Source organism: Lycorma delicatula, chromosome 6 (assembly GCF_047948215.1).
Source record: "Lycorma delicatula isolate Av1 chromosome 6, ASM4794821v1, whole genome shotgun sequence".
NCBI lineage: Eukaryota > Metazoa > Arthropoda > Insecta > Hemiptera > Fulgoridae > Lycorma > Lycorma delicatula.
The window spans coordinates 161,866,704-162,006,604 of NC_134460.1; the positions used below are offsets into that span (position 1 = coordinate 161,866,704).

The 139,901-nt window shown below is 31.6% G+C and overlaps 1 protein-coding gene across 6 annotated transcripts; it reads right to left on the reverse strand.

Moving 5' to 3' along the window:
- Positions 1 to 1,953: 1,953 nt before the first annotated feature.
- On the reverse strand, positions 1,954 to 120,490 carry LOC142326431 (protein FAM135A). Of its 6 annotated transcripts, none has more exons than XM_075368925.1 (16): positions 120,258 to 120,490; positions 119,079 to 119,194; positions 103,080 to 103,159; positions 93,488 to 93,627; positions 89,100 to 89,344; positions 58,954 to 59,050; positions 52,469 to 52,705; positions 50,120 to 50,543; positions 45,346 to 45,534; positions 43,834 to 44,140; positions 37,614 to 38,548; positions 30,501 to 30,936; positions 24,496 to 24,807; positions 13,535 to 13,736; positions 5,410 to 5,659; positions 1,954 to 2,701 (listed from the first exon to the last, which is right to left on the reverse strand). In XM_075368925.1, exons 2-16 carry the CDS (start codon positions 119,153 to 119,155, stop codon positions 2,268 to 2,270), a joined length of 4,365 nt encoding a protein of 1,454 aa, XP_075225040.1. In that variant the 5' UTR covers positions 119,156 to 119,194; positions 120,258 to 120,490; the 3' UTR covers positions 1,954 to 2,267. The 6 variants fall into 6 exon arrangements, with proteins under 6 accessions (XP_075225040.1, XP_075225041.1, XP_075225042.1 ...); XM_075368926.1 differs by lacking the exon at positions 120,258 to 120,490 and adding an exon at positions 119,431 to 119,539; XM_075368927.1 differs by lacking the exon at positions 119,079 to 119,194.
- Between the last annotated feature and the right edge of the window lie 19,411 nt (positions 120,491 to 139,901).

The window sequence follows — 139,901 nt, forward strand, 5'->3', positions numbered from 1 at the left end:
GTAGGGTTTACAATAATAAACAAATAAGTCATTCATTTGATATTTTCAATCAACTCTATATAGAAGCAGTACTTAGATCCAAGTTGTTGATAGTCTACAGCTAAGAGGTAAATGTAGGGCGTCCATTTAAAACGCAACCCACCTATCAGGCTTCTTTTTTCTTTTTTTTCTTGTTTAGCCTCCGGGAATCACTGTCATCTATTACTTCAGAGGATGATATGTATGAGTGCAAGTGAAGTGTAGTCTTGTACAGTCTTAGTTCGACCGCTTCTGAAATGTGTGTGTGGTTAATTGAAACCCAACCATCAAGAAACAACGGTATCCATAATCTGGTATTCAAATCCATATAAAATTATATGGCTTTTACTAAGATTTGAACGTTGGAACTCTCGAATTCAAAATCAGCTGATTTGCAAAGACATGTTCAACACTAGACCAACCCGTTGAGTTACCTATCAGCTTTCTACAATATTTGAATAGACTGCCCAACTTCTCTATACATTTTACTGGAATGGACTCGCCCAACAAGTGAACATTCTGCCGATCCAGTAGACTGCTACCCACAGCCATAATAAAGCTATCATAACGCTCAGTGTTTTGATAGAGAAAAAATTATATTTTCACATGACGAACGTGTTTTTATTTTTTTGTCATACTTTAACACACAATAAGTGGTTGCAGTGCAAGAATTTTTTTGCATAAGTACCATGATAAACCAGCACCTAACAAGACATCAGTTTTGAGGTTAGTGGCTAAATTTAGACAAACAGGTTTCATTAATAACAAGGAACACAAAAGATTGATGACAGTGTTGAATGCAGACACAGTCACTGAAATCAAAGACCGATTAACTACCTCACCAAAGAAATCAATTAGATGCTTGTTAGCTGATCAATTTACCAAAATCAACCATTCATCAGGCGATAAAAAAATTAAACTTATGACCACATCAAATTCAAGCAGTTCATCGACTTCTTGATCCAGACAAAGAGAAACACCTAGAATACTGTCATTGGTTTCATTGACTTTTACATGAGAGGATTCATGTTATGGACTTGATTTTTTTCACAGATGAAGCGTGGTTTCATCAGAATGAAACCAAGCCTACTATTATGGCTGTTTACAGCCGTAATAGTAGGGTTATGACTGTTTACAGCCATAACAGTAGTATTCGAACTGCTCTGAAAATCTCCAAACATATCATGAAAAACAACTGCACACACAGAAAATGGGCTATGGTGTGCGATATTACAAAAAAAATTATTGGTTCTCTTTCTTTTGAGTAGGACCATTACTGCAGAAAGGTATCAGAATATTTTATTCTAATTCAACGCACTGTTGAAAGAGAAAAATTTATATGTACGGTTCCAACATGGTGGTGCAACATCACACTACACACATTTAACTTCTGATTTCATTAATGAATTCTTTGGTGGTTGCATTATTGGTTGTGGCTTATGGCCACCAAGATCTCCAGCTTTAACTGGGGGTTACCTCAAAGAGCTGTTTTAACATTGTGAAAAAGGTGGAAGCATGTACTCATGAAGATGCCGCTTCCAGCATTTGCTCTAGAATTTAAGGTACTGTAAAGTTTGGAAATAAAATATTTAACACATCCCTTTTTTATTTAAATATACATACTGATATAGATGGGTTGTGTTTATATGGGGCAACCTGCATTTAAATAATATATGAGAATGTAGGACCTCTATAAAAAGTCTACAGAAGAAATGATACAGTTAAGCAACCGTATATTAAAGAGGTTAAAATTATAAATAAAGATAAAAAGAAGTCAGTTAAACTTCACTTTACATTTTAATATATAACCAAATCAAAATTAGTAATGATGAATAACGATCCAAATTGATCTCAAATATCATTGCACAGGGAAAATAGAGAAAAAAACAAATGGTTAATCAGATGTTTACCGTCAATTAATTTATAAACCAGATATAGAAGTTGTGTCATAAAATATATTTTAATTCTGTAGTTACATAATTTTATTCATAAATGTATATGTAATTATAATATTAAAGTATTACAGTAAAATAATATAATGAATAGTAAAGAATTTGAAAAAATACCAATCTTTATTTCATTTCAGATAAAATCATTTATTGAACACATTTCACGTTTTAGTCTATCATCATCAGAGCCAGAATATCATTTGGTCCCTGGCACTAATTCACTGTTACTTAACTACAAATGTATGTGCGACTAGATTAGATAAAATTTAATACAAAAAAAAAAATTAATGATATCTGAAACTATCTGAAATATTTTAGTCCAGTAACTACAAGAAATTTTTCAATAAATAACTCTGAATCGAGTACAGCAATATGAGCAGCACGACCGATCAGTGAATTGGCAGTGTTTGGAAGAGCATGGTGAACATCGTATCGAACGAGTGTTACTTCTGGTTTACCTATTATCGGATAAAGAATGTTTTGGACCATTTCACGATAAACAGCACCAAGACTTGAAATATCTTTAACAGCAGCTTTACATAATTCTATTCTTGCAGAATGCAATGGCACATAACGATCTTGAGATGACCCACAAAGTAAAAGATGTTTGAAGTGGCTCAAGTGACAACGCTGACTTAATCTATAAAGAAATGTCTGCCGGACATCAGCCGCATCCCTTAAGGCCAGTTGTAAAAGTGAACCTGATTTTTTCCACTTCTGCATGAACCACATACCTAAAAAGTACAATAAACAATATATCATAAAAACTCAGATTAACTAAACTAGATCATAAAAATGGGTAAGTACAACAACGGGCTGAAAAGTAATGCTTGGTTATTTTGAGAATGAAAAGATATTTGAAAACAAAAAAAAGGAGAAAATAATAATCGATTATAAATGTATGCTTTAATCTGACGTAGTCACTTAATAATCAATATTCTGACACTTAAATAATCACAGTTTCTTGCATGACAAGTATTTCACATGCAATCGATGAAAAATTTGGATAATTATTATGTGACAATTGCTCTGCTGGCTTCACCTCATTGTAAGTAGTGAAATAATTCTCATGTTTTTTGAGGTTACAAAGTATATTAAAAATTTAAAGGTACCCAAATTGAAGTTAAATGGCAGAGCTGGATGCAAATTATGTGTAACCTCAAATAATCAGTCACACAGAAATGTTTTAAATTTAAAAAAAAAACGTTTTTGGATGTGGAATGATTTGACGATGTAAGGTGCTGTCCTTTTTTCCTTCTAGGTCATAGTAGTACACCCAATTCTTATCACCAATCTCCACAATATTGACAAAGATTTGTTCATTCTTTTCACGATAACAATTCAAGATTTATTCACAACATTCTCTTTGGTTTATGAAAAGATTTATAGAATCAAATCACTAATAATGTGAGAACTCTATAGTTTTGCCAATCAAATCTTATCCCTGATAAATCTTTGAGGGAAGAAACGGTCTAATTTAATTCAATCATTGAAATGAATTTGATTTTCTGAACCCGTTACAGAAAATTGTTTTTCATAGAAAGGTTCATTCAATATTCTACTCAACCAGCTTCAAGCATAGTGGATTTTTTATTCAACAATCACTTTGCCAGTCAAAAATTTTCCTCACCACAGCTTGTAAGCTGTGGTGAAGAACTATGAATTTGTAAAGAAGTAATATTTTAAGTAGTTAGAAATTTAGTCAATCAGTAGTGTTCTAATTATACTGACTTACAACAAGTGCTCAACTTTATTCTAAAACATACAGATTAAAAGGAGCTGCAATAAATAGACATACTTTACTGGATTTGTTGCACAAAAATGTCAGTATGAAACAGTTACTAATTTTTATCTTTGTATAAGCCCTACTTCTCAGCACCCCTTGTGTAAAGCTAAATTAAACAGATATTAAAAGCACTGTTATTTATGAATAGGATGGAAGAATAAAGAGGGTGATTAAGGAATGAAAGCAGGTTCACGTATTAATACAAAGTGCGACAATAAAGTAATGATACTGATTTTTCTTTGCAAGATGTGTACTTCTAGTCCAAGCGGCACATTGATGCAACTGCTCAGTCGTGAGTTGTGCTGTAATAAGTGAACACGTGTTTGTGTCTCTCGTCACAGAAATGAAACCGCAAAATATTGCGCAACGGTATGCCACTTCTTTTTGCGTTAAACTGGGTGAAAACGCGACAACAACTTACGGTAAGCTTCAGAAGGCTTTTGGAGAGGAGGTTATGTCAAGAGCTCAAGTTTTTCGGTGGCATAAAATTTTTAGTGAAGGCAGAACGAATGTTGAAGATGAAGACCGCAGTGGACGACCATCAACCTCACTGACAGATGTCAACTTGACCAGGGTGTGTGAAATCGTACGATCTGATCGAAGATTATCCGTGAAAATGATTGCAGAAGAACTTAACATCAATCGAGAAAGGGTTCGTCATTTATTAACTGAAGATTTTGGTATGAGAAAGATTTTTACAAAAATGGTCCCCAAAAATCTCACACAACAGCGAGAAACACAGGAAAATGTGGCAGCCGATCTGTTAGAGCAAACGGAAATCAATTCAGATTTGTTGAGCCTTGTTATCACTGGTGATGAAGGTTGGTTTTTTCAATACGATCCAGAGACAAAATGCCAAAGTTCGCAACGATGCTCAAAGGAAACACCCAGACCAAAAACAGCTCGCATGTCAAAGTCAAAAGTGAAATACATGCTTGTGTGCTTCTTCAATTCCAAGGGAATTGTTCATAAAGAGTGGGTGCCTCCTAGACAAACAGTTAACCAATATTTCTACAAAGAAATTTTAGAAAGACTTCGTAAATGAGTTCTTCGTGTCCGTGCCAACGTTGCTGATAATTGGATTCTGCATCACGATAATGCGCCATCCCATACTGCTCTGTCAGTAAAGCAATTTTTAACTTCAAAACAAATTTCAGTACTACCACAGCCACCTTATTCACCAGATATCGCTCCGTGCAACTTTTTTCTATTTCCAAGAGTCAAAATGGCGGTCAAGGGAAACCATTTTCAAACAACACAAGATGTCCAAAAAGCTGTGACGAGGGTCTTGGAGGATATTACAGAAGATGAGTTCCAGAAATGTTACCATCAATAGCAGAAGCGCTGGAATAAGTGAGTGCAATCAGAGGGGAACTACTTTGAAGGAGACAACACTAAACATGACTAAAACGGTAAGCAACATTTTTTTTCACATCAGTCTCATTACTTTATTGTCACACCTTGTATAAGACTGATTTTGAATGAGGAGGTACCTTACAGACTTTACCTTATAGACAAAGACTAAGTAAAAGTAAGGAAGATGCAAGCAAGGAAGAACTGAGATAATGACCAACGGTATAGATACACTTATATACATTTTTTTTTCCAAAGAAAAACAATAATTATTGCAGAATAAAGAAAAGATATAACACTCACCCATATTGACAAGGCCACTATTATTATATAATGTACCCAGGTGTGGCCCAGATAAAGATAAAAATGTGTGTAACCGTGGCAAAAGATGTTTCATCTGTGGTCTTGCTATGGCAGCCCTTATTATAATATTACCCAATGAATGTCCTATAAAACTAATTTTTGATGGATTTAGACCACACGCATCCACATGATATAGTATTTCACCAACCAGCCGGTCAGTCATCGTATCAAAATCTGAGAATGTATCACCCTAAAACATAAGTAATTATTAGTTTACTTTTATTAATTATAAAAGTTAGAAAATAAGTTTTTCTACTCGTATGCTTAAATTTTATTGAATTACTTGTTACATGTTAGAAAAAAACAAATTAACTGCAACTTCCTTAACATAACTGCCCTCTTTGTTTAAGAATCTGGGTAAAAAATCCATGAATCAAAATCTTGAAATAAGAACTCATTCATCCATTTTCACACCTCATCATCATCTGATCAGATTCACTTGACATAAACATGATTTTACATTAATATAAAGAGACTAAAATCTAAAAAGTCCTGAATCAAGTGCTCAAAAATTTTACAATTCTACAATCTCATGATATAATGAATTTATTGAAATGGCTGAATTACATCTCAGTCTTCTAATTTGAACAATTTTTTATTTATTTTGATGCTAGAAGTTTGATAAAAAAATAACAGTAGCACTCACTATTTCAATGCAATGGTTGAAATCTGATGGAAACACATCATGTATGTCAAAAACACAATAGCCGTAAATCTCCCAGAACCGACTGTCTTCAACAATGCTTCCAAAAAGGACTGGGCTTTTATATAATAGTGGCTCAGTCCAAATAATAATGTTTATCAAAAAATATCACCTCATTAAAGTAGATGTGTTAGTAACACATCTACTTTAATAAATGTGTTATCTGACCATAAGGAAAAACAATTTTTCTTTATGTCAGATGTATGACTTGCTGAGGGTCCCTCTTCCTGCATACTTCATGATATTTAAACAACTGTGAATAACATTGCAGGATTGTACAATATGAAAGACAAGTTTTTCCTTTTAAATCTTTTTTTCTTTTAAATCTTTAACATGTGAGGCAATTACAGTAAAAAAATTGACTGATGTGAAAAGATGTTCACTTCTACACCAATGTGTCAATATAAGAAATACATAAAAATGTTTGAGATAGATTTACAGAATTCATCACTCTTTTTGGGATTTTATTTTTGTGTGATAACATTTATTAATTGTTTTATTGTTATTTAATCTTTAATGCTGTAACAGTTAGTTATAAATTAAAATTCTAGTGATCTCAAACAGTTATAATTATTAGAAAAATTAAAAGAGAAAATTAATGTGAATACGCTACAGCGGATAAGCAGGAAATCGCTTTTTTAAATATTTCATCTCTATTTCAGAAACTAAACAAAAAGATACATGATTTAAGCAAGGAAAATGAATATCTTCATTAATAATCTTATGGTTATCTAAATAAAATAGATTTATTGACTGAATTGACAAGGGAAAACAACAATCTACAGTATTTCTGAGAATGAGTTTGAAAATAATAGGAAGCTAAAGGAAAATATATTTTTGATTTACAAAATAAAGTTACAGCGATGGACTTATAGGATTCTGAAATTAATTTTGTCAGACGATTAGGTTGCTGTATATAAGAGTCACCCTGTTTTATTGGCCCTTGTATCTAATTTAAATAAAGCTGCACTTATAAGAACTGTTCAATGCTCAAGGATAGTAAAATATTTGTTTTCGTGGATCTCAAACAAAGGAATGAGAATCATCATTCAAAAAGACTTTGCTCGAAAAAAGAGATTTCATACAAACATTAAACTATATTGTGTTTCTTAAAAGTAATTGGTTAATGATAGATGAAATTCTGCTATCACAATGATCTATGATTTAACTGTGTTCAAGAAATTTGAAAAAGGGCGAAAAATCTTCAGAAAATTTAAAGAACTGCTAATAAAACAAAATGTACTCTGACGGCAAATGTTACTGACTTTTTCCGTTCCTGCAGTAGATTAGCATCTACTAAAAAGTCATCTATTGCATATAACTAAAATTAATAAGTGGTAAACCTAACACTGAAAAGATCAGTAGTTAATTATATAGATGTTATTATTGCTTTTAAGGCAAATTAGAAATTATAGAACTTATACCATTTAACTAAGAAAAATTTGTTGAAATTTTTGTTCACGAATTAAAAAATTTTAAACAAATTTCCAAATTACAAAATAATTTGACATCTTGCTGTAAAGACCTCTATGGATGGGTGAATGAAGGCATTATTTATGATATTAAAAAAGTAAAAACTGACAGAATCACTAGATTTTGCATAAGTAAATTTTACAATCTCAAATGAGATCTTCTATATTCAGATATATTCCGAAATAAATACATATACCAGTATAATTCCAGTATATCTGAATTGTAACAAATACTCTCAAGTTTTTAATGAATTATATGATCTGGTATTAAAGGTGTAGAGGATTGAATTTTTTCTTGATGAATGATTTTAATGGAAGAGTCAGGATTTAACAGCTTATCCCAGAGGATGTCAGTATTCTCCAATATTGTCTGTAATACTCTTCACTTGAAGACTTAGAAATTCTAAGGAAAAAGTATTTAATGCTGATGGAAAAGCTTTGTTATCCATTTTCTAGGACCTTAAGCTATGTTTACTAGATGGATGGACATATGGCAAGAGATGATCAAGATGAACATACTTTTATTAGCTCTCATAAATCATACGATAAATTTTTGGGCTGTATAAGGATACAGACACCAACCAACAAAGTAAATCAAGGGATTTACTGTGACAATGGCTCCTTCAGTACTACAACATATTCTCAGATCGCTTACCAATTAAACTGAATTTTAAAATAATGGAATCGAATAATAATTATTATTATTTAATAATAATCAGGTCATGCATCAGTTAAATTACAGTTATTTTTCAATATTCAGTTTTGGAATACTGCTGAATATGAGAATTTAAATTACCCAGTTAATACAGCGTATGATTAAGTAACTTTCAAAAAACACTATAATTGTAACATATAATCTATCTGTAACCAGCAAAAGTGATTCCCTTTCATATTTCAAGAGGAAAGAAATTTGGCTTTTTGAATGTTGACGTATAGACAGGTTAATTTGGATATTGTTAACGATCAATTTTTAGAGACTAAACATAAATACAAAAGCAACCACATATATTAAAGATTTTTTGGTTATCAGTACAATGTTTGAAACAGAAACAATCTCTATGTTCCAATACAAACTATGGAAGACAGGTAAAATATTTTGGATGATGGTTAAATCCTGTTATCACCTCCAATAAATTGGTTTTGCCAAACTTTTTATTAGTGATGAGAGAATGGATGCACCTTTTGTGTAGCAAGACTCGTATAAGATTCTTGCAAAGGTTAAAGCTGGAAAGGCTGGTCGACAGAATCTCCAAGTTTTTCAAATCCACATGATAATTTCAAAGAGAAATTGGTGAAAATCAATAATCAATTATTTTCTTCAGAGCTTACCATGAAAATCTTAAGAAGATCTATTATTTTCCCAATTTTTAAAAGGGACAATGTTGTTGAAGGGCAATTATCAAGGAATATCTTTTTTAACACAGTCTTATCAAGAATTATTTACTGGTTTCCTGCCAGATAAACTTGACAAATGATGCTACCAAAATGAAGTCAAAAGAATTCCAAGCCAAGTTTTTATAAGCGTGCTCTACTCTCAATAATGTCTTCAATTTAATGAGAATTGTCAAGTTAAAACTTAGTATTAAGAGGCAGAAGATCTTTTGATCTCTCCGCTGTTTCATTCAATTGAATATTGTCATGCCCTTTTTTAAAAATTGACAGAATTAGACACGTTTTCCAAATCAAAATAAGAAGTTACTAAGGTGTCAGGTAAGCAAGGACTATTTGAGATCTATTTGACACAATTACAGGAATAAAGCATAGACGCTTGTCGAGTCAAATTCTATTTGTTATTTGTTATAAAATTTAGATAATATCTATTTAAAGGTGGAATTAATATATGTGGTAAGCTAATAAAAATATTAGCATATGCAGATGATATTGTTTTGCTAGCCTCTGATAAACTTACCTTAAAAATTGATTAAAAGTTTGGAAAAGTTCTATCAGAAATGGAATGTAATTGTTAATAAGAATAGATACAAAAAACAGCTGTGTTCATAACTGGCAGTAAATAAAATAAATTTGAAAAGTGATGGTTTAATATTCAAGAGATAGTGGTTGTTAATCACTACATCAATCAGAACAAGAATTTGGGAATAAATTTAATCTCAATATTATCTTTGATTGTACATTTTAAAGAAAAATCATCAGTGGTAAGCCCTGCTTTTAATAATTACTGTTAAATAACAATATCCTTTTCAGAATTAACTTGCAATCTCTCAATTGATTTATGTTAAGGGGCTCAGGTTTGGGTGCTGGGCCATATGAAAGTGTAATTTTTAATTTTTTCTTATGAAGGTATTCCATCTTCCTGCAAATATTCCAAATAACTCCTCAAAATCAGTCTAACACCCACTTTATACACATCGCAAAGCTTTAAAAAGAATTAGTTAAAAGAAATTATTTATTTAAAAAAAATTTTTAATAAATCTTGAGTCTGTGGTGCAACTGTATGACAAGACAACAAACACTGAAAATGTAGATCTTACCAAGACTCTGGCTAGGTCAATGATAATTTACTACAGAACAGGAAGATTATAATAATAAACAGCCAAATACAGATGCTTTACCCAGATTGTCTCACTTTAGAAGCAACATTTATAGTGGCCAGGAGTTTACCCTCATAAACTGTCTCTTTAAGGCACAAATGGAACTAATGTATCTAAATAAATGCTCATTCTCTAGCGACACAAAAATTATGCCCATTTTCTAATGTCAGAGAAGATGTGACTCACTTTTTGGCTACATGTCCAGTTCTATCTGAGTTTGGGTGTAAATATCTTAAAGAAAAGGATATTATCTCTACGTGAACTAAAAAAAAAAAACTGGAAAAATCTGAGCCTTTATTATAAGGCCACACGCAAATACAGATTCTCACTCTTTCAGGAATTTAATTATTAAAGCATTCGTTTTTGTTTTTTTTTTAATAAGATTATAACTTTAATTTTTGTTCATTGTAAACTGAATATTATCAGGTTATATAAATGTTTCTCCCTTTTAATTTTAAAATTTAAGCCCTCTTGTTATTCCGGCCTATAAGACTTGTTATTCGTATCTGTTCCATTTACATTTAAAGTTACTCTGTTATTATTGTGCTTTCTTGGAAAACTTTACATATTAAAAGCATTTTAGTTATGATATAAGTAGTTTATGTAATTTCTTCAAAAAATAATTAAATAAATAGGAAATTCTAAAATTTATTTTAGAACTAATAGCTAGATTGATAATGTGTCCTATAATATTTTTATATATAATGAAAACTGTATATATTCCACCATAAAATGTAGTGTGATTATTCTTCATCAATGGATATTTTTTGATAGGGCTTCAGATGAGTATTTATTTTTTTAATTTGTTTTTTAGTTTTTGAAATTATAATTTTTTTTATAATTAATTATTTACACAACTGTTATTATTTATAATTATGTTTCCTTTTATAATTATAGTTATTTTTTTATATATTTTTTCAACAATTTTTTTTATAATTGATTAAAAATTGAAATATATGTATAATAAAATATTATTTATATCTATATTTTTATTGATAAATGTTTCATATTTACTAATTTTTACTTCATTTGTAAATATACTTTGTTTGGTTTGCTCACTAACTGAAAAAGTAAATTTACATGTATAACTTTTAATTATACTTTTGTATAATTTTAAAACTTAATGTTTATTTATTTTCTAAGTGTTTTGAAAAAATTTTGAAATGTAAAAATATTATATAATTTGATTGTAAATTTACAATACTTCATACAACTTCAACTTCCTCTGACAAACATTTGCCAATGGGTATTTGGCCAGCTGAATTTTCTTTATACTATCTTTATATAGTAATTCATTATTATTTAAATCGGTTTTATTATAATTCATGTAGGCGATTTATCTTCATAATAAAATCCAAATAAATTGATCGCACACAACTTATATTCACTCAAGAGTATATCAGCCATTATTAAAAGTTAAGGAAGATAAGGAAGTGAAGGCTTGAATGACTTCACCAAGCTGCCAATAAGTGAACAAATTTAAGCAAAGGGAGCCATCATCTCACTACATTCAGTACGATATCAATTAAATTGAGAAACTGTTTAATCTCTTCTTATAATCACAACACTCTTTTTAAATCTGATATCATACAAAGCCTGATGAATTGATAAGCTGCAATTATTTTTCCTCTATACGTAAAAAAATGTAGGCTAAACAAGATTACTCAGCCTAATGAATCTGATTAGATTTTGAAAACAAACTAAAATTTAGACTTACTTTACAGTTTGTTTGTTTTTTGTTTGGAGAGAATCCTTTTGAAATTCTGTTTCAGTTTCTTTCTCAAACTGTATTGCACAGATGAATAGCATCGATGTAGGTGCTGCTGCAGTTTTGAGGTAGTTAGGAACATGGGATGGAGAATGTGATCAAAAAGAATGTGTGATTTGTACCATCTGTTCATTTAATATGTTGTTTTTGTCAGATTTAGTGTGTGTCTGAAAAAGACATAGATAAATAGTCTGTAAAAGAAAAAGACATAGTAGAACCGATAACAACATATTAAATATACAACAAAATACTTATCAGAAAATAATATCCTCCATTGTGTTCTTAACAGCCTCAATAGAACAAACATCACCGAGCAAAAAGATGGCAATTATAATGTCAATAAAGATAGAAAAAATAAACCGAAGCAGAGTTTAAAAAGGATCTTCTCTACAAGTGAGGTGTCTTAACAATTTTTCTAAACGCCTCATTATTTCTAATGCCTCAAAACAGGCATTAAACTGATAGAAATCAGTTTAACAAATGGTCTTGACTGGTTTAAGGCCATTCTTTGTAACCTGAAAAAAAATCTTCAGCTGCAGAGGCATTCAAATTCAAATACTAGTTTTACGGTATGTATAACCAGATGTGAACCTCCATCTTACAGCTACAACAATTCATATTATTAATTCATTTTCAAAATTTAAAACCATATTTTATAGTAAAACTTAATAACAAAATGTAATAAAGCAAGAACATTTTATTAACGTTTATTACCAAAGACTTAATTTCAGGACTGTATATTGCATCAGTCAAACAGACTTTTAAAATATATATGACTTCATATGAACAACTTTAACCTAAAACATATTACGAGAGCCATATATGTACTTTTTGGCCGTTCTTTAACTATTATAACAATTTTTTTTGTAAAGTTTGTTTGACTGATGCAATATATCTCCACACGTTTCCATAATGGCTGATCTTGAAGCTTGGCAGAACTAGACAGTTGTCCAACAGGATAGGGATAACAAGGCAGTACTGGATTCTGTTAAGATCAGCTTAACAACCATTGTGTTTCAGATGAAGTGGGTCTCTCAACGGGGTTTTACAAAGACCCATTATGATGATTTGTGATTATGCTCAATGGGATTCAGATGAACAGTAGCAAAAGTTTAAAAGAACAATTCACTATGTCGTAAGGATTACTCCTGAAGTAATGTAAAAGGTGGTCAACGTGATAAATAAAATGTAAAAAATCCATCTGCAAGCAGTAAATGACTGCCGACATACAAAGTTGTGATAACCAGTATTTGGATACAACTATTTTGCCATTTCTCATTTATTTAATGTCACTTTTTGAGTTTAATAAAGTTTTTTCATTAAAAAAAAACTGTTTTTCTCTATTCTAGCAAATATAACGATAGTAAAACCTGTAGATTCCAATATCATCAAAAGTAATTATAATTACATCTGTTAAGATTTTAATTTCTTTTTTTAATACATTCTTAACACTAAATTGATAAATTATATATAAAAATATCTAATAAAAAATATACACACATGTGCGCACAAACACACAATACACACACACAAAAGGTTATGTTTATAAAATACTGCCTAAGTAATAAAATACCTGATTTCTTTCAGACATCAGAAATTCAAGGTTAGCACCAGGTAAACCTAATTCTAGATAAGTCTTAATTAACCTAAGATCAGCAGAATTTCCATCTAGGCCGTGTACACATACAATAAGATGTAAACCTTCGGGAGAAAATATACGGTGTTCATCACTGATATGAAAATATGGAAGAGTGGATGCTAATGTTGGAAAGTCGCTAAAATAAAGAAAGAAAAAAATATTATTATAGCACTAAAATAACAAACAATTATACTTGTCGAATGAAAAACATAGTAAATAGAAATAAATAAACTTTAATCAAATTGAATGATTAATTTTAAAAAATCTGTTAATTATAATTTAATAGTTTGATAAGAATGAAGAAGTTTCTTAAAAATAGATAAAATTATTTAGACAGTATGTTATTATTATTTAGATAGTTTAAGTCTAAATAATAATGTAGTAATTATTATTAATTTAATAAATTAAAATTATTTTTTTTTTTATTAATGTTAATTTTTAAAAATGTTAAAGGTGTAATTATTATTTAGACGGTATGTTATTTTAACAGACAAATGTACAATTATGATTAAAGCAAAGAAAAATATTACTTTGTTTAAATGGTGCTGATAAAATGAATTTTCGCAGTAACTGAATGCAGGACCAGATGAATAAAAATCAGCATGCTATGCACTACCACTGCCCAGCAAAAACTATGCAGATAATACACTAAACAGAAAATAATAGTCCAGAATTTGATGGTAAAAATAGAGTATTACCTCAAAATTCTTTCAGACAACATCAATTTTCATCAAAATTTATACTTACGCTTATCTAACCCTCTGCTTCAAAAGTTATATGCTCCTGATGCATGCTTTTTGTTTTTTTGGGGTGAAAACTACTACTTGTTAAAAAAATTCAAAAACTATAGATTTAAACATTTCATAGGTTGAAATCATGTTTAAAAATGTAGAATAAATATTCTTTTATGTTATGGAATATAATTTATGATGTTTTAAGTTTCAACCCTTAGAAACCACCCCTTACAATGAAATTAAAAAAAAAATTAGTTTTCAACAGTTTGAAATGTTTTAATGGTGCACTTATAATGAATTAAAATCCCTTTACCGTTTATAATATAATTTATGATTTATTGCAACATAATGCTTGCAATTTCAAGAAGATGAATCCTGAAAATAAAAATTATTTTGTAAATTATACTAAAAATATTGATTTTCTCCTAAGATTAGTCTATTAAAATAACAAATTTATCTGAGTTTAAGGTATTAATAGCAAAATAAACATTTAATAACTAACGATTTAAAATATTAAATATTAATATATTTAAAATATTAATTTCAGTAAAGAACACGACAATGTATATAATTGAGAAACTGACTATATATAATTATTTTTGATGAAATCTATCTCAATATCATAAACGTGCAGCATTGTTATTAATAATTAATGCATTCTTGCATCTGCAATTATGTCTCTTAAATATATAACGATTCAAAAATAGTGTATTTAGGTGAATTCTGAAAATATGAAATGTATGTAACAGTTACTTGAAAAAATATGTGCTAACAACCTTAAAAAATTACAGAATTTGTAACGAATTTTAATTTAATACCGTGTATTTAATAATGAAGTACCACAAAGAACATTTTTAAAGTTAACCAAATAAAAATATGTTTAAAAATCTGTTCAGCATTCAAATTTAAAATTAATGAATTTATTTAAAATAACTAATATTTTTAATTTTATCATGACAATTAAATTTCTGCTCATGTATTAAATGATGAATTTAATGATGAAATGTGAATTTAATGTACTTACATTTTTATTAATCAAAAAAATAATAACTTTAATTCAATAATTTTTGAAAGGTAATATTAATGAAGTGCACCACCACGTGTTTATTCTTTCGATTTTGGAAATGTACTGACTATACCATAAAAAAGAGATATACATTAACATATACACACATGTACAATATACCCTTTTTTTTAACCTCCGGGACCTCCATTAGGTACTGCTTCAGAAGATGAGATGAATGATTTGTAGCTTATGTAAAAATGCCATGCCTGACTGGGATTCAAACCCAGGACCTCCAGACTTAGGTATTTACAATCTTTATATATATATTTCTTGTGTGCGTGTGTATATCACTGAATTCCTCCTAAACGGCTGGACTGATTTTGATGAAATTTTTTGTGTGTGTTCAAGGGGATTCGAGAATGGTTTAGATTCATAATTTGGTCCACTGGAAAATGGTTTTTTAATTAATTTTTTATTTATAAGTAGTTGTTGATTTTGGAATGTTTTACATTGGATCCGGCAGACTGTGCTACCATCACAGTATCGAATATTCAATAATATTCTATTTTAATTTTAGTTTGTCCCGAAAGTTGGTGCTGCGATCAAATTGAGAAAAATATTTCGTAATTTTTTGTTATTACTGTGTTACAAAAAATCGCGAGAAAACAGTTTTTTAATAAGAGGCTAATAAATCAGATGGAAATGTAAACAAAGGAAAACCAATCGAATCAATGCAAGATGGCCGCTGTCAAACACAATGACCAATCACAAAGAGCCCGTATGGCCGTTGCCAATGTAAACAAAATCACAACTGATTAAGTAACAAGTAGGCAGCACTGCGATCACGTTTAGAATTGTGCGCGTATTGAGAAATATTATATTATATTATTATTTATTGAAATAATGTTTTAAAGTGTAATTAAAAAATATACATTGTGCAAATTTGTAAGGTACAGTATTGAAGTGAAAATGTTTTTTAAATTTATTTATGTGTTGTTGATCTTGGGATGGTTAAGGTTCACAATTGGGTCCGGTAGGCAGCGTGTGGGTCCAGTAGGCAGCGTGTGGGTCCGGTAGGCAGAGCTGCGATCCCGTTTTAAAAGTTTTTTTTTAATTTTTGGTTTATCAGTCAAACCCGGTAGTTAGTGCTGCGATCGGATTCTAGGAATTTTTTTTATTTTGTTGCTTTTTCGCATATCAGTTACTAGCGTCGTAGCTTAGTGTTGGTATTACATTAAAATTCGTATTTTTAATGAACTACTGTGTTTAGAGAATAGTTTGAATTAAATCCGATAGGTAGTGCTGTTCTGACAATTGGATTTATTTACATTCTGAATTTTATAAAATTAAAGGTGAAATTTTATAAGGTTTCGTAATGTTTTGTAAGTTTCTTAATGTTTAGTATTAATTGTAATGATTTTGCAGCCACAACACTTTTCGTTAAAAAATTATTTTCCACCGAATACTGTGATTAGAGAGTGGTGTAAATTAAATCCGATAGGTAGTACTGTTGTTTTGCCATTTGCATTTATTTACATTCTGACTTTTATAAAGTGAAAGGTTAAATTTTGTTAAATTGCTAATGTTCAGTTTTTTAAGGTTTTATGAAACTTTCAATTGTTGTTATTTAATCTGTATGTATACTCAGATCTAGCAATAGCGAAGCATTGCCAAGACTGCTAGAATTGCGCGCTTATTGAGAATATTATATTATATTATTATTTATTGAAATAACATTTTAAAGTTTAATTAAAAAATGTACATTTTGCAAATTTGTAAGATGCAGTATTGAAGTGAGTATTTTACATGAATTTTAGTGATGTATACATGTGCATTCAATAACAATCAACTTAACCTACAAATTTAAATTGTCAGTTCTCATTTGATTCTATGCATCTTATGAAGTACTGAACGGCTCTTTGAAAATAAAAATTTAAGTTTGTAAAATAAATTATAACATTTATAAAATTAAAATATAAGTTACTTATAATATAGTTTAAAATATATTTAAAAAATTGAATTTATAATGTTTTAGCCGATTAATTTTATAAAAAGTTTCCTAAAATTATTTTTAATTTACAATTATCTAAGATGTGGTAAAATAGATGTTGAAATAAAGAATGAGAAAAATGATAAAAATTTCTACTAAAATTTTAACTACGTTGCTTTTTTACAGTGCTTTAATTTTTTTATTGATTGATTAATTAAGCCGTTACATGATTATGAAACATCAAAATTATTAAATAAAAAAAAAATATGTAGGAGGTACTTTTCTAGAATGATGTTAAGTGAAAATTAGTAGTAATGTGGATGAAAATTTTATTAATTACACTAATTATTAATTTTACGACGTTTCGATTTTTTAATTCAATTTTCATCGGACATCTCAATATTTAGTGAAAATAAATATTAACCATACTACACATAATTAATCAAACAACCCATTACAATAATACAACAATCACTAACTGATAATATCATACTAATAGTCATTTTAATGAAATTTAGAACACATTCCTGCTAATTTTAACTTAATTAAGTTACTTGTATTTATGCGTGTGCATTTATTACAGAATGCCGCATCAGGACAACGTCTGTCGGGTCCGCTAGTATACCTATATATCTATGCACACAAAGTTCTATCATCCATCAGCAGGTGTTCACCTATAGAGTGCTCCATTACTTTTTTTCTCCTACCTATACTTTCATCTATATATATATATATATATATACAGATGTGAGTGTATGAGAATGTATTTATACATATGCAGATACGGTTATATGTGTTCACATGTATTCATAAATGCTCTGAAACTGTCAACAATATAAAAATTTACATGCTCCAAAAATTTCTAAAAAAAAAACGCAATTGGTATTTCAACAATAACTTCCTTAATTTTTAAACTATCCAATCGCTTAAAAAAACCACTTTGCAGGGAATTTCAGGGGCTACAAGTAATGTAAAGTTCAGATTCCTTGAGCCCTTTGTTTTTGAATTTGAGTTTAAAGGGCTTGGAGAAGTGGTCCTCACACTCAAATGCAAACTTTTAATGGTTATATAACTCAAATCAATTTTTATTCTACAGAAATTAAAAAAAAAAAAAAATTTTCAGTAAAAAAAACTGAATTTTTGTATGCTAGCATTTTTTATGTATTTTCTTTAGTTTTTAAATTATTGTGAAAAAAATAAATTTTTTAAGAAATTTCAAAAAATTTTCAAATTTGAAACAACCTTTTTTTTAAATCTAGACATTCCAAACAGATCAAACTTCTAGAACATGTTGTTAGTACTTAAATAAAGTAAACTGTATAAGGATTACATTCAATTCCAATTCATGCAGAAAAATCATTTGTTTCATTGCTGATTTTTTTTCTGAAATAGCAAGACAACTATTTTATTTTTATCATAACTCCATTAGTTTTCATGCTAATGACTTTTACCAAAGCTAATTTTAAAGGTCTTTTCAAATACTTTGAAAAATATCCTATAAGTTTTCCTCGAAAAATTTTCTGTTTTTTCGTTATTTAACATTGAAACGTTTGACTTCAGTTTTCGGTGAACAAAAAAATTACCTTCAACAAGCCATAACTCAGCTCGTATTGCATCTACAGAAATCTCTTCATTATTTTACAAGCTTCATTTTTACTAAAATAATTTTTTTGATAAATGTAAGGTTTTTGAGATATTCGTGAAAAATCACTCAATGGTTGGAAGAAAAATCAACATTTTCAATCACGAATAACTCAAAAAGTATTGACTCTACAAAAACTTTTTATAGAACATTTTTTGCTTAAAATTTATTCCTCCATCGATTTGTGTGGTTTTTTTTTTAATGTATTAATTTCCACCCCTAAGAAAAGATGGCATCTATCCCCAGGGTAAAAGCACAAATCAGCACTATATAATTTTTGTTCCTTGAGCTATTCCCTAAGTACTGTCCAAATTTCACATCAATCGATTTTATCTGAAAGAATTTTGAGTGAAAAACTATCAAACACTGGACTATAAAAGCTAAGTTATCTTTTCAATACTGCTGGCTTAAGCATAACACAAGCCCTGGAAAATCAACAAATTCACTTTTAGTGTAAATTAGTAAAACTCAAAATATATATAAATTACTGTTATTTTTATCATTACAATAGAACACCTATCCATTAATTATTCAGATGTTTAATGGGAATCATTACTTAATAAAAATATAAAAAATAAATTTATTTCAGTAAAATTAAAAAAAATAATCAGAACACACACACACACACAATGTAATAAGACAGACACAGTAATATATACAAAACAATCCAATGAAAATACATTAGCTAATATGAGAATCGAAGTTACAAAAATTATCTGAAAGAAATTAAAATTTACTATCCCATTCGTTTATAAAATAAAACGTCATTCAAAAATTTATTTAAAAGAAACTTATAAGAAAAAACTTAAAGACAGCATATTAAAGAGAAATTTAGTCAATTTACTGTGCGTTATTAAAAAAAAAAATCTTTACAGTTCACTTAATAGAATAAAACTTAATGACAGATAATAATCAAGTCGTATATTTAAAAATGCTATTCTTTAAAAAAAAAAAAAATCTGTAATTTGTACTTGCTTTAAACCTTCATCTTCGTTTATGAACTGCAAGATCAAGAAATCATTTTAAACAAAGAATCTATGTAGAATCACATTCTTTTTGTCGTTCCAACCTGTCCATATTGATAGACAAACATTCATGAGCTTTTTCATGTGACATTCCTGGCTGGACATAAGTCATCACCAGCTAAGCTGCATTCATCAACTTTTTCAGCTGTTAGCTGGCCTCTTCTCATATGGCCTCTATGTCATCACTCTAACTTTGGTACCCTGGATCGTTACCATTGTCGATACTCTACCACTGACACACTAGAAGTCACAGTCTGACAGCCTGGTATTTCTTCTGTGAACTTCCTTATATTTTCAAAATCTCTACGATGCATTTCATGTCTCACAGTGCATTGTTTTACTCATATTTAAAATTTTATTTCATGCTCCTGCTAGTGTCACTCTTTTGATAGAATTCCATTCACCAGATACCATATAACAACAGTCTTCCACATTAATGTTTTTGAACGTCTTAATCATGCCACTTACATTTTTATTTTTGGCAAAAAAAAAAAAATCATTAATGTTTTGTGGTAAAGATGTTTAAGGGAAACGACAACCCCTTAATCCATTGGTTTTAAAATGGATGTAAAATTTGGAGGTAGAAACAGAACTTTGAATATTCCATCCTCTTTTTCTAAGCAACTAATTGTACTAGAGTACGTGCACTATCTAATATCGAAAGATCACTCCTGATTTTAGCCTCCATCCGTTGGTTATTTTTTAATTTCCAGCATGAAATAATAACTGTATCAATCTGAAAAGTTATCAAAAGTCGTCCATGCTGTTTGTAAATAATTGGAAGATTTCAGACATCTTTAAAAATATGTGGTAGTTTTTAATTTCCAATCAGCATAAAATTTAATAGGTGATCTCCAATTGCATTACCAACGACCAACAATATCACAAATACTTTATATTTTGTAGTGTGGATCTAATTCTTCTTTGCAGGAAACTAGACTTTTCTTGGGTCCACTAGAATTTTCCATTCAAGGTCCATTTTGTAGACATAAAATGTTCATACTCTTTCAAAAATCAACAAATTTTTGAATAAATTAATTTGTTGCTAGATTGATTGCTGATAATTTTTCTCCTGAATCTCAAGTTGCCGAATTCCATGACACTGTTTAAAATTTTAAGGCCACCATTACTGGCTTTAAAATTTTAATCTCCATTTAGTTACTCACTAAAACTAATGGCTATAGACTAGAATTGATATCTGAAAATTAGCTCACCAAGGAATCACTTTTGAACAAACTAACAGAAAAGAGAAACAATCCACCTCTTCATTTGATGCTTTCTTCCTGGAAAACTTCATTCTGATTTTTCATGTTGTGACATATAATTCATAATGGTGTCTCCACCTTTTCTAAATGGCCTAAATAGTTGATGTTCCTGCATCGTATTCATCTCCTAACAATCTACCAATATACTATTTTTCAATTCTTTTAAGATTTCTGTACTTTTTTTATTTATTGATAAAACATCTCATTTTTATTTCATTGCAGACATGATGTTAACGAACACTACTGATATAGACATGTATTTTAACAGCACTAGAGTTAAATTAATTATGCTAATGGGGCATCTTAAAGAAGCGACATTATAAAATGTTTAATGGTGTAGACATAAATATCCCATAGTGAGTAAAACTGTGTGATTTTCATCATATTGTCATGAAAATTACACAACCTACCTAAAGTTATGAAACTTACCGGAGGCTAAACAGGAAAACAAAAGAAAGTTATGGAACTTGGATGAGGGAAAGACTACAGTAATGATGTTATATGTTTGCCCTACTATATATGCACAGCAGAAAAAAAAACAAGTATTATTATATCACAGTTCTTGCTTGACAAATGAATGTGTTTCTATCAATTTTTTTCAGAAGTTAATTTTATAATTAGTTTAACAGAGCCTAACTTATGTATGATCTGTGCTATGCGAATTGCAAAAAAGTAACTTAAAAAACCCAGTAAAAACAAAGATCGATAAAAATATATTTCCATTAAAACAAAGTTTTAATTGAATAGTGTTTTAGATTTTTTTAAATTATATTTATTTTTTTTAAATGCCTAGTTTGAGTGTAAGCAGTCCACCTAATTGGACATCAGGAAAACTGACATCCTACTCTATTTTATTTATTTCTTTTTTTCTTTTTTTCTTTGTTTCTTCATTTTGTTTTGATATCTCCAGACTGGATAAACAGATTTTTACAAAATTTTGTACAATGACTTCTGAATATGATTCAATTGATGTAATTTAACTCTGATTACAATCGGTAAGAGGGTGAAAAGATATGGGTTACCAAAGGTCTTTTATCTCAAAATTTTACTTAAAGAATAGAATAATTTTTTTACATAATTCTTTACTTGCATACTTGGATACTTTAATGTTCCACTTAATTTTTCTATCAAGTAGTAGTAGTAGTCTGTGGAGGGTGAAGCCCTCAATAAATCTTTGCCCATTTTTATTATATATATATATAATAAAAATAGTGTATATTAGTTGTATTAGTGAATAAAAATAGTGCATACTATAAGTGTATATTTTAAGTTGCTTTTATTTTATATTAAATTTCTTTTAAATATGGGTAAAATTACAGAAAGTATTGTCTGTATGAAAAAAATGCTATTCATAAGATGCAAGCAAGAACCCAGTGTGTTGATGAAAATAGAAAAAGAATGAAAAAAGTTATATAAAGACACTGATGCTAAGTGTGATCTATGGCTCTTTGGAATAGAAAAATTTGTATTATTTTTTACTCCTAAGTTTTGTAACTTATTTTCTTAAATTATTGTGTGAAAATATTTTGAATATAAGAATAACATCCAACTTATTTATAATATAAGAATCCAATATTAAACACTGAAAGGTAATATCTTCAAAACTATATAAGAGGTGCTACCCAAAAGTTCGGGGAATTTGAATTTCACACGCTAACCGTTGCTGGTATGACCTGCTGCCACTAGATGTGGCTAACAGTACTCTTTGTGAATCAGTGTTCCAACAGCTGTGACGGTGAGAGGCTAAATTGTTGACTTTCATGCGGTTATGTAATGTTGTGTTTTACTGCTTTGGTGAAGTTCTAAATGGCAGATTTTAAAGAGCAAAGAAACTGCATCAAATTATGCTTCATGCTTAAAAAAACCGGTGCAGAAACCCATCGCATGCTTGTGGAAGCATTTGGTGACAATGGTATGAGTAAAAGTAAAACTTTTTTGTGGTACAAACAATTCAAAGATGGACGAACAACAGTCGATGTCGATGAGCATTCAGGAAGACCATCAACAAGCGCAACACCAGTAAATATCGCAAAAGTGCGAGAGGCTATTGTTGCAGATTGTAGACAAACAATCCATGATGTTTGTGCAATCATACAAATGTCATATGGGTCTGTGCAACGCATCTTGTCGGACAATTTGAACATGAGACGCATTACTGCAAAAATCGTACCGAGACTGTTGAACAGTGACCAGAAACAAAATCGCATAGCTGTCTGTAGTGAATTGAAAAATTCAGCAAGAGATGACCCTAACTTCATCTCCAACATCATAACCGGTGATGAGACACGGGTGTACAGGTATGACCCTGAAACTAAGCAGCAGTCATCGCAGTGGAAGTCACCAAGTTCACCACGGCCAAAAAAAGCACACAAAGTTCGCACCAACGTGAAGTCCATGATGATTGTTTTTTATCGACATCAAAGGCAATATCCATAAAGAATTTGTTCCTCTGGTCAAACTGTCAATGAGATGTTCTATTGTGAAGTTTTGAAGCGGTTACGCGAAAGCATTAGGCGCAAATGTTCAGATCTGTGGGGTAACAACAGCTAGGTTCTGCACCATGACAACGTGACCGCTAGCCATTTGGAATTTCTTGGCTTCCAAAAAGATGGTAGTGAATCCCCACCCACCCTATTCGCCTGACCTTGCCCCGTGCGACTTTTTTCCCTTTCCGAAAATAAAATTTCAATTGAAAGGACATCGTTTTAACACAATTGAGAAGATTCAGGAAGAAACGCAGAACGTGCTTCGAACACTTACACCTGCAGACTTCCAGGAATGCATGGAATCATGGGAAAAACGCTGGGATCACTGTATCAATGCCCAAGGGGATTACTTTGAAGAAGACAGTGGAAATTATAAGTTACGGCAAGCTATTTTATTTTTATGGTAAAATTCCTCGAACTTTTGGGTAGCACCTTGTATATATAAAACATTATTTTTCATTTAAAAAAATTTCCATTGATGATCTGAAAAAACTACCAATATAACCTTTAGAAGAACTTCCTCGACAAAATAAAAAAACCAATACTGAAATTTGATGAAAAATAAAATAAAATAAGGTTTGAGAAGCATGAGAACAAATTTCATAAGGGTTGAATTGAAAACCTCTCCTGCTTTTATTATCATCAGTTCAAAATTAAATTAATTTTTTTTTTTTTTTTAATTTAAAATTTATTAACTAATAACTAACATTTAGATTTAAAAAAAAAAAAAATACTATCCACCCTAACCTGTATATCATCCCAGTAAAATTCATTTGTCTCTTAAATTCTTCTTTAGACTTAACAAACGTAGCGGATTCATCATCATGCTGAACAATGACACGCTGATATAATTTGTCATCATTATAACAATCACATGGAACTCCTGGACAACTTCCTGCATTAGTAATGGAGGTATCTTCAGCTGCTGATGAAGAAACCAACGGCGGCTGCTGCTGTTGCTGTACATCCCCAGGTACACTAGACTTTGGTGAAGTTGCAGCAATTTGAGGTGTTTTAGGTTTGGAATGAGAAGAATCTACAATATTCCCTCCAGTTAAGCTATAACAGACATTTAAGTCTTAGAATAGATTTTAAAATAAATATATTTACTTTATAAAAACATAGTTTTAAATATGAGATTCATTAAGTTTTTACACAGAAAAAGATAGTAAGCAGGAAAACTGATAAAATCTCAATGTTCACATACTTAGAAATAAACAAATATTTATTGCACTTTTTTATAATTTTGATACATTAAAGTACTGAAATTTTCAAAAGCTTTCAACTACACCAACCTCCAATTGACACTTAATTACTGTCATACTAGATAAACACAGTAAAAAATCTATCAGGCTATGCTGGGATTGTACATACTTGTATTATCCCAAGGATGAGGTACATGCTATCCTTCTTGTACAAGGGTACTCTGAGGCTCTCAACTGGACCACGTATTTTTACTCAATCAATTTCTCTATATTGTTTCCTAGCCACATTATGTTATTGGATTCCAATTAAAAACAGCTGGCCTAGAGACCCACCAGAGACATAATTTCCTCACTTCACAGAAAAGGGGCTACTTATGGACCCCAAATTAGCAAAAATGTGTGGAAACATCCAGGACATTATATTAATGAATTCAAACTTGTCGGAGACAAGTTTAATTTTTATTATAATGTATAATGATCATAACTAATTCTGAACTAATAATGCCAAAAATTTAACTAAATAATTTTAATTAAGCATTCTTAAGATTTATACAACCATGCTTAACATTTCTAACAAAATTTATATGAAATTAATGCAATTCAGAATAAAATAAATTATTATCATTTACCAATTGTAATTTTTTAGCTTCACAATCATACTGGGAGTAGATGAACTTGCAGAAAATATGTCATTCCAAAAATAAAATAAACAGCACCACACATTACCAAGAATAGCAAGAATCTCATTTCAGGTGCAATAAGTTGAGGAATGGAGTGATTTTCCTTTGTCTTCTTCACAGAAGAAACCTATTACTTCATCTTATAAGAAGTAAATAGTATTTCCATATCAGATCTCAAATCAACCAACAAAATTCAGGTGAAATTCATTTTCACCACAGAAACAGGCTGTACAATAAACATTAATAATCTCAGAATATTATTATCCTTTTACAAGTGCTTTATATAGCTCAAAATGGTTTGATAAGCATGACAACCATAAGAAAGTTTGGGATAAAACATGTACAGCAAAAATTAATGTACACTTTCCATGAGAAACAATATATAACATTCGTGCACACACACAGTTTCCAATTAGTAGGGGAAAAATAGTAAATTAATTTATGATGCGATATAAAATGTGTCCCACGAAGAGGTATACATTTTTGATTTAGTATCACTCGCCCATTCCCTCACAGATTCTATTGAAATTTTACAGATCTTTTAATGAAGGTTCTAAAAATTGTCAAGTGAAAATTTCAACATTCTAGGATTTATAGAAACAAAATGGCCGCTTTCAAATAAAAACATCAAAATATTTTGTAAAAAAAATGGTAAAATTGATTAAAAGCAGATGAATTACAAAATGTAAACAACTCCTAAAATTATGAGAAATTTATGCATGAATTAATAAAAAAAACTACTTTATTCAAACTGAAATCCATCAACAGTGACACACTGGTAACATCATTTAATAAATCCTGTATATCCACAGGATATTTCGTAAAGAAATGTCTTGAAATCCATATAATTTTTTTAATGACCCTCCTCAACTCTTTATTAGTGTTAAGACTGTGGGATTACACACATTCCTTTAAATAACCCCACAAGAAAGAGTCACAGACAATAAGGTCTGGCAACCTCAGTTGTCAGTCCAAAATTTCACTTCCACGACTGATCCAATGATCCTGAAGGTGAGTATTTATAGCAGTTTCAATGAGTTTGCAAAATGAAGTACGGGCTCCAACTTGCTAAAAATTAGCATTATTTCACTTCTGTAATATTAAAATGAGGTATTATGTGCTGATTTTACACTTCTAGGTGTCAGTTTGCAGTCATTTTTATTGTCTGATATGTTGTAGGATAATACACCATTGAGAGTAATGTCTTTTGATTTAAGCTGGTTCTGCTCAAATTTATAAAGGTTTTCGATGTTGTAGTAATTACAGTTGTCTGCTTATCAAATCGTTAAGGTAGAAAGTAGATTCATCTAATACTACAACACGTTCATGCCACTCTGGATCAACTTCATGATGCTCAATAAGATGCAAACAAAACACAACTCTCCTATCTAGGTCATCTTCCAAAAGATTATGAAGCAAGTGACTTTTAAAAGATCTTACTTTATTCCTTTTTGCTATTATTTGGAAAATTGATTTTGGCCACTAGTATCTAAAGAAACTTTTCTCACCGAATTAGGTTTACTGGGATTGCAGTAATGAAGCACATACCATTTCCTCTTTTCTTTCATCAGTATGTCAGCTGTATTTTTTAACTACACTTACACTTTCTAACAACAAACACTTCCACTTAGAAAATGATATTTTGGTTTGTGGATCAACAATAGGAAATTCAGCTCTGAAATATCATATGGAGTCTGCTAGATTGTCAAATGCAATTACCCATGCACAATATTAAATTTTTTGTTCAGTTGTAACTCCATTTTAACAATTAAATGTTTATACAGAAAGTGAAGCAAAGTTATGACTTTTATTAACTTGTTTTATTCAATCTGAACAGCTGCTTAACAATATATTTAATGTATTGTTTTGTAATGATTTAAAAAACATACATTAAATCTGGTTTTAATGGTTTTTACCAGCTATTTTGTAATAATAAAAAATGCAGTTTATCTGAAATTGATGTTTTTTTTTTTAAAGCTGCCATTTTGTTTCTATAAATCCTAGGTTGAAATTTCACCAACATTTTTTAGAACCTTCCTTAAAAGGTCTGTAAAGTTTGTACAGAACAGGGGAGTGATACATAATCAAAAGCGGATACCTCTTTGTGAGGTACATGCTATATTATTAAACACATTAAAACATGTTAATTTTATAAAACAAAATGTCAATATGTTTTGTCCCCATGTATCTTTATAAATAAAAGTTCTCTAATTAAAGGACCAAGTATACAATACCACAATAATAGAACTAAATATAATAATTAAGAGTACAGTAACACTGGAGAGCTATCATGATGTTTCCACATCCTCAGAGTAAATTTATTAATGGAAATTCAATAAATTAAATTAAATTTATACATATATAATCATACTTTATTGTACATAAAATATCTAATTTACAGTAAAAATTTTCAGAATTTTCTGTTTTGTTTGGTTTCCTATAAAAATTGATTTTTAAAGATTTTATTTTGGTTTTACTGACGTTAAATACATTTATTTTCAGAGTAAAATTCTCTTCTGTTCTGAAGTTTTATTGAAATTTTAACAAAGGAAAAAATGTATACCAAACCCAAAAAAAGCTTATTTTTTACTCTATTTTTTTGAGGGATTTTAAAATAATTTTCTCAGGAATTATTAGAGGAATAGTTCTGGGATCCACTTTTTCATTTCTTCAATTCATTTTCATTTTCAATTTTCAATTTATCATATTTCTCTACAATTTCAATTTTTCATTTTTTTCAATTTTCTTCATATAAGAATTAAAACTACTAATTTTGTTCAATAATTTTATGGCCACAGAATTTTATTATAGCATTATTTGAATTTTAGGCACAAATCTGAATGAAATCTTTCGGTAGCCATAACTCAAAAACAAAACTTTTTCAGAACTATATTTATATAAGGTAAGTCCAAAAAAAGATCCTTCAAATTAGTTTATTTTTCAAAACCTGCCTACTGAAAAATTAGAGTCGTTTTCTTTGACAGCATCACACTTTTCCTAATATCTATAAATTTCTTGGAAACAATTTGGAACCCGTTTCGAGAAATAGTTCTTAACTAGTTTGTCACACTGGCCATATCATCGTTAATCTTGTATCTTCTCCTCTTTAGAGCATTCTTCAAGCAAGGAAACATATAAAAATCAGCTGGTAACCTGGTAACCAGTCAGGAAAGTAGGTGGATACTCTAGAGTTGTTACATTCTGTTGTACCAGGTGTTCTTTTACAATCATGGATCAATGTGCCTGTGCATTATCATGCAGAATAATCCAATTCTTTTTTCCCATTTTTCAGGACACTTTTTTCATTATGCAAACCATAAACAACAATGAATACAATCATATTTCCTTATCCAAATTAATTCTCTGTGACCACAAAGATGATGTTAATTTCCACTCTGGAAATTGGCGTTTTGTCTGTAGATCATAGAAAAAACACCATGTCTTTATCTTGTTTGAAAATCTGATCTCGATCAGCCATAGTGATGAGGCTTCTGTCAATGTCATGCAGGTTTCCTTTTAATCTGCATGTGCTGATAATCACAATGCAAGTTCAGATCAATGTGAAGAATGCTGTAGCAACTTCAACTTATATCCCAACTATTGATATTATTTTCTTGGTAGTTTTTCCTCTATTACTTTGAACAGCATTTTCAGCATGCTCAACACTTTCCTCAATTGTGGAGGAAGACAATGGGCCCGCTATGAATATTATCTTCAACACTGATGCCCACTGTGAATATCTTCTTACCACTAACACAACCATCACTTGTGCAATTGTAAACTGCTGTTTTCTTAACTCGAAATTCTCCATATTCTTGTTCATCCAGCATTAATGTTTCTGATGGTGTTTTTGTAGGCAAATCCAAAATCTGATTTTATGCCCTGTTCAAATGCTTAATTTTTCACTGCGATGTACATGATATGAAACAAGCAGTGTTAATATTACTTTATGTAAAACAGAAAACATACGATGCAGCTATATTTAGATGTCACGAGTGCTGCCAACAAAAATCAAAAATTTCCTATTATGATTGCTATTTCTAAACGTATTAGCCAATTCTGGGAACTTTTTGAACTTATCTTGTACAAACTTTTTTTTTTCATTCTTTTATTGATAACATAAAAGAAATTTCCCGAAATGTATTTTATATACCGTATTTTGTTTTGATATTATATTTACCAATTTTATACATATATAATTGGTAAAAACACTTACCTAACTGAAGCACTTTCAAAATTAAATTATTTCATCTTCAGTAATTAAAATTACAAGGTAACACATAAAATATCACATAATATGATTTGTCATTAAAATAAAATAAATTATCCCACATACAACTTTGTATAAGTACTCTCTATTAATTGTATGTGTAACCTAGTAATTTTAACTGCTGAAGATGAAGTAATTTAACTTTGAAAGTGCTTCAGTTAAGTAAGTGTTCTTACCATTTTTTGACTGTATTTGGTGGTTCTGAGATATTTAATTATTTTATATTTTTCAATACAATGGATATAGTATGTTTGAAAAAAAATAAAAATATATATATATATAAAGACACAGTCAAAAAAAAATATGTGGTTGCAATTCATTAATCAAAATCTTGAAAATGTTACATAAATTCGGTATCTGCATAAATGATTGGATAATATTTGAATTAAGTTGACTAAATTTAATTTTAAAATACGATTAACCCTGTGGCTATTACTAAGAACTAGATATTTTTTAAAGATATTAACTAAACAAATGCAATTTAACTTAATTATGTATAAATGATTGTGATGACACCACAAAAGCATTCCAGTATTACAAGTAAATGATCTTAGTAATTATTTTCTGAATGTTTTTTAGTCAAAAAAGTATACTAACATAATTTTTGAATCTCCATCACTTTTCATTTGTCTTTTCCTATTTCTAATTTTATCCTTATCGTTTTGTCTTCTTCTAGTCTGATGTCTTATATTTTGTCGTTTAACGCTCTCACACATATGGTACAATAGATTGTCTACAGGTGATACAGGCACAGGTGGATCATCTCGGAATGGTTCAGGTGGAGGTGGAATATCCCAAAATTGTTTGGGAGGAGGGAGACGTAACTCCTCGTAAGGATGTTCAACAGTAGTTGTTGTCACATTATTTTCAACATTACTTAAGTTACCACTGTCGTTCCCGTTTCCAAGTTTTTGATCAGAACTGGTGTTTAGGAGAACAGGAGGTGCAGAGGCCGGAGGGCTACAAATACGACTTTCAGTAGTTTTATTAGATGTTAAGACACCATTACTAAAATCCTGATCTTGACAACTACCTGTAACACATGTAAAAATTAAAAAATGTAACATTTCAGAATAGAATAACTAATAACAAAAACTTGAGTAATTTTAATATTTAAACAGTGCAGAATTAATCATAAGTCTCATTAGGTGCCGTAAAAAGCAGAAAGTGATCTGAATGACACAAAAGTCATTACAGAAGCATTTCAAAAATAACTAGCATTTCCGAATAGGTTTTCCAGCGAAAGCAAAGAATGAAATGGTTTTTCATAGCCTTTTTCATAGAATATTCTGATGCTTGTCATCATGGGAAGCCAACTAATACAACAGCAATACGTAACCCTACAACTAACTTAAGAATAATTTTATTAATAATATTAGTGCTGTAATGTTGAAATTAGGCATAAAAAATTATCTACTTCATAAAAAATCAATTTTCCAGCATTTAATTAATTTATGAGAAATAAATTTTTTTAATGAATGTCAGATAAAAAAGTAGATCACATTAGTTTTTCACGCACTCTGACACATGGTATTAAAAAAAAAACTTTTATATTAACAAGTCAATCAGTGCAAAGAGTATGTTCTTACAACTGGGATAATTAGGGACAACTTTTGAAAACACAACACCACTGACATGTAATGCTGCCATTACTTGTTTGCAAGCTACAGTAGTTGGAGTAGGCACGTATACTAACCTCTGGTAGGATTTTTAACAAAATGAAAATGAGAGGATCATGAAGAAAACTGTCCATGTTAAATTTTATTTAAACTCAAAAAAATGCTCATTTAAAATGCTTCAGCAAGCATTGTGATCCTTTCGCTGACCGATCAGAGAATTCTGTTAATATAAATCAAGATCTTACTGACCACGTTTTTGTTGTCTTGCTGACTTCTTTTTGTTTCCCAAATTGAAGGTAATATTCCATAAATGGAAGAGATGTTGGGAGCAATATTCTGCCGACAACAGGATACTTTGACGGGGACAACCCTATATAATGTGTAAATACATTGATTAAATTTTTATGACACATTCAGTCTTTTTTTTCTGGATATCTCTTGCAATGTTATGAATGACTGTTAAAAAAATTACAACTACAATTAAATTTTATATTTAAAACACTCAAAGATTAACAGCATGAACCCCATAATCCAGAGTTTAATAACTTATTCTGATTCAAACTGTTTGAACCAGTTAAACAAAATTTTTAATCATTCTGAGCAAAAAATAATACATATAAAAATAACTCTGTCAAGAATGGGGATTGACCCTATTTTAAATATTAAAAGCAAGAACTGATTACACTGCATTTTCTAACATCGATTGATTTTTTGTTTTTGTTAGATTTTTATCTCTGTAATAGGGACAATTTGCTGTAGAATTAGAAAAAATTAAATAAATTTTACATCAAATTTAATTTAAACAGTTCAATGAAGTTAAAAATTTGAATACTTAATTAGAAATATAAACTGGAACATTATTGTTAATCTATAGCTAAACTTCAATCAACCATGGTCATGTTTAACTTCTGCTCTTTAAAGTTTAAGAAATTAAAGAAGAAATTAGAAATAAACAAAATCGGGTACAGGGATTAAAAGATAACGATATAAAAGCAAAGTTTAGAATAAACATGAGAACAAGTTGAGAAGTAAATTCCAAAAGCAGTTATTGAAAAAAAAAGAAAAGTAAATGGACATTTTCCATTTCAACAACTTGTGAGCTTCGTCACCATTCACAAATGAATTGATTACATAATCAACAAAAGAGGACTGATTAAAGAGAAATATTTTAATGCAAAAAAAAATAATAGTAACAAAAATATTTTTACAGACTGTAGATTTACTGTACAGAAAAACAAGAGAACATTTAAGTTATTTGTTTTTATTTTCAAATTCGTAGCAATGCAAGTTCTATGTTATCTTTTTAATTATAATTTCAATAAAAGAAATTTATTTGTCAATACACATATTTTTTTAATATCATATTTTAGACCAGTTATTAATTAGTGCATATTGATTAGATCAGTTGTGCCCAATCTTTTAACCAGGCTTGAGCCAATTAAGAATTTAAAATGTTTTGGTAAGCCATATATAGCCATATCTTGCTCTAATATTTCAATTTAAAACGTATATTTCAGAAATAATAATAATATTTCAAAAATATTAGAATCAACAAATGGATTTAAAATTAATTGGCTGAATTTTACGAAAATCAGAAAATCTAATTTAAAAATTATTTTTAAGCTCTGTGAGAAATTCAGAATATTTATTTGTTTCAATTTTCTTATTTTTCTTACGTAGTACTCCAAATTTGCAAAGTGATCAAAGTTACATTCCTTTATTTGGACCATCTACAAATTTAATTTTGATTTAAATACATTGATACTTCCTAATAATTCAATAATAGTTTTTTTCTTTTCTCTAAAGTTCAAGATTGAGTATACTCATTTTAGTTGTTATGTCTGTAAGAAAGGCTAAATCAGACGATCAGCTATCACTAAGTTCTGCATAATTTTTGTTTCTCGATTCTACAAAGTGTTTTATCTCTGGAAGAAGTTCTAAAGATCATTGCAGGACTTTTCTCTTACTAAGCCATCTAATTTCAGAATGTAACATGAAAGTTCCATACTCGGCATCAAGTTCAACGGTCAGTTTTTTTTAACAATCTGCTCTGAAGTGGTCTGGCACTATAGAATTGATAATTTCTAGAACTTTCATGATGTGTTCATAATGCATCACTTTTGTACATAATACCTGTTGCAGTGGTAGTGAAAAAAATTTGGAAACTCAAAATCGTTCTTGCAAAACGGGATGGAGCCAAGCCATGGCTTCATCCTGTTTTGCAAGAACATTCTGAAGGCAGCATAACCAACCATGGCAGGTGCGTCGTCTGTTGTCATGGACACAAATTTTAGAAACAGAAGACTAATTTCTGTAATATGGTTTTTAATAACTTGGTATAAGAGTATGTTTTCCCCAGGTGTATTTCCTTTTAATGGCAAAACTGACAGTATATCTTCCTTTGCTATACAATTGTTAAAAACAATCCTTATAAAAATATTTAATTGAGCTACATTGCAGATATCTGTTGATTTATCACAGTGTAAACTTAGAAAAACACATTTTTGTAAATCATCATTTAATTGTACTCTGATATTCTACATACTGCTTCTATTCTACGAGTGACTGAATTTCTGGATAATTAGACTTTTTGAATAGCTAACATAATTTCATTCTTATTTTTAAATTCTTGAAATATCTCTGATGCAGCAAGCATTGATTCTTTAATTATGCTGCCATCCTCAAAAGGGTTTTTGTGCATTTTAAGTATATGTGAAATCTTAAATTATGCATCATAGCAGCTTTTGTTTTATTTATGGACCTGGTAAACAAAGATTGGCAACTAATGTGGTTTTCATTTCTTTCAATTTAGATTTTTTTCAACTGCTGTTAGGAGAAGGATAATCAACATCATATTTTTTATGAACTGTTGTGAAATGTCATTTTATGTTGCAATTTTTTCCCAACAGTAACAGTTGAACCACAAATCAAACAAATATATTAGTTATTAAAATAGATAAAAAAATATTTCCCTTCCCATTCTTCGTGAAAATTATAGTTGTATACATGTTTTTCATTTTTCTGGTTCCTGTGCTGACATAATTATGGTAACTACAAAATAATTGCTTATATATAATAATGACTAATGTCGTGATTAATAGAAACAAATATTGTTATACCTGGATGAAACCACTTGTTACTTCATACACAACTTCTGATAAATAAAAGTTCTGTATATACACGTATTACAAAATAAATCAACAAACCTATCTTGCTGCCCTCTTGGCAGCTGCTGGCCAGCATCAGAGCACAGCCACTATAAACCGAGATAAACCAGCGCATCCCGAAAAGTGCTTCGGGTGATACCGTTTCTGAACAAAAATATTGCTGGTCAGAAGTGTAATAATTTAATAAAACCGAAAAACTTTACAAATACCTATAATTAATGTTTTTTTTGGTATACATTAAAATTAAAGAAATGTCTGAGCAACTGAGGCCATTAACCGCAGGATTGTATTTTATAGAGCAAGTAATTTTTAGACATTTCATGCTTGAGTTGATAAAATGAGCCACATCAAGAACTGCCATGAGCCACAAGTGGCTTGCAAGCTACAGGTTGGGTACCCTAGATTAGACCAATCCATTTCATCAATATTCACTGATTTTCAACTAAGAAGTATAAATTCTATTTAAAAAAATTTTTCTTTATGCTTTCAAAGTCTCAACTTTAATTTTTTTGTATTTTTCAATAGTGAAATGATGATATAGCCAATATATCAGAAATAAATGCATTATTTTCTGATCATTCCAACAAGCTTTCTTGAGACATACCTACCTTCTTCCATCTAGCTTTATTATATAAGTTTTCTATAACCAACTACCAAAGCGAACAAGGTATTAGAGTTTAAACTGTTAAAACTTTGGAATTAACAATTAGAAAAAACATAATATATACCAAACTAAGGCCTTTTCAGTTTCTTTTCATAAAAAAATTAGTCTTAAACTTAAAATTCCTAATCTAATGAAATGTTAAACTGTTTATCCAGTATAACTTAAAAAATATCAGATGCAAAAGAAACTTAAAAATTTAGAAAAAAAATTGTAAAAATAAGACGAAATACTTAAGACGAGTAATTAAAAATAAAACTTGTGAAATTTAAAAAAATTCCAACACACATAATGTAGCTAATGAAAGAAGGCATCTCAGTTTGAGTTGTAGAAGTATGAATTAACAGAAAAAATATATATAAATACCATATTAAACTAGATTTTGTTGTACATTACTCTTTTTTAATTACCTGTTACATAAAAATTAATAGCAGAAACAAATCATTTGCAGTTGTACAAAACCATGTGAGAACACAGCTGTTTCACACATTTTTTACACATGTAATTTTTCTAAAAAAAAAATTTATATAACTAGTTTTTTTTTTTTAAATCAATTCTTTTAAGAATCATACTCCTCTGTACTATATACAAATACAAGGTGTCCCATATAAAACGCAACCCAACCTTATATTGGTAGGTATTGAGATAATAAAAAGTCATGTGTAAATGTAAATGTAATTTTTATTATTACCATCCATTATCTTACATTTAGAGTAAATATTGGACGTGGCCACCTTCTTGAATACAAGCTTCAATTCTTTTTACAGCATTTCTTGCAACTTTTTTCAAATTTTGTGGCTGGATATTTAATACAGCTTGTTCAATATTGACTTTCAATTGTTCAAGTGTTCGTGGTTTGTTGCTGTAGGCTTTTTTTTTGAGGTAACCCCATAGAAAAAAATCCACCGCAGTCAAATCTGGAGATCTTGGTGGCCACAAGCCTCGACCCATAACATGATTACCAAAGAATTCCTCGACGAAATCAGACATTGAACCTGCGTAGTGTGGTGTCGCACCGTCATGTTGTAGCCGGCAGTGTCTGTCTTCCTCTTCCAAGAGTGCAATGAACTGAAATAAAATATCCTGATATCGTTCTGCATTAATGGTGTACTCAAAAAAAATAGTACCGATTATTTTCTTCCGCGATATCACGCACCACACGTCCAACTTCTGCGAGTGTAATTGTTTTTCGTGATAAACGTGGGGATTTTCAGCACTCCAAATTCTACTGTTTTGGCTGTTTACGTAGCCATCCAAATGAAACCGTGCTTCATCTGTGAAAAATAACGAATCCATAACGTTAATTCCCTCATGCAGAAATCGACGGAACCATTGACAATATTGTAGCCGTTTTTCTTTGTCGGGCTCAAGAAGTCGATGAACCATTTGAATGCGATAAGGTCGGAATTGTAATCGTTTGGTCATTCGATGAACAGTTGATTTAGACAAATTAATTTCAGCAGACAAACGTCTGATCGATTTATTTGGCGAGGCGAGTAATCGGTCTTTGATTTCAGTGACTGTATCTGTATTCAACACTGATGCAGATTTTTTGTGTTCCTTGTTATTAACAGAACCGGTCTCTCTAAATTATGCAAGTAACCTTAATACTGATGTTTTGTTAGGAGCCGGTTTATCTGGGTACTTATGGCGAAACAAATCTTGCACTTCAACCGATAATTTCGTGCTGAAGTACGACTCGACAATGAAAACATGTTCATCTAGCGAAAACACCATCTTGTCTCTAGCACTACACTGAACGTTATGATTGCATTGTTGTTACTATCGGTAGTGTTCTACTGCGTCGCCGCGATGTTCAAATGTTGGACGAGTCCATTTCAGTAATGAGTAGGGGAGTAAGCTTGACTTTTGAAATTTCATGGATGCATGATTGATGGGTTGCGTTTTATATGGGACACCCTATATACTTTTAGTTTATTAGATCAACCAAAGTACAGAATAAATAAAGTAAGATGACTTACCTTATTCCACTACATATGCAAGAGCGCTTTTGCGATTTACTCGCATCATCACCTGCATTATAAATTCATCTCAAATTACATTACAAACAAGTTTTTTATACTTTCTATTTTTTTAATAGGGTCTCTTTTTAAACTTCTTCGTGGTTTTAGCCTTTAAAAATTTGAATGATTTTTTAAAATTGGTCTAATGCTATTTGTGTTTAGATAATTATATACTGTATCTTAGAAGAAAAGAAAGTGATCTGTCAAAGAATAAATTTAGTATTCATATATTAAGTTACCTGTAGGACTAATTAGGCCGCTCGAAGGTTCAGGTGACGACCGATGACTAGAAACCCAACCACTTTGTTCAGAAGTAATATCACTTTCAGACAAGGACGATGAACAAAGAGGAGATGCAGGTGATTGTTTTTTAGTAGGAGAAGCAGTCAAATTCGGCATAGATTCACTACTATTGGCTGCCGTACTGATCAAGGGATTTAAATTTTCTTTTGCTATGCTAGGCATCGATGCTGTACTAACTGAATGGCGAATAGTAACTGCCGTCTCACTTAAACTGTATGGCATACTGGCACTGGTTTCAAGTTTTTTTAAATTCATCGGCAAAGATGAATCATTGGAATCTGTCGATGGAGAACCATGATTATTGCCGTTCATTAAGTTAGATGATATTTGTTCTTCGCTTAATACACCGTTACGTAAAGGTAATGTCATACTACTTCTCCTGTCTTGTCTTTCACAAGTACCTGAATCGCTACATATAGATCTCCCCCTGTTACTGCCCGCACCGTTCGATTTAATATCACTTTTCTTCAATTCACTGTCATTCAATAAATTCAAACTAATATTTCTAGTAGACACAGCACCTACACCCATAGATTTTTTATAATTGTCTGAAATTCTATTGTTTTCCCGTTTTCTACTTATAGGTAAAGTGGACGACACATTATTTCTAAAATCACTCGACACTATAGGTTCCTTTTTATTGTTAATATGATCACTGTTTACATTTAGATTCAGATGTTGAAATGCTCGTCTGTGTTGCTGATGTTTCATCGAATGTGATGGTGGCAAAGGAAGAGTAAAAAATTCAACATCACCACCAGAATTCTTATAACGGCCGTTAGAAGCAGACGCACAACCACCAGATTGTCTCTTTTCACCACGTGTCGGCAGTGTTGCAGATATTGTATCAGAACGTCCACATTTCATATTTCTGTAAAATTTACAAATAAACACAATTTACTTGACCGTAATAAAGATATAAATAACATTGGTCTACAAATTAGAAAAGGTTTTTCTGAACAGAAACACCAATAAATGAATTTTGTTTTTTTTTGCGCTGAATCCAAAAATAAGATCAGATTTTCTCCATCACCCATCACATCTCTGTTACACACCCTACAGAAATTGGTAAATAATTAGAAATTTTGCAAGTGACCAAGTTTACAGGTATAATAAATTTTGTAATGTGTTATATACATTTTCAATACTCATATTTTATTTTGCTTATTAAATAAAAAACCTTTCAGAATATAACTACAACAGATAAAATAAACCTAAAATTTTTGATAACTGGAGTCTGCGAACTAATAAATTATTCTAATAAATCTTCCTTTTGTGAGCAAAATAGTCCGCTGTAGAGACCAACAGTAGTCATTCATCACCGATTTGTCCCATCTATGCTGCTCCATTTGCAATATATCCTGGTGGAACTGTTCTCACTGCTCATCACTCACACACCCAAATTTGTTGAAAAAAGGCAATATGGGAATTCAAAAAATTAATTTTTAATTAAATCTAGCTGCCTAAATTTTTATAATTCAAAAAAAGATATTTACTAAAAGATTATTATTTTCTCCTTTGTTTTGTCAAGAAACTACATCCTTAAATAACTTCCATGCCGCTACCTCTACATGATTCAACTTTATGTCAAAATGTTCATCAAGTAATTTTTTAATCTGAGATCAAACAAATATGCTTTCATTTAATTTAGCTTCACTTAACTTACAAAAGACTTGGCTTAAATATTTAAATTTTCCTCTTCTTTATTCAGTGTTTTCATAAAATTCATCAACCCCAATTTTATATATAAAGGTGGCAAAATAACATGCTATGGATTGACTAAGGAACAAACTTAATATTTTTTTGTTCAGAAGTGGAAAGGGTCTCTCTTTTTGGCCACTCTTCAACCACAATATTCACTTCTTGCATGACTGTATCAAAAACATAAGAAACAGCTGTTAATTTGTAAAACCACCTTGTAGATGGAGAAGAAAACTGATAACTTTAAAGTCAACACAGATACGTCATAAACAAGCATTGCAACCGACTGCTTTCAAAATTAATGGCATACTTTCAAATGTATCTTCATTCCAAAAGCATATTAGTTTTATGCTTACTTTAGGCAAATCAATGCAACTAATGAAATCAAACCGATTATTAACAAGGCAATCCATCCTCATTATAACCAATACTCAAATCAGAAATCAAGCATTCTCTATCATAACAGGAACACAGCAGATCTTTCATAGTGAAATTTCATCAAATTATTTTCATTTTTAAAATATGAAATTTTGGTATCCTTAGTAGATAAATTCCAATCCTTCAAGTGTGAACCTAGAAATTCTGTTGGCTGTTTTAATAAATTCAACTCGCAAAAAAAATCATTAAGTTCCACTTGTGAAATGAGAATGGCTGGTTAACTATTTGATTTTTCTGGTATGAAAGCATCATCTCTTGAAGCTTGTACCGTCACAGTATTTTCAGAACAATCCTCTTCAGAATCTGAAATTTCCTCCCAGGAAACTGGGGCTATCTGAATAGGTAAGTTGTCTCCATGAGCGATCAGTCTCATAGCAGATGGAACATTTGGCTTCACAATACTACTTATTTTTTTTTTAAAGAACCCTGTTCACAGTCGTCATAATCTATTGGTTCGAACCAAACAATAGGTATAGTAAAAGGCAAATGCTCCTTTTTCCCTTGTAACCATTGCGTGAACTTACCATAAAAGCTAATACACCACCTAATATACAATACATGCAGTGGCCATTGTTTATATTGATCTTATATTTATCTCTTTATCTTTATAGTTTACCTTATCTCTTTGTAATGAACTCACCACAGACATAACAAAAAATATTTAGAGAATCTTTACTGATGGGTTGCCGGCTCTTTATATAAATATAACCAGATGATGATGATGATTCATTAGTTATACTGGGGTTGAGATGATGTCATGTCTTACATTTGATGCTGCTTTTATTTACATATCAGGCAGGTTTATAACAAACAGGCCAAAATAACAGATTATTTCTATTATGCATAAAAAACGACAAAATAAGGATCTTTAAACTAAGATAACTTAAAAACACAGCATGATAGAGCAATTTTGATTAAATTTCCTCTTTCAGCATAAAAAATACTCTCAAATATATCTGTTCTAAAAATCGTATAGACCAATGTAATTAATCAAATCAGTACACGTTTGCATTAAACAATAATAAACCCAATTAAGACACACATTCAGTAATAAACATAAACAGCATTTTAAAGAAGAATTCAATAACACTCATTTCAGCATATTAACTTCTTCAAACACAACTATTAAAGACTAGCTTTCTCTGTAATGTTAATGTAAAACATCTAGAACCAACACTATCGGTCAATTATGTCAAAAATTGTTTATGATAAAAATCTGTCCTATTGAGTAGAAAAGAACTTAAAATTTTAATTTCACTTTCAACGTCAAGCAATTCTTGCTTACTTACAATAAACTATACTTTATTGTTATGTGTTATGTGCTTTATACACTACAATACCTACATAGACTACAGCTAAATGTCATTACAAAAACTGCATTCACTTTTAGTGAAACTATACTCAAGAGTTTATCTTACATAAAAATAAGAATAATAATTACATAACATAGATTTAGCTACGACAACATGCAACAACATGTTTAAAAAATACTTGAATCCCCTTCCATGTCATCTGAGGAAACATTTAACGAATATAAATTTTATAGGCATTCCAATATCTATTTTATAAGTAATCCTATTTCTTCTTTTGATTTATATTTTAATGTAAACATCGTCGATTTAAAAAGAACTTTATTTTATACTTTGTGCTGTATATAATTTTAAGTGTGTAGGTATTTTTTTTAATATATTTTACTCAATGACTATTCATAAAAAGTATTTTGCAATGTTATTTGGATTAGTTTATCATGAATTTGATTATTATCTATCATGTGCAGAATGAAAATCGACAAGATAAATAGAATATCAATTTTTTATGACTATTTAATTTATTGTTATTATAAATGAAATTGACAAGATTAATAAAACCATTCGGGTTCAACATCCAACTGTAACAGAAGTTTTGCCATGTTATAATCTTTGACAGAAAAAACTGAGTATTAAAATAAACTACAGTCAGCTTAACATACATAATATAAAAATAATTACACCAGAAAAGATTTATCCCGTGGACCAGTATCTGACTAGTTTTAATCTAGGAAAAAACAGACAAAATAACTTACATTCAGTGAAGAGAGAGACAAATGATGTAGGAATATTATTTTAAACTACCAAAAAAAATTAAAAATGTAATAGATTATTGGTCCAAACTCCAAACAAAATTATTTGGTAACAGTAAAAAAGTGTTATCATAATATTAGAAAATGTTTTACTATTATTTCTCTCATAATAATGTATCGATACATATGAGGTGTGTCTAACCGTCAAATAATGAGACCGATGCAATAACTTGAAGGCAAAAGCATGAAGCAGATCACTTTCAGATCAGCTGTTTCAACACATCTGCCATTTTCTTCTTTACTCACTACCTGACTCAAAACACAGATTTCACTTTAGGGAAAAGAATAAGATACAAGGTAACATCTGGAAAATATGGAACAAGTTCCATAGGTTTAGTGGTAATAGGTAGTAAAGCTTGTCAGCCAAAAACTGCTACAGGCAAGCTGTTGCGAGCAGAGCCATTGTCCTGATGAAGAATGAATTACAATTCTGCTCATTTTTCCTGACTGTTTCTCTCAGCTTTGTGAGAACCTCCTTATGCCTTCTCAAACTAATTCTTTCAAAATTATGTCTTTGAGATAAAAAAATTCCTTTTGGCAATAAAATTCCTTAGCATCTTAGAAGACAATTCCTAAGTTTCTTATTTCCTCTATGAAATTACTTAGATTTCATCGAGGCAAAATAGGGGTAGATGAACTCAAATTGTACAAATTCATATCAAACATTACTTTCAATGTTTTACGGACACTACGTTTTTTCATTAGACTACAAGCTATTGCTAAATTAATCAAGATTTCCTTATGATTTTTCCTGAACTGCTTTGCAACACACCTATTTGAGGATTAGTGGGAAATTCTGGGTTTGTCTCTTTGTATTGATTAAAAAGACAACATTTTTGGCAAGTTTTATTTAAAAACACGTATAAATGTAACAATAGTGATGTTGAGAAGATGATTTGAAAGCAAAATAGACCTACATTACTGACATTAAGTATTACAACTACCGTTGCGTACCTTACCTTATTTGAATATATCGAAAAGAAAAACCTATTACCCTATCTTTCTATCAATTTAGGAACTTCAAACAAATTTGATATTTTTACTTAATAAGAAAGTTAGAGTGAAAGTTTGTTTTTACTGTTTTGGTTTTGGTCATCTCTTGCCATAAGGGTGGTCATATCAAAAATTGTTTCAGACAAAATTTTTAGGTAATGTTTACAGGACTAACAACCACTTTAAACTGATTCGATACTGTGTCTATTAAAGGAGGTATGTTTTTTGTCTTTAAAACCCCATTTTTTCCAGTGGTTGGCAATATAAAAAAACTTTACTTAGATAATTTTTAGGCCCTTATCCAAAGAATAGTAGGAACTTTAAACGAATTCGATATTTTAATTAATAAGAAAGTTATAGTGATATTTTGTTTTTTCAAAAAAGCCCTCTCCCATTTCCACTCCGCATTGTCCGATTTTGTCCATTTACAAACTCGACTGAGATTTTTGGTCGTTATATTTTATGTATCAATTTGAAAGTGATTGGTGCAAAATTATGGCAGTTATCGTGTCCACAAGAAAGTGAAACATATACATATAAATGTAAATACAAATATTTGGACTGACGGTGGTTTTGCAGTCTGGGGATGTGAAACGCAAAGATATGTTGAAATTTTCCGGAAGTAGAATCATGATACCTATTATAATAGGTAGCCTTCTTATGAAATCTACCTAAAACACAAAGACCATGGTCCTGAGTTTGGACTTTGTATAAGCTACTTTCATTCTCGGTTATGACAGTAATTTCTAGTGCATTAGGTATTATTTTGCCTCAAGATTGTACTAAAAGATCAGTCTTGTGTTTAAAAGACAATGTGAATAATAAATAATTAATAATACTGATAATTATTTGCAAAAATAGAAAACTAATAATAATTAAATTTTACCAACAGAAGAAAAATATACCTATTATTTACAAATTGTGTTTGGCATAATGGTAACAATGATAAATGATAACCGGGTGGATTCGATACGGTTTCACTTGTTGGTGTTCTTAGAAGTTGATCCAAAGATTTGCTGTGTCTAGCTTGTGGTCCGACCAGGATCTGATGATGACTTCCAGTAGTATTACCACCAGTACCACCACGATCAGATCCTCCAGTCATATGTGATGAATGACCATGAGGAGGACGATGACGAGCAGTACCGTGTTGTTGCTGCTGTTGTTGTTGTTGTTGCTGTGATTTTTGTTCACCATTATCTATACCCATAACTGAAATTAAAATAAAAAAAATCATCATAAAGAAAAATCATCAAATAGAAAGAAAAAAAATCAAGTGAACATTTTAACAAACTATTGATACAATTTAAACTTCACAAAGACCATAATTTAGTTGTTCTATTGGTTTCAGGCAATTTTGTAAACTATTGTGATAGTCGCAACCCCTATGTGGATTAATACCTTGTCCTCTACTCTCTTGTGACACAAATAATCAATGAAGTGGTTGCAGCTTTTTCAAAATATTTGAAGAGAAAAAAGCACTAGTTTATAATTATTGAACTCTCTTGACAACTCTTTTTTTATAAACCCACAATTAAAAAATTAAAAATAATGTATTTCTAATAAAAGAACATTTAATATCAGTTTTGTACTGTTATTTAAAATAAAAAGTGGAATATAACATTTCACCCTGGAGGAGGACATACATTTAATATTATTTTTAATACCAAATTGAGACGATTTCATGTTATTTTTCTCAAAATGACTGTATTATTAATTTTTTTATTCTTAATAATTACTTAACTATGTTTTCTTTTAATAATAAAGACATTTGAATGAAAAATTAACAAAAAGCAATGTGATCTGATAATGCACACTCAAGTACCCCACTGCAGAAGAAATCGGGATGAAAACTAGTTATGTTATTGACAAATGTATCTAAATTAGGAGTTTCTCTGCTTAGAAAATAAATAATAAGAATTAACAATATCTGAGTATTCACATGTATACATACTTTTCCATTAAGATATTAATGTAATCAAGTTACATCATTACAATACACAATTTGAAATACTTTACACAATATTTTTAAAATACTCATAAAATTTATTAAGACAATTTCAGAATTTATAGGTGATTTACATTACATATAACAATAAATTTAAAGTTATTCATATGCCACAACATTCAAAACTCTGTTCTTCACATCATATCTGTTTTGTATACTTTAATTTTTGTCTTCTTCTAAACCAAATTAATAAAACCTAAATGTCTTTAATGGAGATCCTCAGATTAGCTCATCCCTTTAAAAGATTCTGCAGAAATAATCTCATAATGAGATGAACTAGAAAGTTATATATCGGCAAAAAAATTAGAGATGTTCATGAAAAGGGAAATTATGGCTATTCTAAAAAAAAAAGATTAACTTAATTAATCAGTGAGCAATACGATTAATTATTCATATCATATCGACATACCAAACGGTAAAGACATTCCTGATGACAATTTACTTTTGCTAGGATGTCGTGATCTGGATTCAAGTATCGCAGCTATACCACAACTACAGTCATCTTGTGTAGTTTCAATAGGTTGTTTAATACTACCCGTACCACTATCACTACCACCTGATATCATCGACGTTAATCCACACATATTCAAAAATGGATCTATAACATAGAAGCAATATAAATAATGTAATTATTAACGAAGATGAAATTTGACAAGTAAAATAAAGGTAGGTAGAATTTACTACAAAAATTAATAAAAACACATGTAATATTTTCCATTTTTACTTCTGGGTAAAAGTACTTCACCAAAAGGTAGCTTAGTTGGAAAAATAAATAAACAAATAAATAATAGAAAAATTTCTTAACGTTTTATTTTATAAAATTTATTTACCTACATTAATCGGTATCCATTTAAGTTATAATTTATCTGTCCATAGTTAAACGCAATACTCAACCGATACTAGCATTAAAAGTATTAAAAAATTGGAATACACAAGAGAGATGTGCAAGACAAACAATTACAAGGAGGTGGCACATCCTTTCAAGCACAGAATTACATATTAACGAAATGAAATTTTCACATAGTTTATAAAAATGCATTTGGTAATAATAATATCTCAACCTCATAAGATTAAAGATCAAAACCGGTAATTAATATATATCTTTTTTTACTGTACACATAGTGCTCACATTAACCACTTTTACAATGCAAATGAACTGCAAGGAGAGGATAACTACAGCATAGTACATTTTTCTACATACATTTGAAGACCTCCTTAACTTCCATAGTGTTTATTTACAATTACAAAACAAGTTATTATTAATTTAACAACAGCAAGTAGACAGTTGTATGTGATCACCACTTGTAATGGATATTACGAGGGTAAGTCAATTATTATCCGTAATGTAGTTATAAATTTTACTGCAATACAAATAGGAAACTTGCATGTACATCATTTTTCAACATAGTCCTCTTGCATTTCAACGCACTTGGTCCATCGTTGCACAAGCTTCCTGATGCCCTCATAAAAGAGGGTTTTTGGTTGAGCTGCGAGCCAGGAATGTACCGCTTCTTTCACCGTTTCATCCGAGGTAAATCAACAGCCTCTTAATGCCTCTTTGAGTGGACCAAACAAGTGGTAGTCAGAAGGGCCAAGATCAGGACTATACGGAGGATGAGCTAGTACTTCAAAGTTGAGTTTCTGGAGCGTTTCAGCAGTGTGGGCAGCAGTATGTGGACAGGCATTGTCGTGCAACAACACAACACCTTTTGACAGCAGTCCTCAACGTTTGCTTTGAATTGCAGGCTTCAGCATGGCAGGAAGCATCTCACTGTAACGCGCACTGTTTATTGTCATGTCCCTTTCCTCATAATGTTCCAGTACTGGGCCATGTGAGTCCCAAATAACCATAAGCATCAGTTTTCCTGCAGACGGTTGGGTCTTGAACTTTTTTTTGCAGGGTGAATTTGGAGGTTTCCATTCCTGCTGTTTACTCTCCGGCTCATAATGATGGATCTATGTTTCGTCACCACTGATGATTCTGTCTAAGAAGATGTCCCGTTCGTTACCGTAGCGATCCAAATGTTTTTGGCAGATGTCCAAGCGCGTTTGTTTATGCGACTGTGTGAGTTGTTTTGGGACCCATCTTGCACAGACTTTATGAAACCAAAGTCTGTTGCGGTGATTTCATAGGCAGAACCATGACTAATTTGTAGACAATGTGCCACTTCATCAATAGTTACTCGTCTGTCTAAGAAAACCATGTCACGTGCACGCTCAATGTTTTCCTTATTTGTGGCGGTAAACGGTCGTCCAGCTCCTTCGTCATGCGTAACACTTGTGCAACCGTTTTTGAATTTTTCAATCCATTCATTGACACTCCATTGCAGCAACACACTGTTCCCGTATAGTACCGAAAGTCTTCGATGAATTTCGGCCCCTGATACACCTTCCAACCACAAAAAACAGATCACAGAACGTTGCTCTTCTTTGGTGCAAACAGAAAGCATAGCATCCATGGTTAGTGGCAGGGCAGCAATAATGGAACTAACCTAGCAGCATCAAACCTGCACAGACATGACAACAATTAAACGATGCATGCATCATCTACGCAACACGACAGTACTACCAACATAAACGAAAATATAACTAACTTGCGGATAATAATTTACTTATCCTCGTACTAGCATGTTTGTAATGAATTATACAAGGTTTGTCCCGAAAGTGTACTGACTTTCTATTTAATTATCTATTGGGACTTACCTGAAATTATAAGTTATATCCTTTGAAGTACGACTCTTGAAAAGTTACATAGTGGTTCCAATGTTTCTTCCACTATTCATAGCAGTACCAGAAGTCATTTCCCTTAAGTGAGTGTAGCTCATCAATTACGGTTTTTTTAATATTTTCCATCATCCCAAAATAATTACCATCAACTTCAATTTCAACTTGGGGCTTGGGGAAGAGGTAGAAATCGTACGCAGCTAGATCTGGATTGTAGGGAGACTGTGGAAGTAGGGAAATGTTTTTCTTCACCAGAAATTCTCAAATTCAAAACAAAGTGTGAGCTGCCATGTTATCATGGTGCAGCATCCAATCATGTGCAACGTCCATTCGGACTCACTGGATCTGTTTTCGAAGTCTTTCCAAGACATCTTTGTAATAGGTGCTATTAACTGTCTGTTCTAGAGGTACAAATTCTTTGTGCATAACACACAACTAGCATCACTTCCACATTTTCATCACTTGTTGACAAGGCTGGTCTTCCAGAAGACCAGATACAGTGGCATCTTCATACGCTTTGGTTATTGAATCAGATGTTTCGGTGGCAGACTTGTTGAGTTTCACACAAAATTTAATAGCATAACATTGTTCAATATTTTCCTCCATCGCAAACATAGCGAGGTTATAAAACATGAACAGCAGTAGCGCAAGATTGACTCAACAATCCAGTTAAAACAAATATGCACGTCAGCCACTACCTACACATTGTTATAGATCAAGGACATTTTACATTACCTGCTTCTTTGTAGGAAAATCAGTACATTTATTTTTGGGACAAACCTCATAAGCTACATGAAAATCTCAAAATCTTTCATGTCACAGAACATGATGTAACCAAACAGGAACAGAGATAAGTACATATAAGAGATAATATTGATTTTTTGGCTAGATACTATACAGTTACTCATAAAGATCTTAAATAAAAGAATTCAGAATAACGTGGTGGAAATTCATATTAAAGGAAGAAAAGATGAAATTATAATAATTTCACAGAAATTCTGTGATCATGTATCTGCAATCTGTACTTCAAATCCATAGAGAAATTTTGTTGTAAATACACAAGTGATATGGTAGGAACATGATATGAAAAAAATTCAAAAAGAAAACATTACAAAGGACAAAGACAAAAATGGAGACTCCAGCGAAGATCAGAGACCAGATGACCAAAAAGGAAAAACAATGAATGAAAAAGAGATAATAACATACTGGACAGAAAAAGGTTTCCGTTTGAGGCAGACAGCCTCTAAGCTGGAAACTAAATGATGACTGCACCGAGAACAAGTTTATTTAAAGATATAACAAGGGGAGAAAGAAGTAAAAAATGTGGTTGAGAAGTAGAAGAATAAAATTTCAATATAAATCAAACAGGTGAAGAACAATGATGTTATAAAGACAAGAAAAAGAGATGGAATTTAATATTAGAATAATAATTGATCAAGTTAGTGTACAACACAGATATAAATCCAAAGCCATAGACTCTCCTTTGTGGAGGATGTATCTATACAGTTTATAGTTTAAGTCACGTACTACACACAGCTGGAATGGGTGAAGATCTTCCTTAAGGAAAGCTAAACATGTTCTTAGATGATCTTTAATTTCTGGAAGAAAGCCAGATTTTGTTGCAGCATTTATTTACGATATACAACATGCCAAATTATCTACGTGTAATGTGTTGCACCCATCCCCAAAAGTAAACCAATCTCCTGTAGGGGGTATCTCTGGATGAGATTTCCTGTCCTATGGTGCAGTTCCTCCTAAGCTAATTTTTTTCCAATCAGAAGGTCATTCCTCATTCGGTTTGTTGACCACATTTGAGCCTTGATGATTCAAATTGCCATTAACGGTTGCATACATAATAAGAGTGATGGCCAAACTCTCTGTAGTAAAATTTACCATCCTAAACTAGTTCAAAACAGCATGATGCAAGCACAGAGATAGCAGACACAATTTTCTCCTATACACTAATAAGAACTATGCCATAAAATAAGGATCTAAACAAGTAATATAATAGATATTGCACAATATCTTTATAATGGTCATAAAGCGGCAAAAAAATTTAAGTTAGAGAAATGAAATAAATATTCAAGGAATACAGCAACAGTAATGAAATGGGGAGGGGAACCAAGACAAATATTAGAGTACGAAATGAGAAGTGAAATCGAGAAACACAGAATAAGGTGAACAGTAACAGTAAGGACAAAAAGGCAAGAACAACTGAGTCAGGCAGAGCAATGGGGAAGGATTGATACTAGGCATAAAAAGAAAAGAAAAGCTGTACAGGACTGATGGACTGGCTGACCTGCAAAACCTTAGGCATGAACGAGGATAAATAATTGTATTACAGCAAAGTGATTGAACATAAATACCAACTAAAGGGATAAAATACCACGCTATAAACTCTTGGGTTAAACATTTGATGTAAATTACTAAATGAAAAATTTTGAATATAAAGTACTGACCGCTTCCAGCTTTCCTTCCGGCAACAGATCTTCTTCTAGCAAATTCGGCAACTTCTTGATATTGGTCCTCAAATATAATAGGTAATGTATTTATGTCACCGTCTAATTCAGCACAATGTACTGGTAAATCGGGAAGTGATGTTAAATAACGTGATTTACGAGCACTTTCTGACACAGCTAAATAATTCTGGTAATTTTGATCATAACACCCAGCAGCAGATTGTCGAGGATTATCTAAAACAAAAAATCCTTCGGCAAATCTCTTAACTCTAAGATGATGATGGTGTCTCGCTAAGTGTTGATGTACAGGATCTTTACAAGAAAATGCTTCTAAGAACTGTTGCCATAATAGAATATTCTCTGCACACAACTGAGCAATGTCGCTATTCGCAAGAGCAACAAACTCTTCTTCCGCCTCAACTGACTGCAAATAACACAAAGAAATAATTTTTTTACATTAAACACAATAAATACTGTAATAAAACCAGCTGTATTGCTTATAATAATAATAATAATAAAAAGTGAAATACTTTAGAATATAATAAACTGTCTTACTCTACACAATTGCCAGTCTTAATCGCATAATATGAAAAAAGATTTGCAGGTCAGTTTGTATGTATTAAATTCCTATTTACCAGCATTACCAAAACTAATGCCACTATTTTTTCCAGTAAAAGATTTTGATATCACCATCTTTGTATTGCATATTTATTTACTTTGGTTTACTTTTGTTCTTATATGGTACATAATCATGTAAATTATCACTTAAGTACCATAACCATAATTTTTTAGTTAATCAAATCATTACTAAATATTTCATTTATTTATTTTACTGATAATTACAAATTTACTAATTAGCGTATTAACCAATTTATTCTCGTATACATATATATATATACACGTTTTTCTTTTTTTTTTACAGATCTGATACTACATTCCTTTCTGTTCTGTGCTATTCTTATAACAACAAAGGTACATCCTATGTTCTCAGTCATCTGTTTTATAAATTCCAATTTTTGTCTTCTTGTAGTTTTCACCTTCCATAAATTCTTTCATAACCCAATTTACAAAGCCTAGATGCCTGAATATATAGCCTATTAACCTAGTTTGTATCTTACTAGATTCTTGACACAAATCTATTCTATCCTATTAATCTTGGGACCCTTCATTTTGTATTTTATATCGAACTGCTTACATTTCAACCCAACACTACACCTTAAGGCCTCTATTGTTTTTCTCAAATTTTATCCTATCATGCACATTTCACTGCTATAAAACACTCTCTACATAAATATTTTCAAGTATTTTAGTTCTAAGATCTCTATAATGACATTAGTATCTTCATTTTTTTTTATGAAGGCTCTCTTCTCTTTGCTAGTACCAAGTAGCTTTTGAAAACTATCTATCTCTGTAATTTTACTACCCAAATAACAAAATTTTCCCATTTATGATAATATACCCATTTACCTAACTTAATAACTAGTTCCTCATTTTTTCCTCATCCTTTCTGTCACATTTCATTACCTTTGTTTTATTCTTATTTATTTTCAAACTGAAGTTTTCCCCTAACAAGAAATCCATCCCGCTCAGAATTTGTTCTAACTCAATTTTGTTTTCTGCCCAAAAAAAGTATTTTATCAATAAATCTTAAAATTTTTATTTTTTCTCCTTGGATAGTTATTCTCAAAATTTGTCTTTAGATTTCTACGTTGCTTCTTTTAAATTCAATTTAAAAAACGTTATCCAAATTAAAGCAAAAATGGTCAAGCCATCTTTACCTCACTACTTTCTGAATCATCAACTGGGTTCTTCATCTTCTTTTCTTATCACTGCTATACAATTTTTGCACATCATGTAAGTCTTCTTTCCTACATCTCAGTGCAATTTTCTTTAAAATTTTATAAATTGAAAAACAAATATTCTGTTAACTCTACTTCATATTAGTATATGAAGCAGTTTACAATTAAAACAAGAGTAAAAAAATAATAATTTTTAAACTGTTTATTCATAATCAAAATAATGAAAATAATACCCTTTTTACAGCTTCTTAAACCTAAATTTTTGGAATGTAAAATTTGATGTGACAAAACAGTCTAGAGGGTTACACAACTAAAAAAAATAATGCACACTCAATAATGTACAGTTCAAAAAGTTAAAAAAAATAATAAGTCATAATTATGTTAAACTTACAACGGTTCAATAAAAAAATCAGTTTAAATAAAATAATAATTTTAATAAATTCCCAATACAGTAACTAAATTAATGTTTTATTTAATTCCCCATTTTTTGAAAGATCTCAACGATAAAAGAATTAAATACTTAGAAAATTATTTAATGAAATAAACTTACTTTAGCAGTATCACTCAAGTTAGTTAATCTCTGATAACAATCGGATGTAGGTGTTGGATCCACTTTAATTTGCTGCCATGCAGGTAATAGCTGTGTGTATTCAAGAAGAGTTGTCTGCAACATCTCATGAGCTGCTAATAATAAACTGCAAACCTCACGGTGAACATGCCTCGCGTGAGTTAAACGACTACCACCAGATCCAACACATTTTGTGCTTGTACCGCTACTAGTTCCACTCTTAAAAGAAAATAAAAAACACAATAAGAACAGAAAAATATATTCTTAAACAAAGAAAATTTACCCTGGATTTTTTACACAATCTGCCAAAGGCTGCAAGGATAGATCCAACACAACTGGAGAAATATTAAAGGAAGAGGAAACTGCCCAATCACACAGCTGTACCAGTGGATTTCAAAAATATCGGAAGACAGAATATAAGATATGTGGGTCAATCAAATATAAATCAGAATTTTGCTACATAGACTGAGGAAGAGCAGTGTATGTGGTGGGCACTGCGAGTACTAAGTTGAATATGTGTGGAGGAGAGCAACCAGCCAGGCAAACCTGTACATCACATTCCCATGACAGTAGCAGAATGTCTGAGGCAGGAGGTACCCATCATCCATGATGCAATGAATGATAATCCAATTTCTCACCAACAAAGTTGTCAGATTCTCTGAAATTTTGATTCAACTCCAAGCACCATTCAGAGATATTACCCTATCAAAAACTGAAGTGTTTGATCGAGTCAAAAAGTTTCAAAGTAGGCATGAAACAGTGAATAATGAAAATCGCGAAAGTCGTCCGCGGACCAGCATCAATGATAACATTCCAATCATTTGTGAGTTTGTGGAAGATGATCACCGCATACCCATCACTGAAACTGCATCAGAGGAGGACATAAGTGTTGGGAGTGTGCATACAATGTTTTCAGAGACTGTGGAATTCAGAAAAATGTCAGTGATGTGGATTCTGTCTTTTCATTGAGGCATAGAGAAATGTCCGGAAAGACATCTGTCAGCAGTTTCTGAACTGCTTTGAGGAAGAAGAGGCATTTTTGGATCATAAAGTAACCACCTGTGACGAAACATGGGTCCACCCCACTACACCCCAGAAAACAAGAGAACAAGTATGGAATGGTGGAAAAGTAGGGAGGGACACCAAACAAATCCAAGAAATGCTTGTCAGCTGGAAAAATACTGGCAAATATATATTGGGCCTCAAAAGATCCGCTGCTGATTGATTTCTTGCACGAACGAAGGACTGTAAAAGCACCATAATATTGCAAGTTGTTGGAAGATGTCAGGGCTGCTCTTTGCAATATCCTCCCACTACACGACAACACATACAGCAGCTCAGCTCAGACTCATGATAAACTCATTATAATTCATTGGACACCTCTTGGACACCCAGTATACATTGTCATATTGTCACTGTGTGATGTTTGGTTTGCTGAAAGAAACTTTAAAAGGGGTAAGATTCAAAGACAATACTGCAGTCAATCATTATGTGCACAATTGGTTGTTAAGTCAGTCATATTGTATTTTCGATGAGGGAACCAGGAAGTTAGCTATCCAGTAGAGAAAATGTATTTCAGTTGAAAATGTATTTTCTGTTATAATTATGTAGAAAAATAAGGTAATTTATTTCAAATTTTATCTAATATTAGATACATAATAAAGCTATGTAAACAGATTCCGGTTTATATTTCAATGACCCTCATAAATGTTAACAGGTTTTTATGGTAACTATGTATAAGATGACAAGCAGGACTCCTAACAAGTACAGGGAGATTACATCGATTAAAAAGATTTCTCCAAAATAATAATTCAGAAGAATTTAGAATCATAAGTGGAATCTATAATTACAGACAGGCGAGTTTCATGAATGGGAAATAAAAATAGAAATCAAGCAAATTTTTATCCTAAAGAAAACATTAGCTAATGACTAGAATTATATCAAAATATCATGCAAACTACTCAATTGTTTTATAAAGGTGTATGGCAGCATTAACACAGAAAATTTCTGAAAAGATGGCTAAATTTGGAATACCAGATAATCATTAGATTGACAGGTGTGACAGGTCTAAGGTATTTTTTTATAAATGTAAAATATTTGAAATAAATCTGGAGAGTGACTAGGTCTATCATCTGTTTTTTAATTTAGTTATTAAAGATATAAGCAATAAGGAGATGTTTGAGCACAGATTGGTAGACAGATGAACATATTAGCATCTGCAGATGATGTGTGATCATTGTGAACACAAATGATCTGAAAAAACCTGTCAGGAGTGTCTTTTTGAAAAGGCAAAGTTATGAAATTTGAGAAATAAAATATATGCGAGTTGAATGAAATTCTTATTTTAAGTAGACACAATAAGAATACTGAAACTGAAGGTGACATGATCAAAGAAGTAGCAATATTTATGGGTACTACTGAACAATAGAAACTTGGAAGATCTAGAAATAGACCGTAGAGTATAAACTGCATCCAGCGCATTAATAAACAGTCAACAAGAACTCTATCTAGAATAACTAAAATAAGGTTTCATTAAATGATAGTCTTATAATATAAAACAGAAACACCAGTACTGAGCAAGAAAAATAAAAAAAGACCAGCAACTTTTGAAAATAAAGTACTAAGGATGATTTACACTCAGGTTTGTGAAGACTGTGACTGGAGACAGAGGGAGAATAGTAGAGTATTATTACGAGGAAAGAGATACAGTGACAGAGGTTAAAACACAGCAACCGAGGTAGGCTAGGAATATAAGATAGAAGACAAAAGAATTCAAGATGAAAGAGATGAGAAATCGCAAGCCAGAAGGGTAAGACCATCATGACAGTCCATATTGAAATGAAGAGAACACATCTTTCCTTAAAGATCTGAAAAAGTTGGGAGCAACAGTAGAAAAGGCACTTGACAGAGTTGCTTGCAAGCTAAAATACAAGACGAGAAGAGTACGATGATTAAGTAAGTTATTACTCACTACATCAACCACTACATCACTACATCAAAAAAGAACAGTGCAGCAATTTCATCACTACTCTGGCAAAAAAGCATACGCAAATCAGGACAAAATGTCACACTACTGTTATCTGTTCCACATGAACGCTACAGTTTTATTAACTCCTATAAACATAATGTTCAAACAAGAAACACAAATCACCTACTAATGTTCTGGTACAATATTTTCTGTTCGAAGTCATAACACATAGCACACCACTCTACTGACCGCACACAAATTTATATCAATCACATTATATTATTATTTCATCTTGTATTTGAAATGTGACCGGGGAAGTATGCTAGTCACTATATACATTAATCACTAACTTTATAAAATAAATTCATATATCTTACATGAGTATATTTGATTTTTTTTTTTTTTACTAGTGGCTACAGTGCTCATCGTATGGGTCATTCAAATCTGTCTTGGCAGTTGCTTCTGCAGCAAAATTAATGAAATAAAAATAAAGTCACTACTACTTTTCAGTTACTGTTACAACTGACACCACACCACCAAATAAGTGACAAAACACATCACTAGTAAGAAATTTATTTTAATAAAATGAAAACTTTTTGCGAGTGGAGATTTAATACAGGTGCATATTATTTGTAATATCAAATTAATATTCTCACTGAAAAAATTTACTACCACATGTATATATGAAAAGAAACTTTAAGGATAATATAGTTTATTTTTTTCTTAGTAAGCAATTAAATGTAACTATAATAGCCTGAATTAACAATTCCTACAATAATACAACATACATTATAATATATAGCATTTTGATTCCCAAAATCAAATGATCCATTTTTATACTAAGCCTATTTTTAAGCGAATAAAGAAGTTTCAGCCTACTTTGACAAAAATTTTTTTTTTCTTCAGTCATTTGACTGGTTTGATGCAGCTCTCCAAGATTCCCTATCTAGTGTCAGTCATTTCATTTCGGTATATTCCCTACATCCCTAACAATTTGTTTTACATATTCCAAATGTTGCCAGCCTGCACAATTTTTACAAGATATTTGTCCAATATCAAAGCGACTATTCCAGGATGCCTAAAGATGTGGCCTATAAGTCTGTCTCTTCTTTTACCTATATTTTTCCAAATGCTTCTTTCTTCATCAATTTGTCACAACACCACTTCATTTGTCACTTTATCCACCCATCTGATATTTAACATTCTCCTACAGCACCGCATTTCAAAAGCTTCTAATCTTTTCTTCTCAGGTCCTCCGATCGTTCAAGTTTCATTTCCATATAAAGCTACGTTCCAAGCATATACTTCCAAAAATATTTTCCTGACGTTTAAATTCAATTTTGATGTAAGCAAATTATATTTCTGACTGAAAGCTCATTTCACCTGTGCTATTCAACACTTTATATCACTCCTGCTTCGTTCATCTTTAGTAATTCTACTTCCCAAATAATAAAATTCTTCCACCTCTACAGTCTTTTCTCATCTTATTTTAATATTCAGCGGTCCATCTACTACATTTCATTACTTTCATTTTGTTCTTGTTTATTTTCATGTGGTAGTTCTTGTGTTTGAATTTATCCATGACATTCATTCTCCCTCTATATTTGGTCTCTAAATTTGTTAAAATGCTGAGCATTTTATTGCTGTCTACGTTATCAAATGAGTTTTCCAAGTCTATAAACACCATGTATGTGGTTAGTTTTTCTTTAATCGTCTTTCCACTATTAATTTGAGCACTAAAATTGCTTCCCTTGTCCCAATACTTTTCCTGAATCCAAATTGGTCATTTCCTAACACTTCTTCCACTGTCCTCTCACTTCTTCTGTATAGAATTCTAGTTAAAATTTTTGATGCACGAGTAGTTACGCTAACTGTTCTGTATTCTTTACATTTATTTGTTCCTGCTTTCTTTGGTACTGTGACAATAACACTCTTTTTGAAGTCTAACGGAAATTCCTCTTTTTCGAAAATATTACACACCAGTTGGTATAATCTATCCATCACTTTCTCACCTGCACTGCGCAGTAATTCTGTAGGTATCCTGTCGATCCCAGGAGCCATTCTTCCATTCAAATCCTTTAATGCTCTATTATATTCAGATCTCAGTATTGTATCTTCTCCTTTTCACCCTCTCTGACTTCTTCTTCTTCCTCTATAACACCAGTTTCTAATTGATTTCTTCCGTATAACTCACCCACTTATATTTCACCCACTTATCCAATTTTTCTTTGGTATAATAAATTAGTGTACCATCGTTATTTTAATTTATGTAACACAAAATTCTCCTTAACTTTCCTGTATGCTCCGTCTATTTTACCAGTAATCATTTCTCTTTCCACTTCTTTATCCACATTAACACTTTTTTTTTAACACTTTTCTTTATCCAATCTTCTTTCACTAATTTTCACTTCCTGTTTATAGTATTTCTTAACTGTCAATAGGTCCTTCTTCATCACTAACACTCTTACACTTTCTACTCTCATCCATCCTCTAGATATATATCCATCTTCTAGATATCCATCCTTTCTAGCTGCCACATATCCTCTGATATCCAAGGTTTTCTACAAGTTCTCTTCATTCTGCCTAAGCTCACTTCTGCTGATTTAAGAATTTCCTTTTTTACATTATATAAATTATTATATATTATAAATTTTTATGAAAATATAAATTTTTATATATTATATTTAAATAAAAGTTTTAATTTCTTCATAATGGAACCATAATAAAACATTATTAAATTTTGATTAATATTATATGAAAACAATATTAATTTATACAATTGGTTATTGATTTATCATACTGAAAATATCTAGTCAGTGTACTTAAGAAGTCCCGAATATTTAAACTAGCTTTCATTTACACTGTCCAAAAACACAACTGATACGTCATCTGGTAAATGATATCAAGTTTCTTGCTGATTTCTGAAACATCATTTAAAAAATTGTCTATAGTGATTGATGCAATATACAAATGGTGATACAATTTTCTTTATGCACTGCTACATTTAATTTTACTGTGACTTCACCTTCCTTCTCTTAAACTTCTACACTCTTATTTCAAATTTTTTATTTAATTTTATTAAATTTAACTTGTTACTGTTGATCACTAAACATTCACTTTTTATTTAAATTGAACTATTTTCTTGATCAAAAACTATTCAAAGATCAAAAGGTAAACCTCATGATATTTCATTTTTGCCTTGCAACCCACAGGTAAAATAAAAATTATTCTAAAAAATTTAACTTCTGTGTCGCAGAAATTGGCGCTTGGAAAAAACTAACACTGCCATATGTCATATGACAATAACACAACCCATGCATTATTTTACTGGAATGAATTATAACACTGACTGTGCTTTGTTCCAACAAAGCATTACATTGGTCGCTAGGTAAGTAATACATCTAACCAAATTATTAGAAAAAAAGTATGTTCTGATAGGCAGGAAAAATTTGACATTTGAGAACAATGTAAGGTTAAAAATAATAGTAATAAGACATACCAGATTTCCAAAAAATACAGTTTCCATTGTAGACTGAGACTGTTTGAGATTAAACTTTTGTGATGTTCCCAACCATGGTTTACCACTTCTTGGAGTACTGCAACAAAATACAATTTTTTTATTAAAAATTGTAAGAGAAAATGATAAGAATGTAGACTGATACAAAAAAAAAATCTCGATTGAAATTAAGTCATTTTCCAAAATATTTTTATTATAAAGCAAAATATCACAGCAAAAACTGAAAAAAAATTAATAAAAAACTATTAATATATATATATTTTTTTCTGCTAAAATCTTCATAATTTTTGTATTGAGTACAATTATCTACATTTCTTAAATTCATCATAACTAAATCACATGTTGACACATTTCGGATATACTGTACTCCATTTTTAAACCTCACTTCTTCCACTTTGTAAGGCTTTATATAGTGTTCGATCACACGTCTTACCATGCTCAAATCATATGCATTATCTGGGTAGTCTTTCTTCCTGTTCTTTTATCTATCTGTTAGCTTCAACTACTTGTATTTTATAATTATCTATTTCATGTTCTGAGCAAATTAAGATTCCTAAATAAAACATCTGCTTGATTAGTAATCTGTTCATTTGTGATCGTTTTTCCACTACTTCTTAATTTAAAAATTTCTATATTTTCTAAAATATCTAATTTTCTTCCTTTTTCACAATTGTGAATCAGTTTTATCGAGCCCTCCATTCTCAGTGGGGTATGTTCTTTTATTAAAATGTCTTGCATAGCTAGATCTTGTTATCCGTACTTAACAGATTTCATGTGTTATCTTAATCTTAATTTTATCTTTCTTCCCGTTTGCCCAATATATGTTGTGTAGCACACAATTTACATTTTATTTTGTATATACCATTACTGTTATAAATATCCTTTTCCTCTGTTATTATTAAAAATCTACTCATGTTTATTATTCAATAAGGCCTATAATAAATTACAGAAGTACACTGGTGTAAAAATTAGCAAACTATTTGGCAGAGATGTTGAAAAATACGGGAATATTGAAAAACCAATAAATAGTAAAAAATTCAGTCAAAGCAACAAAAAAATTACAAAATGTAAGGATACAGAAAATTGCAGAATTGTATTATTTGACAGAAAATTTATATCCTTCTATTACCAGTAAAAGAAACTATTTGGTGATAATGCATAAACTATTTGGTGGAAACTTTCGTGATAGAGTTAGGTCATACAATGAATTTTGTGAATTGTTCAATGCAACATTTAATAATTGTAACTCTATTTTAAAAGGTATAGTATGTAAAAAACCATTTAACAATTTCAAAAAACAGGGAGCATAAATAACAGCAGAAAACCCGGGAGGTCTAAATCTACAACAAATCGTTACAGAATATGCAAGAATTTATTGAGAATCCTCATTCCTTGACTCAAACATCAGCATGAGAATATAACATTACCCAAAGTTCAGGAATTCAAACACTAAAAAGTGAAAATTTCAAACCCTTCAAAATTTGTCTGGTACAAGAACTTAATAAAAATAACTACAATTGAAGACTTGAGTTCTGCAAAATTATGATGAACAATATTCGAGCAGATCTTAATTTATTAAACAGCAAAGTTTTTAATGATGAGGCCATATTTTTTTTTAAATGGGAATGTAAATCATCATAATCGTCGATACTGAATTGACATTAACCCACACTGGTTATTTTGAGGTACAAACAGTATCCAGTCAAAGTAAATAATATATGGGAAGGTATTGGTGAACAATTGATAAGTAATATATTTATTGATAGAAATTTAAAACAGTGAAATATGAAGCTTTGTTTCTCAAAATCATTCCAAACATTCAAAACATTGTTGGCCCCAACTTCCAAAACATTGGTTTCAACAAGATGATGCCCCTCCTTGTTTCAGTCTTCAGGTAAATGAAATTTTAAAAGCATTTTTACCAGGAAGATGGATTTTCTGAAGGGGTCAAATAGAATGGCCTGCGAGATCATCCGACTTGTCACCATTGGATTACTTTCTATGGGCCACTTAAAAAGAATTGTTTATCATAATAAGCCCCAAGATATCAATGATTTACAAAATAGAATTCAAAAATGAGGGCAAAATATCACTACGAAATCACTGAATAATGCAGTACCATCCTTTTACAACTGACTGGCACACTGTCAAACAACAGAAGGAGGACACTTCGAGCATTTGTTACAATAAAATGTAATTATAATTAAATAAGCAAACTTATGCTTAGTAAATATTTTTTTTTTAAATAAATTTATTTGATAATATCAATTTAATCAAATTTTTATAAATTCATTTATTTGCGATAACAGTTTCTTAAATTAACAATGTAATTTTTCAAAAATCCAAACTTTATCCTGCCGCCATTTTGGGTACAGACATCGTACAAACTTTTTATTTACATCATTTTTATTATCTTAAAGAAATCTTTAAAATGAAGTATCACACAAAGGATGTTATCGTTTAAAATATTAGAGTTACAACCCCTGAGCCAACCCCCCAGGAAGGGATTGAAGTTCTATTTCTCGTCAAAAGGTAAAGTAGTTGAGTGATACCTTATCCTAACAGTTATACTGTTCTATATGGAACGCTTTTAAAGTTGTGTGGTTTCCATACTTTTTACTCACTCTGTACACAAAATAAAATGTAAATGCAATGTAACATATATTGGGCAAACAGGAAGAAAATTAAAATTAAGATTTAATGAACATATGAGATGTTTTAAGAATCGAAAACAAGATTCAAACTACACAACACATTTAATAGAAGTACAAACACCATTGAAAACGGAGGACTCAATAAAACTAATCACAAATGGGTAAAAGAAAGAAAATTATATTTTAGAAAATTTAGTAATTTTTTAATTAAAATTGGTGGAAAAATGATCATAAACGAACAGATTAATAATAAAGTGCAGGTTTTATTTAGAGATTTTAATTTGTTCAGAACAGGAAATAGATAACAATACAACAATAAATATATGAGGTTTAACCAACAGACAAAAGAACAGGAAGAAAGTCTAGCCAGATAATGTATATGATTTGAATGGAACAAGATGCACGACCTCACACTATATCAAGCCTTCCTAAATGGAAGAAATGCCAGTACAGTAACTTTAAGAAAATGGAGTATATCCAAAACACATCAACATACAATTTAATTACGACGAAGCTATGAAAGGTAGATAATTGTACTCAATGCAATAATAGAAAAATGGCAAGAAGCAATTAAAGTGGATGGATGACCAAAGATTGTACATTTGTAACTACAGATGGACAAGCTAATAACAAGTTAATAATATAAAACAGAAAAAAGCTGGAAATGTAAGCAAACAAAATTAACCAAGATTTATAACAAGTTACAGAAACAACATAAATAAAACATATTATTCAATAATTTAGATTCTGAATAAAAATAAATTAAACAATAAAATTAATTAAAACCATAATATTAAATTGAATTACATTTATATATATTCATTTGTATTAAATGAATTAATTTTGAATGGGCATAACAAGCAATACAAAAAACTTATAATTGTACAAATACATCAGTACAAGATTAATTATAATTTAAGTACCATTTTCTTTCCTTACATGAAAATGGTAAACTAAATACTCATTTAACCTGATATTCACACAACTGAAATATCTGAAGAGAGTAAATAAAATAATATACATATATATAAATAATTCTGTTCTATTGTTTGCAACAGCATCATGCAAGGATCAATTGTTTTTAAATTTGCAGGATACAATTGTATTATCCCAGGGAAGGTTTTAAGCCATAGGAGCATTTCAAGGCCCTAACCTCATTGGGGATAAAGTTTTAGATTAAAGACATTCATTAAAAGAATGCTTTTACTTCATAATTATATTTCTGTAACCATGGCAACAGAAATAAATTGTGGAGTTTTACTCATCAAGGTCTGTGTGTTTTAGTTACCACAATTACTACTATTCTGTCTTTTGAAATTTAGTTTCTTTTTCAGATTTTATAAAACCTGAATACTTTAGTTGTTATTTATAAGTATTATTCTCACTACCATGAGGGTAATGAAAACTGCAGGATCCAGGGGGCAGAGCCCTTTGGCTAGACAGGATTAGCAAGCCAAGTGATCTCTTGACCCTGAGAGGCTGCAAGGAGCCCTGGGACTCCAGGAACCCCTGGATTGACCTGTGGCTCAGCTTGTGTATGTATATACATGTATGTGTATACATGTATATATAAAGGATATAATGTCAATAGTTGGCTGTATTCAACATACTTTTCACAAACACTATAGCTAAAAACCAATAGTGACAGGTATCCTTTAATCCTCTCCACATTACAAAAGATTTAAGTTTTCATACTGTAAGTTAAGCGTTCACCAAGTGGATAGGAAGCAGTTGGCTCCAGATGTTAGCTTCTCTAACAATTTCACTGATTATTTATTTTCATTCAAATGAATATCAAACAAATATCTCATATTTCAAATCATTTAATTTTATCCTGTGGATAAATTTTATGCGTGGTAAAGCGTAGTCATTTTTTTAACACACTTGTGAGCAATTGTTTTTGGAATGACAGAACACTTTTACAATGAGTATTTTCAGGCTATGCAAATAACTTCTGCACAACTACAATGGTTTCATCTGTACAGATGGTCGTCCTAGATGTGACTGCTTAGTTTTTCAGAGTTGTATGCCCCATCAGTGAATGTTACTTTTGTGAGATGAATACATGACACTATTCACGCTAAACAAGTGTAACTGCCTAATTTAGCAAGTCACAAAACACACACATTTCTCTGTAATCATGGTGACCAATGCGCTTCATGCAGCTGTTGACTTTTTTTTGCTTGGTATCACACATAAGCTTGAAGTTTGTGTGTTGGATATGGAAATACAATTTTGTAGCGTATGAAAACTGCCATGCCTGATCAGGATTTAAAGCTGGGACATCCAGATGAAAAGCCAAGACACTATCACTTTGCCACAGAGATCACAGCATGTGTGCGCTAGTAGTAGAACTTGTTTATATATCAAAATCTTGGACAGTTTCCCTTCTGTCACGGTTTGTTCCAAAGTTATTACTGTTTGAAAAGCCACCATTATTTTATGGAGACCGTATTTGTGAAATCATTACACCAAAGTAACAAGTTTTAGCAATAATATTTTACTTTAAGTACAATTATGTTAACATAATGAGCATTATTTGTGTCTTAAATAGCACAGGTCCATGATTTAGTTATATCTAGTAATTGTTTTTTTTTCTGTTGCCTTTATACAGTATGAAATAAACACTAGTTTCATTTAACCCCAAAATAATGAAAAAAATAGCCGATGGAATTTACAACAATAAGTGGACACTAAATCAAGGTATATGTACAAGTGTAAATTTCAAACTTCTTTCTAGTCAGCTTATGCAATGAATGATTACAATGTACACTTGTATACTATAAAACAGCAAATACCACTATATGTAACAGCAAATACTTAATCCCTTGCTGGTTTTTGATGAGATAACATTGATAAAAATTGCCTTTGACGAAATAACTCATTCTCGCATATTGCCCGATTTTATTATGTTTTCTGACAAGTTATTTCAATGAGCATGGATATATTTAGTTCCTTAATTTTTTATGGTTGTATAGAAAAGTGCTAGTGTATGCATTTTGTTTTGTACAGTTTCTCTTGGCTGTTTCCAGCCTACACCTAACGCCTACCATACTTGTTTACATTGAATGGAAGTTCATTTATTAATGTGCACGTCCGTTTTATTTTTCAGTTGGGCATGTTTTTATTACTTATTTATGTGTTGTTGTTTTTTTAATGGAATGACTATTTAATATAGTTTTATTTTTTTACTTGGTGTTAAAATTTGTAGAGTGAGAACATTTTCATACTAAGAAGGAATATAAAAATTAGATTTTTAAAATAGACTTTTATTTATTATTAGTGGTAGGTTTATAAAGTAACTTCTGTGTACTATCTAATCCAATGTGTTAGTAGTAAAAGGTTTTGTATAAACTATTTTAATAAACTTTCATTCATCATGTTGAGTAAGTAGTACATATTTTAATTTTACATTGTAAGATAGTAAAAGTATGTAAATAAGGTCTTAAAATGAATCAATTCCTTCTAAATAAAGATAAATATGAAAAAAATGGGCATAATGACAAAGATTTTCATGAAAATACATGGGCATAATAACAATGTTTTGCATTGGACAGATCCGTTAAGAAGTTAACAATTTGCAGTATTCTGACTAGCTGAATAATTTAGAATAAATCAACTGTTTTAGTGTAAATAATTTTCATCACTTTATTGTAACTATTTTAATATGAAGAAAAGGAAATTAGAATAAATACTTTCATGAATTGACATTTTATACTTCATGAATCAACTTCCAACATTTTATTTAAATTTTATGAAAGTACATGCATTTACAATTTAATCTACCTAAAAGTATAATTTTAATACTAAACAATGTTCTACTTAATAAAATAAAACGCAAATAAATGTAAGTAGCTGGCCTATAACGTATAATCTACTGATATGATATTCTACATATAGATTAAATCACGGTTTCTTGTACAAGCTGAATAAAGTGTACCTCAAAAGACTCACGGGTGTATAGAATACTATAAGATAAACAAATTCCTTACTAATCATTAGTAGAAGATATAAACAAGCAGGACATCAAATTTTTAAAACTTGAATATAGAAATACAGAAACAAATTCTGCACATGCAACACATAAAAAACATTCATTCATCTGTAGACAAAGATGAAAAAAATTTTTAAAAAGTTCAGGCCTTATAACACATGTTATAAACTTACCAACTTTGTACAAGGTGCAAAATGCTTTTCCTAATGCAGCATTAAACAAAATATGAATAATGATAAAATAAATACAACATTATATTTTTTATAACTACGTGTCAGTAAACTACTAGTACATTATATGGGGGGTCATTCAAATATAAACAAGAATCTGTTTCAATAAGTTTAATTTAGAGCGTAATTAATATGTTTCATTTTAATCCTCCCATGCGAATTTCTCGTAAAGTACAAACAACACAAAAGATGACCTAAACAAAAGTTATTCAGACTGGAGGGGGGGACAACTCGTGGTGACCTTGGATTTGACCTTTACCATTATTTCAAGTTTACACAATTTTTCAAATAGATAACTTGTGTAAAATGGAACACCTATTTTGTACCCCATCAATGAAAAGAGCAAAAAATTTTACAATGAAATTATGGTTGGTTACACATATGACCTTGAAATTTTTTTAAGGTCTTACAGCTAACAATCAGAGGTTGTATTATTGCAGGTGCTGGATTCTTTAGATTCTTCAGATATTTACAGTCACTGGTTTCTAAGTTGTGAGAAAAGGATTGCTATCTGGAACTGTCTTCCAATTCAGAAAATTTTGTTAATAAGATACCATAGGTGATTAACTCCAAAACCATGAACTTCAAGAAGCTGGAAAAAATAAAACTATCATAAAATATCAAGACTAATTTCAAGTATGTCGATGCTACATTTTTTGCTGTTTCCAGTGGCTCTATTAAAAAAGATTCCAATTGAAAATTGGAACCAATTTTTTCAATTCCATTTGATAAACCTCAATGACCTTGGAATGACCTCCAAAGGGGACATAAAGGTCATGGTCAAGGACACTGTCAGATGACCCCTTCCCACCCACATAACATCTGTAAAGTCATTTTTCCGCTCCTTCCCATAGTCTGAAAGATAAATCACTTGAAATATGAATATTACACTGTATGATCTTTAAAAATATGTAACCCGTATAACACTATATCTGATAGTTAGCTGTAAGACCTTAAAAAAACTTCCAAGATCATAGGTACGACCACATAATCTGATGTAAAATTTTCCACCCTTTTCCCTGGAGAGTGTCAAAAATAGGTCATTTCATTTGAAAAATTGTATTAACCTTGAAATAACACACAGTAAAGTAGAATTTATTATCAAATTCAAGGTCACCATGAGATGTTCTCTCCAGTCTGAGTAACTTTCGTTTAGGACATGTTCCGGTATTGTGTATGGTTTATAAGAAAATTGCCTGGGGGATTAAAATGAAACATTGAAACACCCGATACAACTTTCCAAAGTAATCCTCAATTATTACAATTGAATTTATTCCATGATTATGGAAATTTCTTAATCCCAGTCTTCAAAAAGCATTTCAGTAATACAAATATATTTTAAATGGATGGAATCAGGGAATGTGCAGTGTATGAAGCAAAATAGTCAATAAGAGTTAAAGGAGAACTGTTAAATCAGCAAGTTTGAGAATTATCTTGCAAAAGTAAACTAATTTTGGCTGTTAATCTAACTTAAAATTACTGACTTTACTTTTTCTTTCCACTCAACAATAATATTGTTGACTAGAATAGCCCTCCAGCTAGTCTAGTGGTTAACTTGTCATCGCAAAATCACTTGTTTAACAGCTGATTTTCAAAGTAGAAGGTTTTGAAGTTCAAATCCTAGTAAAGTTAATTTCTTTTGTAGGGATTTGAATACTAGACAGTGGATAACGGTGTACTTAGGTGGTTGGGGTTCAATTAAGCACCCATCTCAGGAATGGTCGGCCTGTGTCTGTACAAGACTTCATCTCATTTACATGTCATACATATCATCCTCACCTCATTGGGCTATGGGGAGGCTGCTTATTGTTCACTAATTCAACAGGTTGCAATGTACACATCAGAAAAAAGAAAAGTGTTGACTAACAATGTCATTGATTTTTTTTTATTTTTGAGGATAAGGAAATCCAAGTAAATAATACTTTTTGAAACCTAGAACATTTCATGATGGATGTATGGATTTCAATACTAGATTGTGAATACCGGTGTTCTTTAGTGGTTGGGTTTTAATAAACCAACCTTCTCAGCAATGGTCAACCTGAGACTGTACAAGACTACACTTACTTCATTTACATTCATACATATCCTCATTCATCCTCTGAAGTAATACCTTACAGCGGTTACAGAAGCTCAAGAGAAAAAGAGAGAACATCTCATGAATCATGTCTATTGAAGAAACTGTTTTTGCTTTACTGAAAGAGGAGATTAGCTATATTTCTAAAGCACTCTTGTTCTCAGAAAAGCGTGTAAACCTTGCACATGCTATTTCCATATCATAAGTTTACAGACAATATTTCTTCTACAATCCCAGAATTAATTCTTAATTTCTATGACAATTGTACAATGAATATTCATAGATTTATCTGCTCGTTTCATCAACTTTCAATATCTTGTCAATAGTAATAAATGTTCACCATCAAGACATGTTTACCTTCATAAAATAAATTTGCTCAATCTTATATTCTCTCCTGTGTTAATCATTCATTCTCAAACTGCAACAGAAGAGTAAACATTTTAGAAGACTCAATCCTTTTTCTGCAAGAAGTCAAATTTATGTTGCTCATTACAGATTCATGAAGAATCACCCAAAGTTCTCAAAATTTATAATATACGCGAATGAGTATTATTATAACCAAACATTCATGATAGTATAATTACATCCTTCATGAATGAGTACATCTAATGATTCAATACACCTTCACAGAAATGTATGTTGTAGGTAGTGCTTGTTGAAATGTTTGTTATTACAGTTACTTGTGACTGCAATATTGTAATGACCTGTCTGACAGAACAGTATATCTGTACACGGTACTATTTTATACTTATTAAACAGTGTAAGCACTCAGTAACAGTGTATTACGCCAGAACAGATGTACAATTGGTGTAAATGTTTTAAAAATAGCTGAACATCTGTTGATGAAAATTTGGATGACTATCTGTTATTACACCCAAAAATATCATTGCTATTGAGAATCCAACTGTGAAAGATCATTGGCAGACCGTCGGTTGAAATTGATGATTTCATAATCCATGGAATTTTCATAACAGCACATCTCAGTAAATTTTGTCACAAGTATTATACATGAGAAGGATTACTGCAAAGTTCATACTAAGACTCTTGAATGATACAAAGAAACAGTGTTGCATAAATATAAGAAGTGAACTGACGGAAGTGTTTCAAAGTACACAGATTTCCTTTCTAACGTAGCAGTCATCACAGATGATAAAAGTCGAATTTACGGATATAACCATGAAAATTAAACGGCAATCATCCATGTAAAAGAGCCCATCTTCAACTACCCAAAGAAAACCTGCCAGGTCAAGAGCAATGGCAGATTCTTATTGTCTCTTACTTCAATACTGATGGGATTATCTACAAGGAGTTTGTACAAACTGATTGCTGATTAATGAAGAATTCTATTTTGTTCACACTGTTTTACCATCTTAAGATGGCTAAGGGAGGATACGAGAAGGTCTAGAGAAAGAGCACAAGAATGACTAGATCCATCATCACAATGTGAAGCCAGCAGTTTTTGGCAATAAAAAAAATATTGATTCTTTCTCATCATTGTATTTGCCTAACTTGGCTGTGTACGACTTCTTTTTCTTTGCAAAGCTGAAAATTATGTTTTTATGAGCATGCCTTACACACCAAAAAAATTCTCATGATATATTGCATTCATGCAGAAGCTATGGAATTAGTAACTGATCTTCTAAGGAGACTACTTTGAAGGTACTGTTGAAGAATATTATCTGGGAATGACTGTATTTACTGTTACATTTTAGGAAATATTAAGTAGCGCTTTTTATTATACCAAAATAAGTAGAGAATTTTCTTGTTCATTTGAACCACCCTCTCTGTAAGTAATTACAGGTGAGTCGCTATATTATACAATTTTGCAAGAAACTTAATGATTGTAAATTAAACTACTTCATCACTATCAAAACTCCAGATGTATTGTGCCCAGCCTGATTAAAATCAATTTAAAAACAATACTATTCAAAAAATATATAATAAAAGATGAACAACAAATCAATTTTAGTCAATTATTTTATCTTTATATTTAAGTCATTCTATCATATTCAAAAGCGTTTACAAAAACTATTTACAAAATTTTACTTGTGATAACTATTTCATCAACTTGCTAAATTTATAAAAAAAAACTAAACAACTTATCTACAACAAAATGGTCTCTTTTATTCAAGTAATTTTCCACACAACAAAAAATTATCATCAAAACAAAGACTGCTCATTTTGAAAAAGTTTAAATCGGTCAAATAGGAGATAAAGTCAAAGGTAAATTTACATTCATTATATTAAAAAAAAAAACATAAATTAACATGAATTCGTGCCTAAATACAAACATGTAGGTCGAGTCATCTTTTACAAACAATGAAATTTTTATTCATTTTTTTTTTTGTATTGTTATACTTCAGACATACATATGCTACACATATATATTAATGAGGAAGATCAAACTGACAAATGAAAAAGTCAAGATTAAACTAGTGACATTTCTTCGTGTTATTTCAGAATGCCTATGTGTACCTTTGCAGGCATATATGTTTGTATATACTGATGTTTAATTAAATCTCAATAACAGCAGGGCTAACCTGAATAAGAATAATATTCTTTTGCCAAATTTATTATTGAAAATTAATAATGGTTTTACTTTAAATTTATCCAGGTAATTCCACTGCTAACTAAGCAATAAAGCTTAAACCGATAACATTTTACACAATGTCCATAACATAATGATGGAGTTTCAAACATCACAATTTTGGAATAAACCATAACAGAGAGATTTGTAGTATACATCAAAATGAAGAGAAACTGGCCAAGTTTTCATTAAATAAAAGAATTTAAGTACCAACACATGAGCTCTGCGTTATAAGGTCATTTGTATGAATTACATTATCACTGTGATCACAATGCAGAGGAAGGCTCAATATGTTTGGTGACTAGTAAGTATGAGCAAGTATGTTCAGCATAAATACTGTCATGTATTCAATGAAGAACCACTGTAATGAAAATTAAAAAAAATAAAATTTGTCAATAGATAAAATAAACAACTCAGACAGGCAGCTAGCTACTGAGATAGTCACGACGAGAAACATAGGTCTGGTGAAAAAACTGAAACTGTATGAACAAGTTATTTCCATAACCTGAAAATATCAGTAAGTATTCTACAGAGAAGGATCCCAGAAACAACTCCTCCCAATGTGTTAAAAAACAATACTCTTTTATCAGTTGCAGATATTACATAGAATTTATTCACAAGATAAAATTAAATTATTTGAATTCACTACAGACATTCAGGATAGGTTAGATCATGAGGGGAAGCTTAAGCTTATTTTCAGTGATAAAGCTGCATTTCTTGTTTTTGGGACTGCTGCATTAGCATAAAGTTCAACTATACAACACAAAACCTCCAATCGTAATAAAACATCATCATAACTATCCAAAAGTTAATTGATAGTGCAACATTTGCTAAATCAAGAGTTATCAGCCATTTTTCTGCTGAAAAAATTAATAAGGAACAACTTCCTGGATATTTAATACTCCAAATATCAAAGAATTCCACTTTGCAATTAGATACAGCTTCTCAGTTTGCCAATTCAAGCAGGATTGCCTAAACTAAAAAAATTTCTTCAAAAATGGTTTAAACACAGATGAATAGCCTGGCAATCATAATCTCAAGATCTTAACCCTATAAAGCTTTTTTTCTAGTATTATGTAAGGATGTAAGTGTTCTCTGTAAAAGAAATTTGGACCATTTAAAAAATGGATTAATGAAGATTTTCTTTTATTATTATTAAACCAGACATTCTATGTCACGTATGGCTAAAAAATGAATATTTTGACCTCTGCATGAAAATCAAAAAAGCACATATCAACATGTACTGAACAGAAGGATTTGAAGAAATTCTCTCGATTTTGACGGTACATTTCATATCTGTCATGTTTCCTTTCAACACTATGACTGTTTGAACCCCCACTAGGTGTACGATAATTTTAAACATACTGTATTCACAGCATAATTTTTCATGTAGTAATTTTTTTAATTGCTGACTATAGCACATTCTATAAGAGATAGCAACTAATTCTCACAAGTAAAATTTAGAAGAAAAAATATTTCTTTAGTTATGTATTTCATTTATCAAAATTGGAGAAACTGTTCTCAAAATATCAACAAATAATAGAAAATTTTAGTGTAATTGATTTTTATAGATAGGCAAGTGGCATAACGTTTTGTGACAGGCACTATCTTTGTGCAATAAGCATAATTAAAGTTACTCCTCTGAAGGAGTAAATTCTGTAAAGAAGTTCTATCTTCACGTTATTTTTGCATTTCACACAAAACTTCAATGGCTTATTTCAATTTATACCTGTTGTTAAAACATGAATCAAGTATATTTTTCTTTGTTCTTGTTAGAGTCCTATGACCCAGTAATTTCTTCTTTTCACAATATATATTGTTGTGACATGTATTGTATTGTATCTGAACAGATATCAGTTCAGATCTTGATACATTTCATAATGTTACAATTAACTTTAAAATTTACAAGCACGGTAAAAGATTTATAAACCTGTTACCTCAATTTATATTGTTTTACTTTTAGTGCGACATACCTATTTAACAAACATAACAACATACCTATTTAACAAATATTGATGAATGATATTTTTTAAATTGAAATCTGTTATTTCTTTCCTTAAAATAGTTATTAGATTATGCTTAATGTATTTATTTATATAAAATACTCAAACATATTTGTCTAATTGAAACAAAAAAATATATACATATTATTATTATATAATATGTATATATGTTATATAATTTATTTTGTTTGTACAATAGAACAACTGCATAATGCCTTTATGTATTACACAAAAATACAGATAAACATGTATACATAAACCAATTTTACAATAATTACACAGTTAATAATTTACAGTTTTAAAATTCAAAAACACAATTCAAAATATATAAAATCCAGAACACAATTTTAATAATAATAATAATAATAATAATTACAAATTCATAAAAATGAATATAACAATCAGAGTTATAATTACGACTATTATTAAATAATAACCTTTTTATTATAATTTTTTATTTTCATCTTATGTTGCACCTCCACCACCCCTTGTGTAACCTAAGCACCCCAGACAGACAGAAGAGTTTAGGCAGCAAGGAATCATTGGGAACCAAACTAGAGGAAAAAAAAGGAAAAGAAAATAAAGAAGGACTAAACTAAGCCAATAAGTGACTACACTTCCAAGGATAAAAATCCATCACTATGTAATTTCCTCAAATTTTCAATAAAGATTTTCTCATCTTCCCAAAAGCTTATTTTATCCTGAAATTTAACCGCAACACTGGTACCGTTCAATCAGAGACACGGTAGAAACAACCAGCATCACAAACTATCTAATGATCTCACTGACCTGGCCTGGTTTCACAAGACAATTTGGTAATGCGTTGAAAGTTCATTGTGTAAAACTTTATAAAAAAAACCAAATCAAAGTATGTTGTTCTTCTATCAGACAATTTTGAAAGGTCTACCAGCGTTGACAAAATAATCTCCAAATTTAACACACACCTAGTTCAAGAATCTATTCTGAACACCCTCAACCAGATCAGAGGTAAAAACATGAGTACTATTCCATACTACGGCAAGTATTCCAAGCAACTCCAACTCCTTACCAAAGATTTTTACAAAAGATTACAAATGGAAACATTATTAAATTACCCACAAATCCAAAGGACAAGACAAAGGTCCCGATGTGCTTTATTGACAATTTGATTAAAATACTCATGAAAATACAATTTTGCATCAATTAAAACCCCAAGTTCCTCAACTAATGTTTCAGTGGCAATAGCGTGTGCACCAACTTTATGGCTGAAAATGGAGTTTGACATCTTGCGAGACAGAGTGAACATTTCACAGAGTGAAATGTTTGGTCTTCTGAAAATTCAAAGGCATACAACTGCGGTTTGCCCAAACAACTCTGTTAATATTCGACTGCAGCAACAACTGATCCATACTATTCCTGATCTGACAATCTATCTTGATGTCAACCGCAAACATCTGAAACTTACATGTCAGATGATTTTTGATATCATTTATAAAAATAATAAAGAGGAAGGGACCCAAAATAGAGCCTTGGGGCACTCCAGATTTAGCCAAGAATGATTCCTCAGATATCTGTCTGCCAAAATACACCGAAAAATATGTTATACAAATAAGTGGACAGCCAAGCATTAAGATGATTTGGCTGAAGATAAAACTTTGGTTGAAGCCAAAGTTTTTGGTCTTCGATAACAAGTGATAAGGCATCTTGTCAAAAGCTTTGGCAAAATCAAAATATATTACATCTACTTGATTATACATTTAAAAATGGTAGAAATAGAGAAACGCTAAGTTACATAATTATTTGGGATACAAAATATAGAAATATTTTAAATAATATTAAAAATATTCATTCTTAAGAATAAAAGTTTTACATAACTGACAATATATCACTTATTTTAAGTTAAATAAATCAATTTCATAACTGTTAACAATACTATACACACTAGTAAAATTGGATTATTCATTGTATAATTTAATCTATAAAGATTAATAGCAGCTTTATGTTTAATATTATTAATAGCTTTTTGTCTGGATATTCTAGCCAGAACCCTAAAATTTAAACTATTTAGTAAATGTTTACAATCAACAACATTATTATATAATTTAAAAATAAATTTTAGTTTATTGAAATTACACACTGATTCAAGAGACAGAATACCAAGAATAGAGGAAATGTTTTGATAGTTGTCAATAAAAGGGTTTGGCAAATTCATTTGTGTGGCTATTCCAAAAAATCTATGTTGAACAGTTTCAAGTCCTTTAATATGGATTTGAGTGAATAGTGACAAAGATACCGATCCAAACAACAGTATAGATTTTAACAAAAGTATGTAAAAAATGTTTTTTAGAGAAAGAGTAGAGTGAACATTTTTGTGAATTCTTCTAATAAATCCAAGTTGTTGGTTTAATTTATTTACAATACAATCAATATGACCATTAAAATTCATTTTAGAATAAAAAATTGCATTAATATCTTACATAGAACCAACATTCCCAAAAATAACACATTTTCAGACTATGTGTGAATGTTTTTATTTGCTTGGGCAAAGGGAAATTTATGGTTTTATATTTCTGATTATTGAAATATAGATCATTTCTGAACATCAGTTATAAATCTCATTCAAAAAGTTCTAAAGATTAATAATATCTAAATTTGATTGTACATTTTTGAAGACTTTCAAATCATCAGCAAAGAGTAAAAAGTTCACATCATCAGTAACCAAACTAATATTATTAATAAATATGTTAAAGAGAAGTGGATCAAGCAAGTTAGGACCTTCAGCGACAACTGACAAACTAAGATTTCATTTGATGTATACTGTTTATATTTGACATACTAAATTCTGTCACTCAGGTAACTTTTAAACCACAGTAATAATGATGATGTAGGTAAATCCTTTAGATTTAAGTTTATGAACTAAGATAACATGATTAACAGACTCAAATGCCTTACTGAAATCAGTGTAAATGCTATCAACTTGAAAACAATTTTCCACTGAATTCAAGATATATATATATTGCAAATAACACACCAAATTAGTATCTATCTTTTCTAAATAAAATCAAACTGCCTATCAGACAAAAAGGAAAAATGATACTTTTAAATTTATTACTTATTACCAATTCAAATATTTTAGGATTAACACTCAAAATGGGTAATCAGAAATATCACCTTTATCACCAGATTTATGTATAGGTCTAATATAAGCAAATTTCCAAATCTGAAATTACTTTCAAATAATGATTTATCAAATAAAACATAAGGAAGAAATATAAATAGGGGTACGGCGTCAGTTTAGCCATCTGCTTCCGCGGGGAGCGCTAGTGTCGCGTCCGCCATGTTGGTTTTTCCCTGTGGGAATTTCCCTTTTCCCTGAACGGGATGTTTGAAATTCTGCATGGTTGCCAAATTTGGTAATATGTGTTCGCTTTGAATATTATTTATAATAATTATTTCAAAGGTTGGTACCGCTGTTGATCAGCTGTTGTGTACCGGTCCGTTTGAATTAAATAAATAAATAATATTTAAAGTGAAAAAAAAACCAGGTCGGCTAGGGATCGAACCGAGTCATGGCGGGACGCGACTGACTGACGCCTTAAACCAAGCGGCTGCACTGGCTCCAGTGTCCACCTCCTCGACTTGTGATGTATACAACCGCATCAAACCAGTTCACACTGGTGAACAACCGATCGAGTCGGATTAAAATGAATAATTAAAGAAAAAGTTTACTTTTTTTTTAATCAGTTCCTTCCACGTGTATATATAAAGCATTCGCAACATTTAGTCATTTTTTCACTAACTGTTGAAGAAACAACAACGTGTGTAAAAAAAGTATTATTTGCTTGTGAAAGCGTTATTCTGAAGAGTGATCGTCGATTGTAAAAAAAAATATTATTTGCAAGAGCGATATTTAGAAGAGTGAACATCAATTGTAAAAAAAACTATTTTTTTACAGTGTTATTTGCATTTAGGTAAGTCTAAATACGTAATAACTCTTGTTTAATTTACTTTAAATATTACACTATGGTATGATATAAAAAAATGTTACACAAATTAAAAGAAATTAAATATTTAATAATATAAAATAAAAAAATGAATAAAATATAAAAAATGATAAAAATATAAAAGAATAATATATAAAATTAAAAAAAATTATTAAAAGAATAATATATAAAAAAAATTAATAAAATATAAAAGAATAATATATAAAATAAAAAATGATTAAATATAAAAGATTAATATATAAAAAATGTATATACAAGTAGTGTATCACCAATTGTCACTGAAACACACAAACAAAAAAAGTAATTACTACTAAGTTTATCTAAAAAAAAACATGTTACTATAAATATTTTTTTTTTGTTAGAAATCATCAAAAAAATGCAATCTAATTCAGTCGTCGTCCGTGCAATTAATAATAACGTCATCCGTCTTCGATTGGACCTAACTGAGTTCGATGAGATGTACCTTCTGTCAACACTTCAACGATACCAGACTGATATCTTAAACCGTTTAAAGGAAGAAGGTAAACGTTTCGACGGCAACGTAAAATGGTGACTATTTATAATTATCAATTATTGTTTGTTATATTAACAGTGTTTTATTTATTTTACAGCTATAAAGAAAAAAATATATAGTTGTAAACATACTAATATTTTTTTAATATTTTTACAGGTACGTTGCGGCAAATGTCGAACTAACAAAGCAGATGCCTCTCGAAGGCGGAGTAGAGACGGCATATACAAAAGTATATTTGCACGGAAAGACAAAAACTACCATAAATATGGAGAACACCGACGTTGTTGATGAACAGTGGACGGAGTCCAACGAAAAAATCATCGAGACGATGACGAATTTCATCAACGGTAGCGGATGGGTAATGCATAAAATTATTTATTTAATCATAATATTGTTCGTTACCATCCGCTATACGGTGCTTCTTCCTCCTTTATACGTACTCCGGTCAAATTAGTAAAAAGAGAGGCAATAATTAACGTAAAGAATCCACATGACCAGAAATGTTTTCTCTGGTCTGTGTTAGCATACCTCCATGACCAACCAGGTCGTAAACTGTCGTCGGTGTTGGTGTGCTAGGTACGAGCGTGATATTAATACGACTGGGATGTTATACCACGTAAAAGTAAGAGATATTGATCGCTTCGAGTTGTTAAATCCAACCATAAGCGTCAATGTCTATGGGTATGACGAGGAAAACGATCGTGTCTATCCGTTGCGCGTTACCGAAAATCACGAACGTGACAACTGCATACACCTATTGCTGCTTACAGGGGAGACGAGAGAAATATTTCATTATTGTCTGATTAATACCAAACCAGGTAAAAACGGACTATCTCGACTCCTTTCGGGTCTCACAAAGAGTCGCTGTAGCAGTAAATACTGTCCTTACTGTTTGCACCGCTTTAGTTCATCAAACCCACGTGTCGCCGCACGAAATCTAGACAAACATCTGATCGAGTGTAAGCGACACGGTGCCCAACGGGTAAGGCAACCCAACCCGTACAACCAAAAGGAATGCATAATGAAGTTTAGGGACTATTCGTCCTTAATGGTCGAACTGAGAATGTTCAAGACTACACTTCATTTACACTCATACATATCATCCTCATTCATCCTCTGAAGAATTATCTAAACGGTAGTTACCGGAGGCTAAACAGGAAAAAGAAGAAGGGACTATTCGTCCACGCTTCGCGTTCCGTATACAGTGTACGCAGACTTTGAATCATTTTTACATCCGATGGACAATGCCACCCCTACACCAGTTTTATCGATAAGGTAGAGCCCATCATCTTCCGTCCGGTTACGTCTATGTAATCGTTGATGAGGAAGGGATTTGTGAAGGTCCTATAATCTACCGAGCGAGAACCGATGGTGAAGATATCGTTGGAAAGATGCTGGATGAACTGGTTGCACACGCCGATAGATTGCTCAAAATTATGATTACCGAAAAACCGATGGTGATGACGCTCGAAGACACGGAAAATTTTCAAAGGGCTACAGAGTGTTTCTTTGTATTGTGAATTGAACGACCACGTGCACGTCATCACTCGCATACCACAGGACGGTTTCTCGGTGCATGTCATAACGAGTGCAATTTAAATTGTAAACGCACTCAGCATATTCCGGTATTTTTTCATAACCTCCGCGGATACGATAGTCACCATATAGTTCAAGCTTTGGGGAAATACAAAGACCAAGACAAAATAAACTGTATCGCCAACACGTCCGAGCGATTACAGTCACTGTCCATCGGACCATTGAGATTTTTGGACTCTTTACAATTCCTTCCGTCGTCCCTCGAAAAACTTGTAGAAAATGTAGTAAAAGATTGTCAGAACAAAGATGTCGTTTTTAAAACACTCACCGCTTGCTTCCCGCTACCAACAAAACGGCATTTCTTAATCCGAAAAGGCGTCTACCCGTACGAATACATGACCCATGTAAACAAGTTTTTCGAAACCCAACTTCCACCGCAGACAGCATTCTACAGCACGCTAAGAAAAGAGAACATAACACACGACGATTACACCCATGCCCAAAAAGTGTGGGAAACGTTTGACTGTAATATGTTAGGGGATTACCACGATCTGTACCTTCTTAGCGACGTACTATTGTTGGCGGACGTAACTGAAAAAATTACGTCCGCCATTTCGGAATACGTCTATGCAATATTAAGGTTTGGGCCCCTGTCACTTTTACTCTACCCCCCCCCACCCATTTCACGTGAATGCAATATTAAAATTTACCCAGCAAAAAATTGGAACTGTTGACAGACAAAGATATGCATCTGTTTGTTAAAAAAGGTACACGAGGCGGTGTAGCCATAATTTCAAACAGGTATGCCAAGGCGAACAATCCAAACATTCCAGATCAGTATGACCAATCAGATTCCCACATCCTGGGTTCAATACTATGATTGCAACAACCTTGACGGGACAGCCATGGTTGAACCCTTACCATATGCGAATTTTAGGTGGTTGAGTAATGAAGAAATTAACAATCTCGACATCAACAATGTTGACGATCGTGGAGAAAAGGGCTATATATTGGAAGTGGATCTCGAGTATCCGCAACACTTACACGATCGCCATAAGGATGACCATCTTGCACCCGAACGACTAGTACCATCCGACGAAATGTTGTCTCCTTATCTGAAGGATGTACAAAGATGTCCCGTAAATACATTAATGACAACATTGTACGACAAAGAACACTATGTCGTACACTACAGAAATCTAAAACTGTACGCTCGTCTTGGTTTAAACGTGAAACACATTCACAGAGTTCTGGAATTCTCCCAATCGTCTTGGTTGAAACCGTACATCGATTTCAATACCGAAAAGCGTGCACAAGCGCGAAAAAGTTTTGAAAGACTTCTTTAAGTTGATGAATAACGCGGTGTACGGTAAGTCATTGGAAAACGTTCGTAACAGAATAGACTTCCACCTGATCGCTAACGAGCTTAAACTGGATAAGGTGATAGCAAAACCGAGAGTTAAGGCTTATCGCCGGTACGAAGATCGCTAAAGCCCTCAACCTATTTTGGATAAACACAAGATGCGTCATTTTCAAACCGATTTGGGTAAAGAGTTTTACAATCCGTCGGTTAAACGACTATTACATTCGTACAATATAAATCACTATTCCACACATTCGGATAAAAAAGCGTCGATAGTCGTACGATTTAATCGAACACTGAAAACGATGATGTGGAGAAAATTTACCGAACAAGGAATCTACAAGTGGTTAGAATTATTACCAAAATTGATCGCAAAATACAACACCAGTCATCGCACTATCGGAATGAAACCGAAAGATGTAAATAAGCGAAACCAAGCCGCTGTTTTACAGCGATTAAATACGGTACTCTATCGAAAGCCTACTTTACCGAAATACAATGTCGGCGATCAAGTGCGTATAAACAAATTTAAAAAGACATTCGCCAAAGGATATTTACCAAATTGGACGAACGAAATATTTATCGTACATAAGGTAAACAATAATACGCGTCCGTGTACTTACACGTTGATCGATGTTCACAGTGAGGTGGTGAGCGGTAAATTTTACGCTGAAGAGCTCAATAAAACTAACGTTACAAATAATGTGTATTTTGTCGAGAGTCTTACGAAGAAAAGGCGATAAGCAATTTGTAAAGTGGCAAGGGTTCGACGGAAAAAACACAACAGTTGGATACATAAAGCGAATTTGGTGCGGTGAATCGATCAGTCATAAACATGCAGCTGGAACGTCAACAGGTTGGTAATATTACGCTTGAAAACTTCGAAGAATATACAGGAGCCGTGAGCGGAGAGGGAAAAAGGACTCGTCCTCTTCTACCGAATACAATCAGCTGTATTATCTGCGGACCGTCTAATTGCGGGAAAAAAATGTTCTATTCAACTTGTTGTTCTCTCCGGACAGTTTAAGGTTCAGAAATCTTTACGTGTTTTCGAAATCGTTGTACCAACCGAAATATAAGTTTCTAGAACAAGTCATGACCGGTGTTCCGAAGATCGGCTATTTTACCTACTCTGAAAACTATCATGTGATGGTGCCTGACGAAGCGGAACCGAACTCGATAATGATTTTCGACGATGTAGCTTGCGAAAAGCAACATAATATTTGCAAGTACTTTGCGATGGGACGACACAACATCGATAGCTTTTATTTGACAGACATATTCCAGTGCCGGGAAGCACCATGTGCGGGACAACGCAAATCTCCTTATATTCAAACAAGACCATCTCAACTTACGTCACATATATCAAGATCATGTAAATACCGATATGAAATTTGATCGGTTTAAACGTCTGTGCGGTGTTGCATGGAGAAAACGTCATGGATTTTTGGTTGTGGATAAGGAGAGCGATATCAACGGCGGACGATATAGAGTAGGCTTCGATGTTTTTGTAAAAGAGATCAGTTAATAGTCTGTAACAATGGCAAGCACACACACCTACGAGGACAGTGTACCGTACGCTAATGCGATACGTTTTAAACAAAAACCGCAAAACAACTTGTGTTCCAAATATTTTAGCGACCGCCAGAAGTTCTGCGGCAACTACGTTTGTCGTAAAGTGAACTAATGTGAAAATAGAGACCGACGATGCTGACGACATGTAAAAATAATGAATCGTTACTATCCGTTGGTTGTTCTGTTGATGATTACTAGCGAAGGCAAGATTTTCAATAAGCGTATATGGTTAAAATTTTTAGAAGAATGCGACAAGTACGAGATGCCTATTGAACTGGTGATCTACGATAAAAACATGTTCAACACAACGGTTCGACACGGACGGAACTTTATTTCAAGATTTACCCTCTCCGCTCGTGTACAAAAAGCCTTTATTGGAACTTCGAAACCGTCATGCATCTATGGACTACACAAACGTTTACATGCACATGTTGGAATACGGTAGTCGTCTAGAAGGAGCGAGATGTTGTATAGTGATCACGGAACGAACTATTCCGATCAGATCGCCCAAAACGTTGTACCGCTTAGCGTTATCATACGGTAGAAAATGTTTTGTGGACACGGCCTACAGAGTACAATTTACCAACGAAGTACCGGAAACATTACCGATAAGAAGAGGATTACCGTTCGACATCGTGAAAAACAGGGCGCAGGCGCTCTTTTCCGGTGAGTTTCTACACGAAGCGCTACCTACGTTGCGATTATACGCCGATGTGTTCGGATTGAAGTACAACGAACGACGCGAAATGTTTGAAATCCAAAACAAAGATTTGCTGCGAAAATGGTGCGAATGTGCAGGCGCGAAACCGAACGAATTTTGGTTGTTGAATAGCTATCTGTTGCATTTACATTCGGAAGACGATCATCATCCTATCAGACGACTTTCCACACGGTACTTGACAAAGGTCCCGCACGCGATCACTCAACGGTTGTGGATATCCCAAGGTAAAAAGAGCTGTCGTCTTTAAAGACACACAAGCACAAAACTTTTGATACCGTCTATTGATCAGGGTGTGACGCAATATTACCGCGAAATGTGCAATGCCAATCGCCGTCCGACGAGAATGAATGTTTCGTTAATCGATGTTATACGTTTCCTACGCAGAACCAAAAAACACGCAGTGTTCTTTAGATCGGTGGAACTAGGATGGTGATGTGATCGACTGTTTTCCGATCATTCGTAACCACGATTACGAAGAACGAGGTCGATATGCCATCGTCGTCGACGTCGTTGTCGTCTGCGTAGTTGGTAATGGAAATCAATAGAATACGAGATTCGATTAAACGAAAACATCGAGCTATTACGCAAGGAATAACGGAATCGGAACAAGTTATGGAAAAACATTTTAAGCCTATTGTCGATCCGCTTCGCAAACTTAATCAATCGTTTAAACAAAAGTACGATGCTAAAAAAGAAGAAGATGAGGGTGCAAAGGGAGTGGGTGAAAAGGAGGAGGTGGAAGAGGCACCGACGGTTATGAGAAGACTCTTACACCGCCGTCGGAAAAACAGTTCGTCAAACCTGTCGACCCATCGACACCGAAATCGTTGGGTTTTCGTGCAAAACATTTCTTGGATCTAGCCGTAACGCATAAAAGTAAGAAAATAGACAACGTCTACGGAGTGAAAAACATTGACGATCAATGGATGATCGGAACAAAACCAATTGTGTACAAAGGAAATAAAATAGTTATCAACAAGACGTATAGCGGTTCCAAATGTTAATATCAGTTGATTTTTTGAATGAACCTGTAGATTATACAAACAAAGGTTTAAATAATTATACGAAAATATTAGAAACTACTGAGACGCATAGAAGTCAAAATACCGGTCACATAATTTCCAGTCGATCGTTAAATTATAAGAATATTATCAAAAGACTGTTTCCTCGAACGCATCTGTCGTCGGAAAGCGGACAAGACGACGAAAGTCCAATAACCGAATCGGGTCTGTTAATGAGAGCGAAGAAAACGGTTGGACCGGATTACGTTTACTGGGACGATCCGAATGAACTGTGAGATAGACTGCGACTTTTAGTGGCTTCGAAGCGTGCGGTCATACCGGGCATAATAACGAGATAGTTTCGATCATAGAAGAACTGCAAGAAGGCGGATACACAAAGGAGGGTAGTAGAGGAAACTTATTACTGTAAACAGTCTGAAGATGAGTATCGACAAGTTCGGACGTTCACGCGTTGGGAGTGCAACCACCCAACCACCAACTAGGATTGTTGAAACGTTCGAAAAAACCGCCGACGGGAATTTCGATATCAAGAAACGTCGTTTGTGTAACGTTGGATCGCCTGTTGACGATGACGATAGTAAATTTGGTTACATTAAGATGTTCGTAATGCAAAGCGGATTGAATAATAAATACTTACCGACGGTTTCGCCGATGAACGACAACGCACTCTCCTTTTCAAAGAGGCGAATGTGCGATATCGCCGATCCAACTGATAAAAAGACGTCGTAACTGTCGACTATTTACGGAAAACCCTTTACGATAAAAATTAGATAATTAACGCGAGAGGATGCGTTATCGCAAATGCTGGTGCGCCAATTAATAGCACGGATCTCACTACAAAGTCATACGTAGACAATGTGGAGTCAAATCAACGAAAATTATTGTATAGTGACAAATGGGATTTTAACGAGTAAAACCGGTGTTGTGGATATCCAAAAAAGTGTTATAACGAACGCCAAGACACCTATACAGTTGACTGACCTCGCGACTAAAGGATATGTCGATATAATGAGGGAAGAGTTGAGGGAAGGGTTGGCGGAAGAGTACGTAATGCATAGCGATCTAAATAGAGTATTCTTAGCCAAGGTTTTACCGTCAGATGTCAACGTAGTCAGTTATCAAAATAAGCGAATATGTGGAGTCGGTGATCCTATCGAAAAGACGGACGTCGTTACTCTCAACTATTTACGAACAAACCTTTTCGATGAAAAGAAGATAGTCAACGCTAGAGAATCTGTTATCACTAACGTTGGCATACCTAAGAATAGCACCGATCTCGCAACAAAGTCCTACGTGGACGATATGGAATAACATATACAAAAATTACTTACTACGACTAAGGGATATATCGATGACACACTACTTAGGTTTTCCAAATTTCTATTAAACATTAACGACAACGCTAACAGAAACTTAAATCAACAAACGCTTATGAGTGTATTAACCGCTGACAAACTTCACCAAAGCGATTCTGCAAACACAGATCAAAGTAGTAAAGATACAAAGGAGGACGAGGATGTGAAAAAAATATGGTGCTTCCTCCGATCGCTGAAAAGACAAATAACAATGAGGATGTGAATAAAAATATGATACGTCCCCCGGTCTCGGATACAAAAACAGATAAGATGACAACGAAAGAGGATGATGTGAATAAGAATATGATACGATTGCCGAACACGTATCCAATGTAATATAGTGGAATGTTGTAAACAAGTTCATTGTCTGTCCGACATGGAAAGAGTGAGGAGGTCAAAACGTTCTTTTGTTCGAAAGGGTAAGGTGAGAAGATCTAAACGAATGGCCAGTCTTAAACGAGGCAGTGGACTGTTAACAACTCTTAACAGCAGGGGGCTGCAGGAGCGTTAGGATCTTATATTGGCGATAAAGCATTAAAAGGTGTCAAAAATGTGGTGGGCACGGTTGTAAACAAAGGGATCGATTTATTACCGATAGAGTTACATAGGGATATCAGTACTGCGGACCGGGAACGAATTTAAAAAAACGATTAAAGAGAGGCGATCCCGGTGTAAACAAGTTGGACGCCGCTTGTAAAGAACACGATATCGCATACGCAACGTACAGCGATAACGAAAGAAGAGCGGCAGCAGATCGTAAATTAGCCGATAGCGCTTGGGAAAGAGTTAAAGCTAAGGACTCGAGTATCGCGGAAAAGGCTACGGCATTGGCGGTTACAAACGTGATGAAGTTAAAAGCAAAGTTAGGCGGTGGAAGAGTACGAAGACGAAGAAACGATCAAAAAGGAATAATATAAAACGCCTTGTTGAAATGATGAAACGAAAAGCGGGCACCTTAAGTCCTACCCTATGACCGGATCAGGGATGGGCGGTAAAAAAAAACATCGTCGCCGTCTCCAATAAAGGGAATACCAGTGCGTACGCTATCGAATATAGAACTCATGTGGTACGCGAGAAAACTAAATATAGCCGATTTTCGAGGAGTCTTCATGTTGGACGCATTACCCACACAACCGAAGACCAACGAATCTGCGATAAATCTTGACCAATTAATCTTGACCGCAGTACCGGAACACATTGGGTATATTATAGAAAACGTGGACGGATGGTGGACTATTTCGATAGTTTCGGTAATTTGCGTCCACCTAACGAATTGATGCGTCCGTCAGTCCGTCGCGTCCCGCCGTGACTCGGTTCGATCCCTAGCCGACCTGGTTTTTTTTCACTTTAAATATTATTTATTTATTTAATTCAAACCGACCGGTACACAACAGCTGATCAACAGCGGTACCAACCTTTGAATTAATTATTATAAATAATATTCAAAGGGAACACATATTACTAAAGTTGGCAACCCTGCAGAATTTCAAACATCCCGCTCAGGGAAAATGGAAAACCAAAATGGCGGGCGCGATACCAGCGCTCCCCACGGATGCGGAGGGCAAAACTGACGCCGTACCCCTATTTATACACTATTGATATAGTTACATTTTTTAGTGAGCATGGGCAGTATACCATCTGGTCCAGCACTCTTGTGAATATCTAATTTATTTATACAAGTATATATACCATTAATGGAAATATCAACAGTATACATCATAAAAGGAATAACTTCAACAAATTCTGTATAAGAAATATCATCAATATTACATTGTTTGTAAATGGATCTAAAATAATTTGCAATAGCATTAACAATCTCGATAACCGACGTATAAGTTTGAGAGTTTTGATACATGACATCAAGAAAAAACATTGTTAGATCTATTTAAGTTAACAAATTTCCAAAATATTTATTATTCATTGTAATGAAATTTTCTATTTCTAAATTAAAATTATTAAAATCTCTTCTAGATAGAAATTTACATACACATCTCAATTTAGCAAAATATTCAGTTAACTGGTCTGTTTTATATTATTTAGGTCCATTAATCTTCTGAATAATGCAAGTCTTAAGCTCCAAACTGTATTGTGATGGAAATTTTGGCTTAGTATCATTTTTTGGAACAATAATTCAATGCCACTGTACATAAACATATAAAATGTAGTCCTCAAGCGATAATTGTTTAAATCAAATTAGGCAAGAAAATTACTCAAATATTTGTTTAGCATAGAAAAATTATAAAAGTTAAAATTGTAGATCCCTCATCATCAATACAAGTTACCATTATTTCAGAATAATAAAGAATATCTAAGGAAAGATAATAAATATCACAGGGCACTATTGATTCAACTGAAGATAAGAAATATTTACATTTAAAAAAGAAAATCAAATCTTTAGACAAAGATTTCACACGTGAAGTACAGGGGGGGGGGGGGGGTCATTCAACAATTTCCAATAAGTAGAAAAGATAGAAAAACAAATCATTTTGTGTAGATTATTTTTTTATTTTCAACATAATCTCCTTTTAACTCTATACACTTTTCCAAGTATTTCTCCAACATTTTATTTTAAGCTGTCCAAAAAATAGGATTTAGTTTAGTTTTCAACCCGATGACATTTTGTTAATAAAATTTCAACTTTATGTTACTATTTGTGATTTTTTTGATGAAGGTACATTTAGGTACTACTATAAATTATTAATTAAGAGTTTTAACTAATTTAACATTTTTTATATTATTACTAATTAAAATCTACTATTTCATTTTATATAATTAATTGTATTAAATTTAATTAAGTTCTTCTGTTTAAGTTTTCTAATTATAATCTCAATTCTCTAAAATAATTTCTTTCCATAATAGTTTGATCAGAGCTAACTTTAATTATACCTTTATTTTTATTTTTATTATGTTTATTTTTATTTTTTAAAATCGATAATGTACTATTATAATCTTTCAATACTATTTTGAGCAAGACAAACTCTACTGGGATTTCAAAAAAAAATATTTTAAGGCAAAAGCACTAACAATTGCATCATCATCCTATGTATAATTGTATTTACATTTTCTCTAATCGCATTAAAATCCTATTTTCTATTTTCACATAGTTCATCTCTTTTATGTTAAACAGAAGTATTTTCGAGTGAATTACAATCATTAATTTCTTCAATAATTATCAACCGATCCATAAAATTAGTAGTTAATGTTGATGATTCTTGTTCATCAATAAATTTATTAATTTTGATATAATTTCAAGAGAAATATTTTAATTACTCCTTAAAATGCGGTATAATTTTCAGACCTGCCTGACAATCATCACAAAAAAAATGTTTAAGTTCTCTTCTTTAATTCAAGACACCTCACTTCAGCAATAGTCAATTCAGCGCATTCTGTGTGTAACAGCATACAACACTGACGAATTTTGATCCGCCACAGTTAAAACTGCATGATGCACACGTGGAAGACATAAGTTCAAAATGTAAATAACCGAAAAGAGTAGAGCACCCATGATAAAACAAGCAGCTATCCCTCGAAACAGTGAGACAATATGATTGCCAAATAATAAATTTAGCTGCCCAAAACCCAAGTGAAAGGTAGACTTTGAAGGCCTACCTTTCACGTGTTGTTTTGAGATTATATCAAATATCGCTAATATGCACAAAGTGCAACACAATCAAATCATTTGAGTGCAAAAATACAAAATCTAAGACATTGTGTATAACTCGCACAAAAATCAACAATCAATAAAGTACTGCACTCGACTATCAGTAAAGTTCAAAAGAAAAAAGTAGAAACCAAGCGTACGTATTACTCATGTGACAGCACCACTCTCAAATTTAATGAAAATTAAATTTTGACATATATTTTCTTATTCAGGACATAATTACAACAAGAAGGTGCTCCTCTTTTAGTAAAACATCCCACATATATTAAAGACATATTTTAGAAAAAAATTTCAAGCAACAAAGATTACAGAAAATAGAATGTAATAATACAATATGAACTTGTTACATAAACATTAATTTTTTTTAAATTTCAAATTAAGATCCTTCTTCCATCTTGTGGGGAATATTTTTTTTACAAAAGTGTGGATAAATTTTCATAAAATATATCAAGGGAAAATAACAATGAAACAAGTAATAATTGAAAATATTTTTTTTTTCATTTAAGATTTACTTCCAGGAAATAAATATGATCTGATATCTAGAGAAAGAACATGCTACACAATTCAGCTTGTTCACAACAAAAGATATAAAATAAAAACTAGATTCATTTAAATTATTCTATAATATTTCTTGAAAAAATTATTTTTTATATGCTTTAATTATAATGCAAAGACTGTGCAGTTTGTTGACAACTCTACTACTGCAAAACAAAAAGTGAAAATACTGTGACTTAATATTGTAAGGATATTTACTTTAAGGATGTACATCAATCGGCTAACACTAGGATTACTATTCATCTAAGGTATTAAAACAACCAAAAATGTTAAAATACAAAATGTTTACAAATTCACCTACTTTATGTATGGCTGATGAAGTGCGACAAGGCTGGCATGAATCGTAAGTGTAACAGCAGCCAAATGGAAATAATCAAAAAGTACTGGTAAATGATAATGAAGTCCTTTGGTTGCAGAAAAATGAAGTTGTAATGCACGACTAGAAACACAAGATATAGCGCTATGCTGTTCAGGACCAAATGTCTGATCCGTGAACCATAATTCAACCGATAATGAGAAGTCTGCCCTGTCCAATGTCTCTTCAATCTAGAAGTAAAAAATAAACCAACGACAAAAAAATTATTAAAATAATAAAAAAAATAATGATACAAAAAACGTTTTTTCATACAAAACTGGTGATTAATTATTAATTACTGTTATAAAATAATTTTTTTTTGTTATTTACTAATACGAGCGTTCTGCCATGCTTTGTATGAGATTAAGGTTTTTTGCTAGAACTAATATGATATTAGTAATCGGTTTCTCAATTGTTTTAAATTAACGGTATATATCATATTTAAATCTATTCAAGTCAAGGCTATTCAAGCATAATTTGAAAAACTAATTGTCATTTTTTTCACAATGAAAAGCTTAAACTAATAGTAATTCTTAGCTATTGTAATTTGAAAAATTAAGATGACTACCAATCTGGAATTTACAAACATAAAATCTTCCACTTATTTTTATTTTATAGAGAATGTTAGCTGAAAAATATACACAAAATTTCATTAAAATAGCTGTCGATTCTGGAGACACAAATTTATATTTAAAAATAGCTGACGAGCAGATAAAAAGCATTTCTATATCTATACGAACGTTTTTCTTGAGTAGATAATAGGAACACACTATCAAAAATCAGGCATTTTTTTATCAAAAGGTAACCCTGTGTAAGGAGTTTTACTATAAACCTTCCATCAGCTACACAGCCATGAAATGTTTCTTTTTAAAAAAAAAATCTTCCACTGATGTTATTATATATAATTTTTTGAATATTCATCAACATATTGACCAATGCGTTAATAAAATTTAATATTATACAAAATATAAAACACTAAAATTCCAGTACTGGACAGCAATATTTACATATTTACTTGTAATATTATTAAAAATTTCAAAATATAAAATGACAAACAATTAAAAGAGTATGTTTTAATGTAATAGACAAAGAATTTAATACCAACTGAAGATGCGGGATACTGCAAAAAAATAGTTATTGGAAATGAATATGGTAAGTTTAACTTATCTAGTTACTGAGTTTTGATGGTTTATATTTCATATATACATATATATATCTAACATATGCACACACTTGTACACACAAACCCACACACAGAGAGAGAGAGAGATCATCTATAAATATAATTATCAATAAAAACACACCTCCTAATACTAAGCTTAATGTAGACTACAACTTATATAAGTGCTTTTCAAATCTACTGATTCCCCACAAGTTGAAAACAAAGATGGTGAATCAGTTTTCTATACTGCATTATAGTTTTAATTATATAAATACAGTTAAAATTACAATTTCAATACTACCTTAGGTATTACCTTTGTCGTTAAGGTATAACTGACAGTTATCATGATCCAATGATTAAATTCTGATACAACTACACCAGCTACCAAGATAGGTTGCCAATTTACACAATTCATCGCTTCCAAAATTTATCTCCCCATTTATAAGTATGTAATGTATGTGATTGTGCATTTACTTCCAATGAGGTAGGTAGCAACATTTGAAAAATTCTTTCTTTCATTTACGTATACTCTCAAATGTTCTCTATCTTTCTGTTTAGAGGATCTGTTACTGGCTAATTTTTTTATGTTCATTATAATATAATATAAATGCTACACAATTAAACTTTAGGCACAATATCACACAGCAGCATGCCCATTGATAACCCTTTTTCCTGTACACAGAAGCTATCATAGAATGTAAAATAATTTTATTTAATATGTTATGAACGATTACAACAATTATTTGTTATTGTTTAATTTTCTTTCTTTTTTTTATTATATTAGAAAGAAGACATGCAAAGGTGCAATTTTGAAATTTATGAGCGGTTTGAATAAATTAATCATAGTTAAATTGAATGGTGAATTTACATACATCATTATAAATATATCTAATGTATTATAAATAAATATATCAAGTGTTTTGTTTTCAAGTTACGTAGATATGTAGAAATCAGGGTGAAATATTTCACCCTGATTTCTGCTCCAAGGGTAAAATGAAGCCATACTGAAATTCCCGAGACTCAAACTAAGGGGAAAATTTGTCGAATTTAACGACATCACAAAACAGAATAAAAAATTTAATTTGGGAAAATGAAAATATATAAATTTTATCTCATAACAATTTATTATCGAAATACTTATTTACGATGATTAAAGGTATAAAAATACTATTTTGTTGAAAACAGCAGTCAGCACAATTTTTTAATCAATCCATGTTTCTCAAGCACATATTATAGCAGTGTGACCATTCCTTAATAGTTATAGCAGCTTCTATGATGCGATTTTTTTTGTGTGCCAATACATGTAATAATAAACCAATGTTTTCATTTAACCCTAAAGAAAATAGTTTGATGGCATTTGATGAGGATATCACGTCAACCATTTTACTGGTCCGTTTTGACAGATTCCATCAGTTACTGTAAACAATATTTTAAGTAATCTTTAACGTTATAAGAGAAGTGAGCTGGTGCATTATCATGCATGAACCATATCCTCTGGATACCTGCCGTGGATCTTCTAATAGTTCAATTGAATTCACGTATAAGAAATGTAACTAGTATACTCCTTAAAACTTCTGTGGAAAGAAAAAAGAACCAATGAGATTGCCACCAAAAAATTCATAACATACAATAATCAGAAAAGTAATGCGAGAGAAATGAGTTGTGACAGTTTCATGTTGGTTTTTTGTGTGGATATTTCAGAAACTGACAATTTTATTTCTAAATAAAGAACAATTTATCAGTAACAAGAATAAAACTTACAAAATTGGAATTTTTTACACATCTCTGCAACACTTTTTCAGTAATTATTAAATACAGTTCTGGAATTCATATATTTAATTCTTCTGGTCAAAAATCATACAAACTATCAAATTTGACTCTTAATTCAAATCCAAGAATTTCAGTAAAGGTTCATTTATTCTTGGAACATAAATCAAGGTGAAATATCTCATTGATCATAACTTGAAAAGAAAGTGTTTGTTTCTGAACGTTTTAAGGTTTTTCTGACATTAATGTCCAAATCAGCTCCCCAAGTATTTGCTGTACAATTTGGAATCACCTTATCTACTGATATAATTACATTCGATTTACATGGAGATACACTTATACATATGAATGGATAAAAAACCCATACAGGATAAACATGGACCTCCTCTTTCTTTGAAACCAGTTGGACTAATTATCCTTTTGTAAAACTAACTTTTTCTGGTGTTCTAATTACTCTAAAAATCAAATTACTCTGTTTAATCAAAAATAGTTGATTTTCTCTTTTTCTTAAAGAAATCATTATGATACACATTTTTAGATTTTAATTATTTATTAATTCACTTTCTTTAGACTTTACAGCAATAGCATTATAATAAATAGATGATAATTAATAGAATTACAGTATCTTTTTGAAAGCATAAGGCATTTTATTACAATATTATATGAATTAAATTAATATATATAAACAAAAATAAAATGTTTTAAATTTATTAATTAACTGTTTACACAGTTAATTCTACTCAGTAAATCTACAACAAAAAAATACACCATGCAACGTTGATGCAAGGTGTATTTTTAACATCTTTTACACAAAACAATGAACTTCAGTAATTTAACAATGTTTCTATAGAAAGTATGAAGGGTACACCAGATTTTATTACCGTTTAATTTTAATTTTGATATATATTACATATAATTTATCATTTTAAACTATGTAAAAAAAGGTTGGTGGCACAAATATGATAAATAACTGCACAACAGATCTTTGAATTATTTTTTTTTCATTAATTTCTAAATTTATTTAACTATATTTGTGGGATTTGATTTTTATTCCTAATAATCTGATAGCAACTTACTACCGATCATGTTTACAACTCTGTTTTCACTATGTTCTATATCTTTTTTTAAGGTAGGTCTGAGAGTTAACCCCATACTTTCACTGAATATTCTAAATTGCCCCCGATCCTCTCAGTACTGTTTTCTCAGTGCAAGAAGATATTTTCTCCTCGGCCTTCTATATTTATGGAATTTCCCTAATTACTGCCTCTTCATAAAAAAAATTACAGGTACCATATGTCATGTTCAAGAAAAATAACTGAAGAGTATCTATATCAATCAAATCGATATAATCTTAAATAAACTATTAATACAAGAAACATCAAAAACCATTAGACTGCCAACTTACTTTATGACTGTCCACCAGAATATGGACTCTGAACATAATGCAATCATCCAGACATACTTCCTCATTGCGATACAATATTTGGAAAGTTTTACTAACACCACAGCCATTTACTACACATGCTGGAAAGACAAGATCTGTTCCTGTAACAAAAAAAATACTTCTTATATATTCTGAAAACATTATTAAAAAAAAGTAGAACATACACACGAATTCACACATTGTCCACAATTCTCTAAAATTCTTTATCATAAGAATAATATTAAAAATAATAAAGCAAAATAAAAAAAGTAATATAAATAAATGAAAAAATTAACATTTCATAAAAAGTAATTTAATTTATCAAAGAAATGCTAAAATGTTTAAAATAAATTGAAAAAAAAATTACATTATATATAAATTGGAATCGCTTTCATAAAGCGATATAAATTGTCATGATTAGCATATTTCTCTTTAGGTTTTTTTTTACCTAAAGACTGTCCATTACTAACCACTACATTATTTCAGTTCTTCTTTTTTCTAGTCTTCTTCAGGTACATTTCTTTCCTCTTGTATATTACACTGACCAGCTGGCCTCTCATTATCTTGTTACAGTTACCTTTTCCTACACAAAACAGTTAATAATAAAACCAGTTTGATAAATGGTTCTTATTTCATTATCAAAAATAAAAATACATAAAAAATACTTAAAATGATATAAACAAATTAAAAAAAAAAAAACATTTTTCTAAATATCACATTTTTCTGGTTATCTTTCAAGTACCAAAGTAAACCAATTTTAATCGATGTAAATATTGATGTATATTTAATCAATGTATATTGTTCAAAATGTTAGAACTTAAAAAAACTTACTTTCACTGTAAATATTAAAAAAGATTATTTATGAGCAAGTATGATGATTTTATGGTTTGCACTACTTTGCGTATTAAACTTTCATTTGATAATTTGCCTACTACATAAAGTCTCTTTTTCATTTCAATATACTTAATTTTTATTAATTCTATATGAAACTCGATGGACAATTCCATCTTCTAATCTATGCAAAAAATGAAATCAAAACACATTCCTTCAAGTATTTTACACAATTTATTTTTTATATTGAACACTGTTCACACATACAACCGTGCTTTTTCAAAATAGAAATTTGTCTCCAAATTTATTTTCAAAATTAGTGATCACTTTTTTTTTTTTACAAAAAAATATTATTTAGGGGCAATTATGATTATCTACATGGAACTCTATGGACAATTCCATCCTCAACTCTACAAAAAAATTAAATCAGTACACATTCTGTCAAGCTCAAACTTTCATTCGATCATTTTCCTACTATATGAAGTTTTTTTTATATTTCAATGTAAGACATTTTTCTATATACAACTCTATGCATAAACAAATTTATGTTGAGCTAATGTTTTTTGCAAACCATTTATAAACTAAATCTCAACAAAAGAGATGCGATGAACAAAATGTATCACAATTTATATTTTCTTAATAGTGATTTGTATCTTACTGAATTCATCCTGTAGAATTTATTGTAGGATAAAAACAATATGTCTCATATTAAAATGGGATCCCTATAGAAAAACTGGAATTGAACAAGTAACCAGCGACATTAGTCGATTAATTTTCAATCAAAAACACACAGGACTTTGACCATAATTGACCAGTCTTAAAAGTTTTTTAATGAATTACTAATTTTCACTTCTATCTTTTCATTTGAATAGTTTGAATTTCATACATAATCGGATCAGATGAGTTCTCTCACTAACACCGCTTCAGTACCTTTTTTAACTTCAAGAAGATTGAGAAAAAAGATTCAAAGTAAGTTATACTCTTATTTGGAAATAACTGGGCTGCTTAGACTTAGACAAGTAAAATTTCTGTATTACAGTATGTCTTTAGAATCCTTGTACATATTTTATATTTTCACTTAGCGATGTACTTATAAAAGAGGGAAAAAATTGGATTTAAACATCAACTCTGAGCTGACACCGATTTTGTCACCTCTGCTAACTTCAGATTGTATGAAAGTTCGTGCATATTCATTTGGACCAATATTTGTCCTTTTTTAACTTCAGTGCATTCCAGTTCTACTTAAAATCCATAGGATGCCGAGCAACCATATATTACTAGAGTAAAAAGCACTTTTTCCGTGAGTGCATTTCTAAATTAGAACCTCAATCTTCTTGATGTGTGAACAGTGTCTAAAATAAATATTAAATAAATTGCAAAAATACTTGATGGGGTGTGTTTTATATATATACACCTATGTATAAAATTTTAAGGCTCAAAAATCTCAAGACTACAACATCAGTTTTATTGAAATTTAGATTTGCATGTTAAAATTTGATGTAAATTGGCTGAGTTGCTCCTAAATCTTTCTTGGCCAATCAGCATCTGCTGATGTTCAAACTGCTTTTGAAGTCTGAATATTTTTACTGTAATTACTGTGGGACTCCCAATAGTTTAATGCACTCCAATAAAAAAACAAGAATACTAATCAAAAAACTTTTCTGTGCATAATTATCTTTTCTGTGGACCTTTTTATTCAGGATTCTTAAACACATCATTTTTATTTATTTCGTTAAATAAATTTATAGGTACAGAAGGTGTCAAAAAACCCCATTTTAAAGATTAGAGAGTTAGTGTCGCCAACTCTCTGTCAAGTTATCATAGTTACCAGAGGGAGCACTAGCAACACTCCTCAATATCCATACTAACACAGACGACGCATTATCTCTGCAAGAGTTCATCCAATTAAACTTTTATACTAAAAAATGGCTAATGATCCAACCTGTTACCCAGTAAGTTGGATTGTGGCTTCCAAATTAACTGGCCTCAAGTTCGATTTCTGCACTAACATTACCTTCTTCAAATAATTCATAAATGACAGTCTAATGTTTCAATAGAAAGGGGAAATATATGTACATACAGATAAATTAACACTATCACATTTTGATTTCAATTACTGTTGAAAAACATTTAACTCAATTGTTTGTTATTAGAACAGTAATTGGCAATTCAGTATAAGAAGCGTACTTTCTCTTAGTGCTATATTCTATATTTTAATCAGAGTATTTTCTACAATGCAATATAAAACATAAATGAAAACGAAAGCTGTAATGAACTCACTGTTCTGTTATTGTAGATGATGAAATAAGAATCGCTTAGCAAAATAAGCAAAGTAATAGTCAGCACAGCACAAGAAAGTAAAACAAATAAAAACCATTAAAAAGGAAGTTAACAAGCATGAAAAAGATGGCAAACTCCCAGATTTAAATGCAAAGCAATGACAATAATGAATGGCATGCAACAATACCAGATGTACGAAAAAGAATATCGGGTATCACCCTTGGATGAGGTATAGAATGTTAACTTTAAGGCTAGAATCAAAAATTAAAGAGCAGAAGGGCATTTTAGTTGTGTGCATGGTGGTAAATCGACAATGAACTAGCAGAGATGGTAACTCCTGAACAGAAAGCCTTCAGCGTTTTGCAGTTTGAAAAACTGAATATGTAGTTACAGCTCAAAGTGCATATTCCATAGAAAATTTAATTGTAATCTTCTAAGTGACAATAACATTCGTCGATGCCATAATCGGTTTGAAATGATCGGATGTCTGTGTAAAGGGAAAGGTACAGGATGACTGGGTGTCTGAGAAATGGTGAACAGTCAGGAAGTTTTTTCTGCATAGTCCTAAAAAACCTGTCATCCATATTGCTACAACTGCTGCAGGCTTTAAAGCCTAAGCTGTGCATGTTGATTTCGCGATCAAAATGTTGCAGCTTGAAGATGACAACTTTCTTGATCATATGTGTTTAGTGATGAGTCGCATTTCATCTTAGAGGAAAACTTAATACACATGATCTCCATATTTGGAAGTGAGGAAATCCCCATGAACTCTTATAATGTGAAAGTCTCCCAAAAATGAAATGTTTTTGTGCAATATCTCAACGGCAAATTTACATGTCATCCTTTTTTACTAAAGCAAGCACATGGATTGCTTATTTTGGATATGCTGCATACATTGTTCTTTCCTCAAGTGCAAGATGGCCCACAGAATTTTATTTGACATGATGGTGGCGCATCCTCACTGACATACCTCTATACGGTCTCTGTACATTTTCTAGATTACTGGATCAGTCCACATGGAATCAATGACAGAGCTTGTTTGTAATGCACTTCAAGGTCAGCGTAACTGATCCAATGCGATTTTTCCCTTGGAGTTTTGTAATGGATCTTGTATACGTGTCTCCATTAACTACTGATTTATTACATTTGGGGCACAGGATTGAAACAGCTGTCATTACCATTACTCAGGATATGCTGGTAAAATAACAGAACAAACTTGCCTGTTGGTGAGATGTGAGTCATGACAACTGGTGTTCATATTGAACATTTATAGAGAAAACTATACGAGTTACTCTTTCATTTTATGAAAAAAAGTGAAAAATTGATTCATTACTGTAAATCAATGTTAAGAGATATTAAATAGTCTTAAAATAATACTAATATTCAAACTTTAGAAACACCTCAGAAACTGCCCTTTTTCTAGTATAAATTTAACCTTTTTAAGTTAAATTTATTTTTTAACTCATGTATGATAAAAATACTACTGATCACCCCCAAGACTAGTTTTAACATAACCATTACAGAGGTAAAGAAAAAAAGAATGTTCGTATGTAGGTTAGAAATTTTTCTCAACTTCCAAAATTTCAATTTAAACATAAGATATTTTTATAATGTAACTGATTTTTGAGTCTCTGACCAAGTTATGTTCTACGAAAGATATCCATGAATGTAAATGTTGATCATATCCATCAGTCACCCGTGAATGAAATTTAGATATAAAAACACAAATTTCATTTATGTTATGATTATAGAATAATGATTTCAATTTAATCAAGGTTGATAGTTGATTTTTCTTTGCGATTAAAAACTAATAAATACTTTCATAAATTTAATCTATCTGTTCAAAGGTAGGCCAAATTTAAGCTTTTTGTCAAATTGATTTTATTGCATATCATTATTTATCATATTTACCAGAAGCAACTATACTAAGAGCCATATAACTTAGCAGGTGAATTTGTTAGTCACAAAAAAAATTTAGAAAAAATTGAGTTAATCATTAATCAAGGCTTTCTGCATGAAATGTATAATAATGTATAAAACAACACTTGTATGTTGTTGTTGTTTACTGAAAACAACATCTTCTTATTGATGTGAAAATAGAAAAAATAATTTTCAGGATAGTTCAGGTACTCCAGTTTCAACTGAACAATATTATAACATCGTAAAAAATCCGTAAACGAGTTAGTAACAAATTACAGCTACATAATTCATTGCAATGAAACTGTACTTGAATAGAACTGCCATATGCACTTTTTTAATTCATATAATAGATTCAAATCTAAAACTATGAGATTACAAAATAAATAACATAATAAAGAAACTGAAATAGTATTATTTTAATTCAAATTATAAAAGTCAAATATGTCCTGCACTTATGTCTAATGTTCTTATTTCTGATTCTAATGTTACATTTTAATCAGAAAACCAGTCAGATTCTGAAATGTACTTCTTTAGAAAAAAACCATCATGGGGGTTAGAAATTGGTTTTAGAAATTGTTTAATAAAGCTCATAATCAGCCGAGTGATAAATAAGAATCAGATGAACAACATATTCAAGTATCAAATTTTCAATGTCATCAGTTATTTTTTACTTTTCCAAAACCATGAAAAACTTTTTTTTTCTATTTTTACAGTGATAAAAAGAAAATGAAAAATGACAAGCAAGAGGTTTATACATTTTATGCAGAGAATAATTTGTGAATCTAATAATGCAATAAAATGTTTTGTACAATTCTGTATATGATACCATAAGATAACACTCACCTGTCAAGTAATAGCAAAATACAGGAGTACACAAAGGGGCAATAAGAATTCAGTAAGTAAAGGTTCACAAAGATATCCTAAAAATGTTTTGTTTAAAATTCTATTATCATTAAAATTATTAATATGACCAGGGAAGAGAACTGGACTATCAACTCAAGAACAACAAACATCCCGTGATAAAATTTAACGAAAACTGCAGAGATTTGCTGTTTCTTTCTTTCCTATTATTACATACCACCAAAAAAACCTACCAAAACCTAGGTAATATCAATGACCAATTCAACAGAACTAACTGCCTACACAGTTAAAATCATTTTTAGAGAACGTCTGGCTAGGTACTCTTATACCACAGCTATAAAAGGATTGGGAGATAGTGTAAATCAATAAATTAATGTTTCTCATTTTTTTCAAGATACAATAAATTATAAATACTGCCTCTATACACTCAGGAAGCACAAATAAAAAATCATAAAATGATATAACTACTGGAATTGAAATTAATAAAGATATGTAAAATTAAGTTCTGTTATTACAACTGATAAACCTAAATTCTTAATAGAATTTCATAAACACAGTAAAAATATTAAATTAATTTCAAATGCATACTTTCAAAGGAATACACATTTTATTAATATTGAGGATTTTAATAAAGTACGGTAACATTTAAATAATTAGTAATGCAGAAAATAAAATTAAGCAAACCATAATGAAATTAAACAAGCCAATTTCCATAGCAAAATGATAACATCTCAGCCTTTCACCAAGAGATTCCAGATTCAAATCCTGGTCAGGCATGGCATTTTTCAAACACTACAAATTTCCATTTACATATTCCCACATACAAGCTTCTTTGTAAGCTTCTGTAGTGAATTAATTCATCGTTACAAAAACTACTACTCATATCTCAAAAAAATTTATTTTTTAATATGAGATCACATCATCCCAAGTACCCAAGGGACTCCATACAGGAAAACTCAAGAATTTTAAATGAAAATGATAGGATAATGATAAATAATTTTAAACAGCACTGAAAAACAAAAATTTAGACCAAAAACTTTGGGCTATGAAAAATTAACCAAAATGGCAATTAATATTTTTCACAGCTAGTTTCACATGTGGTCTACATTGCCTCAATAGCAAAATTAAAAAAAAAAAACAATAATAATAATAAATAAAATTCAGTAAATGCTAATGTTTCTAGATCAAAATAACCAGCCTCCACGGTGCAAGTGGTAGTGTCTAGGCCTTTCATCCAGAGGTCCCAGGTTCGAATCCCGATCAGGCATGGCATTTTCACACACTACAAAAACTGTCATTCATCTCAAAATCTGAAGCAATACCTAACGATGGCCCCAGACGTTAAAAATAAAAACAACCATTTTTGAAGTGCGAGATCACTACCCGCAATGTACTGCAGGCCACTTTTGAAACTGTATGTGAAAATTATTTAATAGCCATCACTTTGGTTAGGGTTAACATAGCCTGAAGTTTTTTTGGCAAATTTTTTTTCATGTCCAAAATGATATATAGAACCCTTCCCCCATTTCTAATAAAATGTTTAAATTGGCTCCAACCCTTTCTGTTCTGTACTATTTTTTATCCTTTACAAAATTACAACATCCTATATCTTCCACTATCCATTATGCAAATACTAAATACTTTGTTTTCTTCTACAACTTAGATAAAAATATTATTTTTAGTTTATTTTTACTGATTTAACTATTAAATGACAAAGATTTATACATAATTGGGATTTTTTTTTTAATGGCGGCTTCAATGAACTACTTGTTACAACACAGCTAATATTTTCAGACTGATTAAAAGTTCTGACATTAGTTAGTACTAGAATTATACAGTGGGTTGCTTAACACTTTGAGGACCAGACCATTTTTGGAGATGGTTAAAAAAAATCATATGCTTACATTATTGTTAGAGAAAAAACTGCACAGTGCCTTATGGTAACTATTTGTAAGCTTGTGCTAAAACATTTATAAAATATTTTATTACCTTTTAATGTAAGAAAACTAATGCACTATCAAGTAGAAATGTTTTTTATGGTCATATCTTATTCGAAAATTTTTTTTAAAGATTAAAGATCCCAAAAAATGTTAAAAAACCCAAAAAAATTAGTTTGTAGTCTCGCTTAACTCAAAATTGAAAAACAGTTTTACCGTAGGAATCATGATTTTTAGAATTTTTGTCCTGTTTTGTGTTAAACCTGAAAATTTCATGATTTTTGGCAAGAAATTGTTAATTTTAGTCAAATTTGTAAAATTAAGTTTTTTATAACTGCCAGTACACAAATCACTATCAGGTTGAGCATTCCTAAGTTCTCAATCAGTTTCACTTGGTGTTTGAAGTACACACACATTTTGTTATTACTGCAACTTGCTAAAATAAATATTAGGGAAAAAAACAAAACACTTCGATGACATAAGTATAATATTACAATTCGAACATCACAAACAACTAAAAACAATGATAAACCCACAATGTTTTCGACTCGTCTACAAACTATGCAACACACCAATAAAAACGGTATTTTAAAAAACTAAATAAATAAAATAAAGCATTCCTTTTCACTCTGAATGAACTATGATTTGAGCCAACTCAAAACAATAACAAACTAACAACATTTACATATTACACAACGAACACTACTAAAAATATTCTCTAAAAATAAAAACAAAAACAGTCTTAATAAAACGCAAAAAAGTTCAAAATAATAATTATTTTTGTTTACCATCTGAATATTAAATGTAATATCACATAAGACTTTAAACAATAAACATAACCTCTATCAAGCAGACTGCCATGACATTCAAACATGTGATCAGTACAAACGTCATTTTGACACAGACAAAATTTTTTGCCAAATCATCTTTCTCGCATAAAATGAGACTGACAAAAAATCACCAGTTGGTCTTTTTGATATAAAACTGAACCTCACAAAAAATCATCAATTGGTCTTCAGAGTTAAAAACTCATTAGCAGCACTAATGACGTTCTCCAGCCAAAATTTACGGGCTAATGATTAACTTGTTTCCATAACTATAAATGTGCATTATTCAAAATAAAAATGAAAGTTACTTAATACGCCTATATATGTTGTTCTAAGACAACTGGATTCATGGCCACAGGACTTTAATTATATATCACTGATAATCAGTTTGTTAATTAAATGAATTAATTAATTTAATTTCTATGTTGAGTACTGCTTACCTTTCTTATCTTCATTCTTTTATTACTTCTTGAAGTGTTTTGTGTTTTGGAACCACTCCATTGTCAAAATTTATTGTACTCACTTGTATTGAGTAAGATAAGTTTTGACAACAGTGTGGTTCCAAAATGCATCAACAAGTAACAAAAAAATGAAGCTAAGAAAGGTAAGAAGTACTCAATATAAAAACTATAGTGATCATAACAGAAAATATAACGGTAATTACTATCCTAATACCAACAATTTGAAGTTAATTTAAATTACACTGGCCACTAAAAAAAAAATATGTAACAATTAACACTCACCAAGAATCATCAATCAGAATCTAATTTCATCTAATCTCTTTATAAATGTAGTTATAACATTAACTAATACTACATTTATTACAAAAAGTGTACAAACAAATCTAACAATAAAGAAAAAACAGCACACCCAACATGCGGAATTACAAACATTAAACGATATATAATATTAACTTACTTTGATTTCTTGGTAGACTAACTTCAACTTTTACAGGGAGTTTTGGCGACACTCTTAATGCAACTCTTACTTGATAAAACCTATAAAAAATAATTAAAATAAGACAGAATCCTAATATAATAATAACAAAAATCAAGAAATACAAACATGCAACTAGTTTATACAAAAATGTTTTAACTCTTTCAGGGAAAAACAGCAATACCCACAAAACCACAAAATTTTAACAGCCGATTACTAGCAATGGTAAGAAGTACAACCTTAACCGCTTACCAATTATGTCAGAATAGTATGATGATGACAAATAAAACACAATAACCTTTTGCAAGGTGTTACATCTAGTTGATAGTTCTTAGTTCAGTCGAACATCTGTATGATCATAAAATCATAGCAAAATGCCAGCTGACACACTTCTAATGGCATGTTGAAACCAGCAACCAGATCTGAAATATTTTTACCAATTGCAGCATATATTTTACATGGGCTTATTTGGAAGCCAAAGGTAGACAAAAATTACTCACAGAAACCCATTATTTTCAACTCTAGGATTTTCAATTATTTCACCGTACAAACATTTGAAATATCATATTGAAACAATTTTTAAAGATGTACCACCACAACAAAAATAAGATTTCATAAAATAAAATTAATCCTAGGTTATATAAACAATAAATTATCTTCCATTTACACTACATGCACGGGCTACATTTGACATCAAAACAAACATTTTGACAGAATCCACATCAGGCTGTAGTTACAAACTCATTGTTCAGAGACTGAAACTGAAGCAATAAATCACTTAAATTAGAGGTGCATGACAAATGTTGATCTTACTTTGATGAATAACCTGCTTAACAAAGGATACTGTGTGTATTCAGACAACTGACCTGAGAATTACAACCAGATTAAGTGAAAATTATGAAAATGGATTTATGATGGTTTTTTGTTCTTTACTTAATCTTTTATTGAGTATATGACAACCAGAATTATATGCTTACACATTTTGCCAAAATCAAAGATGTTATAATACACATGTTTTTCGTTATTGGATGTGAAAAGCAAATATAAATCGCATATGTTTCATTTTTATTCTCAGTTACGTTAAAAGTAGAGTTGTGTGTTCGCCAGTTCTAAGTTTTTTTTTTGTCACCTCAGTTTTGGTGACGATTCAGATCTCGATCTGATTTTTGTTGTTAGTGACAATGAAAGTAATAATGACAGAACAACAAAAATCAAAAATTTATAATAATGAGAAATAAAAGAAAGGAATGAGGAAACCAGGAGCAAGACATACGGAAATACAACCTCCACACAGATAAATCTTATTTTTCCAAAAAAGGAAGACTTAGGTCAGAACGTCCTAACTTCTGACTTATTGATGAAGTTTACTTCATCAATAAGGAATAAAATATTAAAAAATTTTAATGAATTGGAAGACAGAAATTTGCAAGATTTTTATCTATCAGGTCTTATAAGATATTATGGAATAAACAGACATCATCCTGATGTAGTGCCTTGTGACGATCCCAGTCACCACACCACCCCTTCCATTCCTAGCCCTAATGGGCTTTGCCAGAGTCATCTTTTAGACCCTCTAAACTTGATAATACAACACAATCATCAGTTTGGCCTCCGTCAGGATGTCATTGAAGCAAGTGCTTCGACATTTCCAACAATATATTTACACAACTTACTACCACCTCCGTGTGACCTCTTCCAACCATGACCACCTACCATAACTTACAACCCTTAACTATCGCTTCTCGGCCTCTGGCCCCGTACTGTAAAGCTTGTGATTTGTGCAACCGGTGCAGACTGATTTTGCAAACGACAGTGTCCTACGTTCACGTCATCGGGGTTGACAACGATCAGCAGCGGTTAGTCAACCTGCGTTGCTGTAAAGTTACGACTGAGCGGCAGCGTAGTGTGTTGCAGGCTAAACAAGGACGTTTCCTTTGTGACAACGTGTCCCCGTTTACGTAGTTGGTGAGGCCAGTAATTTTTTTCAGATCCTCTGGCAGGTTCGAGAAGCAGTTCCCGCTCCGACCTCGCCGGTGGTAGGAGTGTTTCATTCTTCGACTCCTCGATTGTTCGGGCTGCCGAACAGACGGACCGTCGGGGTATAAGAGGTTTGACGCTCACCCAGGACTTGTGATAGGTGATAGAATCGTACAAACTGTGGTTGTAGTGTCTGGCAACACAGTTGGTGTAGTGCTAGATTCAGCGATGGAGCAACCCGGGGGAGGTTGCATGGATGAATTGGTCGGTCTGGCCAAGGACCTGGTCTCCGGTGACCCCTTCTTGCCGAAGAGGTCACTCGGCAGGTCGCCGCCGAGGCCCCGGTCCTCCGATAAGGAGGTCACGGAAGCCCCTCGGGCAGTGGAGCGTCCGAGTGTAGCGGCATTGCAGGAAATCCTGCCCGAAACCGCGGTTCCGAGCTGTCCGGTGAAGGCGAAAGCCGGGCCCGTTCAGCGAGGACCAGGCAAAGAGGGGGGCGCCAGGTCAGAAGTGCGGCGCCCTACGAAGTCTGGGAAGGAGGAAAGCGGAGACGCCAAATCCGTTCCTGCACCCAAGGCTCCGGAGGTTAAGCCTGTCGAAAGGCGGGAGGCCTCGGGGGATAGAAGTGTAGAGCGGATTGAGGAGATGAGGGCCGAGTGGGCCAAAATCTCCTCAAAGAAGGAGTCGCGAGTCGCACTGGAATTGCGCCAGTTGGTCGACTCATATCTTAGTGAATGTACATTGTTGGTAACCGGGCTGGCATTAAAATGCGAGGGCCTCCAGGGTACAAACCTTGCCTTGGATTCGGTCGTCAGTCGACTATCCGGCAAGGTTGACCAGGTTGTGGAAGGAGTTCGAAGCTTCAAGCCTGTAACGGATGAGGCTTTGGGCGAGCTCCACAAGTCGATAAAGAGAGTGGAGGAGAAGGTAAAAAAGCCTATCTCCTTCGCCTCTGTAACTGCCGCGCCTGCGCCTAAGCGGGTAGGTCCGCCGCCGCCAGCACAGGCGTCAGCCAAAATTAAGCGGGCCACTGTAAAGGTGGTCCCAATAAAGCCTGGTCAGGGGGCTTCGTCGGCTATGACGGAGCTAACCCTTAAAAAGATCCTGGACCCGAGGAAGGAAAAGTTCCAGATTTCCCGGGTCACGAAAACCAGGGATCACGGTGTAGTCCTGGAGGTAATTAATGAGCGGCAGGCGAAACAACTGCTGGAGGCCGAAGTTCTTGTTAAGAACGGGCTGAAGGCTCAGCTGCTAGCCGAGCGGAAGCCCCAGATATTGGTGTATGATATGCCAAGGGCAGCGCGGGTGGAGGAGCCTGAAATCCTCACGGCGATACACGGTCAAAATCCAATGTTGGATATGACCGTCGAGGACTTCCTTAGGGAAACTAAGGTGATCAGACAGCTGGGGAGAAAGGAGTCCCTGAAGAGTCACTGGGTACTCGAGACCTCGCCAAAGATCCGGCAGGTCTTAGTGGCCAGTGGAAGATTGTTCTTTGGGTGGACGGCCTGTAGAGTGGTCGACCATGTCCAAGTAGCCCGATGTTTTAAATGTCAGGGATTTGGGCACACCGCTCTCCGATGCCGTGCGCAGAAGGAGATGTGTGGCCACTGTGCCGCTCCGGGGCACAGGGCAACCAACTGCCCTGACAAATCGACGCCACCAAAATGTCCCGCCTGCTGCCAGGTGAAAGGCAGTAATGCTGGACACAGGGTAGGTATGCCCTTGGGGACATCTTTCACTTTGAACGCTTACGCCTGGGGCAGATCAATCTGCATCATCCCCGGGCATCCACGAGCGAGGCCATGAGGCTCCTTGAGGAGTACAACCTTGAGGTCCTCTTGGTCCAGGAGCCGTACGCAGTCGCGGATAGGGTGGTCGGCTTCCACGGGGTGGAAGTTATTCATTCTCGTGGGGGACGGCCGCTCTCTGCGGTTGTGGTTGGCTCTGACGATTTGGGTGTATTCTGGATGCCCCAGTGGTCAGATGAGCAATTCACCGTCATGCAAATCACGAGGGGTACGCTCGATGTTGTACTCGTGTCGGGATACTTCCAGCTTGGATGGAGTATCGATGACTTGTTGGCGAAGTTGGGCGGGATTCTGGACAGTCTCCCGGGCACCAGAGTGCTGGTTGCCCTGGATGCTAACGCCAAGTCTACCGCCTGGGGTTCACCACTCACAGACCCCAGAGGCGTCGGTCTCGAACAGTTCGCAAAAGCCAGGAACCTCTACCTGATTAATGATGCGGAGCAGCCACCAACTTTCTCCAGCGAACTGGGGGAAAGTTACATAGACGTCACTTTGGTGACGGGTGACTTGCTTCGAAGGACAGGTAGTTGGACTGTCTGGCCCGAGGCCAGTGTGAGCGATCATAGGCTTATAACCTATGAAATTGCTTACGGAGGCGGTCCAAGGGCACCAAATCAGGTCGCTACAACCTAAGGGGCCTGGATCGACACAGGCTGAGGCGGGTATGCGATGCTGCATTGCAGTGGAGCATGGAGTCTAGGGAGGAGGTGGAATTGATGGCGGAGATAATCGGCCGGGCCATCAAGACTGGTTGCGACGAGGTCCTACGGCGGCCTAGGCCAATGGACGGACCCGTCACAAGCAGCCAGTCCGCTGATCTGAGCGTGCATGGAACCGTCATGACCCCATTTTCCGGGGGGTCGTCTGTGGAAGGCAGACGGAGGCCCGGCAAGAAATGGTGGTCCTCTGACCTTAGCGTGCTGCGCGCAAGAGTGAGGTCCGCGCGGATAAGGTACCAGCGTTGCCCCCCAACGGGGACCATCGTTAACCACGTGCACGCTGAGCGTCTTCGGATCTACCGGCGTGCCCGTAATACATATGTTCACGCCATCAAGGAAGCCAAACTCAAGTTTTGGAAAGACTCCATGCGGGAATTACAGCGCGATCCCTGGCAGCTCGCGAAGACTTGTTACCGACCAAAGCCATTGCACGTGTTGTCCAGTGTTCGGTGCGGGTTAGGTGGTCGTGACCACACTTTAACATCTGTGGCGACTTACCGGGCGTTCCTGGATACTCTGTTTCCAGATGCTCCGGAGGGGGAAGCGGGAATCGGCGTTAGGGCGGGTGAAACACCATTCCCTGGCGTTCGGACCGTAGAACCCGAAGATATAGACAGAGTGGTTTCTCAAATGGCACTAAAGAAGGCACCGGGGATTGACCAACTTGACCCGGATATTTTCCATCATTTATTGCCTGTCATAAGAGAGCCACTTGGCAGACTGTTCACGGGATGCCTAAGCTGGGGCTGCTTTCCGGCTTGCTGGAAGGTGGCTTTGGTAAGGGTACTCCTGAAACCTGGAAAGGATCCTGGTGAGGTCGGCAGTTATCGACCCATCAGCCTCTTGCCGGTCCTCGGCAAGTTGCTTGAAAGGCTGGTTGTGGAACGGCTCGAAGAAGGCATCGATATGAGCTGTATTCTAAATCGAGGCCAATATGGCTTCATGAAAGGGGTTGGCACCGAGGATTGCATCTTAAATGCTCTTACCGAGGTGGAAAGCGCCGACTGCAAATATGTTTTGGCTATTTTTATTGATATAGAGGCAGCATTTCCTTCCTTGTGTTGGAGTTCTGTCCTCTATGCTTTGGAACGCCGCGATGTTCCCGAAGCCATACAGGCCGTGGTACGAGACTATTTGTCTAACCGTACGGCCCTGTTTAAAGATGCGCACCTAGTTGAGGAAAAATCCGTCACCAGGGGAAGCCCGCAGGGTTCCGTTCTCGGTCCCCTGCTGTGGAACCTGGTGTTCGACGGATTTCTGGGGTTGACATTCCCAGAAGGAGTCACGGCCCAGGCTTTCGCCGATGACTGTCTCCTTTTAGTTCGTGGAAATTCACGACCACAGCTGGAAAGTAGAGCGCAGGCGGCCTTGTCAACCGCCGAAGGCTGGATGGACATGCAAAATTTGAAGATTTCTGTGCCCAAGACGAAGTTTATGCTTCTAAAGGGCGCAGACAAATTATCATGCAGTCGAAACCACCACATTAAGTATAAAGGCTGTGTAATCAGCCGAGTAAGGGTTCATAAGTACCTAGGTGTTTTGTTTGATGATAAGTTGCTTTTTAGCAACCACATCAAACAAGTTGCGGCGGACGCTGTCTCTGTGATGCACAAACTTAGAAGGATTGCTCGGAAAGACTACGGGCTGCCTGGTCGCCAAATGTACTGGGTGTACCGAGGTGTCTTCGAGAGTATGATCGCATACGCGGCGCCAGTTTGGGCGCATAGGTTGGACAGAAATAGAGCACTGCTTCTAAATTTAAGGAGTGCCCAGCGCAGAGCCTTAATTGTATGCACTGGTGTTTTTAAAACAACCTCCTATGAGGCTACTACCGTATTGGGAAAGGCTCTCCCAATCGATTTAGTGGTGAAAGTTCGAGCAGCCATGTGGAAGTTGCAAAGAGGTCGGGAAACCGAGGTATTTGGGATGCGGTTTCGGGCCGGGCTAGAACCGGAACGGAACGGCTATCACAATGCACCGGGTCTAAATTTCGAACAGTTGCCCATTTCCCGCCTGCGGAAGAGGCTTTGGGGCCTCGCGATGGAGGCATGGCAGCATGAATGGCACACTATGACTAAGAGAAGATCTCTGTATAGATTTATACAGGATCTGGGGGGATGGTATGCCTCAAGTTCATTTTTAAGGGCGGCGGGTGCCCAAGTGCTCACCAACCACGTGAATTTGATACAATATCTGTTCAGGTTTCGCCTAGCGGCTGATGAGTTGTGCGTCTGCGGGGAGGTCCAGTCGAACGAACATCTAATGTTCGACTGCCCTGCTCTTGGGGGAGCCAGAGACCGGGCCACCCTGGAACTTAGAGGTCAGGGGGGAAACTGGCCGCTCATAAACGGCGAGTCAATGTGGCGTGAGCCGCATTGTCGGACCGTGTGGGAGTTCCTCGATGAGGTTGCGATGTTCAACCGTCATCGGTAGTTTGTTTAATTTAAATTGGGATTATTGATTCCTGTGGCGTGTCGGTGGAAAACCTTCCTAGAATTAATGGCTGCCATCAGCTAATAAGCTCCAAGCGCTTTAAATGGTGGACAGACACTAGCTGGCAAACAGCGACCGAGGCGTGGCGGCTTAAATTGCCGTCTTTTTATTTTTGTAACTCTTATAGTTTTAAATTGTAACAAGGGGTGCGCCTCCCCGATTTAGTTTTAATGTGACAAGTGAGCGGTAGGGACACATAGGCGAGTGCTGTACGGCGCTCAGCTTAACCGCTCACGCAAGATAGGAGCTCATTAGGAGCATTTAGGTAACGAGGTCGCAAATCTGTTTCCAGGCACAGTAGCCGTTTTTGGCACGGTACATTTGGTCTATGGTCTAGGGCGACCGAATGGGGTGGTGGCGGGAGAAATGCCAGCTAACCAAACCCTTAACTATCATCTTAACTGATTCACAGAAGCGCAATCCCCATGCCTTCCTCTAATAATGAAGGTTTCAAACAAAAACTCTTCCTACATCTAACTTCAATTAGACTATGTACATAGATCATTACTTGACTGAGTCTTTAAACACCAAAAATACTATCCTCATACCAACAAAACAAAGTGTTGATCACAACAACGACAATTTTGCCCTATAATTCTATTTACTCAAAGTTCTCTTGATTTACTTAAAAATCAAAAAAACAGATTCACAAATTTAATAAGCCTCTAATGAAAATATAAATTAAATGATATTATTCAGTCTAGATGGTAAAGAATATATTTATACAGATGGGTTTTGTAGTTTACAGGAAATAAAAAAAAGCGGGGAAGATTGGCTGCTTAAAAAAAATTGGGAGCACTCCTCCAGTGGATGTGAAAGGAAAATTTTAGGTTGTAGAACAAATAAGAAATCAGATATTGTTAATCAAATTGAAAATCACATAAAATCATTTCAAACAGGAAAATCACATTCTGGGAAAATTTGTCAAAGAATGTTCCTTTTGCCTAAGTTATCAGTAAAAAACGCATTCTTTGTACATAGAAAAATATGAACCATAAGTTTACAAAAAAATAACCTGGATATAAAATGTAAACTTGAAATAACTTATGAATATTATAATGAAGTTCTCAAATCTAAATTTAACCTATACTTAGGAAAACCACAATCAGACGTGTGTCCTATATGTGATGAGATGAACTGAAAGTTAAAATAAGCAATGAAAATGACCTAGATATAAAAAATAAGTTACTGTGTGATAAAAATAAACATTTGATTCAAGCGCAAGAGTTTTATGATGAATTGACAACTAAGTAAATTGAAAGATAGGGAACTAAAAAAAAGAAAATAATGAATCAAAGGACTATAGAAATGTGGGGTTTACTCAGAAAATTAAAATTAAATTTGGGTTTAATGAATGATAGAACAATACCATTTACGTAGAAAATTTATGTTCATTTGGAGATAGTGGACTGTGTAGGATAATGCTATGGCTGGAACAATCCCTTGGACCAGTGAGAATGAAGATACCTGATATATAAGATAAACAATATTTAATTTAAAATAAGATTCACTAAACTACAAACTACAAGACATAGTAAATGCACATAATGATACACTCGCTGACAGAACGGCCTTACAACAAATACTAAACACCACTGACTTGCGAGCTGAAGGCAATCTTGCTCCTGACAAGTGCTAAAACATGACCACTCACTATTGGAATGAAGACAATGTTGCTCCCAACTAATGCTATGCACAACTGATTTAATGATCGGCTACAACCAAACTATTACGCGTTCTCCCACCACTTCTCAATGTCCAACATAAACTACCAAAAAAGACCCTTCAGTTGATGTATTATGTATAGACCACCAACAGAATCTACCTTTCCTTGTTCTACAAGTTGCAGAAATATTTTATAACAACAATTATGGGTATTTAATCAGTATTTTTATTTAGTAAAAAGAGAAGATTCAAAAATGTAAATGTACAATGAATCTGAAGCAAAAAATGGGGCAAACAAGTATATTCCAGAGGAATGGTACTCTCTTGTTCAAAAAAAATGTCATGTCATTAGCATTCTGCAGAGTATGGTAAAAGATTACAAATCCTTCCTTGCATCACTCTTTGTAAAAACAATAAAAAATGAAAAGGGCCACTTCAAATATCAAAGTATAAAATCTTTGTTTACAATAATGAATTTATTAATGTTTCACAAGGACATGATCTAGAGATTCTAAAAGAAACTTTTAAAGCTTTGAAGGTAACAACCAACTTCAGTAATATTAAGTAGTATTATAGTAGTAGTGGGTAGTATTAAGCACGTGCCCCTGCTTATCATGAGTTGATTCCAATAAATGCAAAGAAGTTGATGGATGTAAAAAAACATCTTTCCTGGGCACATAACAAGGTGTTGTTATCAGTGCACAGACATAAAATTACTATAGAAGATTAAAAATTCACCTTAAAAATTAAAACAATTTAAAACACCTGTGCGGTATGCTAAGTGTAAAATAAAACTAATATTAAAAATCCAGTAAACATGTAAAAGATATATTCCTCCATCAGTTTACAATAATGATATGCACCCTTCAGCCTAGTGCATCAAATGAAAGTGAATGTGTCAGACAACAGTTACAGTTTTACTTTATGGTTCAGTTTAAAAAGTATGGTTTTATGTTAAAAGAAAACAACATTATCTTTGCTTTTTAGCAATTACAAATTACATTTTTTTTAGAAATTATTAATAACGATAATGTTAACAAAAACAAAACTGTGATAAGGATAAACTACATTCTCAATTTTATAGATCAACGAACAACCAAAAGTGCCTCTAATTTCATTTGTATAAAGTATGTTTTTCTTTTCAATGATGAAAAATTATTTTAATGTTTTAATTGAAATAATATTTTCAGTAAATAATATTTAGATCATCAGTAATATTTTATAGGTCATCTATTAAAAGACAATTAACAGTTTTTTGTTTCCTTAAATAAGTAGGCCCATTACTAAAGTTATGAGAATAAAAAAGTTTATGCAAGAAAAAATGGGCTATATTTTCAGATTAATTTTTTTTTTAATTTTTAAACTTTAACTCATTTTAAATTAATTTTTTGTTCCGTAACTATTTTTTTTATAATTCTGCATCATAATAACATTACAGATAAGTGAAGTGTAATAAAGAATAATCAGAAATATTGGTTCTTATCAGATTGTCATCCTCAGAAGTCCACTGCAATGTTCCTCTTCAGCTTTTTGCTTTCCCTGTTAAATTAGAAATTTTTGGTCTTTACCTGGTTGTCAATCTAATGCCTTTTTTGAAGTCTAGAACTAGCTATTGTCCTAAAAGGCAAGTACACAGATCTGGTGGGAACAGTTACCGCAAAATAGAAAGGATGCCCCTAAAAGTTTTCCTGTGCAAAAATTAATAAAGTATGAAATGATAGTGGTCAGTGAAAAATCAGGAAAAATTATGCTTTTAAAATGGTGTAATAAAAGAGAAGCGCTAAGTTTGTCGACTGTACGTGAAGTTTCTCCAGTTGAAGTAAAGAGGAAGGTCATATCATAGTTCCATCTGTTATAAATGATTATAATAGTTTCATAAGAATATTCAGCAGAATAGTACATACAAACGCTTGGCACAAACTTTCTTGAGCATAAGCGGCAGAAGATTTGGTATAAGAAAGAATTCAAATATGCGTGTAAGAATTTGTAAATATGTGTGTATTCAAAGCATATTTTTTTTATCAAAAGCGTGGAGGAAAATACAGATCTCTACAAAGGTTTTAGCTGAAACAACTGTTAACAAACACTTCATCAAGATACCCAAGAAAGGAAGGGTACTTCTCAAAGAAGACATGTTGAGATTGTAGGAACAACACTTTCTGGAATATGTAACAACCACAGAAAAGAGATCAAATGCCTCAAGATGTGTTTCCTCACAACAAAAAACAGCATAACACAAGATACCACTGTACAGATGCAGGAGGACTACGTGCAGTCCTCTGCATCAAAATATTTCATCATAAAAGAACTATAAAAACAACTTAGAATAGGTTAAATAGTTAGAGAAAAACAATTTTGAAAATTTAACCGCTATAACATGCATAGACATTTATTGAGATTATTTCATCAAAATCCTGTTCAGGTAAGTGAAGTAATTAAGTTATTTTTAATAAAAAAATAACTTTTTTTAGTAACAAAATCTGTTTTGCATGCAAAATAATTGTTTAAAATCGTATATTAGGTCATCATTAGTCAAATACGTGCATTGAAGAAAAAAATAACAAAATCTCTATAAAAAATATCTACTAAATTAACTATTCATACTAAATAATGAAGTAGGAATGCAGAATAGACACTAAAGATTAAGGTAAGAAAGAATTTTTCATAATAAAAAAATTAAATTTATAACTTGAAAAATCTGAATGTAATAGATGCTTCAAAGAACATTTATAATTTATAAAAAAAATAAAATAAAAACCATAAAATACTAGAACAATATTGTGAATCTAGAAAGTTAAAAAAAAATCTGTCAATATAAACACAAAACAAAAAAGAGACTATATATATGTATGTATGTTTTTTACTGATTTTGAACTCCTTCAACAACTTCTATTTCAGTAAAAATTAAATAATACATCACACAATAGAGAAAGAAAGAATATAAAACACCTACTCACAAAATCATTAAATCTACTGCATCATAACTTAAATTGATAATTATTAACTATTAAGCCAGATATCTATTTTTTTTAATATTCATATAGTACTGCCTAGTACAATTCAATATGTTTAATACTTTTAAAGATTAGGAAATCATAATTTCAGAACTTGTCCCACTTTGAAGAAATGTTGGTCTCCAATAGCAGGTTATTTTAAATAGTTTCCTTCACTACTGAGATATAGTAATTTTAGAGCTCTGATATTGCTGTAGAATTGTTATAAATACCTGTTTGATTTTTTACATATTTTAAACTAAATACAGCTAACTGCCTTACAAAAACGGATTAAAGATTTTCAAAACAGGGCATGTTTGAGGTACCTTGTGCCACAGCCTTTTTCTATTTGTGTGTGTGCATTTATGTCCATGACTTCTTTTTCCTGTTTAGCCTCCAGTAATTACCGTTCAGATAATACTTCAGAGGATAAATGAGGATGATATGTATTAGTGTAAATGAAGTGTAGTCTTCATTTTCAGTTCGACCATTCCTGAGATGTGTTAATTGAAACCCAACCACCAAAGTATCCACGATTTAGTATTCAAATCCGTGTAAAAATAAGAGCACTGTGCTAAGTAACATCTATATACATAAGACAGAGATGAATAATCAAGTCGAAGGAACAATTTTATTTCATCCTTTCTAGCCTTTAAACTAACTATAAATATTCTTATCAGACATTTTACAATATTACAAAAATTGAGTGGCAGCCTAGTAGTAAACAATACTCTATATTTTTTCCTACAACATTAATAAAACAAAGAACACATTCATATGAAAACCTAACACAAACTATTTATGCATATAAAGAACATTCAAATCAGATAATAATCTATTAATCCATTCATTCATTACTCATTACTTTGTCATAATGTCCTGCATGCACTTCTTTCCTGGACATTAGAATTGTTTCATGGATATATTTAATTCGCTTAGTTGCAGAAGATTTGATGTAATCATACTAATCTAATAAAAGAATGTGATTATTAAGATAAGGGTTAATCAGTATGAAACTAACACATGCAAAAATTCAAATTCATTACTTTTAGGTGTTATTTTCTGGTAAAAAAAGTGAATTACATGTAATTCACTTTTTTTACCAGATCATTTTTAACTAGATCATGCTAGTGTTTATAACAACTTACAATGAAGCACTTCTAATGCTTATTAATCTAACCAAAAGTTTACTTTAAGTATAAAATACGACGTGTGTATCTGTTAAATAACAAGACTGTTTTTTTACCTCTTAGAGAAAACAGGGAAAACTGTTTATGAGCTCATTAGAGTTAGGCCAAATCAACTGTGAGTCACCGTTTAATACAATTGGTTTCTGTAATGAGCCAGAATAATGCTAAAGGGTGTGAGACATAACAGTTTGAAATTTTTTTTAAAAATTGAACAAAACACCAACAAAATGTTTTTAAATGCTTACTGAGACCCACAGGAAGACTGCATCTCCCATGCTCATGGGTTAAGAGTGACCAAAAGATTCAAATTTTGCATTAGGATATCAATGTTATAAAAGACTATTCATGCCAGGATGGACCCTAAAGTTCTCAAGCAAAAAGATACCGTAATCAAAATTCTGCTGACATACTGCAGCAACTTGCTGTCAAAAAATGTTGTTTTTCAAAAAAGACAGAAATTTTCAAGACAATGAATTTTTACCACTGCCAAGAATTCTTTTCATTACAGCATCTATCATTTGTATTTGTCCATATCCCCCTCTGTATTAATTATGCCAAAGACAAAAGTATAAAAACAGTTTATCACCAAGAGTACAGAATTCAATAATGCTTCTTACCTTATGCTTATTGTTATTTCTCAATAGCGCTTTCGAGGGTTTCCCTCATCATCATTTAATAAAACTTATTCTTTTAAAAAAATCATTCATTAAACTTAAAACATTAAAATTGTAAACATATAAAAATATATAATATATAAAATAAGAATTAAAAAATGTATGTGGCTGGTCACACATACAGTACTGTACTGAAGTTATTTGAATTTATTTAAATTATATAAATGTGCTGCTATCTAAGGTGGTTTTAATAAGAAAATCATTATCAAATTCTGTCTGTATATTAATCAAATTAAACTTTTGTCTGTACTTGTATATATAATATATTTTTCTAAAATATGTAATTTTTTTATTATTATTATCACATACTTCTACAATTTCTATTACATTAAAATTTTTTTCAAATCTGTGATTTAATGTTTATTGATTATTAAATGGTCTACAAGACTGGAGAAACCTAACTTGTTTTTATAAGAGCTAAAATGTTCTGCAAACCTTTCCCTAAATGATCTACTAGTTTTCCCAGTATACATTTTGTTACAATCATTGGATGTTATTTTATAGGATCACAAATTATTAGGATCATCTTTATGAAATTTTAAATGTTTTATTATATGATTGTATGGTCTACAAACTACTTTATATTTTTTATCATTGTAGTATAGGAATATTTTATATGAATATTTTCATCAAGACTTTTATTATTTATAATTATCAATATTGTTTCATTATTAGATTTTAATTTCTGTTTTTTTATAAATATTATTAATTAATATTGTGTTATATCCCTTTTTACTGCAATACATTATATAACATCTATTTCTGAATCTAGTTTTTCTTTATTATTATGTGTGTAATGTATAGCTTTCATTTAACATGCTTGTAATTAATTTTAATTTAATTTAATTTTAACAACTACATATTTTGGTACTTATGTATTAACGCTACCGCAGCTACAGCTTTATTTGAAAACAAACTAGTCAATCGGATTTCGGTGGAAAATGAACAGTCTCTTTATAAAATAAATAAATATAAATATCCATTTATTAAAATTAATAAAGAGACTGTTTTGAATCTATGTTAAACTCTATATCGGCCCATTTTCCACCGAAATCCGATTGACTACTTTGTTTATAAATAAAGCTGTAGCTGTGGTGGCGTTAATATGCAAGTACCCATATTTTTATATGTTTACAATTTTAACGTATGAGTTTTTAAAAAGAAAACATTTTATTAATGAGGGAAACCCTCGAAAACGCTATTATGAAATAATAATAAGCTTAAGGTAAGAAGCATTATTTTATTCTGTACTCTTGGTGGTAAACTGTTTTTATACTTTTGTATTTGATATATAGGTATATATACTTATTTTTCTAAAATCAATTCTTTTAAGATTCATTTCCCTCTGTACTAATATACAAAATTATATTTATTTGATCAACCTAAGTACAAAACAATAAATAAGGTAACATATGACACCTTATTTTATCATACATGCAAAAACATTTTCGCGAATTACTCGCATTATCAGTTGCAATACATTTTTTTTCCAACTGTCTACATGAAATTACATATTACACAAAAATATTATAAAATGATTTTTTACTTTTTATAAAAAATAATAAAAACTTTGTTAAAATTTCTTATTAGATATTTTAAATATAAGTTATAAAAATCGATAATTCAAAGTTAAAAATTGAAATTAAAATTAAATACTATTTTTTTATACATTATATTAAAAAATTAAACATTAAACGTTAAAAATTACATATATAGAATTATAACATCAATTGATAAAAATAAACAAAAAAAGAAATAAATAGTTCAAATAGAAAAAATATACATGTGGTCTAATGTAACATTTGCTAGCTATTTAAACTATTTATTTTTTTTTAGTTTATTTTTATTTTTATCAATTGGCATCATATTTCTATATATGAAATTTTTAACTTATTATGTTTCATTTTTAATTTTAATCTTTAAATATAATATATAAAAAATAATGTTTAATTTTAATTTTTAACTTTGAATAATTGTTTTTGTTACTCACATTTAAAAAATTTAATAATGAAATTTTAACAAGTTTTTACTGTTTTTTATAAAAAGTAAAAAATTATTTTATAATATTTATGTATAATACATAATTTGATGTGAACAGTTTGAAAAAAAAAAATGTATTGCAACTGATGATGTGAGAAATTTTCAAAAACGTTTTTGCATATATGAAAAAATAAGTGTCATCCTACTTTAATTATTGTTCTGTACTTAGGTTGATCAAATAAATATTATATTATTTTCCTTCTTCTTCTGGTGTTTAAATAGAAATTAGGGTTATCTCCAGAAAAACATACTTAAAGAGTCTAAAATATAAATTAATTTGTGGACACTATTTTCACCTCCCCATGTAAAAACAGACCTTTAGAATCCAATGGCTTATTTACATTAATCATTAATTGACATCCAACTTCATATCCAAATAAACAACAGCAATCACTAAATAACTAATTATATATACATACCCTCTTTGAAAGAGGTCTATATTATAAAATTTGTAGAGCTCAACAGAGAACTCCACAGTTGCCTGCAACTCACTCATGCCGGTGAGGCACAGTGACACAATTTGTTTGCTGCCATCCTGCAACAGAATACTTAAATAAGTTATCTAATTTAACAATTGAAGTAGTGAAAGATATAAATCAGGTGTTACTCAAATAACATAGTGACATGAATTATCTTAATTATCAAAATAATCTTTACATACGGCATCTATCATTCCAAACAATAAATCTAGTTTCTATTTACCACTTTCTCTCTTAATTGTATATTACAATTTTCTGAAAATACTAAATTAAATTTTCAAACCTACTCTACCTATTTTTTTTGTTACAAAAAGAATGCTAATTAAGAAATTACTATAATCACGAATGTTAATAATCTATTAATTTCAGATAAAATACATAATGAATAACACAAATTACGCGATAAGTGTTTTTGACACAAACTCTGCAATAATCTAGCCTACACGATTCAAACGCCCAAACGAACGTAAGTAAATAAATTAATTATAAACATTATTGTTCATTAAGTTTCTGCCAAAACTGTCCACAAGATAATAAACGAATCTTATAAAAATATATTAAAATTACACAAAAGCTTGTTTTATTTCAATTACACGAAAGTTAGAAAATTTTAATTTATCACCAACAATTTCACAGGGACATCAGTGTTCAGCTTTTTGTCTGAAGTAAACACTTGCTAACAAAATAAACTACATTTAATAGCAAAGATCTTTTTTTTCTATTAAATGATAAAACGCGTCAAATTCATTGACCTCAGCCAGATTACAATGATATTTATAGGATTATTAGGGTACGTTACGCATCGAACAGTAGTGACTTGATTGTATAACGTATTTAGATTAATATACTAAATAAACGTTTCTATTACTACGTAACAAAAGTGAACCAGAAGATTTCTTTAAACAATATCATACTTCAAATCTTAATATTTGAATTATAATACATTAAATTTTTGTTTTCAATGAATTCAACACAAAAGAATATTGCTCATAAAGAATAAAATATAACTTATTTTAGGCAAACAGAATGTACAACAATAAATCATAAAAATACAAAACGTCGGCATTAACAGAGTTTTGACAAATGCTTTCAACAAAATCATAATTAACGTTTACGCACCTCGACCTCATGACTGCTGTAGTACAAGTCTAGGCCGCCGACGATTCATTACATATCGATTTTGGTGAACATAACATACAACTTTTTTCACATTAATAACAACGAACTCTGACAATGAACTCTCAATAATATTGAAGCACCATCAGAATACATACCCACAAACATACAAACAACACGACACTAGGATAGTACTGAATGAAAACTGACGACAGATGACAAACCCGCTGCACTAGACACCCAGCTGAACATATTGCCAACTTATTCAAAAAAATTTCTAAATGAATGCAAAACCAGGCTAATGGGTAAATTTTATAAGGTTTCATTCAACTAATAGCACTGATAAATTCACCAAATATTTCGGATAAATACGTAAACCAAACTAATTGCAAACGAAGATGTATGAATAAGTTCGGATACATTTTATTAATTCAGTTTAAAAAATACATTTCAAACGGTCTGAATTATTTTATCAAACAGACTATTATAGTAACAACAGTTCACTAAAGGTTATACTCATTACGCATGTGATAACAATTAATTAGGCCAAAATTTGTGTGACTATGTATTTAAATATAAAAAAAGCAAACGACCAGAAGAGCTGTTAAAAGACAACATTTAAAACGGCAATCTCCCGAATGCGAAGCGCAGCCAACTCTTCTGCGATCGCCTTCAAAATCTAAGTTTAACCCACTGGTCAGTTTGGACTAACATCACTATTACATAAATTATAATCAACTACCGGTTCATCTGAAATAGTATTTTTCGTTTATGGAACACGTAACGGGATCGAAGATAGTTACCAAACAAAGAATGGCAGCAGTTACTAATCAAAGAACGGTTGAGGCATGCTAGTCAAACTTTTTTTCTTCCTGTTTAGCCTCTTAGAATCACCGGCAGGTATTACTTCAGAGAATGAACGAGGATGATGAGTGTAAGTGAAGTGTAGTCTTGTACAGTCTCAGGTCGACCATTTCTGTATGTGTGGTTAATTGAAACCCGACCACAAAAGAACACCGGTATCCACGATCTAGTATTCAAATCCGTATAAAAGTAACTGCCTTAACTAGGATTTGAAGGTTGGAACTATCGACTTCGAAATCAGCTGATTTGCGAAGCGCGTTCAGCACTAGACCAACTTGGTGGTCGTTACTCGTTTGTAACCAAACAAACTTTTAAAAATAATGTAACTAAGACTGTAAAAGTACATAATAATATTTTTATCAGCGATATGCGTAACTGAATTGTGTTAAAAGTGTTATTAAAATACTAAAGCTTTCTAGAAAGAACCCTTTATTAATTATAATTTTTCTTATTCCCCAATTTTTTTGCTGATTTATCTAACTGCTTTAAATTTTCTCCAATAGCTTATCTAGCTGCTTTCATGTAACATCCGCAATTAATTTATTGAAAACTACTACAGCATTTTTCTTCAGTTATATTTTTTTGTTTGATCTTAACTAGTCTTTCACAAATAAATTAACCTTTCCCATACTTTTCACATATTAAAATATGACTCTTCGGTCAGATCTATTTCTACTACACATTCCGAACCACATTTTCCTCCCACTACTACTTACAGAAATTATCGGGACCTAATTGAGCAAGGGGATTTTACCCATGCTCTAAAAATACATAAATATTACCAAAATATTTACAAACAACCAAATTGTGCTACATGCATTTATTGTAGAACTTCCTCCTTAATTAGAATTCTTAAGCTCAATCTATTTTTTACCCCACACATCATTTCTCAATAAATAACCCTGTTTTTTCTCTCTTATAAACTTATATGAGTCGCACATTTAAAAAAATAACTCTTACTTCAACTTGACAGTTTTTATCATCATTTATAATGTCATCTTAAAACATTCTAAACTGTGAGTATCACATCCAGAAAGTGGCCATTCATTTCAACTTATATATTTTTCAAATCTTTTATATGTTTTCCATCAAATGATGTATTATATCTGCAGAAATTTCAGTAACTTCATGACTAACATTTTCTCTAAGTACTTTAACATTTTGTTGGATGGGTCACTGAAATACTTTCCTTGAAATAGCCCCACATTAAAGAATCACATACTGTGAGATCAGATGATCTCTTAGGCCAAGCAATACTACTGTGTCTGAAGAGAGCTTCTGCTTTCTTCCAAAACAACCATTTAACTGTGTTAATTGATTGCCAAGCTGACAAACTTATCAGACAAATTACAGCTAGATAGTTCACAGAGATTCTATGCTTAATGTTACATTTTTTAACTCATTAAGTAATCCATTTTTTTAATGTTTAAACTGTTCCTTTTTTACTAAAGGCAACGCAAGAAAGAAGACCTGTTTGAATCTCTCATGTGGTTGAGGTTGCCCAGTGAATGTCGGGTCAGCGCTTATGCTGATGATAGGCTTCTGCTGGTCAAAGAAAACTTGTGGAACGAGGTCGAATTCCGTGCAGCTCAAGCTTGTGCAATACTGAAGGTGAGGAGCAATTAACTCAAATGGTATTTAGCTCTGAGAAGTCATGCGGCTCTGCTACGCGGCAAGCCCGGGTTTCGATGACCGGCCATCCTACTCGTTATGTCTTGTACTCGGTATTTGGGTGTACTCCTTGATGCGAATTTCAGATTCAAAGAGCACTTTCACAGTGTCGCTAAGAAGGCATGTGATGCCTTCTTCGGCATTCGTAGAATAGTCCACCTCGATAGTGACCTAAATTTTAAAACAATGAAAATTTTATATAAAGGTATATTCGAGGCGGTTATGCTTTACGCAGAACCTGTTTGAGCAAACAGAATGAGGTATACAAGCTACCGCGATATTCTGTTGATGGCTCAGCGTCTCCTGTTATTTACTCTGACGGGGGGGGGGGGGGGCTATAGGACTATTTCACGTGAGTAACTTCTAGTTACCGCGACGCAAGGACGTCAACTGGCCTAGGACCAATTGACGTCCTTGCGTTACGCCGCGAACAAGTCGGGTAAACTGAATGCGTAGAAAATTCGGGAAATACAGAAAAGAGGTTTTGTTGTTTGGTAGGCCAGATGAGATGAGCAATATACGCATGGTCTTTTTCCAGACGTAAGGGCGTTAGGAGTCGCCTCATGGATCTCCCCGAACCGGCATGTAACAAAATTCCTTTCGGGGCAGGCTGGCTCGACTAACCCACCAGGATGGTCTAGTGGTGAATGCGTCTTCCCAAATCAGCTGATTTGGAAGTCGAGAGTACCAGCGTTCAAGTCCTAGTAAAGTCAGTTATTTTTATACGGATTTGAATACCAGATCGTGGATACCGGTGTTCTTCGGTGGGTAGGTTTCAATTAACCACACATCTCAGGAATGGTCGAACTGAGAATGTACAAGACTACATTTCATCCTCTGAAGTATAACCTGAACAGTAGTTACTGGAGGCTAAACAGGAAAAAGAAAGAAAAGGCTGGCTCGACTGACTCAAATTGTGTCCTCAATATTTAGTATCCAGTGATGAATATCATGTGCTGTATGTCTGCTAAAATAATAGTTTAGGTGTGCAGAGGTGATCAGGGAGATTGGGGTATTGTAACAGTCTAGATCTGCAGGCTTGGAAAGTTTGAGAGATGAGTGGCGCATTGTTTGAAGAGTTTTGGTGATCTATAGGACTGCAGAGGGTGTTTAGTGCAGAGTAGTAGCCTGGGTAGCTAGGGACCCGTTTGGGTGCTTTTCCGCCAGATTCGGCAATTTTGCCCGGTTGTTGTTTGGTAATTTTAGTTATTTTAGTGTTGTAGATTAAAATTTTGGTGTTGCGAACAATTTGGTATGAAATTACTTGGACAATTTGGTTTACTGGCATTTCTTCCGACACCACACAATTCGGTTGCCCTAAAACATAAGACTGAATGTCTGTACCTCGCAAGATTTTATGACCAGACAACTAACTACAGCTAACCTACTAGCCGTGAACAGTATAAGAATGGCATATTCCACCATTTGTTTTTGAGTCCAGCCATTCACTTGTCACATATTTACTAAATTGGGTAGGTGCACCCCATTTATACTAAAATATATGATAATCATAAATGTAAAATTTATTTTGCCAATTAGCTACTAAAAGATAGAAATTTGTTGCCACACCTTGATCACTAAATGCCAGAAAGTGCCTGTCCACCATTTATAGCTGCTCATTGCTATTGGTCGATGGCCGACCATGTTCCAAGGGTAGCTTCCCATAGCAGTGTGGTATGAGACATTCCCTTATCTAAACTACTGATGCCAGATGAACATCGGAACGGCAGGAGGGTATGAGATTAATGTTTTGTTATGGCTCAATTGGTAAATATTTTAGTAATGAGTTTTTTGATTTGGTGCAGATGAGTTTGAAAACTTGTCATCACAGATCAACTGATTTCGAAGTCAGGAGTGCTAAGGTTCAAATCCTAGTAAAGGCAGTTAGTTACTTTTATACGGATTTGAATACTAGATTGTGGATATCGGTGTTTGGATTTCAATTAACCACACTTCTCAGAAATGGTCAACCTGAGACTGTATAATAACACACTTCATTTACATTCATACACATCATCCTCTGAAGTAATATCTTACAGTGGTTCTGGAGGCTAAATTGAAAAAAAGAAGAGGCGAGTTTGAAAAATATATTTTGTTAATTGATGGGTTTAACACCCACGGAAATGTCTTTCGAGGTATTTGCGTCAGTGCCATCCTGATAACTGAAATATGTAATCAGGCATTGGGGGTCTGGAAGATCCGGTAAAGCCCATCAGGATTAGGAACAGAGTGGGTGGTTGTGGTGACTAGGATTGTTGCAAGGCATGTTTTTCCTATGGTGTCAGCATGGAGTAATATTGTTTCTGTAAAGCAAAAACGTTTAATTGACAGTTAGATTTGTTAATGTTTAAGTAATTAATTAAAAATGATAAATACCATGCCTGACCTGGATTCAAACACAGGACCTCCGGATGAAAAGCCAAGACACTAGTAATCTGCCACAGAGATTTATATATAAGAATTATAAATATAAACTAGAATAATTTAATCAATATGGTGGCTATTAAAAAAAAGATGCTAATTTGGATTTCTATCAAGAAAATTTTCTGAAATGAACCACAATTTAACAATTACATTATGGTTTATACTTAAAGAGTAAATAGTACAGTTGCTTTGTATAAATGTATACCACATTCTAAAATGCGATATATTTTTTTCACAGAGCTGTTTTGCAGTGGAACAGTATGAAACAATTATTTTTCCATACCACTGTTATCTGAAATTATGATACTATATTCATATCTGAATCACAAAGTTAAAATAAAAATAAATTATGTCTTTAATTGACACATAATGTAGCTACTTTTGTTAGAAAATGGCTGCCACATTGAAATGAATTATTGAGCAATAAATAAAACTTAAATATATTCAGGTATTATGTAAATAATCTCAAACAAGTTATGGAGTATCGCATAACCTAGAAAATAGTAAAAAAAAAAAAAAAAGAAGTAATTTGTATGCTTAATTTGCTGCTGGTTTTCTTCAGATATGTTGAAAACTACAATAACGCATACAAAAGTTTAATGTAATGTAAAATTCAATATTTTTATATAGCCGTTCAAAGATAAGCTTTTTTCCTTTCACAGTGCAAATTATAAACTTCAATACTCTCCCCAAAAGATATCATATCCAGAGTAAATTGCTGGTTCTGCATTAGCATGCTTTTAGATCCAGTACTGAAAAGAAATAAGGTAATAGGTGTAAAGCAGATATCATCAATTAAACTCTTTATTTATAAAACAATATTAAATTTGCAACAATAAAAATATATTATGGTAAGAACATATGATTTGATAACAAATAACAGCAAAATACATAAATACACAAATCCATCAAAATTCTTTATCTATAATATACGATTATGCATGTATATATGTATTCACATTATAAAATAATGCACATAATTCACATTATAATTACATATCAAATTTATACGTACTGTGTACCCTGATCATTAGTGGATTACATAAAAATTGTATTTACAAATATTTTAGTTTTATCGTTACAATTATTATGCTTATATTGAACGAACTCAATATACAGCTATCTACAAATAAATGTAAATATTTATATTCTACATCAGTGTATGTACAAACTGTATTTACATTTTAATACATTTTGGTCAAGGTATACATACACAATTGTTACTCTTTATTTTATAAAACTTAATCGAGATAAAAATAAAAACAAGTAATGGAATAATTATGACTGCGCAAGAAATTGTATCACCAATCATTGTTAATATATAATTTTACAGATATACATGAAATAATTACATTGTAATTTTACAATAAAGAATTAGTTGTATACGTATAAATCATTTTTGTAATAAATATATTAATAGGAAACAGTACTGTGAATAATAAAGCAATATTTCATATAAATTAAATATATAATACGGTTTCAAAAACCAAATATTCTGCATAATTCAATACTATTCAATAACTAAAGTAATAAAGACTTGAGTTTACACATAATCTCAGTTATAGTTGTTTTTTACCAGTCACAACACTATATATAGTGTTCTATGTCAAAAGTGTGGGTACACTCAAATAAATGTTTTGCCAATAAACTAGATACGTAACCCCTCAGCATAGAATATGTACTCTATCAAACAACATTTACATTTCCTTCATTAAACATAAGTGTAAAAACATGACGCACAAAGTGAGTTAAGTATTTGAACTGGATGTAGTTATGCAGAAAGAAATTAACCCCAAAAATTAAAAAAATTATTTATGTTAGTATAATGATGTCAAAGCATTATACTTAATGCAAAATAGAACTAATCCTCATCTTTCACTATATTTATAGTAATTACATTTAAATTAATCCACATTTTTTTAATGAAATATAGTTTGTAAAACACAACTAATCCAAACTTTTGTTGGCTTTCATATGCTAAATCATATGTTTTTTTGTAAATAAATGTTTTTTACATTAGGGAATGCTTTGGCTAATGTGTTTGATGGGCTGTTGATTCTACTTTTACTTTGTAGAAAAACATTATACAACCTGTAATCTTTTAAATGTACATTTAAATCCGTATCTTTTAAATGAAATTTTATCCAAAACCTTTATTGATTTTGATAGAAGGAAGTTCTACTACAGTTCTTTTTACTTCAAATATTAATGTGTCAAAGACTTTTCCTGAAAAAAATTCCACATATCTTTAAAAAAGTTAATGATTCTCTTGTTAAAAATTGTAAAATGATGCAGATAATATAACAAATAAACGAGATAAAAAGGTAGGTTTTTACAAACTAACAACTGAAGGAGAGGAAAGTATTATTGAACACATCAATAAATCTCCTCATTATCAATCATATTACTGTTAGAAACACAATCAAATTACTTGTCTTTAGGATTGATACCTTGCAACACGTACAACATCTACGAAAAAGAAAATGAAGATTAAAAGATCGTTTTCACATATAAAGAAATATTTTATGCTAAGTTTAATTTGTGATTTACATCCTTAAAAAAAAGGTAATTGCAACAAATACAACATTTGATATCTTAATAAACGATGAAAAAGATAAAAACTTAATATTATGAGAAAACATGACCATCATATTAAGCTATGAAAAGAAGCCCATGATCTAATGAAAGAAGACTGGAAAAAAAAATCCCATACTGAAAATTCCAACAGTTATATTTTACAAATGCCAGTTGTGGATTTACAACTATAGCATAATGGTTTTAAATAATACCATTTAAAATGGTATTGTTATTAAAAACAATACCATTTTTAGAAGTTCATCTTATATTAAAAAAAATTGTTCTACAGTATCTAATTCCTGGGCCAACTTCCTGCCAAATGATGATCAACTTCGGCATAATTGAATCCCTTTTGTCTAAACTACAGACAATATATCTTTCAACAGATTACATAAAGATTATGGAACAGTGCAGAAAGAAGAAATCACTGATAAATGAAAACTTTTTTGGGACCGAACACTAGAAAAAAATTAATAGAAATAGAAAACCAATAGGAAGAAGGTAAATAATGAACAGTAAATTGGCTAAAAACAAGAGAAGCAAAAGCCATTTTCAATAATCATGAAAGACAATTTTACTGTTGATGGAGCTGAAATAGATTTATGAAGAAAAGGTGCTACTTTAGTATATGGTCTACCGTCATTATGAAGGCTACCACTACTATACATGTGTACAGTACCATTGTGCAAGAGGTGCAACAGTAACAACGATTAACAGATAAGGAAATGAGATAATGTGCTACAGTAACAATGATTAATATATAATGAAATGAGATGAACAAAGAATCACCAGAATGTTATTAGTTTCAGTTAGTGTTAAGTTGTTGGATTGTGAACTGGTGTCTGCAAAATGATGTTAAGAGAGTTCTATGAATAAGTTGTGGGTACTGAAATAAAAGCCGTCACTTTTTTAAAACAAAATAGTTTACTCAATAACCCTTAAGGATTATCGTCATGTGTGAAATGCAGGGGAGGTTGAAAGGGGCAAGCAGTCAGAATGAGATTGTGGAGATGAATTCAGAGTTGTTTTTTGTTGCCAGCAATAAGGATGTCAAACTTCTCGGTCAGTACACAGTAATAATTCTTTCTTCCACTACCAACATGATTAAGGATCTGAACTGCAAACTGAAGCTGTAAAAAATTTTGGAAATAGTTTTATTCTTCATGATGACCATCCCCATGTTTACTGCTATGACTTTTGAATCGCAGGAATGAATCAAAATTGACTCGTATGTCGCAAAGTGTGTACAACTGTACTGCATGCTCACCCTTCTATGATCGGTATCGCAGATCATCTGATCCAAAATGAAAAGATGAAGTTTACAGGAAGGTACAACAGGAGTCATATGTTGAATGACGACGAACTGCCTGAATTGAAAGACAGTGACGCCAAAGTCAAGAACAGAAATCACAGTTGCAGGATAGGTTGACCCTAGGTTTTCGGCTTAAAGCAAGGAGCTGACTTATTTTTGGATGCAGTGACATAATAAAGATACAATGCTCCCCATAATACAGTGAGAATGCGCCCCTGCTTCCATAATCCATTCCAATGAATTGTCATCCTACATACGTCTCACAGTACTTGGCTTTGAACATAAAGAGTGAATAATCAAAAGAATTTTGTGGGCGTAGACATGGGTGCCCATATGCAGGCTATCGCTTGTTTCTGGTTTTAATGCAAAGATTAAAATTCTGAAGAAAATGCAAGGTGTTTCAGAGCAGCACTTCCAGTCAAATCTCAATTATGTTTGCTGGCAAATTCTCTGGAAAATGAAGATATGTTTCTAGCCTTTCTCCATGATGTTCGTTGTGTTTATTGTAAATGAATTTTTCTTGATGACCATTTACTTATGTGATTTTGTATGAAACAAAACTTACTTTGTTATGTGATATAGTCATACAGTGGCTTTTATTGTATTCTAGTACTTATCAATTTATTTCACAAAATATTATAACTTATTTTTTTTTTTGTGGTAGACAATATAGTGAAATGTAAACCCGAGAATAGACTGCATAATAGAGTGTAAATCTGACAATAGACCATACAACGACCATAAATTTGACAATAGTAGGGCCAAAAATCGTTAGCGGACACCCTAAGCAGTATTTAAATGATTATCTGATTAAGATTGTAGCCCAATGGGAAGGGAATTGCACCAGAAAAACTCTAATATTAATTTCATCAGAAATCTTCTTCCAGAGGATACTGTTCCTTTTTACAAGAAGTTGTTTCGTTCAAGTATTACTGATAATGTTTGGATGGTTTTGGGAGGGCAATCCAGACTTCAATGTAGAATTTAAAAAAAAGAAGTATTAAGAGATAAAAACTTTAAGAATTTTATTTTTGAACTAAAAATCAATAATAGGCTATAACTGCTAATGTAAATCCAATTTTACAGGAATTTGGTTTCAAAAAAATAATATAGTATTTCATTATTTTTAACTTAGTATTATTCTTCTTGTACAAGGTAAAAAGGGACTACCACATTTGTGGCATATAGTTCCTTTTAGAAAACTTACCTGTTTGAAATCTTAAAAAGCATAAAGAAACTAACCCTAATTTTTTTTTCTTTTTTTTTTTTTAACTGTAAATAATATTAAATCCACATTTAACTAGCCAAAAAAGCAACTTTTAACAAGTGAAGAAAAAATTATTCTCATAAAGACAGGTTTAATATTTTTTATAAAATAAACTTTGATTGTTATTTACTCAGAAACCATGATTTGTGGGTTAGTACATTTATTTTTGCACAACTACATCAAATTAATATAGAATGTTAAGATAATACTAAAGTAAAAGTTAATTTTTTTTTTTTTTTTTTTTTTTTTTTTTTTGATCTTAAAAATCAGAAACATGGGCTTATAGTAAAAGAGTATAGAAAATTCAGAGAACAATAATTAATTTCTGAAAAGTAAGAATTTGATCTAATGGAAACAGGTAAAAGATGAAGATAAATTCACCATCTGCATTCTTTTTACTAATCTTCCTCCTAAACAGACGTAGTCCTGGTTAAGATATCTGAATAGAAAATATATGCAACAGAGCTGCAAAAGTGTTGAAACAGGTGGTAAATATGATAATCAAGAAGGTATTGGTTTAAATAAAGTAGTACAAAATTTTGGAAAAATAATAAAAAATTTAGTAAGTTATTTTGATGAAAGGATAAGAATTAAACATCAGAATGTACTGAACAATGCCCAATACATTAAGACAGTTACAGGAACTGAAGAAAAAACACAATTTTTCCGTAATTTGTATGATTTAGAGCTTTATTATATAAAGTCAAAGCTTAAATGTAATTGAAATAAAAGACTGTTCAAAATATGGTCATTTTTTTTGTAATTATGACTTTCTAATAAATCTAAATATGTGGCTGAATAATTGTTTCATCATTAATTTTCATATTAAAAAATGCACAATAAATATAAATAGATGAGAGCCGGTGGGAATATAATCATAACAATTACCTATAATTATGAGTTTGAAAGTTCAAACTGAAATAAGAGGGCAACATTAACCAGTGCATTGTTTTGCACATAGTTCCTTAGAAAAAGAAAAAAGAAAAATGCAAATGATAAAAAATGACAGATATTTATTTCTAAACATCATCAACAAACTGTTAACTACATCACCCTATAGTAATTTGAATAAATAAATAAATAAATATTTGAAATTCAGTACCAAAAAACAACTTATATGCAAAGTAAATGTAATGTGAATGTTACTGATAATTAACAATACCAATATGTATTTTTTTTAAATTAACTTTTCTCTTTTAATAGCAGGCAATGGAAAAATTCTACTACACTATTTACAAATTAAATGCATTTACAGCAAACAACGTGTTAATAAAAATAGTTTAAAATATAATTATAAAAATGATAAATCATTTTACTAATCACAGTGAAGAATTAAAAAAATCCAAGAAAAAGAAAAATATTTTTATTATTTAAGAAAATGAAAGGTTGTAATAAAGGATTGTTGATTTCAAAAATATTAAGTTTTAATAAATTTTAACTGTATCATTGTTGAAATGTAGGGCATCAGTAAAATATAAAATTTCAGTTTCTCATTGACTACTGATAGAATAGCAAAATAAGATATTCGTATACAGTGCTATTAATTTATTTGATGTGAATTTTACTTTTGCTGTATAGTTCTGGTACTCCTTATAAAAAGATATGTTAAAGTTTTTAATTTCATACAGAAAGAATTTCCTAACCATTATTTCACAATTATCATAAACAGAAGCACTGTTTGCAATACCGCCAATAAAAGAGCTGCCTAGAATGATCTTTTGGAAGCATATTTCCATATATTAAGAAAATAAGTTTTTTTATTTAAATTGTTTCTAGACTATTTTAAACTATCAAATAAAAAACTAATTTTTCAGTTAAAATTCCTTATAAAATGGAGAATATTGATAGACTGTTTGCATATTCATAAAACTAAATCTGCACTTGGAAGAAATCTGAATCATCAAGTATGATTACATAAGATTATTAATAGACATTAAAATGGTGAATCACAGTGCCATTAAAATAGTAAAGCAGCACAGGTCTAAAGATGATAAATAAAAACCTATATACTTTAAAAATTTATTTATCAGTAGAAAATACAAGTTATAAAATTACTGTATAAGATTTGGTTAAATGTAAAAAAAAGTGATGATTTTCATCAAAAGCTTTTTCATAGACATTTTTTCATTAACAAGACTGAATATCACTGCAAAATATAGAGATCTATATATAAAAACAAGTTTCTGGAAGATTTTATAGGTTATGGGTTGAAATTATATAGAAATTAAATGTCTATCTTGAATGATTTATCAAATAAAAATGTCATGTGCTACTTCTATTTAATGAACACGAATAAAAACACAATTATTTTAAACCTTAAGGCAAGTTAGGTCAGTAGAATACATAAAATGTGAGGTTGTTTGTCACATTACACTGTACTTTTTAGGAACAGAAAGAGTCTGAAGAAGGATGGATTCAGTGATCTCTCTTTTCCACTAATCAAGTCACAAATGCCTGTACTAACAATGTCACATCTTGATAATTTCATTTCTATTGTAATTTTATTGTATTTATATATTTTTTCATACTATATAAAAATGGATTGCCACTCTAACTAAGGAATGCGATACAAAATTTTGAGTAAATTTACATCAGCCGACAAATCTATAATAGAATAATTTTTTTTTTTAATAATAAATAATAAAGAGAACATTTAAACATGTCTGTTGTACATAATGCTACCAGCATTGTCATCACTGTCTTGTCAACCAGGCTCATCATGCCACTCCAGAGTTTAGTTACACTTTCATTTCTTATTTTATGAATGTACAATTACTATTTATCACTATTAATAATTATCAGCCTTTATTCCAATTCTATTTGACATGCATGTACAAATTCAGTTTTCTCTCGGTTCCCACTTTTTTTAATAACATCAATAAAGAATAAAGCATATATACTATTACTAATCGTTGTTAACAATATAACTTAATAATCATTAACCGTACAGTAGTTTTTTACTCAAAATACAAAAATAAAACTATTTATTATTTGTTGTAAAAAATATAATAAACCTTCTACAAAAACTCCATGCAGACTTGGGATTTTCAATATAAATGCCTCTAACCTCCTTATGTCAATGTTGTTTAAGATTTTGAAACAATTATAAAAAAGATAATAACATACTAAGTCAAATCCATGTTGAAGTTATTTACATATTTATGATCAAACAAACCTAACTTACACAATAAAAAATAAATTGTTTTTCAAGCTTTTGAAGAAGAGTTTTTTCAGATCTTTAAAAAGTTTTTTAGAAATATTTACTTTTGATCACATTTAAAATACGTAGTATAATTATATTACATAATCCCACACTAAAAATACAAATTTTCAGTATAATAATAAACATATATAACCAATTATAGATAACTGTTTTTCATTATAATTATTTATTTGTTTGTTGTAAAAAAAATACTTTACACAACAGTGTGTATTATATATGTATATATAGGCATCCACATCTAACACATCTCATTGGCATCAAAGGAAATATATTAAAAGCATAATTTATTAATCTTTAAAGGCAAAAGAAAAATGGCTAGTTGATGTTATGGTTATAGGTCACAACAACATTGAACAACATTGTAAATTAAACTTAAATTTGTTTCATATTTTATAATAACCTATCATTTATTTATAAATTAAGATTTATTTTTAATCTTTTACTAATTTTATCTTTTCTTTTCACTTGTTATTGTTAACATGTATTTAAAATTTATCTTCCTGAATAGGTTAAGTGTAGATCCCAAACGTGGACTATTTTCTTCACAGTCTTTAGAGACCATGTAGGAATTAATGACTCTATAACTTGAAGTGAAATTACTGTATATAATTTTTTTGCTATTTAAATTTTATTGTACTTTAACACAATCGATTGTTTGTTCAGAAAGTAGGAATAAATTACTTAAAAATAATCTGTAACAGCTGCCGGCTACAAATTGGAAATTTCTACCAAGCATACATACTTCTGTTTTTAATTATGACTAGCATATAAAATTAGACCTATCTCCATTGCAAGATTAAGGTACAAAAATATATTATTCTATGATTATATTTTTTTTACATTTATTTGCAATTTAGTGCTAATGTATAGGATGTAAACCTAATTAATATTCAATAGTTTTGTTTATTTCTACCTAATTTGATAAAATTAAAATTTCTTTAGTAAATTGAGAAAATATGCATAGGAAACATTTGCACAGAATGAACATAATAGGGTCCAGTATAATAATGTAAATTTTTTTACTCAAAAAACGATTCCCAGAGAAGAGGTAAATATTCTCATAAATTAAGAACACAATTAATCTGATCTATGTTGAAAAGAAGAAATGGGTTAAACTGAGTATTCTCAAAAAATACTGATAAAAAAATTAATATGTCTATAAAAATTCCTAAATTGAATTTAAGTGTTAAAAAATCAAGTGATTTTAAATAATAAGACCTCTTAACAAGACCTTAAAAGTGGGTTCACAACAATAAAAAGTAATTTTCGAAATATAAATCTATAATCTTACTGGGAGCTGAAATCAGGACTTCTGGCTGAATAGAGAATGATACTACTGATTTAACTGCTAAAGCGCTCTGTGTTTATTAACAATACAACTGTTTTAAAAACATCTGTAACAAAACAAGCATAAGAATGCTAAAATGAATTAAGAAAAAAGCTTTAATTCATGTTAAAAATTAAAACAAAGATTTTCCATGTGTTTAAGTACTACATGTTACATGGTTGTTAAGTGAGCTGATATGAAGACATAAATTATAACTGGAAATGTATATTGATGTTAAAAAAGAAGTAACCCATATCAAAAATACTAACATAAATTACTGAAATAAATATTTTTTGAGTCTCTTTTGATTTTAGTTTAAGATTTAATTTAAAATAAAAATTTGTTTTAATTTAATTTTGTATCAAGTTTATATGGTAAAAACAAATTAAATACTACACAAAAATAAATTAGTTTTCTGTTGTTTCATTCACAAACTGAATGTATACTACTATACATTAGCAAGCCAAGCCAATGAAATACAGCCAGCCTTTCATCACAGAGACTGGGTGTAACATGAACTCATGTCGAGCAACTTTCAAAGAATGCAACACTGACAAACGACTCTAATACCTTAAGTGCTGTTCTTATAAAAAATAAAAAGGACTGAGACAGATAATGTAGTCACAAGCTTATATATAATTTCCCATCATGAAACAATGCCACTACATACACACTATTCCCATCAAGGGTAAGTCTTAGTCATGCAATATAATAATTCTAAAGATTATAACAAAAAAATTTTCGTGATGATTTGAGGTACTTTTATAGAATATCAGTAGCACCACTGTTATTTGCTTAAATACCCGATTTATTTCTTTTTAACAATATAAGAAAGCTACTTGATTAAATGCATTAAACAGAAAGGAAAAGATAAGAGTAAATTTCCTATCACAATGATGTAAATTCAACTCTATATCTGTATCTAATATACAGCTGGTTACCTAGAGTTGTTCTGTATTTAATGTGAAAGCAGTTTAATTTTACTACCGACTTATAACATGAACGTTTGGAATTTATCAAATAACAAACACGATGCTGATGAGTTCCTGCAAGTACGAGGCATTCTACTGGAAACTAGGACATGTTGCAATGGACACAATGTGTCTTTATGTATTGTGTTGGCATTGCAACAAACATATGCCAGTCAAAAGTCAATATGCATGTCAGTATGTGGCTGAAAAATTTGAACCTCAGCTTCCTGACTTCCATACATTTTCTATATAGTTGGATATTTGAATTATCAAATGTTGCTCGGTGTTACTGTGAACTGGGTGTATGCTTGAATACAGCAATTGACTGGGGTAATTTCATTAAGAACGGTGTGTGTTCAACTGCACAGGCAAGATAAAATTCGGGGAACAACAAAATAAATGAAATCCTGTTCTCAAGGCGCAAAGACATGCTTGTCATGTCTACCTCCAACGGGTTTTTGGTGGCGTTTGTTGTGAAGACTGTCAGTCTTTCATTGTGAAATTTGATAACAGATAAATTTGAACTTGCTGAATGCTATCAAAGACAACGTTAATGGCAGGACCAAATCGTGTCGGATTCCTGGCTTGTGTATCAAACTGATGCATTGGAAATGGAAGGATTCTGCAATTATACTGTAAATCATCAGTACTATTTCATTGATCCACACAGTTGTGCTCATACTCAAACCATTGTATGTGAGTGAAGATCCCTGAAATGGTAGAATAAAAAAATATAGGGAAATTACCATGTGGCATCCCACTTTGCTGAACTCATATTATAGGAAATGAGAACCTGTTCCATAGAAATTACTTGATGCAATAAGGAACACCTGGTTGCTGGAAGTCCCATGTAGTAGTAAATTGTAAGTATAAGTTGAAATAATGCAGTAGTTCATAAATTAATAATGAATTGGAACTGGAATGAGTAAAAAAAATTCATTCAAAAAAGTCACCGATTTGAAGGGAACAAGTTAGTGGCACCAGTAGTAAATTTGAAACTCGGTAGAAATTTATGAATTTGGTGGGGCCAGTGGTAAAAGTAAATTTGAAAAAGAATACTACATTAAAATTTAACACATTCATTGCTCATTTACTATCTACACTGACCACTGAATTCTAATACTGAGATTTATTTTTTTGGAAGTCAAAACAATTCCTATCACTCAAGTCTATTTCCAGGCTTGATTAAGGTGCAGCAAGGAAAGGTTGAGGCCAGAGAGTAGTAATAGTGTATAAATGAAAATAAACACAAGAATACAGACGTATAGTAGAAATATTTTTAGGAATAAAGGTGAAATATATTATCAGAAGTGCAGATGGCAGATAATTTCAAAAGGAAAAAGGAATTTGATAGGTTGCTGGAATACATATTACTATATAGAGACACACACTAATCTAGATATTGCAAAAAAAGAAAAGAAAATCTTACATTTTAATAAAAATGATCTATTAGAATTTATGATGTTCCATTAGAATTACTATGTTGTTTGGATGAAATGGGGCTGAATAGATTGTACAAATTTTTATGAAAAGTTTAATTTGGTTGATGAGAAATTTCCTCAAATTATTTCTACAATAGATAAATGCGAGAAATACCACAATACAACTGGGTTTTTTTAAACATTTTATACATCTAAGAAAATTTACAAATGAATGGTTTAATTTATCATTGGAACAAAGAAGCAATTTATATTCAGAATAATTTTATTAGATCTGTACCATTATATATTAAGAGGCTATGTTATGTTTATTATATAAGAAGTATAAATTGAATTGTCCTAATTATTTAGGAATAGAGATATTAGCTTTACAGGTAAGCTACAGGGATAAATTTTAAAATGATTGCTAGAGGAAATGGTGTAAATAGAGATTCCAAGTGATTTTAGAGCCAGAAGGTTTTATACACATCATTTATTATGCATTCAAAACCTAATGGAGAAAATGTTAGAAAGATAAGAGAATTCTGGATTTGAAAAAGGGTACAAATTTGATGTTTGAGTACCAAATGATTTCTGCAAAACATTGTTAAAATGGCATGAACTCAACCATTTTTGAAATTGCTGACTATGGGTGATGAAAAATTGATCTTGTATGACAATAATGCACAGAAAAGATCATGGTCAAAGCAAAGTGATGCTATGTAAATGATATAAAAGCCAGGATTGATTGCCAAGAAATGTGATTTTGTGTGTGATGGAATTGAAAAGGAATTGTTCAATATGATCTGCTGCTACTCAGTCGTTTGATTGATACTATCTAACCTTTATTACCAAGAACTGAAAAATTATGCCATATAATGATAGAGTGACAAGAATTGATCGATAGCGAAGGTGTCGTCTTCCATCACATACTGCCAGACCCACACATCTTTGAAAATTGGAAGAAAAACAAAAAAGATATTAAACAGAAGATATATATCTGACAGTAGTATGATGTTTTCACCCACATTAAATACAAAATGAATGTACAGTGAAATGCTGTGAACAAGGTTTATTACAAATGAACTCTGAACAGTGAACAGCTTGTAAAAAAATATAAAATATTCAAGTTAATAGAAATTAAATGATTTAAAAAATTGTGAAATAAGGATGAGAAGTTGTAATAAACAAGATGATAAATATTTTCTAAACCGCATAAAAAATAAATAGCATATCTGTATTCAGATGTTTTGTGTTAGTAGTATTATAATTGATGACTTGTTAAATTATTTTCTTTCATTTATATTATCAATTGTTTCATGTATTTTGAGAAATATAATCTACATGTACGACTAAGGAGGCCAAACTGACTATAGTGGTCGTCATGAAGGATAGGGCTTGTGTTTAAACTATCATAGCTTGGTTAAAAAAAAAAAATCACAATAAAAATGAAAGTATCGTCAGAAACTGCATTTATTTTTGCACTAACTGGATTTGGCCGATTTTAGTTACAGTCATTTGTTTAAAAATTAGGGGCTTGAAAATGTTAACTCATTTTTTGCACTTTTTTGAGAATGTAAAAAAAAAAAAAATTACTATAAAATCAAAACTGATCAAGATAACAATTTTCTACTTTTGGAGGTAGATTAAACGATTGTTTCTCAATAATTATAATGAAGATTTAGCCCAAAACCACTATTATTTAAGTGCACAGGTCATTTTAAGTAACATAAATTTAAGTTAACATTAGGTGTAGAAAAAAGAAATTTCTGCTAATATCAGACATTAGTTTTGTAGAATTCATACTTGTAGAGTTTAAATTCATGAATCCTTTACACCATTACATGTGTTGATAAGTATTTATGTTAATTATATTATACATAAATATATTATTATTATTATGTGTACATTTCAAGTCGTGCATGAAATAAAAAAGGAGCCTTACTTTAGATTTTTATAAATCAACTAATAAAAATAATGAAATTATTAAGAAACATGGTAGTTTTTAACAACTGTGTTTCTTAATAATTTCTTTATTTTCTTATTTAATTATTATTTGAAGACTGATGTAGGTTTAATAGAATTAAATTTAGGCTCCTGTTTATGGATAAGAGATTGTTCTGCAATAGCATATAATGTAGTAGGATGACTCATAACTTCCAGAACTCGATATTATTGCTATATATTTATGTTCGTACTTTGTTTTCTCATATTATAATGTTACTGTACATTAGAGTAAATTAATTACAATGCCAGTCTTTAGTATGATGGGTTAATTAAGCTCTCAGCTGTGATACCTAATAAATTAGTTGAGTATTTGATTTCCATATGTTCAGGTCGTGTTGGTTTCTTAGTGAATTTATTTAATGGTACCTTGTTATGTCAAAGACAGTTTAGAATAGTATGTTAATTTGCATTTTTTATCAGGTTTTTTTCTGTGACTATCTCAAGTGTTTCTGTGTATCTCAAGTATAGTGAATGAGATGTAAACACCTTTGTTTTCTGGTCAGCACGGCCATACAATTAAGAGTGGTTTGAGAATGTAATCTACAACATATATCATTTTTTTCAAAAGTTATCAGACTTTGAACTC

Excerpts from the sequence above, each read along its gene's own strand:
- LOC142326431 (XM_075368925.1), bottom strand. The coding sequence starts at position 119,155 with ATGAGTGAGTTGCAGGCAACTGTGGAGTTCTCTGTTGAGCTCTACAAA. Across the intron at positions 52,706-58,953 it reads CTGTATTTTTTGGAAATCTG|AGTGGAACTAGTAGCGGTAC; the intron begins GTATGTCTTATT and ends TTTTCTTTTAAG. Across the intron at positions 50,544-52,468 it reads ACTTGAGTGATACTGCTAAA|TCAGTTGAGGCGGAAGAAGA; the intron begins GTAAGTTTATTT and ends TGTTATTTGCAG.